General features: G+C 41.1%; 5 protein-coding genes across 7 annotated transcripts; 4 read left to right on the plus strand and 1 right to left on the minus strand.

Annotated features, from left to right (window-relative positions):
• The first annotated feature begins 1,033 nt into the window (after window positions 1–1,033).
• LOC140275467 (gasdermin-E-like) lies at window positions 1,034–4,511 on the plus strand. Of its 3 annotated transcripts, XM_072370941.1 has the most exons (10): window positions 1,034–1,057; window positions 1,429–1,667; window positions 1,812–2,004; window positions 2,206–2,383; window positions 2,568–2,688; window positions 2,868–3,017; window positions 3,300–3,421; window positions 3,619–3,796; window positions 3,896–3,966; window positions 4,174–4,511. In XM_072370941.1, the coding sequence occupies exons 2-10, from the start codon at window positions 1,457–1,459 to the stop codon at window positions 4,396–4,398; spliced, it is 1,449 nt and encodes a 482-aa protein (XP_072227042.1). In that variant the 5' UTR covers window positions 1,034–1,057; window positions 1,429–1,456; the 3' UTR covers window positions 4,399–4,511. The 3 variants fall into 3 exon arrangements, with proteins under 3 accessions (XP_072227042.1, XP_072227041.1, XP_072227040.1); XM_072370940.1 differs by lacking the exon at window positions 1,034–1,057 and having other exon boundaries at window positions 1,078–1,667; window positions 2,868–2,972; XM_072370939.1 differs by lacking the exon at window positions 1,034–1,057 and having other exon boundaries at window positions 1,079–1,667.
• A 2,661-nt stretch (window positions 4,512–7,172) lies between these two features.
• Window positions 7,173–10,217, plus strand: nup42 (nucleoporin 42). The gene is made up of 8 exons (XM_072370910.1): window positions 7,173–7,451; window positions 7,688–7,909; window positions 7,991–8,144; window positions 8,242–8,330; window positions 8,444–8,520; window positions 8,710–8,796; window positions 8,905–9,010; window positions 9,499–10,217. The coding sequence occupies exons 1-8, from the start codon at window positions 7,286–7,288 to the stop codon at window positions 10,005–10,007; spliced, it is 1,410 nt and encodes a 469-aa protein (XP_072227011.1). The 5' UTR covers window positions 7,173–7,285; the 3' UTR covers window positions 10,008–10,217.
• A 2,048-nt stretch (window positions 10,218–12,265) lies between these two features.
• On the plus strand, window positions 12,266–44,789 carry rims3 (regulating synaptic membrane exocytosis 3). Its single transcript, XM_072370656.1, has 7 exons — window positions 12,266–12,523; window positions 23,779–24,112; window positions 41,778–41,919; window positions 42,003–42,115; window positions 42,596–42,697; window positions 42,790–42,929; window positions 43,903–44,789. The coding sequence occupies exons 2-7, from the start codon at window positions 23,848–23,850 to the stop codon at window positions 44,113–44,115; spliced, it is 975 nt and encodes a 324-aa protein (XP_072226757.1). The 5' UTR covers window positions 12,266–12,523; window positions 23,779–23,847; the 3' UTR covers window positions 44,116–44,789.
• Window positions 44,790–50,235: 5,446 nt separating this feature from the next.
• smap2 (small ArfGAP2) lies at window positions 50,236–67,819 on the minus strand. The gene is made up of 9 exons (XM_072370866.1): window positions 67,419–67,819; window positions 57,464–57,597; window positions 56,406–56,570; window positions 56,235–56,294; window positions 55,790–55,847; window positions 55,296–55,453; window positions 53,937–54,117; window positions 53,429–53,820; window positions 50,236–53,343 (listed from the first exon to the last, which is right to left on the minus strand). The coding sequence occupies exons 1-9, from the start codon at window positions 67,519–67,521 to the stop codon at window positions 53,218–53,220; spliced, it is 1,377 nt and encodes a 458-aa protein (XP_072226967.1). The 5' UTR covers window positions 67,522–67,819; the 3' UTR covers window positions 50,236–53,217.
• A 499-nt stretch (window positions 67,820–68,318) lies between these two features.
• Window positions 68,319–74,773, plus strand: trappc3 (trafficking protein particle complex subunit 3). The gene is made up of 5 exons (XM_072370773.1): window positions 68,319–68,489; window positions 69,701–69,798; window positions 71,815–71,914; window positions 72,962–73,144; window positions 73,982–74,773. Exons 1-5 carry the CDS (start codon window positions 68,448–68,450, stop codon window positions 74,099–74,101), a joined length of 543 nt encoding a protein of 180 aa, XP_072226874.1. The 5' UTR covers window positions 68,319–68,447; the 3' UTR covers window positions 74,102–74,773.
• Window positions 74,774–144,179: the final 69,406 nt, after the last annotated feature.

Here is a 144,179-nt window from a genome sequence, read left to right on the forward strand (position 1 = left end):
TTTGGCAACTACTTCCAACAATTCAGGGGTTTTGGTTTTACGCGTGGCAGCATCATCACTGACGTTCCTGGAGTGACAGCTGGACGAGCACTGAACGAAGGTACTTATTCAACTTGTAAACGCTTCATAGGTTCATTTGAAGCAAATAGCGTTATTAATCTCATCTAACCCAACTATTTAGCCCAAGTTTAATCTTTTTTTTTTTTGTTGGTAAGCAAGTAAAACGTCTTTATTGGTGGTCCAGTGTACTCCAGTTAATCAAGGTCGAGGGTTTCTTATAATGGTGACGTCAGAACGTTTCACTTCACTGAATTAACTTTCTAATCCGAGTCATGGGTCTTCAGAAGGTCACATACTTCCACGCAGGCACGCGCTGCTTCCAACTACTGCTGCTCGGAATAAGTGGACTGCCGGGAAATGCTCACGCGCTCATGCGCTCGCTTGAGTGCTTTGAGGGGGCGAACGCACGTGCATTTCTTTAGCTGTATCGCATGTGTATATATATCTAAAAAGGACTTAATACTCAGTGAAACATTCCCCTCCAAGTGAGTAAAGCACATATTCAGGTGGAAGTTGAAGTTGGATTTGCCAGTACATGGCCATAGATAAACGTTGAACCATTCCTGCTCTGTTATTACTGTATCACAGGCTGCCTTCACCACCTGCAGGCTACTGTATTGCATTTATTCACACATCTTCTATGGTGCTTCTCATCTTGTTTTCTCCATGTTTCCATGGTTCAGATCACACTGAACAAAAGAAACGTGAATTATTCATAAACCGTACATTTGAGCCTTTGGAATGTGAGTTTGGGGTTAGGGACAGATCATCAGGACAACTCTTAAATTATTTATTCTAACAGGGTTAATACCACACCACCTCATGTTGAGCTTGTTTTGTTGGTCATGGTAGAAAGGGGAGGGGGGGGGGTTGCTTTCTCGACTTTATTCAGGTCTGCTTTCTGTGTCTTCCAGCCAACGTTGTCATCTGTTGTTTAGCTGAAGCATTCCTAAAGCCGAGACTATCTGCCATTCTTTCTCCTCTTTTTCACCACAAGGTAAATCCCCTTTGTTGGCCGATTAATCTAAATATTTAAACTATGAATTCTGAGCCTGCAGAAGTAGATAGCGGTGGTTTGTATTTGTGGTTACCATAATGGATTGACATGCAGGGGACTTCCTCAATCCCTGTGAGTCACTGCATACTGTCACTACACCAAGGACCATGTTCTTGTATGTATACCCTCTCACTTCATAAGGGCTTCTCAAGCTTACATAAACTTTATCAAGAGGGGAAAACTGGGGAGAGCGCAAAGTGGAAATCACCATTATATATTTCGAAGATGATGAAAAACATTTCAAGGTTGTGGTTATTGATCTGAGTGCCCTCCAGGGTAATGGAACCTGAAAAAAAATCTTTCTTTTTCAGCTTTCTGCAATCCTCCTCTGCCAAGGCCATGTTTTCCAAGGCTACTGCCAACTTTGTGCGGCAAGTCGACCCTGAAGGAAGCCTCATCCACGTGTCCCGAGTAAATGACTCACACAAGCTGGTTCTCATGGGACTCGTCGTCAAGCGCAACCGAATCTGGGCCTGGCAGAGGCCCAAATACCAGCCGACAGATTTCACCCTCAGCGACTTGTTGCTGGGTGGAAATGTGCTCAGACCTGGTACGGAGTTGGTGGTTTTCAGAAGATGGTTTGTCCACATGAACATGATGATTACGGTTACCCTTTTGTACAATGAGACATGTATTTTTCTCAGTGCCTGCGCCATTTCTAACACGCTTCCATTGATTGGGTTTGTTTTGTCAGGAGTGTCTGAGACAGAGTTCCTCACCTACAAGGGCACATACAGCGATGAGCACTCTGGGAAGTTGGACACAGAAGCTGCCCATATCAGTGTTTCACTGGAGGGGCGAAGCACGTCCAAGCTCCAGTCATGTTTTGGCAAGCTGAAGAAAGAGGAACTGGATGTGAAAAAGCTGTTGAGCGACTCAGACAGCAGGTATTCGGCTATTCTCTATTTTACTGTTTGCACATTGCAGCAGCATGATGGTTAATTCACCGATGAATGTGGCCAGGTATCACAGAACAAACCCTCGGGCCAGTTCTGTGTAAAGATGAAAACGTCGCTGGTGTGATGTTTTACTCTGCTGGTTGAGTTCATGCGTCTCAGTGCACTGAGCCCTATGTCTCTTTGCCTCAGGTTAGTGGACATGAAGCATGTGCTGGTGAAGCAGCTGGAGAAGCGGGCCGAAGTGCTGGCAGTGGTGAAGGAGAGGATCCTCACCACCAGCTCCTGCTCCGTCACCCTGACAAAAAAGCAGCAGTGCACCTTTCAGGGCCTGCTCGGGCTGCTGGGCCTGCTGGGGAGCTCCGGCAAGGTGGGACACTTATATCAGGTGTATATGTTATCATACCATTTTTCATATGTCTAACGTTCTTAGTGCAAACACAAATGGATTATATTCACACTTGCCTGTCCAAGCTGAACAAATATCAAAGCTGCCGTCTAAAGGTATTGAAGTCAGTCAGCACTCCATTAATCAAACTCGTGTGTGTTCTCAGGTGTGTGTGAAGGACACCAACAACATCGAGGTGGACAGTGACGTTTCCTTGGAGATCCCCTCTGACACAGTTATTGCATACAGCATACTGGAGCTGGAGATAAAGAAAAACGGACACTACGGTGAGTTTGTTTGTGTGCTGCAGATCGAATGTCTGAATAGAAAAGTGAAACGCACCACATAACTTCTCCATTACCCAATACACCCATTACACAATACCCAAAAATGCTGCCACGTTGTGACTTCTCATCTCATTAGATTTTTTTGCTTCCTTAAGCTGTGATTAACTGTGTACTTTCAGATATATGCCTGCAACCTGGCACAATTGGAGGCTTTGAGGAGGACTCGGTTTCAACGTCCCGTTCATTCATTGATTCCTTTGATACAGTCGATGGCAAGAGCAACGGTCTCATGATTCCGGAGGAGGCACCGCCGATTGTACTCCAGGATGGTTTGTCCATTCGTGAATTTGACTCGTTTCTCATTTGTGGTGAAGAACTTACTGTTGTTTAGTGGTTGCGAGGAAGTGAAACACTGTTCTACAATGTCAGAACTAAATTATATTCCCTTTTCTTTGAAAGACGTATGAATGATGTCTCCATACAGAAGTTAGTTTGATTAGTTTTGAAACTTTATGAATAGGCTCCAGTTGCAAAAGCTGGAACTAAAAAAAGCTATAGCGGAGTCGAGTTAGAGCATTGATTTGTTGCCAACATATTTTTCTGTCATGCAGGATCCCTGAGGAAGGACCTCTTTCCTCTGGCAGAGCTCCCTCATTCGACTCGATGTGCCTTGATCAAGAAGCTTCGAGAGTCTCTGAAGGATAGACCTGCTCTGTCATATCTGCAGTGTGTGGTGAGGGACATCGTCTGTATGCTAATATCTAACGTGTTTGTGATGGCCACACCGTGCGAAAACAGGAAACATATTGATGCACTTCTGAAAGAGGATGTGTGGATAATAACTTTCCTAAATTGCCACCATGTATTGCTTCAGTGTGCTTAAGCAGAACAAACGAAAAATAAACCCTTTTTCATCTTTCTCTCAAACAGCTGGAGGAGTTGTGCTGTGGCGAAACGGTCAATACGGCCTTTACAAAGGAGCTGCCAGAGATACTGAGAAAGACCATTGTGTTGGACCTGTTGGAATTAGACGGTCTCCCTCAATACAGCCAGAGTGACGTCCCTGCACCCCTAAAAGCAGCTCACCTGCTGGTCAGCGCCATGGAAGGTGAGAACTGCAAACATTTTTTGAGGCCTTTCGAAAGAATCTATTTTTCCGTCTTTGTGTGTTTAATCTGGTTTTGTGTCCTTCTCCCTGTTTCTGTAGAGCTGTCAGATGAAACGCTGCGCCTTCTAAGCGAGAGCCAATCAGATTTTCTGGCAGCCTTGGACACACTGGTTGGTTAACTTGTTTAGTTTGTGATAGATTTAGCTCTGATGGCTGTTGTACACGAGTTATTTAGCTTCAAGCCTGGTTCTATCCAAAAGTAACAAAATCCAACCGCCAGACAACACACTTATTAGCATATTGGATGTCATTCTTGTAGCACACGCAAAAACTACACTTCTTCCTTATTTCCTCTGTCTATGTTTCTATCACTCCAGATGAACAGCTTTAGCGGGAGCAGAGAGCCTCTCTCCATCCACTCTCTTCCCGTGCTGCTGCAGGACAACCAGACCTTCCAGCAGGCGGAGAAGCTCCTTGGTTCCATCAGCGTGACACTGAGTCGAGATGCAGACCAGCTCTGGATAGAGGCAGGAGATGACGCAGGTGTTCTCCCTCTTGTCCTCAGTCTCAGCATACATGGGTTGACCTTGCTGTGCATTTGATTTATTTTTTTTTTACTTTTTTGTGTGCGTATTGTGACGTTTTCATTTCTTTCTTTATTGTAAATGTTAATCGAGAATAAGCTTGTCAATGTTTACTACAGGACTTATTTATATAGTTGCACCTTTGACATTCTTTGTTATATTATTTTTCATACATAGAATCATATATATGTAAAACCTATATTTTATTACTGAAGTAAAGACTCATATTTTTATATATATGTTTAGAAAAAAAACTTTATCAGATGAATTGGAGTAGAAGTCATGATACTGTGGTGCAGCTCTGCCATGTTACTGTTAGTTTGTCGAGGAGTTTGGAGCTCAACCTGGCACTTTCTGTGCTACAAATAATAAGAGTTAGGTACCAGCCCTGTTGTTTTGATGCTTTAACGTTTAGCTCATTTGCCTCAGTGGTCAGTTGGGAATGTTGGCTGCAGGGACGCTTACGTGTTGCTGATTTCAAGGCCTTTCGATGAACACGAATCTTTTCAAAAGGCAGTCTTGGTATTTCGTGAGCTGACTCTGTATACGTCTACATAAGCTAAAAGGTTTCATGAGGCCATTCTTGCCATATGCCAACAGTCACTTTTCTAATTTATTGTTGTTATGAAAAGAAGAAAAAAAGCACTTGACTTTGTTTATATTGACACACTTTGAAGAACATTTACGTGTTGATACAGTGTTATTCATTTTTAAATCTTTTGTGCTATAAAAAACTATATATTTATATATCCTATGTATAATGTTTCCCAAAGATGAGAAACTGTATTCCTCTGCCTGACCTGGAACGCGTTTATTAATTCAAGGTTTCTCATGTTGAAAGCTATAAGCAATAAATTTTTTTAATGATTTCAAGATTTTGGAAATCCCAAAAGGACATGTGCTCATGACATCAGGATTGTTATAATCCGCATACATTTATACAATGGGGGGGTTGAACCTGTCCGACAACCATAGTGTGTCAGTCAGGACGAATGGCCTGTGGTAAAGAGTTCCAGGAGGATACAACTGTAGTTAATCTTAATTTCAATGTTTATTTATTTATTTTTTTCAATTGGGTTAAAATGTTTAACTGGTCCTGTATACATAAAAAAAAAGCTCTGTTGTTTGCTGCTCTTTGTGCTCCTATGTTGTCCTCCTAAGTTTTTTCAATAAAACTTTACTCGACTTTTTCTCTTTTTTTTCACGGACCACAAATAACCCAAACCCAAAACTGTTTGCCCACGCTGATCAGGGGTGGGTTGCATTACGCTGCCTGTTATGAATACTGCTGTCACTATCCACATAAGCAAAGTCAAATCATTGGTTGCATAGTTTTTGTACATGATGATATAACAAGCTGGAGTCAACCACCACCATGGCTCTCCCCTCTGGGCCTACAATGGCAGCTATGGGTAAAGTCTGCAGGCCTACTTTTTGGGTGACGGAGACAATGAAAAAGGGCCTAACAGGCGTATTAAGGCATGCTGTTGAGAAGTACAGAAAAACAAACGGTAAACGGTAGTTTCACCTTTGAGTTTGATGATAGCAGGCAGCAGCTACTTGCAGCTGTTTGGTGTCCTATTGTGTTTGGAGTTGAGGATTTTGCTGATTTCTTCCCTTTCTTGATAGAAAAAATATCAAAGAAAGCCTAGGGCAACTAGCTGTAAGATGTCAGCCTTTGAGGCACATAGTTTGTTTGATTATATGACTTGAGTGAAGTATTGAGTTTGTTAAATTCGATATGACACTCCAAATAAAAAAATCATTATATCTTTAATGAGCAAATGAACAAATACAACCGTATGCAGAGGATGTATATAAGTGTAGTGTACTCCACAAAAAATTACAATGAATATAACTAAGATCACTTTAAACTGGTTAGATAAAAAATTACAGAAAATACAAGCTTTATTAGTCTTGATTCCTTTTTCTTTCTTTTTGTATTTTACGTGATTTATTACGGAAGCGTATTGCATTCGCTTGAAAGTCTTTGCGTTCGTTTTTCTGACTAATTTATTTTTTGTTTGTTTTTCGGGGTTATTTCTGTTTTCTGAGTAATTTGTTCTCAGTTTTTCGGAGTAATTATTCTTTCTGTTTATCGGGATCGGTTTTTTCCTGAATCATCGAGATATTTCGAAATCCCGCGAGAACAACGAACAACCATCCTCCAAATAACTCCTGTGGCTCTATGGTGACTCCTACCCCGCACATACATTCTCATTTAACTTTTTACGGTACATGACAACAGACAGTTCAGAAAACGCAGAGGTGGAGGAACCAGGGTTCTTGATATGAACAAGAATGCCACTAAAACTGAGATTCTGTCACAAGCTAAAAAAAAAAACTGTTCTTCCCTCATGAAAAGTCAACAATGGGAAAGTGGGAAGAGTTTAATCGCAATATAGTTCACTTTCAGGAAGCACAAGTTGATGAGAATGTTAGTGTGGAGACTACTACGAGACACACAAATTGGCGTTATTTAAACCCAGATCAACGCAAAACTTGTTTAAACTAAACAAGCCATTTATGTTGGCTTCCATTAAATCGAGCTCTCGATAAAGGAATTAATCGAAGAAAATAATTATGGGGAGAAAAAAAATTACTCCGAAAAACGCTTCCGTAATTTATACATATATATATATATACATATATATTTTTTTTACTAAAACAAGAAAGAAAAACCACTTAATGATGTGAAATTGATTCAAAATTCCTGGAAGGGGACACTGGCGCAGATGAACGCCTTGAATTAAAATTGTCACGTGGGGTCACTGTGGGCAGTAAACGACGCTATGACGTATATCTCATGCGACTCGAGCAGAACTGGAGTAATTTTCACCCGACTGCTAGCGTTCCTCGGCTGTAACAAAACCCCTCAAGTTGACGCCTGTGAAACCGTGTTAAAATGACAGTGTGTAGCTTTTTCCTTCAGGGCCGTTGTCGGTACGGGGATAAATGTTGGAATGAGCACCCGAGAGGAGGTAGCAGAGGAGGAGGAGGAGGTGGAGGAGGCTACAACGAGAACTACAACCGTTCCTCTGGTCAGCAGCAGTCCAGAGGAGGTGGTGGAGGTAATACGCACAAACTTAAACGTCTCAGGAATATACTTTAAACAACTTTTCATCGAAATGACTTGCCAGGCAGAAGTTATAGGTTGCACTTTTTTTTTCTTCTGAAACACTTCATGACGCTGCTGGCTTGTCCTGTTTGTGAACAGGCTGGTTACAGTCTGTCAGATTCAGGGTGCACAGCAATATTCTGCTGTTAAAACAGTTGTGACTAATGGTGTTTTTCATGTTTGCCTCAGGGTTTGGAAACAGAGTTTGGGTGAATCCTTCCCAGCAAAAAGGAGGTTTCATCCAGCCGTCATCCTTCTCCCAAGGAAACGATGACTGGGGTCGTGGGGGAGGCGGCGGAGGGAGCGACTGGGGCAGAGGAGGAGGTGGAGGCGGCGGCGGAGGGAGCGACTGGGGCAGAGGAGGAGGGGGTGGTGGAGGTGGCGGAGGGAGTGACTGGGGCAGAGGAGGAGGTGGAGGCGGCGGAGGGAGCGATTGGGGCAGAGGAGGAGAAGGAGGAGGAGGGAGCAACTGGGGCAGAGAAGGAGGTGGAGGAGGAAGAAGAGATAACCTGAAGAGCTCCGAGTTCAGTTTCTCCTCTCAAAACAGATTCTCAACACTCAATACTTCCAGTGCCCTTGATAGGGGAGGAAGAGGAGGAACAGCAGGAGTAGGAGCAGCTGGGGATGAAGATGACGATAAAAAACTGTGAGTTTGATCCTTTCTTTTTGTTACATCGTGTGCCTTTTGAATACATTTTTGTGTATCATATGATCGTTTGTGTACATGTCACACCGTCAACCAGGGAGATCATTCAGATGGACATGGACATCTGGGAGAGTTCCGGGCAGTGGGGCTTCTCGTGTTACTCCAGCTTCAAGACTTCTTTATCTGGTTTGGATCAAATATACATTGAAATGCACCGCCATCGTTTTTTATTATTGCCGTGGACTATTTTTTTTTAGAAGTCACCAGACTTGAATGTGTTTCTTAACTGTTGTGTACAGGTTTCACTGATCTCTCTCCAGAAGAGCTCAGGCTGGAGTACTACTCCACCAGGGCGTCTGGAGACCTGCAGGGCTACGTAAGTGTTGTGTCCCCCGCTGATCTTCCCCCTAACATGTTTTCATTCTTATCTGGAAAAACGTCAATTAAAACGAGTAGTATTCTGTTCAATCAAGATGATATACGCTTTTGACACATGTTAAAAAATGACTTGTGTGTATTTTTGTAATATGCAAGAGTTTGATGTGCTCATATATTGTGTGTTTAGCTTAATGGTGTCAATCAGCTGCTCAGTCAGTGGAAAAGCAGAGTCCAGGAGCTGAAGACCATGACTCCGTCCACTCGCACAGCATTGGTAAAACAGACATAACGTGCACACGTGGGGATTTCTCAACAAAGTTCATAACTATCCTTCTAAACGATTGTTCATTGTTTTGATGTTGAGGGTTTTCTTTGGTTACAGCTTGCGGAGCTGAACGGTGCGGCGCCTCAGACGTCTTCCGGCGGCTTTGGATCCACAGCATCAGCAGCAGGGTTCGGATCCTCCACGTCCAGCTTTGGAAGCAAAGGTTCAACTCCTGCTTTATTAACAGCAGAAGCGATTGTCGTTTTTGCACTCGTAAAAACTTCGACCTGTCACCGTTAAGTCCAGCACATGCATGAATCTCAACTGAATCTTTTTTTAAACCGACGGGGAAAAAGGGCGAGTGGTACACTGATGGCACAGCCTGTGAGATGAATTGGCTGATTTATTTATTATTTTTTTTCAGCTGTATTAGCCAATGACCAACGACTGACGGATCAGTTTAACATTTTAGTAATTTTTTGTTTCCTGGAGCAGGAAGTGCTCTGCAACCGCTACAAGATATTCACATATTCGAGCCTGAAGACGCGTCACTAAGAAGCTAAACGCTGCTAAAAACAGCCCCCTCTGTAGAACTCGGTACAACGCCAGAAACGCTTACCTCTGCTGTATCTTGCTTTGTTTTTGGTTGTTTTTTTTATCTTTTAGACAGTTGTATCTGAAACATCTTTTATCGTCTTTCTGACCGTACAGGTTTCGGTGCCCCAGCACCTGCCCAGGCCGGTAGTTTCAGCTTTACTCCTTCACATACTGGGTTTGGTTCCTCCGCTGCTGCACCATCATCATCATCCACGACGGGTTTTGGTAACGCCTTAGCGCCTCCTACACAACCTCCCGGTGGGTTCGGGTCATCCTCTACACCTTCAGCTTCGACTTTCCCCTTTGCTGCTCCGACCTCTGACAAACCAGCGGCCTCTGCGGGGTTTGGAGCCGCCTCAGGCTTCAGCTTCTCCTCTACAGGAGCAGGATTTGGGAGCGGTTTAACAGCCCCTGCCACAACCAGCGGCAGTAGTGTTTTCGCACAGGCGAGCGGAGGATTTGGGGCTGCGCCAGGAGCTGGTTCTGCTGGAGAGGCATCGGACAGCCTGTTTTCACCTGAGAGCAAACTGACTGAGGAAGAACTGAATCAGTTCAAGGCTAAGCGATTCACTTTAGGCCAGATTCCACTAAAGCCTCCCCCAGCTAACATGCTACTGGTATGAAACCGTGGGACACACCTCTGAGTTTTTCATTTATACTAAGAGTGTGTTGCAGACAAGTTTTGGGATTTTGCTTTGTTTTTATTTTGATTGTTGAAAGATGCAGAGTATATATTATGTACAGTTGTGCAATGCACTGCATGTAATTTAAACAGAGTTTGTCTCACACAAAGTGCTATTTTTGAAATCTGAATTAGTCATTTTTACCATCTCTATTTGTATAGTTGTTTTTTTTTTTCCAAATGTACATACTTATTACAACCCACCAGAAAAATAAGCCTTCTAGCACAAAGATGAGGAGATAGTTCAGAAATTACATTATCTTATGTAGAAAATGCGGTTGAACACTGAAAATGATACAAAAAGCTGTAGTTGCACACATCGGTCGGGAGGGGGCGCAACAGTACAAAGCAATGGTTATCAAATGTTAGCCGTTCATGCTGCAACTCATGTGTAACTTTTGTCTCCTGAACTGTGTCGCTCAGGCTGAAATGTTGCGGAAATATTTCGACAATGAAACCAAAAACTAAGCAGTTGTGTTCGAGTGAAAATAACAATGAATGAGTAAAAATATTCGGGGTTGTATTTATTTGGTCCGCTGGGTAGAACCACAACGAGACAACAAGCACAGTAACAGCAGCAATAAGCAGTTTTCTGGCTACTGCGCTGCTGACCTGAGCGGGACTTTGTGATGCTGCGGGTGAAAGTGAGCCTGAGGGCAGCGCCGGCCAAAGGCATCGTGGATTTCGCTCACGCAATCGAATTGCATACCTAAAAGTGGCCGCAGAACGTTAACCGCGAGCAGCGGTGTGCAGCATCTCTGTCAGCAGCTGCTAAAAGATAATGCATAAATAATTCAACGGATTAAAGAGCGAGCGCCTCATGAAAAGGCGCCCTCCTTTCCCTGGGACTCGTTTTGAGTCGCTGTCCAGCTCCATCAAACTGCCGATGTTTATGTAACGTTTGCACGAGCGGGAGCGTGGATCCGAGCTGCAGCTCATTCTGCAGAAGAGGGCAACAGATGCTCCTTCCACAGCTTGAAGCGCCTTTCTGCAGAATGCTAATGAAGTGATTCAGATGCAGAGCTGCTGTTACTAATGTTTGGTGGGAGCTGATGCCGTTCGAGGCCCCTTACCTTCACAGCAGAGAACAAGGCGTACTAATTGGAACAATGAATCCAGGGGCAGAATTGATTGGGTTCTGTCAGAGCACTTCGCCTATGGGAAACAGTGCATTGATCTCAGGCCTGTGATTTATACCTGTTTGAGTGGCTTGCCTCATGGGTGACTGAGCTGAACATATTTCACCTGCAAACATATCCTCCGAGGCACACATCTTTCTTTACACACTTTGGTGTGTCAGTGTTGTCAGTAGAGAATATATACTGTGTATTTTAAACTGGATTAGGTGAATATTTTGGTCGCTGTGACCAAAGGCGTTTGTTTTTCCACTATTTAATTTATTTTTAGTATCAAGGAGGAACCTCTCAAACCAAATTAATGGGGCAGGCTTGTGCGCACCTATCTGTTCAACTCGTCATCTGTTCTTTGCCAGATTTGACTTTTAACCACAGTAGCAGTAACTCTCCAGGTCAATTCAAAACTCTTTTCATCTCCAGGGTCACTGCCTTCCTTCTTGTTACTCTGCTGCTCTGACCTTTTGCGATCATCTCAGACTGTTATATCTAAACTACTGTACCTCAGTCTGCCTGATCCATAGTTTTTTTGGAAATAAAGCCCATGTTTGCCTTCACTTCTCTGTCCAAGTCTTGCATTTGGTTCTACATCTACAGGAAAATCCCAAATCACGAGGCGTCATTTCAAATTGACCACAAGTGCGTTAGTTTAAAATAGGATTCTTCGCACCAACCACAGCAAGGTTTATGCCAAGCATAAACCTCACAAATGTGAGCACACCACTGAAAATACTTTAGTATTAATTAATGTAATGTAAAACAACAAGAGCCATGGTTCAGGGTTAGCACCCAGCCTGTGGATCAGATCTGACCTGTCATTCACACAGAGCAGCTGAAACCTGTTTCACTGAAATATCATGCAAATTGCAACTAAAGCCTCTGTAATGGTAAGTGCTCAGAGAGAACTTTTTGCCAGATGCTGATGATCCTTTATATATTTTCATCTTGATCCCTCCCTTTCTGTTGCACACGATTTTCAGTTTTATTCACGCCTCCACCACTCGTGGTCGCTGTTTGCCAATTCCTCTCAAATCAACCGAGCCTCCTTGTAATCCAGCTCTCACCTCCCTCCCTCCCGCCGTATCTCCCCTCCATCTCCTCCTCTCTTCTCGCCACAGCAGCGCGCCTCTCACCTCGCTTTGGATGCCGTATGACCAGCAGCACTGAGCGGAGAAACCGTCCAGCAAACCGCCGCCCGTCCGAACACCAGCACAGCAAACATTAAACCCAAACGATGACATTCTTACACAAACGACAGGGGCCAACATTTATTTGACAACTTCCGACCCCACGCCTTGCCTCCGCCGCTCCTTGCTGTTAAGTGGTGAGTGCTCCAATTTCTTTTTTATTTTAATTGCAGGGCTCGCGGAGCTCGCTCTCTGCACAGGGCGCGTACAGTTTAGCGGCTGTGAGCTAATGCCCTGAATAAAGAAATGAATATCTGAGATGGTGATCAGTGATGGCAGCATGCGTATGGCTCAAACTCGGCACAGATATTTGTTTTTGATGGTATGACGTGTACGCCTATTTTAAAAGTAAGGCGCACCAGGTTGGATTATTATTTGCCAGGGAGACTTGATTTAATCCTTTACGTTTTCATCCTTATGGCATTGTAACACCATAAATGTCAGAGTACACCTAACAGATTAGGCTCATGCCTTCTGTTATCTTGGTTAAAGGGATCGATTTGGTCATTTAAGGTTACAGAGACAAGATTATGCACGTTAATTCCACTGTGGAGATTGTCATGAGATTCTCAAACTTTTCTTTTTCCAATGAACATTTCATTATGTCGAGGAGTTTTAAGTTTTGCTTCAGCCACAAGGGTCTGTATTTTTATTGAGACACAAAGAAATGGGTCTTCCACGGTTCAATTGTGCACCTCCAGTTATCAGAGTAAGGTTTGCATGAGGTCAAAGGCATAAGATGCGCCTCACAATAAGTGTACGGAACACCGCTTTCTCCATTTGTTTGTGTTGTTTGAGTGCATGTCACAGAAAAGCGAGGGGGGGGGGGTTGTCAGGGAGAAAATAAGCATATTTGATGATGGCTGTCCTCTAAGGTCAGGCCAAATGCATGCTGAGGTGTGAGATTGTATCAGATGGCAGCTCGCACATGTATGCAACACACAGTTGCAAACACAAAAACGTCCTGATCTTGGCCCAGACCGTGCTCGCCACCTGTGGATGGCAACGGAAACACGTGACGGGGCTCCTGAGCATCACACTTGGTCTCTCTGAGATAATATCAGACTCTGAAAGCGGTTTGATATTTCTGACATCTGTAATTGTTACTGTTGAGCACTGTGTGAGAGACGTAATAACTGCATTAACTGGTACTAAAGCAGTGGGCCCCTCTTGGCACGTTTTATAGGAGAAAGTGAATAATTATCCCACTGCTTAACACTTAAAATCTTGCCTGACTCAGACTTGATCCTTTGAATAATCTATTGAGACATAATTGAGACCCAGGCGTGCACTGTGGAAACCCATGACTCAATAGCCCATTTAGTCTTAACTCAAACATTGAATGCAGAGGCTATTTTCCACAAATTCTGCACACAGAGCAAAACAGGATAATCAGTCATCCCATTTCACATTCTCAAATAGCTGCCACAAAGCATACATGTCTTTTTATGAAGTATTCATGCACTCGTTTGGTTGGGTGTGGCGATCCAAGAGGGCTTTCATATGTGTGCCACCAAGTTGGGGGGAGGGAGCAAGCAAAACCCTGCTCTTGTGAAATATTTACTTGAAATGTGCGTGTGTTTGAGTCTGAGTGGTTTGGGGTGGGGGGGTGGGGGGGTGTCACATGCTATCAGATAATCTGGCTGCTCAAAAGGCCAGCCTGACTGTTGTGCACTGTATTATCTTCCATCAAAGAGCCTCCGCTAACACACACACACACACACACACACACACACACGCGCACGCATACCCCTTTTCAGAATTGATAGTTGGAAAGGGCAAAGTTCAGTACAGCGCACTCACACACTCATACATGCACATGCACATCAGACACATCTGATCACACTTCAGATCTGTAGCTGCCCGCTGCTGGTCCTGGTGCTCTTTGAAATGAAAATCAAACGAAAACAACCAAGGGGCTGAGCGGACACTTATCATAGTAATGAGCAGGCTTCAGCGTGTGCGCTTGGGTGCATCTTTGTCTTTTTGTTGCGTGGTATGTTGCTGCGTGCACTCGCGGACCGCCATCTGTAAGGCGCAATTCACTCGCCAACATGTATGGATCATCAAAGAGAGGGGCTGTGATTGGTTGAGTATGAATGGTTGGTCAATATCACGAGTTCTCAGTGCGACGCTATGGATATTTATGTGATTATTTTGCACACTCGCTCATGTAGAGGAGGACAACATATTTTTATTGGCCTGTACTTTTCAGTGCTCAGTGTCAGGAGATGATCCAGTTTACTGTTGGTATAATTTCTCCTGGGGATGTGACATCAGTTCTCGATTAATCGATAACTCTTAAAACCTGTTACGCGTGTGAAAAGGCTGCTTTGGTCAGAAAATGCGACCTCCATTTTGTTCATGTTCATTGGCTGTACTAAAGCATTCTTTGTAGGTTTACAGAACATGTTGATTTGTTTGTGCTAAATTATGGAGCCTAAACCTAAGCCTAGGTTACAGTGAGTAAAACAGTCTCATATTGATATATATATGTATACATAGCATATTAATCACATACTGCCATTTTGTCAGGAGCCATTGATGAAACAAACCAATGCAGGCCTTTAACGTCAGTTAACGTACAAGATTAACAATAAGAAACAGTGTTTTAAACCGGACCCCCTCTTTCCTGAACCTAACCAAGTAGTGTAAATCACATCAGCTTATTTATATAGCACAAATTCCCAACAAAAGTAGTTTCAGGGCACTTTAAAGAGAAAGTAAAGCGGTCCAAGACAAACACAATTGCATATATTTTGTTCTCCTATGGGATTGATCTACGATCCAGTCCACACATCTCTTTCAGAGATTCAGCACTAAGTAAAACACATGCTCTTCTCGACCCTGGTTGGTGTCTCTACAGGCTGATTGTAGCTCTCACCTTTAGCACATTTTGCACAGTTAATGCATCGTAAGCCTGGACTTAATGCATGGTAAATGGGATAAGACTGTGTGTGCTACTCCACCTGAGGCCAGCTACCAGTATCCCAGATGGGACGGAGCGATGGTGGATCTGGGGCGGCTGAGGGGTGGTGAGACAGAGATGTCACTGACCACATTAGTCACCAGAGAAAGCAGGCCATGAGTCAGGAAAAGCTCCCAGCCTCATCCATCACTCCCCCCTTAACCCACTTTTCTTCCAGTCTTGCCAGTTTGACTTTCTATTTTTTTGTTTCCCGCCCCCCTCTGCTGCTGACGGAGTAACTCTGCCATCCCTCTTTTGACGGCGGAGAATGAGAAGAGGGCGCAAAGACAATGATTCAGTGCTGGACAGTTGCAGGTTGCTGCGAGGGATGAAAGTGAGAAGCGATTTAGGGTCAACCATTGTGGTGCAGCAAGGAACGTCTTTAAACAGACAGCTTTTAGTGTAAATATAACAATTAAGGGAGTTTGTTTAGACAGTCATTGTGGAGAGATAAAGAACACAATTGTGGTGTAGAGACCGAAACCCTGTGAGCCTTTGAGACTTCTGTGATGATATGAGAGAGGTCTCTCTGCCCCAAAGGGCTCCTTGCTCAGACTCTAGTAGTAGTGCATAGCTGACTTATTGCTGCAATGAAAACATAATATTGCCAGCTCAGCTATGAGCGGATTAGCCTGGAAAATGGGAGAAGCTTGTGAAGAGTAGATAAACATTTGAATGAATGCAGGGTAGTGAGTTAATGTTCGTCAGTTTGGCAGCATTTTTCAGCGTTACAAGAGAGTAAAGCACTGACACAATGATAATGTAAGTCATATTAATATACATTTTAACATACATTTGGACTGAATTGTAACTGTATATGTCAAAATACAAGAGCTTTCTGCCTTCCACAAAAGGCTAATTGTTGAATCTTGAACATTTGGGGCCGTAAAAAGAGCTTCTGAGTTTCGAGAGCAATTGTGTTTAAAGTCATGCTGGCATACCAAAAAATAATAACTGCCTCTGGTAAGTGTAACTCTGGTAAGATTGAATGCCAAGTTCAGTGACAGAGACAGCAGAGTATTAAAACGCATAATTGTATGAAGAAATCACTGAACTACAGCTGCTAAAGTGGACTATAAGCTATACCATCTTTATGCCAACCCGGTATGAACCAAAACGGTTTGTTGTTAGCTCAGAGCAGTTGGACACCGATGAAGAACTACAACTCCCAAAGCCTTTTGTCTTTTCCCCATCATTGTTAGATGACATATTGAATGCTGCTAAGACCACAAGAAGAGGACGACGAAGCGGTGGGAGAATGTCACATTCCCTGATGAATCATCCCCGATGATCCTTCCATGGAGGACTTCAAAAGAAGCTTTTGATCCTAATTGCCTGAACCTAACAGTGAGGCAGAGAGGTGGTTCTGTGAGGATTTTGGTGGCAAAATCATGGAATTCTCTTGGCCCCGTAATGTAACAGCTCTGCAGGGTGGGGTTTCTTCTCAGGGGCATTTTTTAATTTTGGAAGACTAGCTCTTTGCAAATGTCCATGATGACAATGTGCAGATTTACACAGATACGCCATAGTAGTCAAAACCTGGTGCAACAAGCACAGTGGTAATATGGAACACTTGGATTGACCATTAACAGAGTGGCCAGATCACAACCAGATCTTAACATAATAGAAAAATCTCTTCAGTGCTTTGCAGCTCTAATAGAGAAAATGTAGTTTGCTTCTCTGCCACGCCTGATTCGACATGAATTTGCCGGTTTGCGGGAAAACACGGTGTAACGGATTGAATTTATGTCTGCTGTCAAGAGGTGACGCTGAGAGAATGACTCAGCGACTCACCTCATTAACGATTCTATTGGATGAAAATATGATTGGGCCAATGGGACAGGCTTCTGGTGAGCTCTTCTTCTATGTTCATTTCACAGCTGTTAGAATTCAGAATTGAGCCCCTGCGCACAAGGCTTAACATTGTTCTGAAAAGTGTGAAATGGCAAATTTGTGAATATTGAATGGCGCTGTGACTGTATGCGGTCAGTTCATTTCTGACTCTTTGCGCTCCTTTAGTGAGTGTGAAAATTAGGAAACCAATCTGTTTCTCAGCCGAGTGCTTTACAGAAGATTTGGATGTTAATTCAAGTCGTACAGCCAAGACATCAGTGTTAACGCCCTCTGTCATTCAATATTTTGGCTGTCTTCTGCCCCTGGCACATACACTCAGTACAACATATGTGTGTTTGTGCTACTCCGGGTTTCTCTGTGTGTCATTTTGTGCGTGATCCATTTGGCTCTCAGTTTTCCCTCAGCTTGGCACTCTTACTATCCCCTGTGTGTAACTGTAAAACCAGCCCTCTGTTTTCTCGCCTTAAGAGGTCCTTCGTGATCTGAGAGATGCATCAGCCACACACACACACACACACAAGCACACACACATGCGTACAGCACCAGGCGAACCACAATGCAATGGCAGCAGGTGCCCGGCCGACTCATTCCGTATCGTGGCCTGGGAGGTTTCCATGGTAGCCTTAGCAGGAAGTACATTACAGCTCTCGCCTGCCCTTGTGCACTTTTTATTACTAGTTATTTTTCATACTTGCCCACTTTAAAGGCTGTACTTATCAAACAGTGTGTCCAGCAGATAGACTATAAAACCCAAATAAAATCGTTTTAAACCAGTCTGCCGGTTATTCTCCCAAAGCTACATATTGAAAACTAAAATATACAATTAATCAAGGAAGGTTTTTAACTTTTACTGGGAATGTCCAGTTATTTATATACCACAGACTATGTATTCTGCATCCTATTGTTGAAAAATTACTGTAATGTGGTGTTTAGGGTAAGACGGCTGGTCTCAAATTAAGAATCACATGCAAGTTGTTCATGGCTAACACCTTACCTTCAAACACAAGTAGTATAAGAAATGTTGGTTGATTACCATTGAAATGTTCAATTAAATTTGACTGATATCAAATGACCTATAGAACAATCCCTGATGAGATACTCCTCTTCAGTGTTTGTTGTTTTGTTGATTCAGCCCAGCTTACTCTTCTTCTGTGCCATGTGGGACATTCAGCTCGCCACAGCCAAAAAACACTTGGCAAAGATGGATGTAAATGAACTCATCCAACAACAAGCACAAAAAAGGGGAATTTTTTGTCACAGTAACAAAAAAAAAATAAGAAAAATTTCTGTCAATGTGCGTAATCAGACCTGCCGTAAATCTTTACTTTCATATTTGCTTTAGGGTTTGATGAGATATACCGTCCAGTAGTGAAAGAGTGGTCTGCATATGAGCAACTTATAAGCAACCACTTATGCTCACCAGAAATCACAGAGCCTGCGATTTTGAATGTTTTGAGAAACATTTATTCTTTTTATGATGAAAGGAATGCAACTGATATCAAGCTACAACTCAAGATTAGAACAGTGAAATTGAGGGAATGGCTCACCTGGCTCTGAACACAGTTTAAAAGGATTCCCAAACTTCCAGCAGCTTTCAAGCTCAAATGGCTCACTTGATGGAACCACTCCTCTCTCCACATCTTTTGGGACGAATACTCGTACAAATTAAGACGTCAAATCTTGCACTGCAGTGGAGACGAGTGGTTCGAGGTGTGGAAGGAGGAGCCGAGAGCAGGGCAGTTTGCTGACGGAGAGAGAAATAAATGAGCTTTTCGATGTGAAGTTAGAGAGCACGGAGACATATGGCGAGGGAGCTGTCGGCCACAAAGATGAAGATGGATGTGTTCTGGGTCTGCCTATAGGTCCAGCAAAACAACATACAGACACAGGTACGTGGTGGCATTTGTCACTTTTACACCGTACATATTAGAGATGGGAAGACTCTGGCGTTACTCTTAATCATTATCAATAACAAAGTGAAATAGAAGGTATAACTTTTTTTTTTTCTGTGGCTTCTTCTATTTATTAGTTGTGGAGTTAACAAAATACATAGAAATGATCTGCTTCAAAGAGGCACACCCAAACTAAGCCCAAATCACCCTCTAAAGATATTGAAGCGGCACTACTTAGGTCCAGAGAAGAAAAAAATGCAGAAACAATGACAGTGTGAGTCTTTGATCCAGATCCAACTGTGACTTACCTGTTAATAATCAGTGCTTTGATGCATCTCTGTGTTTTTGTGTCCTCAAATTACGACCACACATAGCTGCATTTACATTGCAAGTAATAAGATCTGAATTCTCCTTTTATTTGTTGCTTTCCTAAATCAGATCCTTTAAACTTGAATTGCTTCCTATTTCAGGATAACACAGTGTGTTTTTCTGCTTTCTAAAAATCAGGAGAGAATTTAAGAGCAAATACCTCTCTTCGCACTTCACCACCAACCTTTTACTTGACTCCTTTACTCCTAGACATTTTTTCCCTGGGCTTTAGTTTGGCTGTGGAGTTCAGGTATAAGCTGTTTTTGTAAAGGGAAGTTTGAAATGGGAGCTTATACCACAGCTCCAAAGCCTTCAACAGCAGGTGAAACCCAGCATTCTCTGCTACTGAAGTGGGCTGTAATAATTAGCTGTGGAGGTTTTCACACATTTGATGATTCTCAATTCTCGAGCTGTCAGCATACCACTAACTCTTGCTGCTTAGATGGACCGCCTATACTATTTTGAGGTTGCAGACATTTGGTCAAGCTGAGAACAACTATTGTTCCTCTTACCCCAGTAGTTGTATGACCTGAGTGTCGTATTTTTGCGTGGGGCAGATTTTATGCACTTAAATGTGCGTTTGCTTTTGTTTTCTCATTGTCACCTCCTTGAACAAAGCGGACAATATTAGGATGGGCAGCAAGGTTGACCGGCAAACACTGGAGTAAACCAGAAGTGAGACAGGTTAGCTATTTTTGCTGCTTCCAGTCTTTTGACAGTGCTGAGCTAGGCTAATAGTCTCTTTGCTGTATTGTCAAGGCTCAGAACAAATAAGCAAGAGAGTGCACAAAATGCTGACATGTTCCTTTACTGGAACAACCTTTATATGGGAGTATGTCCATTCTGCTCTGTTTTAATCAGTGGATATGAAACAAACATAGTGACTTTCAACATCCAGTATAAATGTGCTTTGGGGCAAAACATGTATACCAAACTATGTATGTTATAGCGCCCCTCATTTTAGCCTGTATCACACCAGAGCACATCAGTCAAAGACTGACGCATGAGGATAGATAGAGGATCTCATCATTAAGTGGAAAGGAGAACTAGATGCACGTTGGAGTCATTGTCAGTGTTGGTGTCATATTCATCCAACTCTCCTTCTCTTGCTTCTACTCTAATATTTCTCATAGATCTGGCCACATCTTCATGCATGTTTCTCTCAGTGTCCATTCATTATGAAGCGTCTCCTCCTTCCACATTTCTCTCCCTGTCCTTCCTCTCACTTCATGCGTTCCTCTCCATCTTTGTGCTTCTCTGAGAGCAGAATTATTCTGTTTTATCTCTTGCAGCCTTCTCTATTCCTCTCTTCTCCTCATCTCCCCCTGCACTGCTCGCTGTGTGTTTAAAGTACAGAGGCCCCCCCAGAGAGCCAGTGAAGAGTGTACATTGGCTGGAACAGGGAAGATGGAGAAGAAGGAGGAGAGGGAAAAAAAGGAGGAGACAGGAGAAAATGAGGGCATGTATGCTCACCTGAATTTTTACTTTAAAGCCCCCTATTCCTGTCTCTCCCTCATTCTTTCCTCTATTTTTTGCTATCATTACAAATGCCACCGCAGTTGCTGTGAACACAGTCTTCCTCCCCCTTGACTTCTTATTACGAGTTTGTTTAATAAATGCCAGTATTTGCTACTAAAACCTCTGCTACATCAGTTTTCCTCTGTTCCTATGTAATACCTACGCTGGCTATTCTGCTCATCTTAAATGCACTCCTACAAAAGTCCTGGTCAGCAAAGTCAGTTTGGTTGTAAGCATCAGGGTTGTGTGTGACAGAGCAGGGCTGTGATGATGATTTATAGAGATACCTAAAGCACAGTGCATTTGCATGCAAATCTCCTGTTCTGACTCTATAAAGGCAGAACCATTGTACTGTACCGTATTTACATTATTTATGATTTCTAGTGGGGGCAGTACAATAAGTGTTTTAGAGGCACACAGCATTTGTGCACCATTCCCTGCACTCATGGGCTGAGTGTAAAAAAGCTTAAGTCTTTTTAGGCACGCTACATGTCTCTCGAGATGAAAATTTCCCATTTGTTTGGCAACAACTATTGGATGGATTACCATAAAATCTTGTACTTATACTCGGTGATGGGTCCTGCAGACCTTGACCGTAACCTGACTTTTCTTCCAGTGCCTCCATATTTAGACAACTGTTGGACGGAGTGCCTTGAAGTGGATATAACGGTGTTTATCATGACTCTGAGATGAATTTGAATATGTTTGTGCATCGTTTTTTCTTCAAGGCACTGTCATCAGGTCAAATTTATGTTCGGTCCAATAGCACAGAAAGGCAAGACTAATGTTGGCAAACTTTCATAGATAAGCCGCAGTCTTTCGGGAATAATATTTTACTGAGAGAGGAAACTAAAGTAGAGCTCTTGAAGAATGCAGCGCATCGGTTTATTCAGAGGTGACAAATTGAGGCCCATAAGGAGAACACTTTACATGCAGTAAAATTCATCGGGGGTTCTATCAGGATGTGGGCTTGCTTTGCTACCTCTGGAGGCATTGAATGTGTCAAAGATATTATGTGAAATAAAGTGTGTTGCTTAGTGTCAGAAAACAAGATTTTTGGGAGAGGTTATGGGGCTTTTACTCTGAAAAAATAAAAAATTAAATAAATAAAACCATGCATTTGTTTCCAACGGAAAATGCTAGACTGCTAACCTCACTTAAATCCTTTAAAGAAAGCTGAAGTCTTCCATTGGTAAAATGAATAGAATAGAATAGTCTGTATTGTCATTGTACGGGGTGGTACAACGAAATGGAAAAGTGGCATAAACTGCCACTGGTGTGAATACGCCTCTAGGTGACAAGAAATGAGCAGGCTGTCATAATCGCCAAAATTTATGAAAAAAAGTCTGGGTACAGCTTGTGTTCTGCTTTTTTTTTCTTTTGATTTATGAAAGCCTTTTCTGCTGCAGTTCATTAAACCTATTAAAAGTCAGTAAAGTCATTGTTGTCATATCAGCATACTGGCGGTAGCTTTAAGCTTGCCCAAGCAGAGGCTGTGGATTCTTTAGCTAGTTACATGATCATATTTATGTGTATTAGTGTGCTGAGGTAGATATATTTTTCCAAGACCTTATTATATAGGTCATGAAAGAGCAATGCAGTACTCTATTTGAAAAGAATAGAGGGTGACAAAAAAAAACATTAGGTCACAGCAGGGGCTGCAACAATAAACTGTAATTTGGAAGAGGAGAAAAAAGAACAACAAATATTTGAAAATGGTGTTGAGGCACATGGCCTCCATATATTTAAGTTGCCCTATGGCTGTCAGCCTAGCCTTAGTGTATAGTGATCATATGGAAGAGAAAGAAAGGAGAGAACAGAAAATATGATTGAAGAGGATATCACCTCCCTAGCAGTGCTCAATGATCTTTGTGGAAACATTTTTATTTCATAGATGGAAAACACAGGCAATTGATACAATTAGTTGGCTGAATCCTTGCCAGCTAATCCTGGTTCAGTGTCATATGGTCAGGGCTTATGACTCTTCAACAGAGCGGCACCATTCTTAACCTTATTAGTTGCAGCTGTGTTTTTCCTGCTGTATGAGAGCCGCATCTGTGCAAACAGAGGCTGCTGTGTCAATCAGTTAGATATTACATATTTTTTCAAAGTTTAGTGTGTGTGTGTGTGTGTGTGCGCACGATCACACTGGTATTCATGGAATTCTGCCAGGATTCAGCCAGCCAGTGATGACTTCAGCAGTAGAGTTCATCATCTGTCACTGTTTAAGGTCAGACAAAAAAGAAGATTACAAAAAAAGAAGAAGAAGAAGAAAAAAAACCCCACAAGACAAATACCAGCTGATAGGTTCAGCCCTTTAACAGCAGGCCAGCCTTGACATTTGTGTATGTGTGTATATGAGTGTGAAAGGCAGGAGGTATTTCTTAGCATCTTAGCTAGTTTGAACAGTTGCTACCTATACTGTCCTCATCTGCTGACCTTTGTGTTCTTTGTTTTCTCAGTTAGCACAACTTCTGGATATCTAAAAGACCTCTAAGAGTTTTCCACCTTTTGTCTTTTTATCCTGTAGGAAGTCCTTTTCGCTGTGTCTGCAGTAAGTGGGTAATTAAACTGAGAACCACACTGCTTTTGAAATTTAAACTCATTGTCCTTCAGTCACAAGAAGCTTGTGCAGCTGTAACAGAAGCTATTAGACTGTATTTTATCAGAAATACTGCACATGAGGATGTCCTTTTATTTGAGCTGTGCAACCTCTCCCTAATTTAATATCCTATATCTACTTCCACACTCACCTTGTTATTTTTCTTCTGCTCTCATCTGTTTTTCTTAGTCCCATTGCAGCTCTCTGCCCCCCTCCCTCTCCCCCCCCAGCCCATCGGCCCTACAGTTCAACAGGACCATGATGCTCAGCAGCTCCGTTGAGGTGCCCAGCCCGGGTGGGATGAGTGGTCTCAGCAGTCTGAGTGCGGCGGCCCGGAATGTGGTGCGCTCCTCCAGTATCTCGGGGGCCATGTACAACCTGGAGAAAAGTCCCAGCAGCGGTGGTCCGGACTCGACATCGTTGGCCGGCAACAAGAAGCGGCGCTCAAGTCTGGGTGCCAAGATGGTGGCCATCGTGGGGTTGTCACAGTGGAGCAAAAGCACACAGCAGCTCAACCAGCAAGGTCAGTTTGCAGTCTTAAATGCTTTTTACAGAATGCAAGCTCCTCTTATTATGTTGTCATTAAAATATTTATTTTACTTGATTCAGCTATTTTCTTTTGTCTCCTTTTATTTCCACCTCTTGTGTAATCTATGCTGTGTAACTCCGGGCTCCCTTTGACTCTTTCTTCTTCGATTCTTCTCATTGTTTCCACACTTTTCATCTTCCTTGTCCTTTGATTTTTTTCTCTCAGCCAGTTTCTTACTGCCCTTGGCCCCTCTATTGTCTGTTTGAATATAGTTTGTTTAGTCGTGGAATATTAGAATTTTGTTTAAATTTTGTTTTGGATTCAAAGAGGGGGTCATTTTCATTTTGGGTTTTTAAGATGTTAGATCATCTTTACTCTAAGTTTGGTCTAAATGTCATAAAATATTCCATGCTGCCTTACTAGTGTTAAATGCTCTTGTATAGATAGTAATATTTCAATAAGATTTGCATTACAGGACAGGGCTTATTTTAGTATGTGCACAAAAGCACTATCATAATCCACCCAGAGGGGTATTTGTTAGTGCATGGCCTTAATTTCAGTCCTTATGGTATTACTCAACAAGCTCTCTGGCTTTACAGCTACTTTGTTTTATTATTATTATAATAAGAGTCTTTGTCAGATGTTCAACCCTTTTGTTAAGCATCATTGTGTATTGAATACTGCAGTAGGTTTGCAACAGTAGCAGCAAGCATGCATTGTGGCCGTAAGGCAGTGACAGTGGCTCCATAGCCTAATATGTCCCCTATGGCGTATAATTACAGATCCTGTGCAGCTGCAACAAAAGTGTTTCTCAATTTGCACCTCAGTGGTGAACAAAATCCCACTCATTCCTACTGAGTAATGGGGAAAACATGTCACACACTGAGACTTGGTAATGGCTGAGAGGCAGTGCCAGCAGGGACAGGGGATGCAACTCATTCCAGTGCAGTTAAATAATTTTTCATTCCACGGTCTGTCAGTAGAAAACAAGTTGTACATTTCCTCCTGTCCTCCTCGGGTTCTGTTTCTGCTTCAAGAACACTGAACTGTAACCCTAAGAGAACAGCGTGTCTATGTCTGTGTTCCTGTCTGCTTGCCCGATCATTTTTTACTTTTGCAATTCTGTGAGTGTTTCTTTGCATCTCTGGGTTTAAGGCTTTCTATTTCGTGGAGGAGGTCAAATATCATTAGATCTTTTTGGTAATTTTCCTGCTGAAAAAGTACTTTTCAAAAAATTTTATTAATTTTGATTGTGTTGCAAAAGTTTGGCCAGTTAGCCGCAGAAAACAGCCAATTTGAAAGGAACTTAAGAAAACTGGTTAGTTGCTAAAGTCAGCATTAAACTATGTGTTAATCTAAGGCAGTGTTTCTCAATTCCGGTCCTCATGACCCACTGCCCTGCATATTTTCGATGTTTCCCTCCTCCACCACACCTGATTCAAATCATCAGCTGGTCATGAAGCTCTGCAGTGGCCTAATAAGGAGCCATCACAGTCACTGCAAAACTGTGAAGAAACTTCCATGGATTTGTAACTGTTAAACTCCCATCGTGCACATCCTCTCAGTCCCACAGCAAAGCTTGGAATGGGGAGAAATCTGAGAGGAGGTCAGTAATCCAGTCCAGTGTATGGATATCAGCTGTTCATCTTGTTCCATGGCAATGTAACTCAATTTCTCTCAGTAAGGTCAATTTTTGTCAAAATGTTTTCGAATTTTCTGCATTCCGTGTCTCCATGTGTGTGCTGATTTAATAAATTGTGCGCGTAATTTGCTTGCAGCAGGATCACAAGAAACTAATTTTGGAATTCACCTTGAAACAACAAATGCTGTTTTATCCTTGGCAGGTATTTGACTATTAAGTCTGTATAACTCAGTACAACAGTGAACTTGGTGGAAAACTCTGTATGCCTGCGTTTAGTTCTTTAATTCTGTATGATGTGACACTTTGCTGGGCTTTATCCCTTACTTCTCAGCATCAAAGGTGTAGAGAGTAAGTGTGAGAACTGGCTGAAGTATGTGTATCCTACAGTCAGTGCGTGAGACTTTTGTGTCCCGCTGACATCATTCCATCAGATTTGCATTACGTTTTGTTCCAGCTCTTGACATCTGTTGGCTTCTCTCCTGCACTCCGCACTTGCATTTGCTGTATTTTAATACAGCCAAAATCCAAACCAATGTTATCTCTTTCTGCATCTGTTCATGGATGGGGAAGGAAGTCTGAAATTACGACTGAATAGCTGCCCATTAAGACAAAGTGTTCAGTCGCAGTTCCTTTGAAAGCGTTGTAGGGCTGCTGCTCTGTTCCAAAAAAAATCTGGATTTTTAGAGGCCTTGCATCATCTGTCTGCGCAATTACTTCAGCTGTAATTCTATATGCAATGATCACTCAGAGAGAAAGTTAGAAATGGCAGATGCTGAGGGTTTGAAAACGTGTGCCACGCTCCACACTCAGTTCTCTGACCACTATGAATGAGTACACCCATCTGAGTAATCACACTGCTCTGCCTGTAGCCGTATTTATCAGTTCAAAAACACTAAAGTACTCAAATGAGTCAATTTAAGTGTAGAAGTGTGCATGCTGAGACACCATTACCTTCAGTGTTGCACTGTAAAGATAGCAAAACAATCTTATGATAAAATAAATCAACAGAAAAGTCTCACAAAAAGAAAAAAAATACATTTTTATAGTCATTAAAATCTCTAAAATCAAACATTATAGTGATATCTTTCATTATATCAACAAAAAAACATAATCCAAATGATCCATAAGATATTGTTTGACCTGATTTGGTAAATGATTAGAATTCATTATCTGACTACAGCCCATCTCACAGGAACACACTTCTTGTATACTTCCCGTCTATATTGAGCCACATTTGTATGATAACCAGTATTATGGTGTTGTAGCCTCTGCACTAAATACAGATTCATGCACTCACTCATACAAAGGGCTCGCTGCACTCGGGCACAGCTGACACTTGTCTGATACAGACAGAGCTGTCAATATTTTCACCACAGGGGCGTTTGTGTCTCTGTGCTTGCGGTGATGAGAAGAGAAGGAGAAAGTGTGGATGAGGGAGCAAGGAGGGGCTGAGGATGTGGAGAGGCGGAAGGGGAGACGAGGGGTGTGTCTAAATTTAGATGTTCTGAGCTGCCAGAAGAACACACACCGCCTGGAACAAAATCACAGTATCATGCACCCCTCCTTCACTCCTCGCATCCACAGCACTCCCCTTGTTGGAGCTGTGATCGTTTTACTCCAAGCGCTGGCAACAGGTTTTTAGATTGATTCCAAAAGTGTTCCTCTGATGAGCAGAACTTGATTATGAGATATAAATAGATTAATATGTATCGGCCAAGAAATAAAACTTTAGGAAGAGGATGAGCTTGCAAAAGGGAGCATTTGTGAGACCTCATTACAGGCCGATGCCCTGAGCATTGGAAAGAGTTGGATCGAGGCATCTTTGAGCCAAAATAACCTGATTTAAGCTCATTTACTGGCCCAATTGATTTAGGTGCAAAATGAATCAAGGTCCAGTCCTGTTACGTAAAATTTACTCATTGAAATTATGTCTTTGCGCTTCTAGGAATTGGTCCGAAGCTGAAAAATGTAGTAGACTGAGACTTGGAACCTGCTGCTGGAGCAAAACAAGGTTGTTTACTCAGTGACCCAGTAAGGTCAACATGGGCTGTCCTATTCTCTTTCTCCCTCATAATTTGTTTTGACTAGATGGCAAAGTCAGGCCATATAATTAGATATTCAGCCTAAACAGAATGACTGACAGGCAAACATTCCTTCCTACTTGGTCGGGTTAGATTAGGCAGCTTACTGGGAGTCAACGGATTGGGTTGACCTAGTAGCCTGCCCTCTGCTCGGCTCAGTTGACCAGCTAATAGCCACAGGTTGATCACAGGAAATTTGTACTCCGGATTTAAAAAAAACAGACAAATGAACCATATTTTAACCTATGTGATAATAACATATTTTTATGATTGACGCACAAGTGTGTATTGTTGTAGAAGTCAGCTTTTTGGGAAAGACACACACTTTCCAATAAACAAAAAATATAAACATTTACAATATATACAAATATCGAGAAACCTCTCTTGGTACATCTTATGCCAGCGTATGTATATTATAAGTCATCCAAGCAAGGCTTTAATGTTATTTTAGAACAATCAGAATATCCATCATATGTTGAAATTGTAGTTTATTTTTAATTTATTGTAAAAACCATTTGTAAGTATTTTTTGTTATTTTAGTTATATCAAATCTGAGGTTTTAGATAAATCTGGGAAAGATAGACTTGCTTTTAACTTTTGCAGTAGTCCTCATAGTCATATGCTGGAAGATGTGAAACTGATGCAGGAGTCCCTTAAAGGGTGTTACTACCGATGGCTTCTGGCTCCAAAAGTCTCCCATTCAGAACGCATCTACTTCTGCTTGCTCCTAAACTGCATTTGTTCCCTGAACACAACTTCATACCACACTGGGAGAGTTACAAAGACAGAGTATTCTGTCTGACTGGCTGCATTCATTAAGTTTCTTGGTGTAAAGGGGGTTCGTGGTGTCCTAAAACAACTTGATTTATCAACTTCTCATCCATGGTGAGAACCCTCTGATGGAGTTACTCCTGGCCTGGTGTCACCGGTTCTGATGACATAATGATCAAAAGCTGACACAGACTTTTTTTTATTATTAAAACTATCTAGGTGACGTGTGCCATTAGTGTGTCTGATGTCCTGCCTGGCTGCAAAGCTCCTTAGATTTTGATACAACTTGTCTGTCTCAGTCAAATCTGCTGGGAACTAAATGCCCCAGTGGCGTAGGACTTAAGGTTCTTAGAAGTTCACAGTCACAGCGAGAGGCGAATGACAAGAATCACTCTGAAAAACTGGTTATAGTGAAGACATCAGTTGGCCAAGAAAACCCGTCCACTTATACAAGGTTGGCTTTAGATGTCTGAAGTGGGACAAGGACGTTTTCTAAAAACTACTCAAGATTTCCAGATCACAGCTGAAGCCTCTTAGAGCTGTTTGTGTTTGTGGTTGCAGCCCGCTATTGTTTCAAACCAAACACATTCACTCAATTATAAAAGCCTTCAATTTCACAGCTCAGTTGGCCTGCCCTTGCAATGATGTTTTTTATAGCTGTAAATAATGGCAGCAGTTAAATGACGGTTTTTAAGAGCATGATAAAAATGTAGGTAGTCAGGAAAATAAGGTTGCATAAGTTTCTTTCTTTGTTTTGAGGTGTAGCATAGTTGTGCAGTGTTGTGTAAGTGGTGGATATATATATATATATATATATATATATATATATATATATATATCTATGTAACTTCTTGTGCTTGATGCAGGCTATTTTCATGCAGTCCTACACGCATGTTTTTTTGTTTTTTTTCCCCATATACTGCTCATGATTCCAGCTTCTGAAACAGGCGAGTATTGGTGATGGCATTTTGGTCCTGTCTGTGCTCTATTTATTACCTGCTATTATTAGTAACGGTGAGACGAAAGCGCAGACACACACAGGCAAACGGTTTCCCAGGTTTAATGGGTGAGTCACTCCTCTGCTGAACACGCTCTTCTCTCCTGAGCAGGTTTATCCGTGGCCGTGAAAACGGAGCCGGCTCCCAGTTTCGTGGAGACCTGCAGGGAGGGACGTGGCCTTCAGAGAAACAAGCGCCATTGATGAGATGCAGTGCAGCAGTTAGATTAAAGGGAACCAGGTGTAGATATGTGTGTCTTTGGTTAGTGTCCCAGTGAAAGGCTTCACTCCCCCGGCCCCCTCCCTTTCATCACTGTCCCTGCTTAAACAGTTTATGTCTGCGTCTTCTGTTTTCGTTTGGCTGGTGCACATTTATACTCAATCACTTCACACTTTCCTGCTTCAATTAGCTCTCTCAACCCACTCAACACCCACTCTCTTATTTCCTCAATTGCTTTAAATATTCTTGATTTAAATTGTCTGTCTGTGTGTTTATTTCTACGGGGATGTAGGTGTTACTGGAGGCATACCAGAGACACAGAGACGGGGAAGGGAAACTGTCTGTCAGGGGAAGCGAATACTTCTTAGTTTGCTTATTAAACTGGCTCCATCTTTGCTCCGAGGCCAATAGCAACCACATTTCATTTCTTTCCACACTGTTGTCAGACAAATATTTTCAAGTTGGCTTACTGTAACCCAAGCTCCGGGCTGGGAGTGAAGATTTGTGAAGCTGCCTAACATTGTTGCCAGTAATGTTAAATGCTTTCACTCAGTTTGGACTTTACTTTCAGGGAAATAACACAGGTGTTTCTGTTTCACATGCTTATCTTTTATGTTTTGTTTTTGTTCCTGGAAAATTTACTGACCAAAATACTGACTAAAAGTATTACTGGAAACTGACGCACACAAACTGAGGAAAATGTTATTTTTGCCACAAAAACATTATTCTAACAAAGTGGCTCTGTCATACGATTCCAGTTGCTAAACTGGCCAGCCAGCTTGTCCAGATCTGTCACCCACTAAAAACTTACGGTGTATTATGAAATGACAACTTAAAATCTATTAGTAAAAAAAAACGTAATCAAATCGTTGCTGTCCTGTCAAAAATAAGAAACTAGTCTAATCATCTCAGAAAGAGGTGTTGGATCGAAATTGTTGTTTAACACTTGCCGTAGAAAACAGTGTAATGCCATCCTTTATGTTGTCATAGTTACAGTCTTCTCTCTTGTGAGGTAGTGGTAGTTTGTGGACCAGTTTTGTATATACCGTAACCGTAATACTGTTAATAGGAAAGGAATCAAGCCTCTTGTTTTAGTGGCTATACTTGTGTTTGAAAAGCCTGTTTAAACACGTTTCATTTGGTATACTTTAATATCATGCTTATAGGTTAAAATGCAAGTCCGCTACGTCTGTTGTTCTGCTTTAGTTTTCCTTCAGAGACTGTCTAAAGCCTACTGGTTCCTACTCGCAGGAGGGAAAGTGCTGGGCTGTTGACAGGAAAATGTTTAACTTAAGCTCTACTTTGATAATTTTTTCTGAGTTATGGTGCTGATAAAAAGTCTTTGTTGTTTTCCGGGTACTTGTGACATGAACATTGTGCTCCCTCACATTTAGATAGCTCTGCCGGAAAAGGTTGATGTGATGCAGAGGGGAGATAGCCAAGGAAACATTTTCCTGAGGGGTTCTGTTTCACTCTGGCTGGGTAAAAGACCTTCCCTTCAGTACCTCCTTACTGTTTTTTTTTTAAAGCTTAATGATTTTAATATGCCTTAACTTTTGAAGGTTTGATAATACGAAGGCGCATTTAGGCGCATAAAAGTAATCGAACCTCAGTTCAAGGCCACAGTCAGTCTAATAGTTTGAGTCAACCATGACATGTTGTTTTTACACGGGGACTACAGAGGAGACCTGGCAATTTCAGCTCTCAGGGTGTTTTCAGGCTGAGTCACTCGTGCCCTACTTCCAGCTTTGTCTCTGAGTCACAGCTAGGAAACACACTTTTAGGAATTTTTGCCGGCACATTTTGGAAAGCTTGCAGTGCTCAAGTCTTTTGAGGCGCAGCTCACGTCTTAAAAGAAATATTTGCATTTCAAGACGGCTCTGAAAAGGCTGAACAGCATGATTTACATGAAGTTTACATGACAGTAGAAAAAACCCCCGAGATATTGTGTCAGTACAACCAAAACAGGACTTTGAAAATGCTTGTAAACGATGTTAGTCTGTTGGAAACCGTATGAAATCGAGCTTTGATGATGCGGTTGGAGGTTAAATCAGTCTGCATGTAGATGCTCAGCTTCACTCAAATGTGGCAAAGCGCTCCACACGTGCTCCGTCTCTATGCATCTTTTTTCCCCTCAAACAGTAAAATGTAAGTGTATATCAATGCAGCATAATTCCCTATAAAGCTGCACTCTCATATATTTTATGTTGCCGCTTAAAGCTTTTACAGACTGTCGATCTGCTTTAAGAAAATCCTGATTTTAGAGCCTCAGCGCCATCAGACACAGTCACCATTCAAGTAACTTAAAGCAATATATGTGCAGTGAATTCAGCTATACTTGATGCACAGTGGCGTTCCACAGAGAAAGTTAGCAGCAGCGTTTGCTCACACACTCCACAGCTTGTCAGCATCGGACATTCTTCAGACAGTAACTCGACCCTCCTCCACTGCATCTGAACTGGGACAAGGATGGCGGTCCGCTGCTGAATGAAAATGGATGTGGTAACACTCTAACTGCCCTTTCATAATGATAGCTATTTCACAAGACGACTACACTTTATTGCTATTCATATCCACAGAGAATATCCTTCTGTAGTTTTTAAATATGCCCTTTTCTTTTGAAGCCTGTTGGCTGCTCTCTCACATCCCCACTGAGGCTTCTGGAGGCTACCATGCCAAAACAAAGCTGACCAGTGATTGCTTTCTCTGCTCTTTCCGTGTCTCATTTCTCCACTCACCGTTTTCTGGAGTGCCCTCTTTGTGTTACCTCCAGCTTTGTTCATTTCCCCTCTCCTTTATCTCCCCTCTTCATCTCCATCTCTTCTGTTCTCACTTTCACTCAGACGTCTATCACGTTTTCCCGATCTTCCCCACCAGCTCGTCCACGCTTTATGCTCTATCCTTAGCCAGACAGGATGAACCATTCAGCTGTTGCTTGCTGCTATTGTGTGTGTAAATCACAGCATCCATACCTTAAATGCATTTAACTATACTTAGATATTACACAGTATGTTTTTTTTTAGATATTCACTCTCCTGCTCAAAATAAAATGATGATTGTGCTGCTTCTTGATTATGGCAATAATCACAAGACTATTATTCCGATCAATGTTGAGATCCTGATTATTTCACATGACTGCTGCTCTCGTGCATTTACTGAACTTAAAGCCAAATGATAACAAAAGAAAAGAATGGAACTAAAAATAAGGTAGAAATAAAAGTGGAGGCAGCTGAATTCATCTTGATTCATGGGGAGACTTGACAAGTCCGTCTCACAAGGGCATCAGTGGCCGACTTGTGCAAATTCGGGGACCTGTGCAGAATCCACAGCGGGTGCCAAAGAAGGCAGAAGCAGCCTCAACATTAAGCTGAAAGGTAACCGACAGTTCTTCTGTGCTAAAAGTGGGCCAGACAAGAGACACGTGGCAGTTTGGAGACAAAGTGGAGCACCTTGCCAGTAGTGAGCCTTCTGCAACTTACCAACTGACCTTTTCTTGCCAGAAGTTGTTGAATAAAAAATAAACTTTTTTCGACATTTTGAATGCAAGCTGAGCTAAATAAGACAAAATAGCACAGCTATATAGGAAAGAGGTTCAACAAATTCATAACACAGGGCAAAACTAGTAATATACATCGCAAAGAGTTTAAAGAAAAGAGACGCTGTTTTAGTTATCTTGACTTTAAACGCAATTAGAAATGGTGTCTGATTTCATGTTTAACTGTTGCCAACATCACTGAAGTTAACGTTGCACTGTCACTGGTTAAGTAAAGACTTCATGATTGTTTGTTATCACTGTGAATTTGCAAAAAAAATAAAAAATCTCTTAGTTCCTCCTGAATTTTGACAATTTGCAAATCCAGCCCACTGGGTGTACAGTGTATAGAGTCTGGATGAAGCCACAGAGGTTGGTGTATATTGAGACACGAAACCGCTGAACTTGAACAGTCAACACTATTGTGTCTGCACTGTTCTGTATGTAACAGCTTAATAGAAAAGTAATGATACACAGCAGCTGCACAGACAAGGCCTATCACTCGATACAATTCAAAAGGGATCTGCCCTGTGTCGTTGTCATGAAAGGACAAATGAGCAACAGAGAGAAAATCTATTTTATGTACTGGGGTCCATAAATGTTTGCTTATGAAATTAAATTGGAGACTTTTATACAGGGGCCAGAGGGGACTGACTGAATTTTGGGGCGAGTTCCACTTAAGTGTGAGGTTCAGTAACTATTGTGAGTCCTCTACGTGAGTTTTTTTGGACGGGAATTGTTCTATTACATGAATAGAATAATAATGTACACCTCATACAGCATGAGACAGTTGAGCCGGTAGATAAGAGCCCTCAGATTCTATGTTTATTGGAGAGAAAAAACTGCACCCCGGTAAGATTTTTTATGTAACGTTTAGTTTTTCTCATGTAAAATGAGTCGCCTTGATTCGTGTTTGTAAAATGCATATAATCTGGGTGTTATTACACCTTGACTCGCAGTAAAAACAGCTCGATGGGTATACCAGTACATATCCTGAGTTATTGTTTGGTAGGAAGATTCCTCATTTTGATGCGCCTTGCGAGCCCAGCATTATTAAAAGTGGGATTGTTTCAGCACAACTTATTTCTCAGAATGACAGCTCTACAGTTCCACCCGCCGTTTTTTGGCTGTGCACCAGTTTTTGTCCATCAGGTTATAGCGTCTCTGAAGTATTAGCCTTGAAAGTTACACTGCACCAGTTTTATTAATGTCCAAATTGTTCACTCACCATTCGCTGACTTTCAGCTTCACTTGGCGCTCCTACAGAAGCAGAACTTTTGACTTCTTTTGCTGACAGTGTACAGGTGAAATGACTGGCCACAATTTGGCTAAATATACAACTCTATGGTAGCTTTTTCCAGTAAAGATTACAACTTTTTTTCTTTCCAGTGTTACTTTGAGACAGTTTTAAAAAAGAAAAAACAGCACCACTGCTAGCTTCACTTGTTAACATTAGTTTTTTATGAAAACATTATAAAACATTCTAGCAAATCCAGCGCAAGCCTTCTGCCTTCTGACGTGTGGTGATGCGAGGAAAGAAAAAGCAGACAGAGGAACAAGCTTTTGGTGCATAGAAAGCAACACTCACACTCTTACATTTTCTTTCCGGCTAATTTGAACACGCTTCGTGATTGATTTCGAAATCTGTTTCATGTGTTTCATGGCACAGCAGCACTGCCGCTGCACTGCAGAAAATACTGAATAAGAGATGCAGCTTTGTTTTTAGACATTAATGTTATCCTTTCTTAGGCCCAAGTGAAGAAATATGAGCGATAGAAATAATCTCTTCAGTTTTCTGTTTGTTTTGGGGATTAGGACAAAAGTTATTGCTCTATCTTTTTCTTTTTTTTTTGGATATGCGCTGTAGCCTGAAAATAGATCAGATCAGAGGGAAATGTTAATATCTCATTCTAAATGCAGAATTTTAGACCTAATTTATGCCACAATCGTTGAACATGTTTTTTTCAAATGCAAAAGATGGATGTTCTCTCTGTCTTGTAGTGTTAGTCGTAATTTATTTGTACAATGTACAGCATCTGAAGCTTTTTAAAAAGCAGTGCCATCTTGCATCTCTTTGTCATCAGGCACGCAGATGAGTAATCAAGACGAAATTACATCTGGATTAGATTACGCTTTCATTCATTGTAATTAATTGCCATTAGATGAAACCAAGTGTTGCTCACATGTTACCTCACTGAAAGACATCCTGTGCATCCACAATCAGTCTCGATTTCAAGAAATCATTTCCTATGCAATGTCGTGTTGAGAAGAAGTCAATCTCTTCTCAAGGACCACTCCCTGGCTTACTGTATGTCCCTGTCTGAGCTGTTACTGCAATTCCCGCACACTGTCACTAACACAGGAGATTAGATTTGTTTAATTCCTCTGCGTTTTCATTAAACACAAAGCAAAGCTTGGAATATTTTTGTTGTTTATGTCGCTGAATGCTGTTGTCGAGTTCAGTAACTATCCTAGAAAAGTGGGACGGTGAACGGATGAATTTGAGATTTAGGACGAGCACAAACACACCAGAAACACATGCGTGTGAGTGCACTCAAGCATAAATACAATGGAAAAACCGAAGTTCTGTTCTTTGACCTGATTAGGCTTCTTAATGTGTAGGTAGGTGTTCTGCAAGTACCACTGTGTTAGCTTTATGAATGGACCACTTTTTTTGTTTGGAAGTATATTTATTCACTTCTTGGCTGAGAGAGAGAGAGAGATGAGAAGATTAATGCCACCCTTAGTACCTGTAAATATGTTTCTGGAGCCAGTATTTGGTTAGTTAGCTTGGCAAACATTTTTGCCCTTGGCAGATATGGGATATTATTAAAATCTACCTACCTGAGCTTCAGCACCCATGAAGCTCACAAATGGGCGTGTTAATATTTTCCCAGCTTGTACGATGTAGTCTGCATGGTACAACAACAATAAAGGCTTTGTACTATGTTTGGTAGATACACGTAAAGGCTAATCTGTACACAAAATGTTTTAGAGGCTTTTGGAAATGTTGCAGAATCATTTCTATGTCACCAGCTGCGTCAGTCTGCAGTACACTGACTGTTTGTGGAGCGCCACAGTCCAGTCTCACCAGAAAACGTGCGACAGGGCATTTTGCGTGTACATTCTTCCAACTATAACTATGTGTTTTATAACCTCTAAACCCAACCATGTGCGAGTAAGAGCGAAGTGGAAAAGTTTGTAAAATGCGTGAGATGGTTTTCTACCTCTGATGCCTTACATGGAAGTCGGTGGATTCATGCCTCCATCCACCCCCTCCCTAACTCCTTAGGAGTGTGTGATGCCCAATCAACCCTGTTGATGGGGTCAGTACTCTGGCTTTGATAACAAAAAAAAGGGGGGAGGGGGTCCATTGGCGGGTCCAGCCCCCCATTAGTAAATCCACCTCTGTTTTGTACCTAGCTGAGAAGCTGTTTGGTTAGTTTCCTGTCTTTCTGCTAAGGTAGACTAAAATACTTACATTGATTGCTTTTGTTTTATCCAACTCGATGCAAAACAAAAGCACCTTTCCCAAAAGCTCATCATTTTGAACTGGTCATTCCACCGATCCACCAGTTGTCATTAAACTCTGATTCAGGCATTAATACATAATGATTGGACCATTACTTATGGCAGTTTATGTGCCCTTGAGCAAAACATACTGCCTATCATGATTAATGATTTCTCAAAGCTGAATGTCAAAGGTAGATGTCCCGTATAGTGTATAAAACCATTAAAAACCATCTTCACATATTTTTAGTTGGTAGGCTAGTTCAATCTTATTTTTTGGTTGACGTGACCCATATTTAATAAAATTCATAATAGCGCCCAGAGAAAGAACTGCAACTTTGAAGTCAAGTAAGTCTTTGTAAACTGAAACTGTGATGCACGAATAACGCTCAGAGTCACAGAAATATATATAATGCTCAGTTTCTTGTCTTACTTAAGCTTCTACCTTAATCTCCCTACGGTTAAATTTAGAAGGGGTCCCGTGGTAAAGATACCACAACAGATCTTTCATCTCCAACATCCATCCTTGGTTACTGTTGCTATGCATGGTGGATCGTTGCCGTCACCGGTGCATCCAATAGGCATGTCGGTGTAGTCGGGGAGTCTAAAAACAGCATTCTATATTACAGCATATAATGAGAGAGGCTTCATCAGCGTTCTCTCCAAATGTCAGAGCAGCTTTAATGATCTGCTGAGCACACACGCGCGCGCACACTCACTCACACACAGAAGCCGTGAGAGCGTGTCTATCGTCGCAGTGTGTGGCTCTTTTCTGCATTGTTGGCGTTTTCAGTAATCCCACCTATCTTTATTCACTCTCTGCTATTAATTCTCGCCACTGAAGCTATTAATTCTTTCCATCTCTACCACTTCTGTTTCCTATTAGTCTATTCCTCCCAGTGCCTTGCTCTTGCCTTTATCACGATTATCAAACACGTGAACTTCATAAGTAGCTCCCGAATATTCTCACAAAAAAAAGAAAGTTTTGAGCATGTGAGCGCTCACCAGGCTGCACATTTCCGTTAGATTCCTGAGTGTGTTTACTGCGACCGTGGTATTACTCATCATAGTGAGGCCAACAGGAGACACTTTAACAGGTCCGTGGCACACACAGACCCAGAACACCCCTCCTCTAGCACATTGTGTAATGTAATTTTTAGCCACTCGAATGGCATCGACCTCTAATTACTTCTTCCAGGATCTGTGTGTGTGTGTTTGATGTTGATACTGAATAAGCGAGTCAGTTCACCAGCAGGACAGGAGAAAATACCTTCAATAATTTATAGAGACTGATGAGTGTGTGGTGAAAAAGCGTTGTGTGATAAAGGTGTACGGAAGCCAAAGAACTAAAAAACTATTTAAAAAAAAACAACCATCTGCGCATCAGAGTAGAAAAGGGGGCTGTAAGCAGAAGACGAAGTTGCGGATAAAAGCTGTAAAAGAAGGAAGAGCTACAGGCAAAGATGTGTGAAAAAGTGGTGGCTGATAGGGAATTAACACTTGTAAAGAGGACAATATGAGGAAAGAAAGACATGGCGCGAGGGGAAAGGCTTATGAGCGAACATGCTGGGGCTCTTGGTGCAATGCAGAAGGCATTGCCATGGAAACGAATGGAGGGAAAACGCAGACGAGGAGGAGGGGATTAGGAAGGAAGAGATCACTGCTTCGCACCATGGGAGTGGTGGTGGTGGGGGGCTGTTTTGATGGAGGGGGAGAGCAACAGACAAATAAGTAACAAGTGTGGATAATAAGTGAAACTGTTAGCTTCTTGATAGTTTTCTTCAGGATTTGTTTCTCTTGTGTGAATTAATTGTACACTTTACTGTGATGATAAATCCAAACACTTGCTGTCTGACGTTTGCGCAACAGTTTCGGATTCTTCAGCATCCCCCTGAGGCTCCATAATTGGCAGAGTTGGAGGTCAGTGTTGCAGAGAGGATGTAAATTGCAGGAGTTCCAGTAAAGTGTTGCCTCTATGAATTTAATTAAAAAAAAAAAAAAAAAAGAAAGTGAAAGGGGATGAGCCTGTCGCCATGGCGCCAGTTGTCTCAGGTGGCATTGTCTGGGTCCAGATCCGAGGGCGGGGGTTGTCATGGCAGCAGGAGCGCATGGAGTTTGTCTTGGTGTCATGCTACAAAGACATGCACGCACACACACACACATGCATGTCTGTTGGAAATATTCTTGACTGCAGGATTATAAATAGAAAGCATCAGAAGGCAGCGCTCCTCTCCTCATCCCGAACACTCGTGGGACCCCATCTTTCTCATCTTTCTTTTCTCCCATCCCTCTTCAAGACTCATCCTCTCTCCTCTGTGGCACTCATACTTTATACAAAACCTTCTATCATCATCATCGCAACTCCCTAAAGTCTCATTGAGTTGCTTTGTTTGCCTTTGTTTATCTCCATAGTGATGGTGATGATGCAGGGTGTCTGTGGTTGTCATGGCAATGAGACAGGGACGGTGAGGATGCTTAATGAGACTAGAGTCTCTCAGGCTAATGAGGTGGGAAGGCTGTACCTGGGTGTGTTCTTACCCTGCGAACAATTAACAACAGCTTCTTAGAAGTCAGCTGGAGTGAGTTCACTATGTCCTTTATCTTTCTGGGCCCCAGAAGAGTTTCTGCTGCTTCCACAGCCACCGTCGTAATGAGCTGTGCAGATGCAATGCTAACACTGAAGAAGCTAATCTGTTGATGACCTATGAATAACCTCAGAACTAGTCAGTTCAGCGGAGAAAGAAACAAAACTAAAGCATGCAGAAACCCTTGTTAAAGGGTTGTCCCCGATAACAGACTTTGTTAACGTCTTTATAAAGCAAGCTTTGCTGACATGACCACTCAGCTGCTTTCTCATCCCTCAGGGAACTGTCGCCCTGTCATCAACACTGTTCACATGCAGATAAAAGGACACGGTGCTTAAGTGTGTGTAAATGTTATATAGTAAATGTGTGCAGATGACACTTAAAATGCTTGTGGTGTTTCTCTCTGTGTTTGTCTTGTTCGTCCTTTTTGCGACTTGCTTTATAAACTCAACATGACATTTGGCTTATTCCTCCACTTAACTTCTAGTGAATGCAATTCATAACAAAAACATGATGAAATGCTGAGATTTCGTATTGGGGTCCTGACCATGAGATCATTTCATTGTCAGTTGATGTGATTCTTTGCAAAATATCTTAATAAAGTTTAAAAAAAGAGAGCGATCTATTCACAGGAGTACAAAATTATATATATATCTATCTATATATCTATAGATAGATATAGATATAGATATATATCTTTTTATTAGTGTACAGATGGGGGGGAATATGAATTTTTTTTCATTTTTATCTTAGTTGCTATTTAGATCTTAAAAGAGCTTCAGGTCGTGGTCCTTGCCGGTCTTCTGTGTTGCATCACCATATATAAACACTGGCTATTAGAGCGGGCCTTTGGTGCTTTTGCATGCCAGTGGCCAAACGTTTTTTAAATGCTTTAACAGCTAACATGTTTTCGCTAATAGATCTTCTGCAAAGATTGCCGGCTTTTCCAATCACAGATTTCAGCTTTTTTCAAAGATTATTAATGGAGTTTTAATCAGGACTCCTTAAATATGTTTACATCAGAAAAAAAAATAAAATAAAAAATCATTGTGTTAGTCCAGCCGAACTCAGACTCTTAACATGTATGTCAACATGGTAGACGAAAACCAGACCGACAGACCAAGATAATGTGGTTTGGGTTTGACTCATTCATTTATATGCTCAACTCCACACATGCTCAAAAGTTCAAAATTTCATAGTGTAGATTGATGTTGCCAAATTTCCAAGAAAACTACTCTCATTAACGTATTTTTCAGTTTGTGGTTGACAATCAGCCCATTGGAACTGTTGGCCACTTTACGACTGATGTTCAGCTCTTATAAAAACCTTATTTTATTTGCAGTGTTATTAGATAAGATAAGACTGATTGAAGAACTTAAAGAGGTCTGTGCAGTGAATTCGGCTATACTTGACATGTACGACACACAAAAAAAGAAAAACCCGTCTTTATTCAATTAATTTTGAAAGAATTGTATTTAAATATCCTTAAAATAAAGAATTAATTTAAGTCTACTTATTGAAACTAATCTGGTAGAGTAATGCTGTATGAAAGATCAGGAAATAAACATTGGAGGTGACACAGGTAATTTAATGACAGCGCAGCCTCAACTTCAGCATGTCAAAGCACTCGTAGATACCGTGTGTCATCAAAGAGGATGATGTCCTGAAAGCTTCTACTGGGGTCAGCAGCTCTCCAGCTCGCTGTCATTCTCCTGGCGTCAGCAGAGATGTAAAGCTTAACCCCCCCCCTCGTCCTCCACCCTTGTCACCTGTCCTCAGCTTGTTGACTTCCTCTCTACTCTGACACCCACGACACTACTCATGCTGCCAGTTGTTAGTGGGTGTTTCTGCCTCACACTTTATTGCTCCCCACTCACAACAGCAGCTGCCAAATAGTCTTTGTGTGTTTGAAATGGAGTTTAGTAATACCAGGAAAGTGGAGAGGTTTTTTTTTAATGGTGCAGTGACATCCCAGTGAGTATCAGGCGAAACTGCCTTCTTGCTTCAGTGTTAGCTTCAAAGCAGTTCCTTCTGTTTCTACAGAGCAGTTTTGATAAGGGAAAGCCTTTGGATGGGGAAACATCTATACTCTGTCACTTACAGGTGTTTGTTCATGTATGTGTTGTTACTTGAGGGTCAGATAATTTAATATCAACTGTTCTTAAAGTGAATGAGCTGCATGTCCATGTGGATGGTTCATCAGGCAGCTGTCGGTTCTGTCTAATACCCCGACTTCCTTATCAGCCATCTCCTCTGATTATTATACAGTGGATTATCCTGCTGCAATAAGGCAGCTCAAAGAAGTGACCTATGTTTTTCAGACGGTGGAACAAAGAAGCTCCGCAGCACCATCCGAAGGAGCACAGAGACTGGCATCGCCGTGGAGATGAGGAACCGGGTGACACGGCAGGGCAGCAAGGACTCCACTGATGGCAGCACCAACTCAAATAGCTCTGATGGAACGTGAGTGTCCTACAAGTTACTCCTCTATCCATTTATATTCAGCATCTATTCATCCATCACCAGTCATGTTTCTCCTCTTTCAGGTTTGTTTTCCCTACCACACGCCTCGGGCCTGAGAGCCAGTTCAGTGACTTTCTGGATGGACTCGGCCCTGCTCAGATCGTAGGCCGGCAAACATTAGCTACACCCCCTATGGGTAAGTCAACACTTAGGACAACCAGCATCACTTACTTATCCTGTTCAGCAGTCAGTTATTATTCATTACCAACCAGACAGTTGCAGGTGATGTCGACTGTCATCTCTTCAAATGGGAATCAGTTACATAAACCATCCTTTTCCTAACATGTAAACTCTCAGGTGCACAGTTGCATCTAAAACACAGTACTTGTTTATTCGCTCAGCATGAGTGGAGTTATTCTTGCATGAGATATAAATCTTTCATGCAAAGGTCATTGGTAAAAGACAACAACACGGAACCGTGTGCTCCTCCATCCCTGCTGTTTCATACCATCCTGCAGCTCCGGGAGGCCCTCTGCTGTTAGACATTGAGTACTGCACCTTATAGTCCAGTTTCAATTGATTTCTTAACTGAGTGCCTCAGAACTCAGTTTTTACGTGAGTTTTAACTTTTAGGTTCTTTTAATCAGATTTGTGCTGTTGTTTTCCCTCTCTTTAGGGGATGTCCATGTTGGTATGGTAGACAGAGGAGGGCAGCTGGAGGTGGAAGTCAACCAGGCCAGGGGGTTAATTCCAAAACCAGGCTCCAAGAACATACCAGGTACCAACTTTACCTTTTAGAATGACATTACTGTTTACTCACATAGCGCCTCCAGAACGCTTGCTTATTTGTTGACTTATTTATTCATTCAGCAACCTACGTGAAGGTGTATGTCTTGGAGAATGGAATGTGCTTGGCCAAGAAGAAAACCAAAGCAGTGAAGAAAACTCTGGACCCCACCTACCAGCAGGCTCTGTTGTTTGATGAGAGTCCTCAGGGCAAAGTCTTACAGGTAAGTGGCGTTTATTGTCCTCTCCAATTTTTCACCCTACATCATTATTTGCTTGCCTCGCCTTTGCCCAAAATACAAACCTAACACATCCTAATGTACACCGTCCTGTCTCCTCAGTAATGTTTGGGGAGGATAATAGTTTTCTCATGAATCTAAATATCTTGCAGCACAGTTGACATGATCGATATCACGTCAAAATGAAAATGTGCCTTGTTCTTTTTTACATGGCTTTAGACTTCCATTAATTGATTTTAAAAGTGCACAGACACATGTATACATTTTTGTATCATGAGTGGGAAATAGAGCTGGGTGACAGGAATGAGTGTCAGGAACTTAAAGGACATTTTAAAAAAGCGGCTTTTTTGTATTTGCGCGACATAAATAAACAGCCTCTTAACTGTCATCAAACAGAACCAATCAGATTAGAATCCTAATTGGTTCACAGCAGTATCCAACAATGCGTTTTTCTAAATGAGCCCCATAGACTTTTAACCAGTCAGGGTTTAAAGATGAAAGATGGCTTAACACACTGCCCCTTATTAACAATGCTGTTGTCCCTCAGCTGTATCCGTGATGCTTGCTGTTTGTAAACACACACTGATGCAGCACTGAGTCACCTCTGTCTGGTGAACATGAATTTCCAAAGAGGGACTTAATGAGGACAGCTTAACATAGTTTGGGGCGACATACAGGCTGAGAACACAGACAGGGAACCTTTGAAACATGTGGGCATGTTTATTTTTCCATGGGTTCTGTTTGGTGTACAAAAACAGAAAGGTTTCAGTCAGACTTAACTGGCACCAGGGAGCTGGATGGATAAACTCAGACAAAGGATAATGTCCTCTGTGATAATGTGAATGCCAATTAAACACTTCCCCAATTAATTCAAAAGCTATTAGCCAGTGTATGTGAGTTCTTTTACCAGTGTAAAAAGGGCTATAGAGGTTTATTTCTACTGCGATTTCTCTTCTAGGTAATAGTGTGGGGGGATTATGGGCGTATGGACCACAAGTGCTTCATGGGAATGGCCCAAATCCTTCTGGAGGACTTGGACCTGTCTGCCACAGTCAGCGGCTGGTACAAGCTGTTCCCTACCTCCTCTCTGGCAGACCCCAGCATCGGACCCCTCACCAGACGCCTCTCCCAGTCCTCCCTGGAGAGCGCCACCAGCCCCTCATGCACCTAGACATCCAGGAGACACCCACATGCACAAGCGCAGGCAGTCATGCAGACACAGACACACGTACTGTATATACACGTTAACTGTATTTGAAGTGCAACACAGGTAGGCATACACCCACACAAACACCCATTGGAAGCTGTGCAGAAAGACACACGTGACAAACACCTGATTCCATTCAAATTAACAATAATACACACACACACACACACAAACACCCTGCCATAACTTTCACCCGACCATTATACTTTACTGTATGCTCATATTCACACCCACTCAGTGTTAGCTCACAAAACGATCAGCATTTCCAACTCGAAGAAGACAAAATTGAACCGAACATGTAGCATTTTTCACTCGCGTGTTTCGGCACTTCATAACAGGACTCACCGGGTGCCGCATCCTGCATTCCAACTTACCAGATCTCCATGGCACGTGTCATCCCAGGGCCATCGCGATGCCAGTTTCTAAACTCTCTATGCCAAACTAAGAAAAAAAACTTTATTTTTTAAAACCAAAGCAATTGTTATTGTTGTTATTATTAATATAAGTAGTCAGTGAACTAGTATACAATATAAAGTATGGATATGTAGCAGAGTCGATGACTTAGATGTAATGCAAAAAAAAAAAAAGAAGACACATTCTACACACACAGGCTGAGAATGGTGGGCCAAATACAAAAACATACTTGGCTAACAGGCGTGGATATTCACATAATGGCTATTATGTGAGGTAGCAACACTGCTATTTGATCATTTTCACAGGGCACATATATATATATATATACATATATATATATATATATATATATACATATTTTAAATAGATAGTAAAATACTTATTTGTCTTTCTATATGTATTGGCTGCATTTTGCATGTTTGCTTGCGAGACATTTTAAAAGTGCTTCAATCTCTTTATTTAGCTTGCCTTGACCAATGTAACAGGAGTATAGTGCCGCTTTGTGTTGCAATCAGTCCTGAGAAAAGAGCACTGCACTGAGTTAGGGAAAAGGTTAAGGCTTTGGTGACTATCATCGCTATCTGCAGAGGAGGAGAACAAATTAGTGGGCCAGCCACACACTCACTGCTGAGCACATTTACGATCCTGCCTTCATCTTCGCAAGCATCAAACTGCTGGAGCACTGAGCAGTTTGGGATTCTTGTGTTCATCATCCAGGAGGGGTCAATGTCTCATGAGCTCTACCAGCACCTAGACCCCTAGATGGACTTGTAGTTTTTTTTTTTTTCTACTCCCTGTTTTGATGTCACAAAATGTTCTTCCTGCTTGTTGAGGGACGCAGGGGAGACAGCGAGCGTGCCTCCGCTTCCCTCCGCCTCCGGGCGGATCACAGCCACAGTTTCGTACTCTTCGGTCCCTCCTGTTTGTTCCACTGAGCCTGCTGTAAATGTGTCAACGTGTAGTTTTTCATTTTACGCCAGTATTACTTTGTTAGCATTTACAGTAATCTACCATGTGATGGTAGTTTTGCCCGTTTCAGGCGCAAAATGTCAATAACATTTGGTGTGGTCCCCGTTTCTGGGTTAGCTGTTTGATTTGGATCGCACTTTACTGTAAATGATGTTTTATATATAAACAGCTGAGTATAGTTTGACCACTCCTTTATGTGCTTTTTTTTCCTTGAGTCACACCGCATTCATTGCATTTCTCTGAATCTTTGAATTCCAGCATGAAAATGCAACAAGAGTGTATTTTTAAAAATCCGTGTGGAGGCGTCCTGGAACAGCGGAAACAGGTCAGTTCTGCCACTGATTTTAGACTTTAGAATTTACTGACAAAAATAAAATCGTGCACAGCAAAGGCTTAGTCACAAAAAGCATGCAAGTCGCGGGAAAAGATGCTTTTCTCACCGAATTTACAATTACTAACCCTGCTTTGTAATTACTAAAATAATTCCATGCTCAGGCATTTATTTGAGATCTGAAAACAGAGAAAAAAAGCAAAGAAAGACCCATCAGCTGTTCTGATTTAATGAGCAGTAGTCAGGTTTTCACTGACAGCTGAGGAGCAGCATTCCAAACTGATCTGCCGATGTTTCCTACTTTCTTTAAGATGGAGTTATCCGCTGCCATTTTCGTGGCTTTTTTTGAGTTTAGAGAAATAGCCTGAGTTGAAACCCACACCAAACCTTAAATGGATAGTTTTCATAGCAGAGCGTTGACAGTGTTAAGCTCTGTATTAAAAGCCTATGTGTTTGTTGAACTCCCATTTGGTTTTATCTTCACTGTGTGTTCTGTCGTCTCAGAATTACAAATCACATTCCTCTCTTCATCTTCCAGTAAAAAGGGACAATTTGATTCTTTTTTCTTTTCAACACCGTACACCAACACAACTCTTGGTTCAGTGCTCTGGATATAGGGAGCTCTGACATTCTTGTATTATATTGGGCTGGGGATGATAGTCGCTTTTGACCCTCCCATTATGTACACAACTCTTTTTAGAGGTGCCGTCAAGATAAGGGTTCCAGTTTGTTTTCTTGACTTCTTTCTGGATCTCTACTTGTATGGTCACATATATGAAGTGATATTATGTATCTTATAATAATTTGTATCTGTTTTTGACTGGCATGTGAAAATAAGGATTCATGGTATTTGCACAAATCCCCTGAAGTGTGCACCATCAGTTGAGAATAAAAAAAAAAGCTTGGCTGATGAGCAAAGAATTTAAATGGAAAGAACATAAAAAAGAAGAAGTAACTTAAATGAAATTTCTAGATATATAACCTCCCTGCTGAATGTTCAATCCTTCGTGAACTATGAAAATGCTGTTGATAGTTTTTCATGTGAATCCAAATGTTTTTGGAGCTTGTCTGAGACCGTGTGCGTCCTTTTGCTATATATTAACTAGCTGAGCACATTTGCCCTTCAAAAGAGTGAAAGTAGAGATGATTCAGAGAGATGTTTAATGATCTATAACAAACGTGTTTATGGCGGCCGAGAGCATTCGCCAAATTTGTCCGAAAAACCTTTGATTCCTGTAACCAATGCATAATGAGTGGCAGGCATGAAGTCACCGACTGAAAATCTACTTTTAAAGTTACAGGGAGGAGAATCCAAGGATCGGGGTTTTTGGAATGTCTTTTCCGCTCAAAATGGGGTGGTTTTATTTGTTCTCTTACCCGAGTGAGTTTTTAAAAATTAATCTGAAACCTGAAGCCAGGACAGAGAAAAAACGGCAGGTTTTCAGTCACTTGGTTTTGTGGAGCTGAGAGACTTCTTTAAATCTGACAGTAGATACATGAAGCAGGTTGCTAAATTGTTGGATCTATATCGGAGTCGACTGCAGACTCCGAAGAGACGAAAGAGCTGTTAGTTGGAGCACGTAGAGCTTGAGTCAGAGTTTTGGACTTGAAAGGCTGCAGATGCTCAGAATGTAAACCCCATAAACTTGCTTGCTCCCATGCAAACCCCACCTTCTCTCGTGTGCAAAAATTTTACTAACGGATCCAAAATCAACCCGCATCATGTCTTGAGTACTGTTCTGAAAGTGTCTTTTATTTTTGTAAGGACAGATTTATTGTTGAGAAAAGGAGGACAGAGTCAGAGAGGTGAAGTGGGCAAAACCTGCCTTTAGATTTTTGCAAAACTGAGGGCTTGTTAATTTTACAATGGCCTTATTTTGTGTGGGAGACAATGCTTCGCTATTGTAGCACACAACTGAAAGTTTTGACAAATGTATGTTGCTTGGAATATTGAACCGAAGTCCTATATGTTTATAGTTTTATGAATGTATTTGTAAATCCTTATATGACAACAGAGTGCAATTTGTTTCCTTTGGTCATCCTGTTTGTATTTAGTCTCTCTGAAGACTTTCCGAGGATGTTGCCTCAGATGGTCCCAACTTTTACTGTACTGTAATCTTTATGTCTCACGATTTGTTTACTGAGAGAACAGCTCCGTGTTAGAAAAAAGCATGAATTCCATCTGGCGAGATGCATTTTTATTTATTTAAATCGCCACGATGGCTTTGGAGCAGAAAGGATTGCTGCCCCCCCCCCCCCCCCCCCCCCTCCACCGATTAACCTCTGAAGTTTATGTATCGAGTTGATCTTTGTACTTAAAAAGAAAATGTTTGCAGCATGGTTTCTCTAACAACTTTCTTGTATTTAATCTTTATGATGATATGACTACGATGAAAACAAGCCACATTGACGAGACAGATTAGACCCAGTGCAAAATATAAGATAAAAGAGATGCTAAAGAATTGTCTGAAATGCTGTGTCTTTAAGTAGCATGGACTTGGCCTTACATTTCTTAAATATTTCTTCTGGCAATAACAAACAGCTGTAGCCTTGACTGTCGCTGGACCTCTTGATCTCCTCAGTCTATAGAGCTGCTGATACGGTGACCGTATCCGCTGAGCTCCCATGATGATAAATAAAATTTAACACTGAAACACATTTTCAAGCACTAGTAGCAATTTAGACTCAACAGAGCATGCAATGCATTGTGAATACCTGCTATGTGATAGCCCTCATAAGCAGCAAATGTTCTTTTGTTTTACTTTTTTTTTCGAGGCAACACTGCCGAGCTTATCAGCACATTAGAGGTTTTGCTTCTAGTTTGTCTTCATTCTTGTCTATAAATGTCAGTGATCACAGCACAAGTTTCTTAAGTCACCATTTTGTCCTTTTGGGCTGTCTGTCAGACTATTTTAAGGCCAAAGTAGCTCCCCTCGCCACTGTAAAGACAACCTTCATCTTATCAAGCCCAGAACTGCCCAAAACACAACCTGAACTAATGAACTTGGAGCCTCCAAACAAGGTCAATCTTTAGTTTTACTAATATTCAGTGGACCACAATGATATTCCTAAGCACATGTGGTAGACTAGATTAATGAGATCTTAAAGCATCTTCTAAGATTAGCATTTCATTCAGCCCAGTAAAATTGGATCACTGGTGTTAGTAAGAGAGCGTTGTCTTTTCTGAACTGGCGTTAAACTTTCCACAGAGGAGTGTTTGCAGACTAAAGGAGCAAAGCGTAACAGACTGATGAAAGGATGCAGTTTATGGCAAAGAAGACAAAGGGAGCTGTAATTTTATACCTGTGCTTTGTATATGTTTTCTATGTGCAGTATTTGATAATGTAAAACTGGTATTTTTGTCGTTTGTACGCTGCAAAATTGATTACTTAAGGTGCACGTAGTTTTGTAAGAAAATAGAACCAAACTGAGGACAAAAAAAAAAAAAAAAAAAAATCTATTATTTCAGATTCAGAAGCCTGTATTTGCATGCCCTTTGACATCTGGACGCAAAGTCAATAAAGTTTATTTGAATCACAAATTCTCTGTGTGTGTATTTCAGTATGTTTTGGGGTGTTTTTGGTCACAGAGGGGCAAAGCTAACATACTTTAAAGAATTAAAATGTTAATACCTTTTAAAATGATACAAATGATTTTTTTTAAGTACAATTGTGTGAAGTATCTATGAGCAGTCAATGTCTTATCCGTCAGGGGGTTCTCAGTTAGGAGAATTGGAGTAGTACTGAACACAGCAAACAGCTAACCCAGAACAGGGCCATAGAAAAGTGTATTTTCCCTATTCACTAAATGTAGTATTAGCTCCAACTCCTATGAAACTTGTGACCTAGTTCTTAGTAGCTCTTTGTTTAGCTCCCTCCATCAGAATTCCTCCTTGATTCTCCAAACTGAGAGCACTCTGACTGCTGTCTTCTGCATGTAAGACACAGACACTGACTGCTCATCATTACTCACAAAAACCACTCTTCAAAAACCTCAAATATCCCTTTAAGGAAGATGTCATTCCTTTCCTGTAATGACTTCTAGCTTTCCTTCTAAATCTAAAAGGTTTTGCGAGGTTCTAAAGTACACAAAAAAAGGAGTTTCCACTGAAATGAACATTCCTTAGTCACCTTGTGTGTTAACTACCTCGATAATGCCTACATAGTTAAACAAACAAAAAAATGAATTAAACAAAATAAAGTTTCAGCTGTATACTCCATTTTTTTGGCGTGGGGAGGCCTTAAGCAGACTTAAGAACCACCTGAATAGGCAGCTGATTGCCAGTATTTTCGTCAGTAGAGATGAACGGTTAGCATTTTAAATCAAAACCATGTGTACGATTGAATCAATATTTATTTTTTGTTGTATGTGTTACATCTATATTGTTCAAATTTCATTGAAGTTGTGTGGACATAAAACCGAGAGAGGCAAAGCATGAGAGGCAAAAACGAACAAAAATGCAAAGCTACTATACAGAACGTGTCGAATAACCCCAGTTATAAACAGAATGTACAGAGATATTCTGAGAAAGAATAGAAAGCACAATATCTTGATTGACAAGTACATAAAAAAAGATACATTCCTTTATTTGCTTTCATTTCACAGAAAACATACAAGACAAAAAAAAGGAACTGATTGCAAGCGACCTAAAGATATTTGCCTTGTATAAAGATAGATGTATATAAGATTTACTGCCTTTCCAGCGAGCATATTTTTGTTCTCTAACAGATCTGCCGTTACAGTGCAGAGAAGACATTCTCTTTGGATAATATTGCTCTCGGCAGAAACGGCGCCTGCTGCTGTCACACCCTTGCCTGAACTGCCCGCATATTAGATACATTTGAAAGAAACAGGACTAAAGAAGAGGGTTCTGCAGGCTGTGCTGACGATTTATTGGCAGCGGTTAACCCCAAAGTGGTTTTACAAAAAGGTGGAAAGACCCAGTTTATTTACATCAGTGGCTCCATGCGTTTATAAGAAAGGGCAAATGTAGAAATCGGGATGGAGAATGTTAACTAAACACTGAAAGGGGAAAGGCCGTGGAAGCACAATCCCTTTTCAATTCACAATGTGGATTGGCCAAATTGTAAACACTCCTGAATAACCTGAAGAGGCTTCAGCCGGGTCACAGTTTGCTCCCAACTCGATGATAAGACCGGTCCAGCAAAACCGCGGACGAATTAAACGATTCACCCAAAAACCAACGGGAGCTTTTCAACCACAGAACATTCAAGAGACGCACAGGTGCACGATGCTTTACAGATTCAAATAATTACACCTGAAAAAAGAGAAAAAAACCAGCACACCACGCCAATAAATAAGTCAGTGCGCTGAAAACAGGTCCAGCACGGTCATGGACACATTCAGGACGCACATACACTGACATTATTTGTTGGTCTTGGTCAAAGACATTTACAGTAGAGAGAAACATTCAGAAATCTTAAACATACAGTACATACAATCAGAGCTAAATAAACATTCTTTTCATGCAGTTCAGTGGAAGCATCTGAAACATGACGACATCTGTACCTCTCCCTCCAATTTCTCTCATTTACAGACATTCAACATTATCTGAGGCCACCATTGTACAAGGTAGATTGTTAACTTGAGGTGTGTGAGCGCTTACATGATGACGATGCATGCAATTTTTCTTTTTTTTTTTCTTATTTTCTTAAGTGTCCCACCTTTGCTGAGGCAATAGCACAGTGAACTGTAGGAGCAGGTATTTCCAAATGGACTGCTGTGGTGATTTTTCTCTCCTAATCACTAGTTAAGTGGCAATATAAGAAAGGACACTGGAATACTGTACAGTTTGAATAAAGCTAGTGTTGATCTTTGGTCTCCCAAAATCCAGTTTAGGACTTTTGGACACTTAAAAGTTGAGATTATTGATTTCAAATGAAGCCCTCTGGAATTCGAAATGAAGACATCATATATACGGGTTGTTTAGTCAGACTTTGTTAATGTTCTAGCTTGCTATATAGTGCAGATCTAGGAAATAACTAACACATTTAAAGGGATTTCTTGAACTTACATGTTGTTGCACAGGGAGGAAAACTTAAAGGTTTCAGGAATTTTTTTTAACCCACTGTTCCGTCTCACGTTGAACCAGATGAAGATATTAATGCCTAAGTCATCTGCGTGTTTGCATAAAAGGACGTGCAAATGTTTGGCACCAAAGTCTAAACTGCCGTGACTGTAAATATTCAAGAGACTCACAGATGAATTGATCCCAATATAAAGTTAAAGATGAGACATTGATTTCAAGGTCTTTGCATCGTTTTTGCTAATTAGAATTTTTGAGTAAAAAAAAAAAAAGTGTGCAGAATTTTGAGAAAGCATCACCTCCATCTGTACAGGACAGGGGCGGATAAATCACGCACGAGGACTCTCTTTGCATCAGATTAACGGTCTCAACACAACTCAAAATGCACAATGGGCTACTCTCCAAGAGGTGTAAGTTGAAAGTTTTACTCACTGATTTTTGTCATGACCTACAATTCGTCACTGAGAACAAAACATCAATAAAAAAACGTTTAAAATATCAAAGCGATGTGTCATCTTTAACTTTCTTTGCCTTTTAGGAGTAAGTTTACCGCTTCGTCGCTTTCACTTCACTCAGTAACAAAAATTTTGACACAACTTTTGCTAGCCACTGCAAAGGGATTATTAGCCTAGCTTAGTTTAGTCTGAGTGTAAATAAACAGCAGCAGCTCCTCTTACATCTGCTCAAATGATTTGAACAACAATCTCTAAACTGCCGTAAAGATGTATTTGCACCTTCAAATATGGTTTCTGCTAAAATGTAGAAACTTCTTTTGAGCAAACATGAGCTTAGATACATTGTTAGCGCATGCTTTGCAAAAAGGAAACCTACTTAGCCTTAAACAAAGCACATTTAGCCTTGTTTCAATAAATTCTAGTAGTTAGTCACGTAAACTATTAAAGCTAGGCTAATATCGGTGCTCAACCTCAGTGCTGAATGGAAAACGGTCAAATTCTCCAAAACCAAAGCAGCCACTTGACACCTACTGACAGCAGATGTGTGCGCACACTCTTACGTCATGGCTAGTAAAGAGGAGAGATATGGAGTTCTAACCAGTGGCTTCTGTAACCTACTGTCAGGGCTGAAGTACCAAAATTTCCTGAAGGCAAACATGGAAATTTTCAGTGCATGACTATAGATGAGACGGCAAGAGGAGTGAGAAAGAGAGGTAGTAGTTGTTTCTCAAATCTTCTTCACACCTGCCTCCTCCTCCTCCCTTGCATCAGAAAATGTTTCATGGATAGTCTCATCCAGTGGCTTTCCCTCTTTTGTGAGATGATGGTTTTCCGTTTTTGGATGTATGAGATCATTTCCAGACATGGGCCGTCATGTGTGCTGAACTTTGACTTGCTGACCCACCCATGGGCTGGCTGCCGTATCCCATCACGCTGGTGGTGTTGTAGAGATTCATGCCGGCCATGTGCTGAGTCATCTGAGAGGCACAAAAAGCGCTTTGTTACCAGAAGCTCATTTGCTACGCTCAAAACGTACACGCTCCAAAGCAAACACACACGCACCTGTGCAGCATTCCACTGAGTTTGCTGCACGCCATAAACTTGCTGGTGGGGTAACGTTGCTAAGCCTCCAACCTGCTGGTGTCCAATCATCCCACTTTGCTGCTGTCCCATGATGCCATTCTGCTGCTGAACCATCAGTCCACTTTGCTGCTGTCCCATGATGCCCTGGGTCATCCCTGACATGTACGGTGATGCCGCAACACCGCTCGGCTGTGCTATGACACCCTGAGCACCCATTAAGCCATTCTGCTGTCCCATCATGCCGCTCTGCTGTTGTCCCATCATAGCCATTTGTGATGTCATCATTGCCCCTCCCATCCCACCCACCTGGGCTAAAGAATGGTATGACCCATATGGATGCGTCGGGTATCCCATCTGGTTCATGTACAAGCCTGTTGAAAAGAAGCACAGAAATAATTTTGGCAATGAATAATCACTAATTAGATAGAGACTACCATCATGTGAATATCTTTAGATAGTTTCTGGGATAAATCTGTGTTGTTCTCACCATGTGCAGCCATGCTGCTGGCATGCACTGAGGGGGTGGAGGCGTACAATGAAAGAATAGAGTCCTTGGACAGTTTCTTGACTGTGCCTTCCCCTGCTTTGGGTTTCGGATCCAGAAACAAGCTGAGGTTTTCAGGCACTGAGGCAGTCACTCTGCTCTGAGGCATGGAGCATGGAACAGGCTGCAGGGTGGCAGGGAGAATGGAGATGCACATACAAGATCAAGGGAAAATTGAAATGTAAGCTTACAAAAAATATATATTCGAAATGAAATGACAGCTTTTTGGTACAATGATGATGAATGTTTTAGAATTTTCTGTAAAATGTGCATAAATGTCATGGGATTTTTTAATAAAACTCCTAAAAGTATGTTAAAAAGTATCCAGTTCTGCTCAACAAACCAGTAAGATGTGGTATGGTACATACATATATACAGCTCTAACAGTGGAGTTACTTTGATACTTTGAAGGTGAAATTACAGTCAAGTGTTTTAAATCAGTGGCATGATAACCAGATATAGCAGGAGGTTTCAAAGGAAAAACACTTGTTTATTCTCATCTGGATGGAAAAAGGGGTAATTTTAAAGCAACAACCTTGTTTAATGGTAATGTTAATGAGTCTACCATTAGAAGAAATGCTGAACAACAGCAGTGTGCTGCTGGGAGAACGCCACTTCTTTCAAAGGTAACATTTTTGCCCATCTCTAGTTTGCCAAAGATCATGTGGACAAGCCACAATGCAACTGGAAAAATGTTTGGTTGACAGACATAACCAGCAGAACAATTTTCTAGCATAAAGACATCATCCAATCTCTAAAACATGGTGGTGGTAGAACAGGCTTAAATTCATTGAAGCGGGATTGATGAATAGTTTCTTAAAATGTTTATTTTTGTCTATTTGTTTGACTGGATTCTTTGAATCTACTTTTGGGAGTGCTGTTAACATCTAATGTTTTCAGTCAGCATGGACTGATTGTGAAATTCATCAATAGTGATTTGGCCGATAGCCAGTACAGACCATTTTTGTCAGTTATTTCACCTTTAATACCAGACATAAAATGAAATATGCACCTTAGAAAACCAGCATTTCCGTTTGACACGGCAAACTCAATGATTTTTCAGAACAAAATGAAATTGACATAATTCTTCTCAGTTTCAAGGCAAAGTCAGTGTGACATGTCTAGGACAAGTTATCCTATTTGCCAATAGGCCGATTGCAGTCATCAAGCTGAGTATTGGCAGATATCAATGCTATGCCAATATAAAAACATAGTGTTGAGTTATCCAGAGAGGATTCTATAAAGGGTTTGTATATAGAACAGACAGACAGCATGCGGTATGTAGAGTGTGCTATCCTCTACCGTGGTTTTTGTACAGGAAGCAGAAAAGGGGGCGGGGAGGGAGCTGAAGAGATCCAGGGCAGAGTGTGCCAGAGCTGGATTAGACACCACTGGGCTCTCATTACTGTCTGGGACACATCCTCCACCATTAGATACCACAGGACTTGGAGTAGGAGCATCTAATGGACGGTAGATGGAAGAATGATAATGGTTATAACTTTTTTATGGTATCAATCAACCACGCTGGAATCAATTTATCGAGCTGAACCTCAAGTTGTAAATCATGACGTGGATGTCTGGTGTTTCTCTTTTAGCGTGCAGACTAGCAACACAAAAGCAGTTCTGTATGACACAACAGCATCCTGGCTCATAGAGCATTTCTCACTATGTGATATAATCTAAAGCAATTTATGCACTGTGGCTATGCTACCTCAGCACTCATTGTAAGTACTAGTAATGGCATTACACGGTAAATGTGTGTTAATGCACGTGTGTAAGCTCAAGAAGTACAATACCTAGTCCAAGCAGGTCTGTGACGGACTGGAAATCTGTCTTCGGGCTGATGTCTTTTTTCTGAGAAAATCAATAAAATTAATGCAAACATTTCTCCAGTGAAAAATGGGCTTGCATTCCGAAATGTATTTATTTATTTTTCCCCTTTCAGGCTCCCAGGTGGCAGTGTATTGACTTTCTCTACTCAAGTCAGAACAGCAAAGTCACGCCCTGTTTTTCTTTGCTGGCTGAAAACTGATGCAGTAATAAATATGTCACCTTCACCACGCTGACAGACACATCTCCTCCTTCATCCCTCCTCATCCAGTTATCTAACTCAGTGCTGCACTCATTTACGCTGCATGCAGGTAAATGTTTAGAGTCTAACCAATAAAGTACAAAATTATGTCAATTCTACGAAGTTGGAAATCTGATACACTGAATATAAACATGGAAAAATGTATATACCAATTTCATCTTCTCAAATACTACAGGCTCCTTGGGGATGTTATCACAGCTCTTCTCTTTCTGTAAGGAGAAAACACATGGTTTTGTTTGTTGAGTCTTTTCTTTTTGGCTGATCTTACTTGAGACACAAGCAAAAACCTTTTTTTTCTGTAATCTGCGTGTAAGACTCACCCTGAGCATTTGGATATCAATGACCTTATCCATGTACTTCTTCTTATCATACTTGTCCCTAATAAAGATCTCTGCAGCCTGGTCTGTCTCGGGGCGCTGGAAGCATTCGGGTAAAAAAGCCTCGTAGAGACGTTTGGCCTTGGCATTTCCCATCTCCTGAACACTCTAGGGTCACCAACAAGAAGCAAAACAAGTTCACTCTGAACACTTGGATGTTAATATCAGAGGTAAAATACCAAAGATGGTTTCATGCCATGGGTCTGTCTTCCTCTAGCCTGACCCCATCTACCCCCACCACCTCTCTAATAACTTTATAAATAGAGGCTCTGAAAGGACAAAACAGAAGAAGCTATAAAAAGGGGCACAGCTTCACTGTTTCTAACTGCAGGAAGGCTAATAGTGAGTGAAGGTTTATGATGAAATTCAATTGAACCGGGCATATGTTCAGGCCATGCTAAACAAAAAGGATGCTAGTCTGCTGAAAGCTATGATATTCAATGATCACTCCAGTGAACTGGAAATATCTGGGAGTTGTCTTTTCTTTTTTTTTTTAATTTGTGGTCAGAAATTATACCTGCTCTGTGATTAGGGGTGCAGCAAAAAATGCTATGACAACAAGCTCTCTCACTGGGTGTAGCATGAGAATGTCATCACCAAGTATGATGACAAAGCTAGCTGCTGCTTAGCTTAGCATACGAAAAACACGATTGGTAACAATATTGTTCTATGCACTGGTATCGCTATATCAAATACATTTTCTGACATGCGTGAATTGGTGACTGCAAAAATGCCATCATTCAGGCTTTACTTGAGTAATGAATAAAAACGTCAAGCATCATCAGTGGAACTTAAAAAAAATGAGCATATATCCACACGCTTTTTCATTTTGTTCCAGTGCAAGGACTAATGATTGCTGGGCCTAGGATCACACTCAAGAGACATAAAACTCTCATAAAGGCCCAATTTCAAAATACTCCATTCATCCCCAAAAGTTCGAACCCTACACTGGAAATCTGCTGTTGGCGGTTGTTGGATGGCTTTTGTGTTTGACTTCTGACCTGGACCTGCTCCTGTGTCCACTGATCCAGGTTGACGGACTTGACCTTGGAAATGTGGACCCCCAGGTTTCGATGAATACCCGCACAGCGGATACAAATGAAGATGCCCAAATTCCAGGATGCCCATCTTGGACCTAGGAGACACAGAAGAAGGAAGCATGTGACATTTAGAGAAAAGACTCTGCACAGAGGGACCATGAAAGGAGGTAATGAGTCTATCTGGTGGTATAACAGAAAGGCAGATTACATGGGCCAGACAACTAAGTGAGGAGGAGAATGATGGGAAACTCTGAATTAATTCTAGTGCAATAATAGAGACAAGCCTGGAACCTCAATTATGAATCTGAATTCAACAGGGAGCACATCTAATCTTGTGTAAGTCATGCAGTGTCCTGACACATAATAGGATCCAATACAAGAGTTAGCCTACATAACAGACTGAGAGGAGAGAGGGGGAGTATAAAATTACGCACACGCACACACATACACACACAGACAAGCAATCACACACACTCAGAGCCTGGATACCTGCAGGGATGATTACTCATTTGGTCATGAGCCTGTGTGTGGGAGCAATGTTATCTTAACAGGCCATTTTGTCCATCTTACCACCATATGTAACTAAATGGATCCATGTGATGTTTGTGCGAACCTCTCGGCGCTGCATACGATAAATTCCAAGTTTCATATAGTCTGCGACTCTTCCCTCTATGTACAAATCCGAGAGCAGGGAAGTAAGAGCAACACTCGGGCTATTTTTTTTTTTCAGCTCAAATTATGCAACTGTCATCTTCAGAGAAAACATTCAGCTTCAAAGAGAATACTTTTCTCCCGGCATCTCTGTCAGGCCGCTCCTGCTCTCACCACCCCCCCCCCCCCCAACCCCCCCACCCCGCGTGTCCACAAATCGCTGTCATGCACAGTGTCCTTTATGCCACTAGGTGGAAGAACAGCTTTTGAATTGATATTTTCTCTTGTCATGTAGCATGTAAGAAAAGGCCATTCTATGCAAATGAATAGGGGAAGCTGATTTTCAGAGAGGAAACACACGCAAAACCTCTTTTCTTTTTCGCAGCTGCGGAGACACTGTGTCTGGCTGCAGAGCCAAAGACTAGACTCTTGTCCTGCTTGCATCCTGAGATGTGGGTGCAGAAAGAATAGAGTTCTGTTTGCATTGTTAAGAGGCAGTCTCTGGACTGGCTGGGATTTTTAACGTGTTTTTTTTTTTTGGCGTGGTCATTTGGGGGCTCCTCTTTTCTGAACTGCAGAAAAACAGACAGAGAAACAAAAAGAAAGAATGCTGATATCATAACAGAGACAAAACCGTTACCCCAGGGTCATTGGACAGACAGCATCCGCCTGTCATCCTGACCGTCTAGCTGCAGCATTAGCTGTCACGCCGGCTAATAATAGTAGATTACTCTGCAAAGCCTGCTTAAGTGCTGTAAACACTGCCACCGACACAGGGAAACGGAGAGAGACTGTCTGTTGTACTGAAGTCCCTGAACACAGGCGTTAGTTTATCCTTCATCATCCTTATCTTAAAGTCCCCCTCCTGTGTTCTGCCCACAATCTCTTATCTTTCTGATTCACCACTGCTGTCTCATCCCTCCACTCCCTTGTCTGTCCATATCTTTCTCACACAGTTACATTCCTCCTTTTCTTTTTTTTTTTCTTTTTTTCTTTCTAATATTTGCTCTGCCGACGTAGTTGCTCTTTTCTTTGGGTGGAGGGCAGATTTGACATTTCTTCTGAGCATGCATGCTAACAACATGGCTCTAGGCATAGAAATGTTGATCTGTTGGTCAGTTGCTTTTAGCCAAAAACTGGATCAACAGTGTGCATTGGGAGGGGATATGCTGTCAAAATCACAACAGTTTGTTTACAGCACATTGAGAACTGTAGACTTTTTCGTAGCAGTACAGTATTAATGTGTGAAGTCCATACAAAGTCTGCTCCTTTGAATTTGGGCATTTGTGTTCCTCCATGCAGTCCCTCTGGCTGATTTCAGAGCTGCAGTGCGTGTTGTGAAAACGGCTCTCGTGAATTCACTGAGCAACTCTACTTTTCCACCACTATGAGGTTGACCTATGTACAGCTTACTGATATGTCTTCACAGCTAGTAAGAAATGTTCTATTTTTTTCCAACAGGAGCACCACCCTACCCCCACCAAATGATGCGAACAGGGATGGAGATTACAAACAGTGAAGCACTGTATTCATTTTGCTCACAAAAGGTGGCATTCCTTCTTAAATTTCTGACTACCGAAAGCTAATAAGTTTATGAAATCCGAACCAGATCATAATTTCTTTTGCTAGCCTCCAAAATATCTGTTTAGAAATAAAAGTTTGGACCATTTAGTGTCCTTTGCTTGCTTTAGGTGGGACGGCAGTCTAAAATGACAGTCTGTGAACTGATTGGATCAGAATACTTTGTTGTTCTGATCTGATTTTTGCTCATGATAAACAGGAATGATCAAATCCTTAATCCAGTCACCTGTTTAGTATTTTTCTAATAGTGCTTGTCCTTTTCTAAATGGCCTCTGTGGAGGACTTCCCAGGGGGTTCTGCCTTCTGTGTAACAAACCAACAGGCACATCAGGTTATTTCATATCCCTCCAACCCGCTCTCAAGGCAGAATGTGTGAGGGCTATGTTGGTCCACGATCAAAAATTGCACGATGAATACGTTTTCCTCACTTTGCTACCTACAGACATGCATCTTGTGTTTTGCTACGTGACGACGTAGCAACGACATTGACGCATGAGTTGTTTTTTCCCAGTGAGACTCGGTTTACCCCTCCCAGGGCAAACGATCTAAACTTTATTTAGCGTATTGTTTTACTTCATCAGCTCAAAAATATCCGTCAAAACTTGAATATTTTTAGAATGACAGTGACAGTTCAACCTCTACATTGAACCATATGCCAATGTGAGCATGTTAGCCAGTTAAGACACGATGCACAGATTCATTAAGCTGCTCGTACGACTCCAGAGATATATATTCTTTATACCACGCCATATATTCCTCCCCAATCCACTTCTAATCTGCTTGCAGAGGGGAGTTATGAATATCTGGAGTCCTGTTGTTTAGATGTGTGACTGCTTGTCTGATGGGCCAAATAAGGATTTAAGAAGACGACCTAAGTGAATCTTTTTTTGGTTTTAATCAATGCGGCACTTGTGTAAGAAGAACCCGTTATCGAGTACGTCCGTTCAGCCACTGCTCACACCTCCACACACTTTAAACAGTTAGAGCTGGAGGAGAGGAAGAGAGTAGGAGGAAAAGACTGAACAAACACTTCGCAAAAATGGCACCGTTGACCGAGAGAGAAAAAAACCCCCAAAAAAACTGAGGTATGACTAACAAACCCATTCACAATCTATAGGGCAAAGTACCCAAAAGCAGCATGTCTGCTTAGCTAGTTGATGAAACAGCCTGGCAAAAAAAGGCCAGTGGTTGTGTTTGACAAACATGCAAGCTGAAGCACATCAAGGGCGGAGAGAGCTTTTAAAGTCATCAAATGGTGGACTTTAGCTGTTTGATTACCTGCTGGGATGTATAAACAGGGCTATGACGATCAGCGAGAGACAAGATATTTATAATGAACTCAGAAAACATTTATTGGTAGTTCAGTTCTTGTGAGCAGCCTAAATTCTTATTCCCCTGATCCTTATTGGGCCTCTATTAAAAAAAAACCCAGAGAATCAAACGTATGCAGATTTTCTTCTTTTTTTAACATCTCTATTTCTGTTGGGTGCTTTTCGACACATAACTCGCACGTTACACATACACTTGTGCATGAGCAGGTGCACATGGCTCATTAGCCTATATCCCGCGAGGATAAATGGTGCTCTCTGCAAGCACCGAGTTAATCCCACAGAGCCTCAGCCATCAGTGGATCCTACGCCCTCCTCCACCACCATACAAACACACACACTCAAGCACACGCTTGTGCCATCCTGTAGCCCCCTCAGCGCTAAAACCAGTCCAGAAACCCTGAAGCCTCCCAGTGACCCAGTCTAAGCGAGGCAGATGGACCCTTATTGATAATTTACTGACACACACGCCCACCATTCTGGATTTGATAACAGCAACTCGTTTCAAAAGAACTGGTTCAGTGGCAAGTTTACCTCTATGATGCATGACCTTTGTTTCAATGTTCAGTTAAAGGGCAATGCAAATAAAACTTTGCTGTTTTTAATCATCATTCTTGTTATTTTCTCCATTCTGGCACAATGTTTCAGCTCCTCAAGAGTTTGCCGCCCGTTTTGTTGTATTTGTAGTGTCATAATGTGCCAGATATCCACAGTGAGTGATGGGCCTAGACTCCAACAGGCCAGTTAAACCCCCAAACACTTTAACCGGAAAACCATGGCGTTGTAATACATTTAGTGAGTGGTTTGGTTTGGATTGGTTTTGCAGAAATAGATAAGGTCGTCCCTGTCAAGCTTTACGTTCTGTTCCATGTCTTGTCTCGTCATTTCCTGTTTTATTTTGAAGAATCACTGACCTTCCCCTCTGGTTTCAGGTATCTTGCCCTTCCTCCCGTATCAGGCGTCTCATTGTCTTCCCTGATTCCCAAAGTGTTTCCACCTGTTCCCCATGGTCCCTCAAATAGTCTGCGTTTCCCTTGTCTTGTGCCAGTATGTTGTCTCCATTCATGAGCCTCATTACCAGCCTTACTTTGACCCATAGATTCCACGAGCCTGCAGTGAGCGATTCTCCTGCAGTGCTGTCTTTGTTCTTGTTCTTAGTCATAGTTTATTTATTCTATACAGTAAGTTTCGTAGCCTTGTTTGTTCCTCTGTTTTCAAGGAGAGATTTTTTTTTTGTTTAAAGTTTCATAGAGCCTCTGTTTTGTAAGAGTGCGTCCTTTGTTAAATCCGCCTCATTAGGAGAGCGTGTCTTTGTTTAGTTAAATTGTTCATAGCGTTTCTGTTTCCCTCCTGAGTTGGAGCGGTTTATGTTTTGTAGATTTCATAGCTGCGCTCATCCTCCCCCATAGTTACGGAGGTGAGTGCTTAGGTCTTTCACAGCCTTTACTTTGCTCTGCTTGAAGATCCTCGCCCTGCCTTGCTGTGCTCTGTGTGTTCATAATAAACCTCTCTTTGAATCCAAACTGACCCTGCACCTGAGTCCGAGGTCCCTGACAGTCCCTGTGACTGACAACGACTGTCTATCATCCAATGGTGGCGCCAGTTTGAAGGAAACTTTTGAAAAGTTGCCACATAAAAGAAACGCTTTTCCAGCTCGCTTCTAATACCTGGTCTGACGCGAACTAACCAGCAAGTGGTGGTATTGGCTGTATTGAGCGGCAATAAACTGTTGCGTCGCTAACCAGAAACAAAACTTCAAGGAAAAACCCAAACTAACTACTATTTTGTGTCAGTAAGTTTTAAATATAAACATGCTTATTCTGTACAAGTGGAGACAACAGGCCATTTATAGCATCAGCTATGTCGTAACTCGTCTTTATGTCAGAAATTTACCACATTAGGCAGAAAGTGAGTTTTTTAACCTCGGGCTAGCACCAGACAACCCACACTGTTGAGGACATACAAATTCACACACTCGCCTGTGCACTATGCCTATTACCAGAAGGTTCCACCGGTGGGGACACCAGCAAACTCGGGCTATATACATGTCGGGAATTTGCAGGGCGTAAACATTGAATATGGAGACAGTGAAGGAGATTGGTATTTGGTTAATGTTGTGCTCAAGGCAGAAAAAACTAATTTATTGTAGATAAGGGATGTAGATAGTTTCATTTTAAAGGTACAAACTGATCTGTACTAAGAGCACATTAATGTACCTTTAATAACATTAAGGTATCGGCAAATGGACTGACTAAACTCTTTAGGGTTAGGATTGGGTTGCATGGTGATGTGGTGGTTTGCACTGTCGCAGCTATGTTAAAACAAGAAGGTTCCTGGTTTGAAATCTCAGCTGTGGCCTTTTTGTGTGGAGTTTCCCTGTGTCCACTGGGTACTCGTGGCTTCCTCCCACAGTCCTAAAAACGGTATGTTAGCTTAAAACGGTGGTGCTAAATCTACTGAAGGTGTGACAGCTGTTTTCAGTGGATATATTTCTTTAATCATTTAAACACACCAGGGCATACAGTCACATACAGACAAAACTGACCGCTTTCGTCAACCTTAGATATTTAGCATTGCGTGCTTAATCAAAATACCAAAAAGAAAGAGTAGGGTCAATGTGTAATAGTCCAGTAAAAGTAATGTAGAAACTTCACCTGGAATCGGAGAATCAGGGGTGTTCAAGGGGGAATCAGTAGTTTATTTTGCTCACAGCCCTTCAGCAGGTCCGTCTGAGCATACCAGTGTATTAGAGAGTTAACACAGTGTGAAGTCTCCCACTGCGCCAGCCTCTCCATGGTACTGTGAGACTCTGAACTCCAGTCAGCAGGGTGCACAAACAGCCAATCAAAGTCTAGTTTAAATGGAAATCCCTGCTGGCGTCTGATTGGATAAGATTAAAGAGCGTGAAAGGAGGGGCGCTGAGAGGTTACAGTGGAGGGAGAAAGCATGACATAGCCAGGTGATATCTCCACGGCAACCGGTGCCCAGTATGTGCATAAACACGAGCACAAAGGAGACAATAAAAAAAAAAGGTGTGCTTTGATGCAAGCTCACGCAAACCCACACCGAGACACTTACCAACAGATGGGACCTTGAGACTGAAGCCAGAGGTGGAAGTGTTGACAACATTAGACACCCGCCCGCCTCAGCCTCCTCCCCTCCATCAAATCATTGTTTCCTGGCACTGTTGAAGGTTTACAGTAGCAGTGTGACTTTGTGAGGAAGTGGTTGGAAAAACAAATAATAGCAAATGTGGGGCAGAACAGAAGATGTGAAGGAGAGGGGAAGTTGTGAAGCACAGCAGCACAACTGCGGTGAGGAAACGGCTGTGGTAACCGTACAGTGAGGTTAGATGTGGAGACTGCTTCTTTTTTTTATGCGTTTTATTTCATATGCTGGTGCAAACGTACTCTTGGCTCCTTAAATCACACCACTTCCTCTTCAATCACCCACAGGGGAGGTGGGTGATAAACGCACGGCGCTCTATGTCAACGCAAACAAGATTAGGCCAAACGTCATCGTGAGCCATATGGCTGAGAGGCTGAGTGGAGAGAGGGAGCTGGAGCTGTGCGCACGTGTGTGGTTGGGAAAACGTGCTGCTCAGCGAAGAGGTAAAACATCTGTAGGCAACCAAGATCCTCGCATCCGTCCATTTGTTTGCGCGTTTTTTTTTTAATGAAAAAGCGGGAAATAAGACTCATTTGTGAATGCATGGAGCGAGATTGTGTTTTTGAGTAATAACTATGGAACAGAAAATCAGTTGAGGTTTGCAGTAACACATCCCTAATTAATGAAGGGCTTCTGCATCCCTTTTATGGGTGTGTGTGTGTAGGGGATTCTACTTTTCCCCCTAAACCCATAATCTCATCTGCAGCCTAATTAGACCAATCTGCCACTGATGGTGACCAGTCACGCCAATCTAAAAGGGCAACACATGACCACGCTTGTGAGGAAAAGAAATAAAAGTTGGCTTCAAATATAAGCAAAACTGAAGCTTATTCATCAGCCCTAAATAGATAGCCCTTGTCTTTCCACATTCCCCAAATTCAATCATAAAGATGCGACGCACCCGTTCTCATTCATCGTAGGCTCACTTTTGTTCAAATGTAATCAAGTCTTAAAGCAATCAAGTGTTCGGATAAGCAGCGAGATTCGATCTCAGCATGAAGTGAACTCTTGAACTGACTTGGCCTTAAGTGCATCATCATCTGCGTCAGTTAAATGTTGGGATCTTCTTTAAAAGATCATACAAAGGCAATATGAGAGGGAACAAAACCTTGTATTGTGCGCTGCATCACTCATTGTGATCAGGTGACATCTCCCACTTAAAGTCAACTAAAACTCTGAGGTCCTGTGTCTTCTTTGAAAAGAACAGACAGTTAATGGCGGTTAACAGCTTTTAACATCTCTTATGGAACTGAATAATGAGTTACATCTAAACCACGGGCAGCTGAACTTCTTTCTTAAAAGCCAAAGCTCTTTTGGAAATGATCTTGGACCAAAAATATTACTCTATGACTGACAATGCATTAAAGGGAAAGAGAGCTATTTATTTGCCTTCATAACAGGCTGTTAGTAACAAAGTGCCTTAAAGACAAGGTTTAAAATAGGTAATTTGCCAAGTTGTCAATCAGGGGTAGACGCAGCACACTGGCTCATCCATTCAGTTTGTTTGTGTTTTATGTGCTCAGATGAGTCATAGGTCAATGTTAAGTGGCTTCACAAAAAAAAAACAAAAACAAAGCACATTTCTCTAAAAATGGTCTTTACAAGGACTGGACAGAAAACGGGTGAAAAGGCAGCCAATGTCTCAAGGAAAAGACCTTCAGAAATAAGAAGACTTTTGCACAGTACAGTCAGTGTAAGGTTTGCACCCTCATTATAAAGATTTATTGAAAAGCCTTATAAAAGAAAAACAATCCATTCTAAAGATAATGTACTAGGTTTTCTTTTACAACTAGAACCAGAGTCTCTAGTTGCATGCTTTACCTCAGATTAGCGACAGGCTTTAAAAGCAGTTGTCTGGCTCATTAGAGACTCAAGCGATTGGGTTTTAGAATTCTATGAAGCTTAGACTTTTCTTTTTAGGTTAATCTTAGACCACAACAATCACCCTGTTATTCTGTATAACACGAGGCTGCGTGTCCACAGAAAAACTGTTCATTTGTGCCCGCACTGGCATCAGCGCCCAGATCACTTTTACCTGCGTTCGGCGTAAACTGAGGCAGGCAGGGGATGAGGAAGTAAACAGAGAGATCACGAGGATAAATACGGCCTTAGACTAAATGTCCAACGAGTGCAAACTGAGTGGGAGCACTGACACAAAGGTTAACTAGTTCCCAAGGTAAAAGAAACAAAAAAAACCCCTGTGTTTGTCTGCAACACATCCCTGTTTGTCTTCACGTGTTGGTACCGACCATTACGTATGTCGGAGGATTTTTAAAGTGACACTTTGCGCCGTTTACCTGCAAGTCACCTTTAGACAGCGCCTGCCGCAGGGAATGTTTCCCACTAAAACCCACAGACTGCTTGGGAAAAAGTAGAATCACGGGTACACATGAAAAAAAAAGATAAAACAACAACAAACAGTAACTCTCACGTATTCTAAGACTTTTAAACTCGGTGTGTTTGTGACCAAAACAGCATGTGTTTACCCACCAGTGTGGCAAAACAGGTTCAGCGAACAGCTGATGACACCGTGCAAGGCCTACTGAGATGCTTGTGTGACAATGAGGGGTCGAACACATGTCAACACACACACCTGAGACCCAGGCTGCTGGTGATGAACACAAATGACCCAGAATAGGACAATTAGGAATAGTAAAGTACTGTTGTTCCAGCCTGATCAGTCAACCAAATAACTGCAACTGCTCCCCAAGTAATCTGAGAATAACAGCCTCACGTTGTGAGTGCAGTTTTAGTGCCGTTGTAATGTAAGATAGATTCCCCTGCATCCACTCAGCCTTTAGGAACAATCTGTCCGGGGGCGACTCAAAGTCAGCACAGGTGTCTTCATCTGTGTGCCTCTGCTACAGTTTCCACACCGGGGAAGGGGCCAAAAGGAGAAAAAAAACACATCTTGAAAGAGAGGCCATCCTGTTAGAATTCCCGTCTTGTCAATGCGAAGTATTTATGGACATCGCTGTACTTGAGTTATCTTGGTATGATGTAACTGCATGCCATGCTTCTGCATTGGGAGGATGTGGCCCCGTCTCCGGCAGCAGAGTACAACGTGCTAATGTGCAATACCGCATCTTCCAGCGTAGTAAATGACCGGGAAGGCTGATTCAAAGACTGGGTGTTTGCGGACATTAACAGGATCGGACAGGGAACACACAATACAGACAATCACCCACCTTTAGATTCGCAGTCAGCGCAGTATTTGTTCTCCTCCAGCGCAAGTAAAGAGTTGAGGACCGTTTGGTATCTGTCAACGTCTTTCACAGATTTGCCCGTCATCACTGCACTATAGTCCACCTCCTCCACAGCCCCCTTTTACAGTCAGCGCCGGCTATTGTCAAAGAGCTTTTTACTTCACAAAAGGAAAGCAGTATGAGGGAGAGGCGATGCGCTCGGTTCCTCCTCTTCCTCCTCCTCGACGGGGAGAGCAGTTAGTTTGTTTCAACACGATGGGATGAGAGTCTTCCAGCCAACCAGCGTGCGGGTTAGTCGAGGCGCATGTACCCCAATCAAGACGTAGCGCGCAGGAAAACACCATGTGATTTCCAGGATTCAAAGTGCGCTGTCGGCTTTGAAGCACATCTGTAACCTATCAGAGAGCACTGCGAGGTCCCAATACAGTTTCTCACTCGCTCTCTCTCTCTGTTTCACACACACGCTCGCGCGGGCGATGACATTGACACACAGGCAAACCTCTGCTGCCATCCTGTGGACAATTAGAGGGTTACGTTTGAGGCGAACTGTACGTGGGCCTCTCTTTCCCTCCAGGGCGCAAGGGGGCGGTAAGAGTAAATGCAAAAGATGTAAAACAGCAAAAGAAAAGCAGCTGACTTTCGAATTGCGTTACTGCGCCAGACAACTCCGGAAGTACGATGCATTTACCTTAAAATAAAGTTGATAAAATGTTAAAACTCTGTAAAAACTGGCTTGTATCTGGCTATATTGACACAAATAGATGATATTTTATATAAAGTTGATCTTAAACACAGCTTGTTCCACAGACACTCCACAATTCTCAGCAATTGCCGTCGCTGATTCTTTTACTTTGAAATAAACACCGGAAGCTCACGTTTTCACTCTAGCTTACTCTGCATTAGTGGAAGTGTGTAAACTAGAGATTACGGAAATAACCGTTACAGCAGAATCAAATAAATAAAGGATTAATCTCGAGTCACCATCCGTGTAACCCTGTAACCTAGTCCACAATGTCCAGGCAATCCAACCGAACAACAGACAGCAAGAAGATGGTAGGCCATTTCCGCAGGATTAGCAGCAGCAAACCTAGCTGGCTTAACTAGCCAAATGCTAACCGTAATCAAATGGCTTGACTTGCTAACTAACAAAATAATGACATTTTGGAAAACTGCATCATTGACAGTCATGTGTCTTTGATTGGCATGTGTGTCCAGGTGTATGGAAGATATTTGAACCTGTTGGGTTTGAGATTCTTTCACTTTTTTAAGAGGAAGTGTTGCATATTTATTTAGCATACAGGCTAAAAAGATGCCGATAAACAGAAGTACCTATCCTCGTAACTGCGTCTCTTTTTGGGTAATTTTACAAATAGAATTATACTATGCAAGTAGAGCATGTAAACAATAGGGATGGAGATACATGGAAACCACATACGACTCTTAACAAGTATAGCCTGGTGTTTTGTGGCTTGATAAGGATAGCCAGTAACTGTACACATGAATGAATTATTAATATTTGTGTTGGTGTTGGTTTTCAAAAAAATGGCGCTGCCAGCGTATTTGAAAAGAGTCACACACTTTCATTTCAGAGGTTTGTGGAATCATGACACAAAGAAAGAAAGAAATGTATCAAGAAAGTGAAATCTGTCACCTTTTTATATAAATATAAGAGAGTAGCACAGTCTTTGGCTAGCAGCTATCAACATTTGTGACTGGTTACAACAGAGTGCCTTTTTTTGGTAACAGCTGTCATAGCAAAGTAAAGCAAGATAAAAACATTTATTTAAACGGAAATTTCCCACAGTATTGAAGTAGCATAGATTGCTGTCAAGTTGACGAGTGTCTTCAGGTTGTGTTTAAACCGCCCCTGCTGCCTGTGTCATGGTAGAAATGAATAATTCATCGTGTCAGCACCACTGAAATGACAGCATTAAAACATGACATCATTGTTTTGAAATTTGCAGTAACTACCTAAGATTTTGGCCCGAATAATAGACTAATTATACCTTATGTTAATTACAGCCAAAATACATCTTTAAAAAGAGCCACAATTTTTAAAAACTTTGCCATTGCCCTTTAAACTTCACAGAAAGTTACACTATATCTGTTTAAAATAAAGCTTTTTTTTCTATCACTCAATTGAATAAGTTATTTTGTTAATGAATATAAGTCTGCCACAGATCCTGTTTGAAAACGTTGCTCATTAACTTGTAAACGACAGACCTAATGGAGACTGCTTTTTTTTTTTTTTTTTCTGCCGGTAGAACTCTGAGCTGTTCACCTTGACTTATGGGGCCCTGGTCACCCAGCTCTGTAAAGATTATGAAAATGACGAGGAAGTCAATAAACAGCTGGACAAGATGTAAGTACCCTTTGGTTAGGCATTTCCACACACAGCTGTAGTTAGAAGATGGCAAATTTAAACGCAAATTGGGAAGTCATTGTGAAGGAAACCGTGTTCTTCACTGCTTTCACGCATTTATCCTGTGTTGTAGTTTACCAAAAACACAACATCTTGGTTGAAAGCTTCAAAGATTGCCATAAATAAAGACTAATAACGGCCATATGTCACTGGTAGAATACACAGAGGTAAAACACTGTCATACTGCCTCACTCAAAACAAAATTCAACAAAGGCACGTCTTTGGTTGGTTTTGGTTAAGTTTGTTAATCAATTTATTCTTGATAAACGTAGAACAAATTTCCACAGACTTGTTTGACTTTTTTTTTTAGCTATTTTTTTGTTGTTGTTTTTGAATTATATGTTTGAGTCAACAAAATCTACCAAAGTGGATTAAACTTATTTACAAGGGCTAGGTTTAGTTTAATCAGGTGGGTTGAACTAATTTGACATTAGCTAGAAGGAGATAACCTGTACAGGTTTAATGGATTTTGTGTCGTGTGGTTTTAGTTAACACCATTTCCATTAAGATTATGTTGACCAAACCAATTTCATAAAATCAGGATACTGATACTAATACTGAAAGAAACAATGCAACTGTGTGGAAATTTGTCGCATGTTTTTTTTTTTTTTTTTAAATGTCCATTCAACAAGGTTTTTCTTATTTTTTCTTATTTTTTTTCTTTTGCAATGTCTGACAGGCATCATGCTGCACGTTTGATTGTCCAGCAGTAACATCACAGTATGACGATACTGTAGATTTCATCGAACGTCGGTGTTCATTCGTAACAAGATGCAGTAGCTGCTCTCTGTGATTTAGCTTTTGCACCAAAGCTGTTGTTCTCAAACATGTTTATAGGCGTCTTTTCGTGACCCTTATCAACGCGTTTCTTTGCCACATCGTTACAGGGCCGAGGACACAGTTTGCGCTAAGGTTGAAATCGGTGCCAGCCTCTAAGTTTGCTGTCACTCGTGTCTTATGTTTCACGAGGCGTCATTTCCTCTGTAAAGTAGCGTGTTAGCGTGAACGTTTCTACTAAATACGGAGAGAGCAGAAACACACAGTCAACGTCAACAACTAGGTGAGATCATTAGGGTATGCTGTCAGGTTAGATTGTTAAACTCTGAAAAAGAGTTTCTCAGATGGCCTAATTTACAAATGGACAGAGTGTTCATTTATTGAATACATTTTTATAACCTCAGGACAGCCGACTGTGTTTTTTGCCCCCTGGCTGCAGGTTCATCATCTATAAGGGGCAGAGTAGACTTTTCTGGCCTCTCAAACGTCTCCCTTAAACTCGTGGCTTAACTGTACTCAGGCACATTCTTCTGTTTTCAGTCGAGCAGCGACGTGGCCAAATGAGATTTTATTTCTCACACTTCTGCTCTTTGGGAGAAAGGGGGCTTTAGAGGAAGAAAATGCCGATTCTTATTTCTAACACAGTGAAAAAAAAAAAAAAGAGGTGGTGGGAAGCCAAGCTGGATACAGTAATCCCACCTAATAAAGTTTAGACAAAACCACCGATTTACAGCCTAAAAAATTCAAAACATCCTGTCAAGTTGACAGAGCTCTGGACTGGATGAACTTTGTTTCTCTGGTTGTGAGGCAACCTCGAGCTGAAATGTCTTACCTGCCCTTAGAAGGCAGTGAATCTGCACTGCCCACTCTGCCATTTGCCATCCAACTGGTCGGAGACGGACCATGTTAGGATTGGGAGGCATTAGACTCTGAAGTTAAGATAAGTTGTCTCGGCTTTCTAATTCTCTAATCAGAATTATCATCAGGTGTAAGCATCAAAAGCGTGAACCAAAAATGTCTCGAAGGATTAGGATTTGTTCTCTCTCTTTTTTAATTATTATTTTTTTTACGTGGAATTCCGGTGTAGCCTGTCATTTCTCTTCTGTGCTGTTTCCTCTACCATGACGAGTCGGAATGACGTGATTCCTTCTGCTATGTCTGCGTTGCTCTCTTTCACAGGGGCTACAACATAGGAGTGCGTCTGATTGAGGACTTCTTGGCACGCTCCAACATCGGCAGGTGTCAGGATTTCCGAGAAACGGCCGATGTCATTGCTAAGGTAACTGGAAGGTTCCAGACCAGTCAGAGCGTGACTGTGGACATCTCCCAAGATACAGGGAGGACGAGGGAAAAGGAGGGAGGACAGAAATGCCAGATTAGAGAGATCAAAACATCTCAACACATGATAGATGAAAGAGCAGAAGGAGGGGGGAGGAGGGCGGATGTTGGAGTCGATCAGAAAAGCTTCAAGTTCCAGAAAGAAGAAGAGCACATTTGTCGTTTCTTACCTTTTGTGGAGTGAAATGCAGCAATTTAAATCTTCTCTGGTTGACTGTGCCACATATTAATGAGCTAGTATTGTTGTTATTTTCTAAATGGCCAGACTGTTTCCAATATCCTGCAACGTCTGACCTGTGCTTCTTTCTCCCTTCTTCTTCTGTAACACTCCCCCCCGTTTCCTCAATTATAAACCTGTTGGTCACGATGACTGCTGGACAAAAAGGGACAAAAAGACCCAAACAGACCAGCGAGACGGCTCCGGGATTTAGTCTTTAGCATTCCAGCTGCATTCAAGGTGTTCCGGTTGCTCGCCGGATGGTGTCATTCCACAGATGTAACCGCACACTTGCTCAGGGAATTTGCTCATGGTGGCGAAAGGTGAAGACTGTAAACAGAGAGCCACTGCGGGACAGTAGCTTGGAAGGTGCAATAAATGATTGCCTCGCCTGATGATATCACTTGACCTCTTGTTAAACCACAAAAATCCCCAGAGCCATATATTCAGTTACAGGCGTATAGAAAACAAAGAGAAACAGTTGATGTTTTTTGATGGATTTGACCAAGGAAAATGTTCGCTCCTCTTTGAAACACTTCCTACGTATGAATGTAGCATATTTACGCCATGAGAGAAACCTTTTCAATCATCGCCTCAACAAAATCATTACCTTATGTCATCTTTTTATGTGGAAAAAGTAATATGCTTGGGCTCAGAAGTCCATCTTGGCCCTTTAGCAGAGAAATGCTTTGGGCACTTATGCTCTGAAGCACCATTCTTCTGTAATCTCTGCTGTTCCGTGTGCTCATTGTCCATGTTGTGGTCTGTTAGGTGGCGTTCAAGATGTACCTGGGAACCACGCCCAGTGTGACCAACTGGAGTCCAGCGGGAGATGAATTTTCCCTCATTCTGGAGAACAACCCACTGGTGGACTTTGTGGAGCTGCCAGACAACCACAGCACCCTCATCTACTCCAACCTACTATGTGGAGCCCTGAGAGGAGCCTTAGAGATGGTAAATTACAGCACTGAACACAGCCGTTTTTCTTTTTGTGGAGAAATGTAGTCATTGAGTTAAATGAGCTCATAAATATCCGTGAGTGGTAAATGTATGTGAACCTGGCGTTGCTTCCCTCGTGCAGCAGTAATTGCAAAGTGGCGTTTCTGGTTAGTGTTGATCAGTCCTGCACGTCAGCTCAGAGGAATTCAAACCCATTCCCCTTAACGGAACAGCTTCAACTCTGGGATGTTTGTGGGTTCCCTCACATTAGCTGATGGCTTAATTTCCTTCCATAACATTTCTACTGGATTAAAGTCAGGACTTTGACTTGGCTATTTCAGAACATTAACGTTGTTCTTTGTTAGAGCTGCTTGTGTGCTTTGGGTCTATGTAACCACCTCATCAAGCACGTCTGGTCACCTTTGCTTATGTGGCACATTTAAAAACAACCAAAGTTGACTCAAAGGTATTTCTGTAGAGGGATGATTAATATGAGTCATTTAAAAGGCAAATGGAAGAGTATAAATTCATAAAAACCACCTGAAAATCATCGCACATTAGAGGGAAAAACATTGACTGATAGAAAAAATGAATGAAATGATCCTAAAAAAACTGAAACTTATCACCAACAATTTAGAATAATTTTGGTGAGCGACGTCTAATTTCATCCTCAAATTACCTGCCGAGCCACGTGGTTCACATACATTTTTCACATGTTTACAACTGTAGAAAATCCAGATCCTTCAAATGCCATCAGAAGTAAAAGAAACGCATGAGGATGAAAGGCACCTGGAAGCAGGTGCTGGTGTTGTTTGTGCTCAGAAAATTAACTGATTTTTGAATCCAATTTAGGTCCAGATGGCCGTGGATGTGAAATTTGTCCAGGACACACTTAGAGGGGACAGTGTCACAGAAATTCGTATGAAGTTCATTAAGAGGATTGAAGAAAACCTTCCAGCAGGAGACGAATGATGGAAATAAAGACGTGCTTTTACCTCGGTTTCTCTTGGGGGAGGACTAATTTACACCAGGAACCTTTTCACGCTCTCAAGGAAGGACGGAGAACGTTATTCTCACCATCACTAAATCCTAACACCCTCGAGGACATTTCCTCTCCTTGCAGTTTGACATTTTTGTGATTTGCTTTTAACATAGAAATGCCAGATTATTTACTAAGAAAGGTCTGAACTGGATCTTATTCACTCCTCATCTTCAGCTCGAGTAAACTGTTCCTTAAATTTACTGGGAAAAGAAACTCAATACGTTATCATAACAGGACCTGGCCATCTCATCCAAATACAGTAAAATAAATAATAATCACTTTACTTGGCCCTGATCTGCGGTCTGCTTTGAGGAAGAAGGTTCATGTTCGTCACACTGAGGGCACGATACTTTCTGCCACTAACCCTACGTCAAAAAGACACTTTTGTCCCCTCAGAAGATGTTCATGTCCTGTATCCTGTCAGACATGCTTACATCTGCGTATATACATATTGTTTATGCTACAAGGCAGCGAACCCTTGCGCTGAATCGTTTGTTTTCTTTTGTTTTGTTTTTGTATGAATCTAAATCTGTATTGCTGCCAGTTGTCTGGCATGTTAATTTATGTAGATGGGTATCTCAAGTAAAAACAACATGATGCGATGAGACGTGATGCTTTTCTTGTGTTTGTGAGTCTCTCGTGAGAGGACCTCGGTGACCTTGGACAGTTTGAACTGTTGACACACGCATGTGCAAACACCGTGTTGCTGTTCCTGCTTCAGATGCTCCTTTTTGGCATTCCACTGCCGCTCTTGCAAAGGCAAACGGTAACAGACCTAATGCCAGCCTTATGTTTGTCCAGGGTACGTGGAAGTAATCGGCGTGCGTGTGTTTACAGAAAAGTCTGCGCTCGGTTGTGGTTGTCACACCTGTGAATGGCTTTACGTCATCCGGGAGTAACGAGCAGAACCTCCCGGTCGGACCCGGCGCACACCTCGTCAGTAACCCAAAACACAGCCGGCTATTCACACGCAGGCTCACACACACATACACAAATCATTCCTGGTCCCACATTACTGGAAGGGGGAAAAAAAAACAAAAAATCTGGTCTGGATACCCTGAGAACATTAGCCATGTTTTTTTTTCTTCTTCTTCTTCTTTTTTTTTGTGAGTGTTATTGTGAAACGAAACGGTAACATTAGGACGCAAACTCATGAGTCTGCTGAAAACGCTTAGAGGATGAGATTTTCAGATAGGGATTTCCTTTTAGAGGAATCTGTCAGCTATTAGCTGCTGGAAACCTCAAGGCTCTGCACATCCCATTTTATAGCTGCAATTGCATGAACCCACGTCTGTTTTTATGGCCGCAGGAGGCACTTGGGGATCTCTCAGAGCAGCCACCAGAGGGCGCTGTTTACACGATGTTTTCTGCCTGATTGCAGCATTGCTCCCAGAGATGGTTGTTGTGGGAGAAATGCATTCCCTTATTTGTGGAAGTGGAGGCTGGAGCTGCCCGAAGATAATGATAATAATAAATAATTCCAAAAAGATTCAGATTAGGAGCGTGAAAACCGAAGCACAGTAGTTGAGGAGAGTGCAAATATATGGACTTTTGTTTTGATTTGGCTCAAAAATTAAAGAGGCAATGACATCATGCCGTCTTTGTAAGATGTAATACGGTGGGATTTCTGATTATTATTTACAGCCTCTGCCCACTTCTGTCTGGGGTAATGATTACTTAAAGGGATCAAGAGTGGAAAGTGGAAGCACCAGGAGGGCCAACAGTGTGCAATAAACTCCACATTCTCTACACATTACGTGTGCATATCTGTGCACCCTGTTGGCCTGCAGTGTGTACGGTGGATGGAAAGTGGGGCAGGAAATTCTTTTCTTTTTTTTTTTTTCTCTTTTTTTCTTTTTCCCCTCCCCACAATGTAAATGACTTGGCAGGTGTGGTGCTGTCTACCTGGAGGATGGATGGGCAGCTGGGTTTGTGTACTTGTGAAATGCGCTCACAGGAGTCGAGCTCGACAGACGCATTGAGACGAATACTCGCACACGCTGTGCACGGAGGCCGAAATTTATTACCACCACCGCACTCGCAAATGGGTGTTAATACATACTGGAAGGAGCTTGTCCAAACACGCAAATGGACCATTTTGCCTCTCAGCCCTCAAAAGCTGCACTGCTATGCCTGGCGAGAGCTTTGTGTTGATAGTTTTCACAGTTTTACTCATTAAACAAGAAAGTAGGAGAACTACAAACCTAACTAACGCTCCATTATGACTTCACTCCTCATAACCTGCGCAGATGGGATTTCTATTTCCTGTAGCAACACTGCAGATGTTGTCATAGAACGAAAAACACTTGAGACTTGTCGAGCCTTGAGGAACAACTCGAGGATGCGGTTTTTATCTTGTGTTTTCCCCTCCTCTCGCCTCCCGTCTCTGTCTTATTTGTTTAAACCACTCTCTCTGGGACGTTCTCATCGCTCATATCAAGCACAGTTTATTCAGCGTCTCGCCTTAGCAGACGGGCTCCTTTTTGCAAAAGATATTTCATTTTCGTAATGTTATTTATTGCAGCCGCCAGTATTTTTCAGAAAACTTTATTAGGACAGACCTGGAAGACAAGTAGCAAATGTAACAGGGCCGAGACGGCGTGCGCTGATCTGCTTTAAGCTAGATAAACGTTTCCATGTGGCCTTTATGGGAACCAAATGGTGAAAGGCACGCGGTGACAGCAAAGCCCAGCACACAGCTTGGTATTGACCTGTGCTTATTGAATACCGCATCCCTTTCTTCTACCTTCACTCCATCCTTTTTCACCCTCTTGTTACTCATAGTTTACGCACTTCATTTTCCCAAACATCCTCGCCATTTGACTCATGCGTCCCTTTTTCCCTTCCCTTTGTGATAGTTTTCACTGGAGTGCCCCCCCCCCCCCCCTCGAGCAAGTATGTGTGAAAGTCACCCTTTTGGGAATGCCCTGCATTTGATGCCCTGCGTCTCTCTGGTGAAGTGAACGCTGACCGAAGATTCAGTCACCCGGGACTTTCACGGGTTGCTGGAATGTGTGCTTTGCGTCTGGTCAGTGGAAAGAGTGGACAGCAGGAAAGGCGGCGCGCTGTATGAAGAGAATGCAATGAGTCAGCAAAGAAGTGTGTTCGTGATCAAAATCCCAGACAAACTCAATATTCCCAGGCGGTGAAGCACGATAGAAACGTGTTTAATTCACAGCGCATGTCTCCAGTGCACAACAGAGAGCTGCAGCAGTGTAATTCACATGAGTTGTTCTTGACTATTTAAAGACGTCGTTTGTGATTTTTAGCAGTTTGAGGGGAGGCTATTTTTCAGTTTTATGTGCGTAAACATCTCAGGAAACAAATGTGGATGTGGTCTTGAGAGGTAATTATGAGTTGATTTGCTTATCAGTCACAGTATTTACCCGCTGAGACCTGCTCCAGCATCTGCAAGCCATTTGGATCGTGAATCATCATCCGCTTGCAAACACTTCCTATAAATCTAATAGCTCATGCTTTGCTCTTCCATTTAGTGTGTGTCAGGCAGTCCATCTAATAGGAGGTGAGAAGTTATTGGGCTTCTCAAAGTTGCCTTCGGGTCATCGGAAGTGTTGGCCAGAGGGGTGGAATGTGAAAGGAAATAGTCAGAAAAGCAAGCACGGGTCAGATTCAGGTAACCTGAACAATACAGTCCTGTATCGCCAGTGTCACAAGAGATTCTTGTTTTCATTTTTTTGCAATGGGAAGACACGTCAGGCTGCAATTCGTCCACAGCTGTGTTTCTTTTCTTCATCAACAGTGGCCTGGATTTCAGGCAGGGTCTGGATGTCTAATGTCTTGTTTTCACTTCTTCTTCCTCCTTCCAAGCTTTTTGGATGAGAGCTGCTTAGCTGCCTTCACTCTGCTTCCAATTTCCTACTGCTCTTTTGTTCCTCCGACTTAACCCCAGATCAGATGAGGGAGACGTTTCAGACGCTCCTACTGATACAGGTTGTGGCCATTCCGGACTCTTTTTGTGCCTAATTTACCCACAATGCTGCTCGACTTTTTTTTTTTTCGACCCAGCAGCCGCTAAGAGCTGGAGTTTACGTAACAGCGACAGAACTTTCCAGCTTGGAGCAGCCTCAGTTGAAGTTGGAGTGAGGGAGAGAAAGGAAAAAAAAAAGAAATGGTTTTATGTATAATTTTGCGCCGACTGGCCCCGAGGCCACACGGCACTTCACCTTAGACTTCATTATTCCAGGCTTTTTTTCCTCCGAATTTTCATATGTAAGCATATGTTTATATCAGCCTCCCAGGCTGTAACAAATATGTTAATTTCAATTGAAAAGCAGGAATGTGAAAGTCCCGGTTTGCCCTGGACTAAAATCAAACCAGGCCTCCCCTTTCCAGAGCACAAGGCTGTCTTAAGAGGCTGCACACCAGCTGCACTGGATAGGCCTATCGCTGCTCACCACTGTCAAACATGAACTGACGGTGTGGGTATGTCACCTTGAACCCAACCTTGTAGTGGCAAAACAAACCTCATGCAAGGAATAGAGCAGTATGATTCTGGTGATGCATGTCTCCCCAGCCGGCCGTATATCTAACATGTAAAGCATTATCTCCGAGCTAATCGAGGCATAAATCTAGACACTTGCTCTGAGGCTTTATGTCTTCAGCAAATGATTTATAAACTGCCCACTTGAGGCTCGCAAAGTATGGCATTCATATTTTAACTCCTCGAGCTGTCACACAGGAAAATAAGGTTAACCTCCATCCCGACTGAGACGTTATGTAACGTTATTGATAAATGGACTGCATTTATGTAGCACGTTTCTAGTCTTTTTGACAAGTAAAAGCACTTTGTATCACATGCAACATTTAGCTTTTTACATACACATTCACACTATGCCTCTCATTCTTCACACTGAGCGCTTTGCCCAATCTCTCACAATGAGAAGTGAAGGTGCTGGAGATTGGATTTTATGATGGAAATGATCTGAGACGAATATTTTCGTCCACCAAACATGAGCCGATTCCTAAAGCATATCTGGAACCGCGTGAGACGCCACAAACAAGTCGCAGCAAACATTGATCCAGTTATTTTTTGACCGGTATTGTATTGTATTTTATGAGGGATTTGTAGTATTTCTGTTAACCTATGGTTATTTTTTTCAAAATAACCGACAGATGTCACACCATCACCACAAACATAACACATAAGAGGAAGACCTGCCACGCATGGTTACTCGCATCATTTAACCACCATTGTGTGAAATACCGTTTTTCTATGCTGTTATTTTTGGGTTACAAATGACCTATTTGTTAACATTCTTTTTTTTTTTTTTTTTTAATCTTGAGCAAAGTTTCCATCCCTCTGCCAGTGAAAACAACTGGGGATTTGTTCTGTCATTAACTCCTAATTTGCTTAGACAAACCTGGACCTACAATCATCTGCTCTTTAACCTCTTGTCAAAACTGACAAGACGAGAGCATTGTCCACCTCGTCGCTCCCGGTATTATTTAATCAGGTGTAGTGTTTCTCCGTTCCATTATTGCTGTTGTCTGTGGCGATGTGTCTGCCCAACTGTTAAGTCTTCAGAGTCTTTTTTATCGAAGCCAAGCCCAAGACCTCTTGTTCACCTGCTGCGCAGAGACACAAAGGCTTTGAGGGTGATTTGCAACAAGTCATTTTTATCGGACAGGCCAGTATGAGCAGAACATGCCTCCTCACTGATCCATAATGAATATCAGGAGTCGCATGAGAGGAGACGGAGTTGGTTTAAAATTGCCTGTGAAAGATGTAGCGCTCGCACCTTAAGCACAGCAAAAAAGGATTCTCACTGCCACTTTATCATGAAAGGTTTGTGAAATGTATGATCTTGGGGGGGGGTGGGAAAGACGGCTGTAACAAAATGTTGCAGCAGCATGATCTACGCTAACAGTGAAGCGTTTGTGAAGCCACTGAGAGCGAGAGGGAGTACTTAATTTCATATGCGAGTGCAGCCCTTACACATATACCTGCGTGTGTTTATCGTCTTCCATGCATACGTGTGTTTGGGACTCTTAATGTGCGTATTCCCCAAGTGGCAAAGTCTGTGCCAAACATATGTAACTGAATGTTCGAATTTCCCGTTTCCTCACTCATGTCATTCAATGTGAGCACTGAGCGCCAGAAGTTCCTCATTTTTATGGCCTTTTTGTGGCTGCATGCGTGCGCGCTTACGGTCGAGGATTTACGCCCGAACACTTGCAGACGTGTGCATCGGCCTCACCTGAGTGCCTCCCTATGAGATTTCTTTTCTTATTCAACGTGGAGGTGCTGAAAGCCCTCTCCGTGGGCCTCATAAACCTTTTTTGGATTCCACAGGCCCGGCTGGGTTCTGTGAGTCATGGATCTACTGTGAAACTGACCTAGCCAAAACAACCATGGTGGAGCAGATTTCTAAAGCTGTGTCGCACTTTTCTCAGATGACCTTCGACTGTCAGCGTCGGCTGACAGTTAAAGTCCTCAATTAAAGAAGTGTATTGTCATTTAAAAAAAATAATAACACAAATAGATAGATTCTGATCTCTGTGGCCATGTTACAATAAGCACACGTAGCTGCCAACAAGCACAAAGGCAAACATCAGGTGGACACACGAAAAGCCTGCCACAAGTCAGCAGCGATATCTTTATCTCAGTAAACAGTTTGTTGCTCCTTTAACTGTTGTTGAACTTTTTATGGTTACCATGAACCGATTTCATTGTCAATTTGTTGTCAAATTGACAATGTTTTCTATTACATTGGTTCTTTGATTCAGAAATCCAGCCACGACAAATTCAAACCAAAATCCCATCCCACAGAAACAAAGGAGAGTGAAACGATAATCAGTGAAAGCAGTCGGTGCCACAAAAGAAACCACATTTGGTTCTGCAGTCACCACAGAGACATAAAAGCCAGCAGAGCTAAGTGAATGAGACCTGGATGTCCTCAGAGATGTGATCTGGAAGACAAAAGCATAACTTGAGCTGCGAGGGAACATTCAACATTCACGTTGTTTTTTCCTTTTTCTTGCCCCCCCCCCCATCCACTCAGTTTTTAGCTGTTCCTTGGCAGAAATGAATTGGTGCACATAGATGATACTGTGAGGGAGAAAAAAGAAAGAAAAGAGAACACGCATTGGCAAAGATGAATGTGATGACACTTGTTTTTAGGCAGCGCGATTTTCTGGCACGAGTAGATGAAGACAGTGTCTGCACGGCAGTGAATCCAAAGTCCAAAAGTGTGTTTTTCTCACAGCAAAGCAGTGCTTTAAAGACACGATTGCTCTCTTCATATATTTGTGTTTTTATTCTTCATAGAATAGAAATTTCCGGCTTTTCTAAAAAATTGCAACACACTAGATTAAGCGGATAAGGTAAACAAGTGACTTATGTAAGATTCATATTGTTGTCATTGCAACCGTGGTAACAAGCTGAATTTAGCTTATGTAACTCAGTTACTGGGCTAAATACAATTCACGCAGCTGCAAGAGGGACTACAGGCTGTTTACACTTGGTATTGAGATACTTTTTTGTATCATCTGATCACAAATCAGCAGCTGTAACTACGTCAGTGTATACTTGGTATTACAGCGTGCCTCTACATGTGATACAAGCGACCTACTTGTGATCACAAAATGTGATCTAATGTTCAAATTGGATGTAAATATCAAATCAAATCACAAATGAACACATAGCTTACTTTCACACACGGTCAGCTGTGGTGGGACACAAGTCTACAAATGTCCTGAACATTATTTCTTATTTCTTATTAAGTTATTATGAAGAGCAGGTATATGCAAGACTCGGCTCGAAAAAGGCAGGAAGGCACAGCTTTTGGAGCTTTGGAGCTGTGCTGTGTTTTGATCGCTGTCGCTACAGAAATGAAGAAGAAGGAGCAGCAGGTTTTCTGTGAATATTACATCCACTACTTTCACACAATGCTTAGCTTTTCCTGAACACCAGCAGGATGAGAAAGAATCTAAGACGGAACCTCACTGCTGGCTGGAAGACATATCAGGTTAGTAGGTGGGCCTTGAAGGACACGTTTGAGGTTGCGCTGTTATAAGAATGCAATGTTGTGATGGTGTTCTATACCATCTCTTTATGTGTTGTGCAAATTCCAATCGCATTGTGCCCTTAACGCCTAATGCAGAAAAGTGGCAAAGCTGCAACTGTCCCACTATTTGTTCAAATGTCTTCCTGGCGTTAAATTCAAAATGAAAAAAAGGTAAATATGAGGTTTAAATTGATTGCAAACACCTGAAATTGGTTGAATAAAGCAGAATTTACTCGAACACTCAGGGCCTGCGACACCAGTCAGCCTGATGGCAACACCTCTTCCATGACCCTGGCAATGGGACCTCAAAGAGTGGACTGTTCAGGGACATAACTCCCCATTCACACCCACCTCTGGTGCACCGTGGTCTGGTAAAACTTTACAACATAAGGAGGAGGAGGGTGGGGGGGTCTTAAAAACACACCCCGTCACTCTTCAGCCTCCAAAAAGTGTCGGTGATTTGCACAAACACCTGCCCATGGTTCACCAACCTCTGACAAGTGCCAGGGAGGAAGGTGAGTATTTATGATATCATGACATCATCAAGCCAAGTGATGGAGTGCTGTGTCAACCTTTGTTTGGTTTTCCAGCACTAACCGAATTAGCAATAACACCAACTCTGGGAAAACATGTCATTGGAGGATGAAGGGGAAAAAAGGGGGGGAAAGAAACACAATAATAACTCAAGGGGGTGACCGTGTTCAGAAGAAATCTGGAGTTGAACATAACTGTGTAATTATACAGTAACAAGCCGCCGTCAATCACAGCCCCCTTTCTTTCTGAAGGCCTCAGTGACCCCTGACCCACCCTACCGCCCACAACACTGAGCTCCTTGTGACCCATGAGGCCCCTCTCAGCACCATCATACTCAACATACGTGGTCTGAACAGCTCAGTACACCCTAAAGGCCGGTTTTTGCCAGCTTTTACAACAATGTGACACATCGCGTTTATTATATAGCGTCTTGGAGACAGCCAGTGGATTCTGATTGTATTTGCCATGGCAACATAGCTTGTTAATATGCTTTTGGGGGGAAAAAAAACACTCCTTGAATGTTTTTTTAGTTGAAGCTGCTTTAAGTTATTATGCAAATTATGCAACTTAAGAAAAAAAAACAGAGGTGGATCATGTTAAATCAGAATAAGTTGGAATTTTTTACACCAGCAAGAAAGATGAGAGATTGACTAGAAATGATTGCTAAAAGGCCCAAATTATCCCAAATTGTTGCAAGATATTTAAATAGATATCGTAGAAAGAGTAAGGACAAGACTGTTGAAAGTTAGATGAATGTAGGGATTGTTCAACTGTCTCTTCAGTCATAACATGATCACTCCCTGCACAATAAAAACAGGTTAGAACCTGAGTGAGCGAGTGCGATGGTGATGAAAATAACGGGATCAGTGTAGTCAGTGGTGCAAGGTGTGGACACAGCGAGGAAAGAATGACAGGCGCAGTGGAGGGTTCCGTGAAATGTGAGTCATTTATAAGCACCTCTTTGTAGAAGTGAGGGCCTCATTTAGAAAAGAAAGGGTTGCTAAATATAGAAATAAGAGCAGCATGCTTGGAAAACTGCATGTAATATTTCCATTTTCACATTTTGGGCCACTTACGTGAAGTATAAAATGATGGTGGTGTGATGTGTTCAGAGGCACATTACACCACCCGTGGGCCCGCTCTCGCTACCAGTGTTCAAAAGGCCAAGTGTGCTGTTGCCCTAACCAGACGCTCCGTGGAAATACAGAATTACATACATTTCCTGAAATAGTTCAAAATGTCTGCACTCCTCTGAGTTTGTGAGCGTGTGCATGTTCTGAAGAATGTGCATCTGACCTAAAGCCCAGCAGGGAATCACTAATGATCGAATACCTCACATCTACATCCAGGGCTGGAGTCAGACCAATTTTCAACCCAAGAGTTTCATGATCAGCCCACTTCTTTTGTAACAGAGGTCGTTAAAATGCTGTTTTCCAGGGATTTTCATGATTTTACTTCAGTTGAAACAGCAGGCTGATTTTTCAGCATTTTAAAAAAATATATTTTATCACCTACTTTCTTTTTGTAAGAGGACTTGAGGATTTCTTGTTCGGTTCACATTGGCCATTATCGGGCCACTGCGGGACTGTAGCCCAGAGCTTGAAGCTCCCTGCCAAAAACCTTGCTGTATTTCAACTGTGGAATAGTGCCTTTAGAGCTGCATACAACACACAGTGAACGCCACCCAAAGTGCTCGCAGTCCACACGCACGTCGCACAGCAGCAGTTCACACAAACAAAGACAAAAAAGAACTCGAGGAACATATTTCAACAGCATACACAAGTTCAGTCATGTGTAAAGTCGCGCTGATAGTAAAGTTTGAACTTTGAGCTGTTTTGAGTTTTTTCACTCAGCAAAACAAGTCTGAGATTGTGTCTGAAATGCGGCTCATTACCCCTGCACGTCAACACGCAGTCAGTATCAAAGTATTTCGAGAACGTTGCTCTGCTCTGATAAGTTCCTGATTTTATAACCACAGGGTCATCTGATAAAACCTTCATCCAAATGCATTACAGAGAACATCTGCGCAGCGATTTTGGCTGTATCTTGTGGGGTGATCTTCCACAGAGAAAGTTAGAGGTGACAGAATGTCTCCAATGAGCCTCCTGCACCTCAGGGACGGCGGTGCGCGTGAACAAGCAGCTCGCAGGCGCTGCTGTGTTTGACCGAGCAGCAGATAGCTGTTCTGCTGCAGAGGCCAGCCATCGGCCTTGGGAGACAGTAAATCGCCAAGTTGGAAAACACTGGTGGTGTCAGTCTTCTCTTTTTACTCCGTGACTTCATCGCTGGATTTGTTTTTCTCTGCATGAGAAAATGCTTGTGTGGTGTGAAAGTGCACGAAGAGCATGAGCTGCAGGAGGTGCTTGAGTCTTTGGTTTAAGGGGACTGAAGAGTAGCCCAATAAATAAAAGAAGCCCTACACTTAGCTTTAAAGGAGCAAAGAAATTCAGCGAGTATCTCCTTATTAGGTGTTTTTGATAGAATAGATAAGTAGATAGAAACGATACAGCTTCTGATAACTGCAGCTCAGATTTTTAGCTTCAGACATAGACTTTCAGTTGGATAATTTCACTGTTTAGTGAGCAAAATTAGTTGCAAAATAATGGCCAAAAAAAAAATCTAATCCATAGGTAAAGCCTGTCTTTGATGTCCACTCATACCAGAGTAGCCTGATCTGGCCCAATGTTATTTGCCCAGCCAAAACCCCTGGGCCTAGCCCCAAAGGAGCCCCAGTCAAGTCCTACAGCTCCACTTAAAGCCCCAGAAGTGACACGTGAGCCCAGGCACACTCAACTGCTTCTGGTCCAACAGTATATATGTAGCTAACATGTTGGCCTCAGCCAGTGAGCTTCTTCGCCTGTTCTTCACAAACTGAGCTGTTGATAAAATTCTGGCTGGCAGCTTGAGTCAGTTATTGAAGTACCGTCTGAAAAAATCTGACCTGATTTTATTCAAAAGTTGCAATGCAACAAACTGAAATTGATATGTAAAATGTAACATTTTCTGTTGAATCCACACTGTAAATATCAGAAGCGTCTAAACATAGATTTTATGGAGAATCTGTCAGTGCAGCTTGAGTGTAAATGTTTTCAACTAGATCGCAATAACTAACGGTACTCTCAGTACTCATTTCTAATTGCAAGATATGCTTTTGCTGCTATATCAATCAACAGAAATGACAACTGTTGAATTTAATCCACAGGTGAAAGCAGCACCGACCGGACTGTATGGTTTCCCTTTAGCAGTTTTGGAAGGGGGAATTTCTTAACGTGGACGTATTCATCTGACCTATTGCAAGTGGAGAAAGTTAAACGTGAATAATTAACATGTGTCCGGCAGAATCTCTGGTACAGGGATAAAAGCACAACTCTCACCAGCAACATTAGTATCAATCTGCACCTAGAACTAGTCTGTTCTGTGTTCGTTGTGATTATTTCTGTCATATCTGACTCATCAATCAAGTTAAACTCGGGATAGATGGACACAGCCAGGTGCTTCCCGCCATTTTTGGCTTGCAGGGTGACAAACTCTGTGGCTATGATGTGGCTGCACAGAAAAGGTGCAGATGCTCTTTCCTCAGTGGGAACAGCTGATAAAGCAAGAAAAGAAGAAACGCAATGTTGACACAAGCGTTTCCCTTTTTTTTTTTCTTACTCTAACCGGAACACCAGAACGGCTGTTAAGCTGCTGACCGGGAATGCTTCCTAAGTATACTCCAGCAATGTCTGTATCACTTGATGTATTTAATGCCCAGCTTGCATCAATGAGTTTTTCTATCCCAGTGGACACAGTCACATGTTGAAAGGACAGTGCAACGTTTCCCGTCTGATGTTTCCATTTCAGGGCACCAGAGATAGGAGGAGTTTTGTGCCTGCCAGAGATGACAGATGAGGTTACTGTAGGAAAAGAAAGTTGGGCGCTCTTGTGTGACTTTTGAACCGGATGTGAGAGATGGGAATCGTCATCTGGGTGTGCATGTGGCCAAATCAGACCAGTCTGTCCTAATCTTTTTCATATCACAATAGCCTTTAATCAGTGTCACCTGGTAAATTTGGCTTTTATGCACAAACAAAGAAGAACCAGAGACTGTGTAGGAGATGTGTTGAAATGCTCAAGTTTCTCACTTGTTGTTTTATTGTTTTCTGTCACAACTAAACCTAAGGCTTTGTTATGATCTGAATCTTTAATCAATTCTTAAGACCATGTAGGATGGCACGCTCACTTTTGACCAACAGATTGCTTGTTTAGCGGTTTTTTTGCACTGTTTAGCCATTCCACGAAGGTTTTGGTGTTGACCAGGTCTCATTCATCCAAACCTGAGGAATCGATCCCACCTCCATTGTCCATCCACCCATTAGTTTTACCCACTTTAACTTCTAAAGGCCACGGGGCCTTTATGCCAACTGACATAAAATGAGAGCAAGGACAGGCTGCCAGCCTCACACAACGGTGCCAACAAAACACGTGCAATGCGCAATTTTGGCATTTAAAATGACCAAACTAACACTCTTGTTTTTGTTCTGAGGTAGGGCAGAGCAACACGAGAAACCCCATTCAGACACAGTGGGGAACATGTAACCTTGGAGACAAATGCTCTAAACACAGCTTCAGCAGTGAAATAATGATGTAAAGCCAGTGTTTGGCATGTTTACTGTTTTAATCCTTTACATTTGAAGGTCACGTTCGGCTGATTTTGGCAAGCTTTTGGTGGGATTGTGTCTGTCGCAGAGATCCCCTCAAAGTAATTGTAAAGCCAGTGGTGCAAGATAATTATCCTGTTGGATGAGTGAAGTCAGACAAAGATATCCTGCAGAAAAAGGGAACAAGAACTCCTGCACGAATCACCTAAGCTGCTTCTGAGGGAGCACATCTCACGCTGTGGAGGATTCTGGAACAGCAGTGATTTAAGTTATGAAAGGAGAGATGACTTGAAACGTAATATGGCGCGGTTATTTAAAAGAGACAAACAACAAACAAACAAAAATAGGTAAAAATACTAATGAGTTAGATATTAAGAGATATTACGTAAAATCAGGACTTAAACCGGTCTGTGTGCAGAGCTCCCCATCAGTGGACATCAGTGTTTTTGCTGGGAACCACACTGCAATCGGAAGGTCGATAAGGGAGCTACTTCAGCACTGAAACACCATAAACTACCTTACCCATTGGGCACATTTGTTACCTCACGACATCCAAAATTTAAATCGGTGAGTGTTATTTAAATTAAAAACAAGATTACCTTTCAGTTGTAGTTTGCAGGAAAACAGCATTAGAATTATATCTATGTTTTCATGTAAAATCATGGCGGCATACAGTTTTTTATTTCCTACTTCCTTGGATGGACAGAATGAGGTCGGGGCAGTTAGTTGGTTGCAATCTGCAGTTTCATTAGGCATTAGACACTAAATCGCACTAACTGCACCTTTAACGCAAGGGAACCGCTGTAACGCCTTTATTTGCGTCTTTGTTGTCAAGGTCTGTGAACGGTATTCACTCCACACCCTGAAACAATCTTTTAACCTTAAGTTTTACAGAATTGTGATTGTGTGGACTGAAATGGCAAATTTACTATTCTTGTAACACAACTCTTGGTTTGGTTGTGGACTAAAGTTAAAATTTGAATTTGCGCCTTTTGTACCGTTCAGACATTTATTTTGTTGGGGCAAAATAAATCTCGACTCCTCCACATAATGAAGTGGCCCTGAATAACTCCAAATCTTTCCGTTTTGATTGATTGTTGAGGAAAAAGCACTCCATCCTCTTTATAGAGTCGATACATCAGTATTTGTATATAGTACTGCAATTTAGACAAAGTTAATAAGGGACCATATAAATGCTGACCATTTTCCATTTGTTTTAACTTCCTGCTGGTGCCCTCTCCCTCTTTTGCCTTTGGTTCCTGAATGCCCCAGGTTTTGGGACCTCTTTGGTTAGAAATCATATTTGCCAGCTTGACTCTGAAACATTGCTACACATGAAACCTGTGCTACCAGACATTCCTAACCAAATTACCTATTCGGTTTCCAGTTTTCTTTATCACCTTATCTCTTTCTCGCTCTGCTTCTCCTCTGCACGATTTTCTCTTTGTGGCCTTTTGGTTTCAGAGCGATAGTCCCAGTTTACCTTCACAGCATAAATCTTCACCCGTCTTTGACACTGCAGGCCCAGCCCAAACACACTTTCCTTCATAAACCTCTTGATCCCATTTCCCAGACTATTATACTTGCATATTTCAATCGGCATGGAGCGCAAGTAAGGGGTAGAGGGGAAGGCTGGGGGGAGGGAATGAAAAACACAAGGAGGTCAGGGAGAGAGACATTTCTTTCTTTCACACCATGTGTTACTGTAAGACATTCATTTCCTCTGTGACTCCTCTCCCTCCCTGCAGCTCTTTGTTTTTCTTCTTCATCACTGTCAGCGTGCACAGGCTGAAGTAGTCCAGGTCGCGTCGAGTCCACTAGATCCCATCTCTACCTTGGATTCATCCCTCCAAATCGGTTTCCCAAATTGCATCTCGCACAGAGCAGCTGTGGTAACCGGAGAGCTCTCTGTTGCAGTTTAGAGCTGCCAAAGCCCGTTAAAAATGAGCATGTTCGACCCCTGGGCCTGGTTTTGTGATTGAAGTTTGAGACCAATTTTATTTATAAGGTTAAAGCTAGAGAGCGACCTGTTGACTTGTTGTGAAATTTATAGTCAGGCTTGGATTGAGTGAGTAAGGCAGCAGCAACCAGAACTGCTGATGCCTCTGATGTCCCGGTGATATGCGAAGAATTTATTTAAAACATGAATTGCTAGATCTTTTAACTGTCAAGAATCAATCTAAATTTAAGTGATATTTCCGATCCCTCAATTCTACTCCATTTGTTCGTTGTACACGTTGACCTTTTTGCCTGCGCTACAGCTCCAGTAAGCTTGAAGTCATTACTTTACAATGTAGTATGCGTTATGAGTTAACACTCTCTCATCATAAAATCACAACTGTGGTTGTACTTCAAAATGCAAAGCATTCTGGCTCCCAGAGACTGGATGTAAGTCATTCCAAGTGGAGGGTTTCTGAGGCCAAAAATGTCACATGCTTCCTGTTGCAGTTTTCTGGGTTCACTGAGCAGTGGCCAAGGATCGTCAGTAAATGGTGTATTTTTAAAGGAAAAATTGGACTATTTATGTTATGTTGCTAAATTGCTAAATAACAGGAATCCACCAACATAAGCTACCAAATTAGCAGTTAAGAGGCCTTACACAGACAAGTGGAACTGTTGCTCAGGGGGTCCTGTAATTATAAGAAAGCCTATCATAGCCTGGAAGGGGGGTGGCCCAGGTTAGGTACATGTCAGATCACTGTTCTGGAATCAAATAGGCCCCACCACAGCCATCCATTGTTCAGGATCTGCAAGTTAGATTACCAGCTAAGTTATATTTTCAGAAAGTCACAAAGATTCAGTGTTGGCGTCGAATCGTATCAATTGTCCAGCTACGACAGCTATACACGGTAAGCCTGTTGACTGTAAATTTCTCAGCAGCCAGCAAAAAGACGACACGCCTGGGCATTTAGTAAGAGTTGTTGTAAGAAATGTTGCTTTCTCAATGTTTAGGTGAACAAAATCTCCCTTCCCAGATATGTGAACTCCCCTTACTGTATACGCATGTTTTCTGGTTTGTAGGTTACAAAATTAAGCATGACAAGCATATTTCATGCATAACATTTGCCCAAGGAATGTGGCCGATCCTGAGGGCTATTTTAGGCAAAAATCAGCCAAGCTGACGATGAAAAAAAAAAAAAAAATCATTAACTCCTTCTAACATCTGACTTTTGACTTAAGGGTGCTAAGAGCAGTGTCAACATTAACTCCGGGCTCAAATGACTTTGCAACAGTCACAGGTATTTGTCAGCTTTGATTGGCGGTGATGGAAACAGGCAGGCACCATGGAGGCAGTGAAAGCTTTTTGTCTGAGAATACATAACGGCAACATTTTTCTTGAACTGGTCTGATTTTCCACTGTGAGAGTGACGCACCAGAGTAGCCTTAAGATGTCATTTAACGGAGCCTAGGTTAAGAATTCGAAGTCTTGTTTTTATCAATATCTAATGTAACGTGTTCACTGCATTGTCTGAAGTTCATCCCTTCACCTCATTGTTTGTGCCTGTTGAATATAACTTTCGCTTTGAACATTTAAACTGGTCTGACAATCAAAACAAAACCAACAAAAAAAACCCAAAATCATTTGAATTAAACAGAAATTGATAAAAGTTCATGTGTTGTATATGAACATGTTGACAACAACTTTAGCATTTCATTTCATGAAAATCCTGTATAATGTTTTGCAGTGCAGCTATAGGAGGCATGGATTCCTCTTTTCGTAGGAACGTTTGATAAAATCTTGATATATGAGGTTAGAATATGATTCAAGGACAATACACTTCTTTACAGAGTGATTTAATGCAGTCCGACGCAGTTGTTAGAATTAGTTTAAAGTGCAAGTCTTCCATTCTGAGCCATTGTTATGAATGCTGTTTTTGTTAGCTAGCATCGAACTGATATGTTGAATAAAAAGAATAGAGAACCACCATTTTTGGTACTTTGTAGCGCAGTATGAAATACATTTGATAGTTCTAATTTTAATTTGTTCCTAATTTTGACACACAGGCAGTGAAATACTGTCTCGTTAGTTTATTTTACTGTGGATCCCCTGTAACAAAGCAGTCACTGTCCAGGATGATTGTGGCTGGAAAAAGTCTTCGGTATCTGTGTGGTAATCTTGTGTGATGTTTTAGCTGCCACTGGCTGTATTAGCACTGAAGAACTTCCCATGATGTCTCACCAGGTGAGTGTTGATATTTGTTGTGCTATCGCTGTAACTCACTCTGTTTTACAGAATTTACAGACAGTTTTACTTCCTGCTTATAAAATACAAATTATTTCATCTGATGGTGCATGTAAAGGATGTCCAAAATATTGTATTCATCTTTAACAATAAAGCATTGATTTTGGGCAAAACCACTGTTATTACTGCTAAATTTGAGAGCGGGCATCCCGTGGGCTGGCTGGCTGAAACGCAGTTTATGTAGGGCACAGAGGCTGCTCACGCATCAAGCCTGCGTCAGTATAAAATGTCACGAGCCCACTCAGATGTTTACTGACTAAGTGGAAATCAGTGACTGGGGATATGCAGCAAAACCAGAATCGGGTTATCAATGTATTTATGACACATTTTATTGGATTCGGGGCCCCACATAGCAATCCAAGTGTCAGGATCAGATTTGGGCAGGCTCCTTTTTGCAAAAAAAAAATCATGTATGTTTAAATCAAGTGTGTATTTATGATGCCAAATTTGAATCACCTAGCTAACACTTATACAAATCTTCCAGCAAAAGTTTTAATTTCAGCTTACAAAAATTATAGTCCCCGCATGAAGAAGAAGAAGACGAAAAAAAATATTCGGAATGTCAATTGGATGATCTGTCACCATTAACATTCTAAACATATGCTGTTTAATGAGCATAGAAAGCTTCCCACTAAAAATCACAGCATAATTTATGACCAGACACAATGAATACAGTCATGCATTCTGAGAATGTCACCACAACACTTTGTGGGTAATATTTTCCCAGGTGCTGAATGTAAATTGCTAGACATTTATAGAGCTGAGTTTAATATACAGTATAGCCCTCCTCTGTGAGTCCTCTTTGGGATCAGAGCAGCAATACTGAGGTCTGCCTGCACAATGTCCCCCAGAGGGAGACAGAAATGGAGAAAGGGGAAGATTAAATGAAGAGGAAAGAGCAGGACTCGTGATGAAGAGAGCAGAAAGTAAGTGGATACCAGGCAGAGACAGAGACAAATGCCCTTGTCCAATAGTCATAGTTACATCCAATACCCTGCAGTGCTACAAATCAAGCCCTCTACTCTTGCTATTGTCAAGCAATTTGTAAGCGAGATAATTACATTCTGTACTGAAAGACCTCCGTGCTGTTGTGAAGTAGAACTAAAGAGCCCAGATAAATTCCTCCCTTTGGAATTTGGATTCCTGTGTTTGGAGACATATGCTTTATATACTGCACGAGCCTGGATGGGACCAACGCACTGCTTTATTTTCTTAACCAGACACCCACTGGCATGTAATGTAAGTTTGGTCAAAAAGAGGGAGAGGCCTAAGCAGCGCCAGGACCCCACCCCACCAACCAGCATCGTGCACGGTGCCTCACCCCATGTGTTCAGCTTGCTTGTCTGCGTCTGTGGAAGTGAGAGAGCCTGAGAGATTCAGGATAGGATTTGGGCTCCACCAGAAGGCCACCTTGGCGGCTAGGGTTACCTCCACTCATTCTTCCCTTGCCTTTTCTCTCGTTTTTTTTTCCCCACATGAACAGGAAAACCCTGGCTCCCCCCTCCCTCTGCAGTGGTAAATGTGTGTCTATGAGAAAGTGATGGGCCAGGCTCGATCTACTCGGCCTTGGGAAAACCACATACAATGTTATACTCAACCTCCGACATGCTTCCCACCCAGAAAGGCTCATCATAAACGTTCATGTCCCCCTTCTCATAAAATCTCCACATCACCTTCATCTTCACCATGTCTGTCTCAGTTTCTTTGTGTTTCTTTGCTTTTTTTCCCCATTTGTTTTTCTTTGATCTCACTAAGTTTAGCGTTCTTTTCTTCCTTCCTAAAATGTGCAAACATGCCAGTGGTAATTCATGTTGATAGCAGCTTTTGTCCAAATATTTCCACTGTAATTTTAACCAAGAAATCAGGGGTAAATCCTTTTAATCGAGCTGTGTGCTGAGGTGGCTACAAAACTCTGCTTTCCTTGGCTGGTGGGCCACGACCAGTTTAAATCTACGCCCCTTTTCTGTTTACAGTAAAATTTTGGATTTAACTCCTCAGCTCGCCAGACAGCACACCTGAAGGGAAAAGATAGGATGAATATGCTTAAGTTGTCAGTCAGAGTTGGTCTTGGCTGTGAGAGCAGCGTGTGAGGGAGATATGTGTGTGCAACAAATCTACGGTGTGTCAGCATGTGTTAAATTGAACGATATATGGTGGACTTGCACTTTTAGTACAAAGTGTATTTTCATTCAGGTATTTTTTATGCAGGCTTTGTATTTTTCTCATAAAGAGCTTGTCTATTGCCCAAAATCTTGCAGACATTGACAAACCTGCAACCTTTCTAAAATAAGCCTAATTTGGCAAATTAAACGTGGGGCATGTTTATGCAGAAGCATAGTTAAAGTTTGCTGGAATAAATTCCTTAAACTATAGCAACATCATGTTGATTTTGTATTGTTTGCTAATTTAGTGCAGTCCCTAATCCCCCATCCTTACCCAATCTTGCTGCTCCACAAACACACATCCATATGTTTCAGCATGTTGTTGCCACTTGGGCTCAGTCTCAGAAATGTGTTGAACAATCTGAGGGATGGACTGCCCTTGGTTGTGCCGGTGGGTTGTTGTTGGTCCTTTATCCTACTATGGAAAAGTCAAGTCAAAATGGATAAAGTTCTGTTTTGTGGTGGAGTGAAGCAAAATGTTAAAATAAAGATGACAGTCAAGGGCAATCTATGTTCTGTACTTTTCATCCATTCTTTTCACCTCTCTATCCTTTGTGGTACTCCCCTTGCTTTGCAATTAAATATTTTTTTTTTGTTGGGCCCAATAAGCTCAAGTTAACTTTCAACCAATTAACATTTGACCTTCCTGCAGCATAATCTCCAATGTCTATGCAATCTTAGGTTTTTGGACTTCACATTTGTCTGTCTGCATTGACTGAGGCCCTAACTGCCACGCTTAAACACTTACCCTAATGCTGCCTTCACACCAGCTGCATGGATTGTGGGTTTTGTGTGCAGAACGTCATGATTTTCATTTTGGGTCCCATGTAAATAGGTAAGAGCATGAACAACAGCAGCATGACCCAGACGCCTCAGGTGCAGTTGTCTACCTTATAAACCTTCAGTATGTTGACAAGTTTTTCTCCATGAGGTCAGCATTAGGAAAGCAGATCTCATCACAGCTAAAACATATTTTGACTTGAATTACTTTTCTCTGGAGTTTCAGCATGTAGGCAGTATGTCTCAGAAATTACAAATATATTTTTACATTTCATGATGATGATTTTCAATCGATTTTGGCATGTTTTTAAAGGGGGGATTTGTGGATATATGAGTAGGCTTACTATGGTTATTGCAGAAGCCCAGAGTGGGATCTGATTATGCTGATATGTCGATGGAATTGAATGTCAGTTTTTGAGTGTTCCTCTCTTCCTCTTTGCACTGGGGTTAGAAATCTGGTTACAATTAGTTAACTTTCCCATCTATACTTTTCTATTCTTTTATGCCATGGAACACACAAAACTCTGAGTGTTTATGGTCATTACAGATGGGAAAAGATTGTGTAGATGGTAGCTGCACTGCCAAAATAGAAAGGCTGAAATTATAAATATATACATGCAGCCGCAGTGCAGCAACTGAGCAATACACAGGCCACACAGCAGGTATGAAGCCAGCATAACCATAACTTAAACCTGATTCTAACCTTAATCTTTAAACCAAAACTTATCCCTCAGACAGCAATTTTATGGAGTGTTAGAAAGAAAGGATCAGCCAAAAATATCCTCACTTTCCCAAAGATGTCCTAACTCCAATGATCTGAAAGTCAAAAGGATCCTCACTCTGACAGTTGAGTAAGAACAAACACACACACACACACACACACACACACATTAGTATGGCAATGGTAATACTGCGAAAAAGATGTCCACAGAAGGAATTAAACAAATCACACATACTGTAAAGAAACTTAAATGCTGTTTGACATAAATCATAACCCAGACCCCCTATTCGTTTAACACATAACCACAGTCTCTCTTAGCATGCGCACACACATACACCTTCAGCCCGGTCTTAGCTGCAGTCTGCCCCAGTCAACAGATGTTCCCTCTCAGGGTGATCTCCAGGATTTCGGGAGTGTTTTGAAGCGTTGGGCCAATGACTCACCGCAAAGCCCTGGAGATTTTATTGGCAGGCCCTAAAAGACTATCTGCCATACCTGCTGAACTCTTCAGTGATGCTGAGGGAATGCTCATCATGGTATCTGACGAGGTACAAATAAACATGTGTATTTACATGTATATAAAGGCATCCAATTCCAATTTTATTGTGAGTTTCCCTTGATGGAGTCTGTAGATTTTTTTTACACACAACACACTAGCAATCTCCATGTTATACATGTGTTCTCTATTTCCCAATTGGAGCAACTCTAATTTGAACCTATTTACATCTTTTTCCCTAATAGCTGGTATATTTTCACATTTAACTGCATGAGTTAAATGATTGATTCAGTCTTTCAAATCTGAATGTGAATGTTCCCAATAACAATTTGAAAAAAAATCCCAAAACTTTTATATACAAATATGTTCTCAATTTGGTGTATTTTTTCTGCAGCAGACTGTGAACCTTAACTATAAATTCAAATCTTTTTATGATTGTTTCCTGTCCAGTGGTCATGAACAAGAGCAGGCTTGTCCTTTGTTATGTGCTGGAATACTATCAGGCGGTTTCACTGATATTTGTAATGCTTACCTCAAGGGTCATGGATGAAAACATTAGCCAGACAAGATTTGCACTGCAGTATGATTGCATCCTCTCTGACATCATGTCTACATGCTCAAATAATTCTGCTATGATAGATCCCACACATACAAATAAAATGAGAAAACGAAACCATTAAATATGTCCAGAGTCAGCGTCACGAACTGTTCACTTGAATCAAGTCCTTAAGGAAAATCTGTGAACAGTTTTACAAGTTTCTGCAATACAGGTTCTGATACACATTTTTCTGTGCTACAATGTATTTTACTATAAAAAGTATGGCATCACTTATAACTGCTTTATCCAATTCAGGGTTCGGGACGGGGGGGTATCCCAGTTGCCACTGGCTTGGAGGCACAGTGCACCCTGCATAGGTCACCATTCCAACACAGCACAGAGACAACCGAGACATACTAACCACCTAATATAAGTGTTTTTAGATGCATAAGAGAATGTGCAAACCACATAGAAAGGCCCCTGCTGAGATTTAGACTGGGAAACTCGATGTGAGGTGGCATTACTACAACTCGACACTTTGTTAAATCCACCAACACCCACAACTGTCTGGATTTTGTACTGAGTCAGAAAACTGTGTGATCAGCATTCAGGTCCCAGCAGTGATGGTAACACAGCACAGAAGCACACATGCTAGATTTCACTGAGTGTGCTGTTCTTGGGGCTGCAGAAGTAAGCTTGGTCTCGATATAAGTTTTAACAACCCAGTTTTATCATTCCACATGGAAGCTCTAAAAATATCAGAAACAAAAAAACGGCAGATAAATGCTTGGAATCATTTTATCAGTTTGCCCTGCAGCTTACTGCTCAGACTCGTTGTTTCAGGCCAAAGATCCAGTCAAAAATATATACAGTGTTTTTATCTGAAAGTCACGCTCGGGTTCCACCACATCTGTAGAATAGTCTAATGCTATCTCTTCTTGTCCACATGATTTGCACTGGAGCAATACTTGCAATGTGTGTTATATCTATTGGGACCGGCACACTGAGGGTAAGCTTAGAAAAGGAGAACATAAATAATCTGCCTTGTTTCTATGGGTATACTTGCTTTTAAAACATGTGCATGGACTTGCACATTTTGTATATTGTATTTAAGGCCTTTGCACACCGAGTCCAGATCATTCATATGCATGTTATTAATCCACCATCCAAGAAAAATCCTTGTGTATTGAAGCCTAATGAGTTTCATTAATCTAGCTGATGTAGATATTTACAATACAAGTCAAAATGGAGCAGTGACGGTTATTTTGTCATAAAAGATAAAATATGGGTCCATCCAATGGCATCAAGATCAACGAGAGTTTCAACAAATGATTTTTATCTTCATCCGGGTGTATTTCAGCATGTCAGTAGTCCAGTTTAATACCCTGTTGGCTGTACTGGAATCATTCATTTAAAAGAAGACCAATGATTTCCACAGTCCAATTGACCATGTATTATTTACTTATTGTTCAGTATTGTTTGTCTGAAAGAGCTTGATACAGGGAAAACACAGTGAATCAGTTTCTCAGTTGCCATTTTGGATAATAATGTCTGTACATACAGTGACTCCGGGCAGTCAAACAACTCTTTAAGCATTTTAGTGATGCAGACAAATACAGAAAATTGAATCGATTCCAAAAACTTCAGCCACAAAGCAGCATTGGGTTAAAATAGTTTGACAATATCTCATGGCACATGCAGACTAGGTATCGAAAAGCTATATGAGCTGCTAAATACTTTATCACAATCGATGATTATATGATGTGCTGTCAGAGTCAAAGAGTACCCCCCCCCCTCCCATTCTAAACCTTAGTCCCCCCAAAACAAAATACAAAGAACCAACTGATGGCCTTAAATAACAGTATTTATATTTATCAAATGTCAACTTCATTGGAAGAGAATGGGTCAAGGAAACTCAAAAGCCATTAGATTCCATCAACTCAGAACTATATTTTTCTACATATGAACAAATCGTGCCAGTCCCTGTAGATGTTCAGATATCCTATTATCCATATCCTATTGCTTGCTTGAAGTGGTGGTAAAGAGGCAGGTTATTATCAAGTGCAGGAGGCCTGGTAATAGTGGACTATTAGGGTCATAAAATCCATCCGATGACTGTTGAAATATTTTGGGTCAGATGAGAGTGGTGGAAAGATCGATGCACTTATGCTGCAAACCCTGGAACCAAAACACTTGAACTGGTTCAAAGTAAACCGATATTGAGGAAAGCCATGTAACAATAACAGCCCAGGGGATTCATCATTAGTAAAGAATGTGTTTTGGTTAGAAACTTTCCCTGATTTTTAGTTAACTGTGCAATGGTGACTACAATGATAACCGACGGTGTAAAAATAAGCTGCGTATTGCGTCGTAAAGCAAACTAATTTCTGCAGCGTGGTTTGATTTTAATCGGAGGCAGGCTGAATGTGCTTGTTTGTCGTCGAACTTTTGGCGTCACACAGATTTTGGTCAGTTTGGCTTCAGATTCTTCATTTTGCAATGTAATCTTCCTAGACTGGTCCAAACTGACAGCATAAGCCTTTTCCAGATCATGATTATATCATACTGCCTCTCACATAAGAACAAAATATCAAATAAGTAAATACCAATTGGCTTCCTGAAAACTGTCTGTAAACATTTTGTTGTAAACTAAACATTTATGGAATGTCTTTTATTATTTGGGCTCAAGGCGAGGGCGTCCCATAAGTGAGACAACCAGGAGCACTTTGTTGCCCTGAGATTCTTGGTTTCGCAACTTTGTTATGCAACTCCTTCTGATTCAGCAGCGCTCACTGCTGATGAAGAATGTACACAACTGAAGGAGAGCTGGATCTGTACCGATGTCTCAATATGTTTCCATTTTGATCCTCAGAAACCACACTGGAAACACACAGCTCTGGCCAAGACCTCTTTTGAAACAAGCGCATATGAGTGAATGTTACATCCTACAAACACGTTTTTGTACGATGAAATGGAAAAGAGCAGGGCACTTCAGGACTTATTAACTAATGGGTGTCTTTAAATAGATCAGCACATAAACGCTCAGGTTTTGCTGCCATGAAAACAGCACCACTGGTCATGTCACAACTGTGAAATTCACTTATTTTATTTGATGTGATTTGATTTTTTGGTCTACGAAGTGCAACAGAATCTTTTCGGGCGTGAATCCGTGTAAAAATAAAAACGCAAATGAAGCGGTTTTGCTTTACATTTCTGAGATTGATGTCACAGTGGTTTTTATCTGACACGTGAACACAGGCAGTTGTCTTTAAAAGTCAAGCACCAACCGCTGAAATGAAGTCAAGTGCATACAATGTAAATGTGCATCTCCAGAGCAAATAAAGTAAAGACACGAAACATTGACATCAATAGTAATTTCTAAAAGTTCTATTCTCTGATCTTAACAAACTCCTTTGTTTCTGTGGTCCTGAAATTTTCCACTGAGTCGACATCGAGTGTAACCCTCTCTGCAGGCCACGGTGTGAACGCGTCTGGGTGCTTTTAGAGGACGAGGATAGGATTCATTGAGGTTTGAAATGGGAAACAGACTAGCAGAGACTCTTCCAGGGATGATTATATCTGTGGGATAGTGGGCTCCATCCAAATGTGTGTGGTGTCTTTGTCTGGTTCCCTAATACCCTTCAGGAGTGCAGATGAATTGGAGACTGGAGGGCATGGTTTTATATCAGCATATCTTAAGATCTATCCCTTATCAGATTAGCTGTTCTCTTGTTATGGAAAGTTTTGTCATCCGCTGTGTCAATGCTCAGACACGCTGTTTACAGATAAAGAAAGAAAGACAGCCTTCATAAGTGACTTCATAAGTAAGTTTATCTTCAAGAGAAAATGGTGGCGCGAGTGTGTATGCTGATATTCCTTATCTGTTAACGTAATGGTTACTAAGAGCGAAGGTTTTACTGTATGTCCTTTACTGTGATCCAAACTGATGATAACTTCTGGTTTGTCCACATACCACTGCTGGTCCTTTTGCTGGATGCTGGAACGTCCTTTTTGTTCAGAGCTCTGTTGAACATTTCTTTTCGTTTTCTCGAAAATCACAAACAGACCTTGTACTCGTCAGACTACACCCTGGCCCCTATTAGGAACAAATTCAGAGACTTCTCTGCTTGGATTGCTTCAAGATGAGAGTTTATACATAACTATCTTTATCTACCTGTTTATTCATGTTGCCTTAAGAGTGGAAACCCAAAGGCATAAATTAAAAACCAAACCTGAGATTCAGGAAGAGGTGCACAACCCCCCCCCCCCCCCCCCCCCCAAAAAAGCACCAAACCTAAAAAGAATAACCTTTCCACTGCCTGAGTGACAAAATGACAAAACTGATGATTAGATGTAGAAGCCAGGAACTATTTCTACATCATCATATATCATCATCATACATTGTTTTGCATAAGTTGTTTGCAAATGACAGCTGGTTATTCCAAATAGTTGAATTGAATTTTCCGGCATACGTTTGTGGTGCAACACAATGGGAGGGAGAAGAAAAAGGAAAAGGAATGACAGACGTGGGAAGTAAGCAGGTTTTGTTTGGATGTGGGACTTAGGGAGAGATGCTTCCCCACAGGACACAAACACCCATTCTTCCCAGAACGCTGGGCAGGGATGCTGTGATGAAGTTGTGCTAAACAACTGAACCTGTGTGCACTCTTGTACCACGCAGCCCGCGGTGCTGAATGCTTCGAATGCCTCCAGCCACATCTTACCAGTTTTCTTGGATCAACACGCGAGCTTCTCTTTTAGGATGTTCATGGCAGCGAATCGTAATCTGAACCGCATGTTGGAGTCTTAGTTCCATTCGCTGCCATCCTCGTTCCTTTCCTCTTGCGTTCCAGCTTCCTCTCTCTGCCTCTTCCTGACCTTGCAGCTGTTTTTTGAGGAATATTTCCTCAGTTTCTTCCATTCTCTGCATTGATCACAGCACTCTAATATCTCACCTGGTTGAACAGACTGTATGAGGTTTATATGTTATCCTCCTTTTACCTCGTCTGAAACCTTCCTCTTCATCTTCACTGCCAGGCGAGAGTGTGCAAGTGTGTACGTGAATATGTACACGTGTGTACGTTGTATTCCGTCTATTCTCTTTATTCATCACATCTGTGCAGCAGCTGAACGCTCCTGCAGGCAATGTCTGCACTGTTTGGTTTCAACATTGTGTATTTGTGTGTGGATGTGCCTGTGTTTATGTATGCTACAGAAGATACGATGACCCTGAACAGGATAAGTGATTTAGAAAAGGATGGATAGATCCCTTTCATCTTTTTCCATGTGCACTTGCGCTTTTTTCCCTCAACTTTATACAATCGTAGCTCAAGTGTGTTTGAATGTGTCTGTGCAGCAAGCACAATACAGGTGGAAGTCACATCCTCACTCCTGTTCTCCCTGCAGTGCTAATATTCGGATATGTAATCAAACGCAGCCTGTATGGGAGAAGTGTACATTTCAAACATTGCAGTCTCTTTTATTTTTAGCTCGAGGATTAGGCCACAGACAGCAGTGACGGCTTTCAGAGAAACGACTCACAACCTCAGGACTCTCATGCGAGCTTCGAGTCCTTGGCAGGCAAAGGCCTGCGTGAGCCGAGCCAGGTGATTGTCTTTTTTTGCCTGTGTGTTTTCTCAGTGTGCAGGTATAAATATTTATTACACGGAGAGGTAAAACAAAAGAGGTCGTTTGTGTTTTACTAACTCAGCCCCAGATGATTTTCTTTATTCATGTGTTATGGATTTTGCTCAATAATCCGGATTTGTTAGCATAACTTTCAAGTGTTGGTAGCGCAACAGAATGGGGGTCTTTGCTTTGTGTTTGTTACTTATGAGATTGTGAAAGGTATAGTCAATTTTTCCCTGATTTGAGATTTAATTAAAAAAAAAAGATTTGGCTGGGTCACACATGCAAGCACAAAAGTGGCTCATTCACCACAGTTGTTCTTGGACGTTCAAACTTCCTGGCTGAATTAGTGACATGTTTTGCACAACCAGTGCGTGATTTTCTGTGATTTGTCTCAATTTTCACACTTTGGTGTTTCCTTTTGGATACATTTCCCAGCCTCCTGGTCTCGTCTTACTGTTTAAAGTAAAAACGGGGAATATAACAAAGCTGCAACAAGTACACACATGTGTATATAGTAATATTCCAACAAGTGGGAAAATTGGAACAAGATTGCAAGTAGTGTTTCCACTGTAATCACCCGTGTGGCATAGTATGCCTCTTTTGTTGTGAAGTTGATAAAAAAGAAAATCACAGAATTTGTAATTTGTAATTCTATTCCATCTGGCCCCGTGAATAACTGGTCTCCTCTGCTAGTACCTAGGATGGGCTCAAGAATTACAGAATTAATACAATAATTTACCACCCAAATGTTGAATTTTGATAATAACAGTTTTAATACAGTTCTTAAAAATGTAATGAAACACAATTTATCGATTTGTGTCCTGAGCCTTCCCCTCCCCACCACTTAGCTTTACCCCTCCGTTTTGTGTGTTTACATCTAGGGTTAGTGTGTCCCAATTGTTCAGGTGAGATGATGGGGCTACCTGGCCCTACAAACTGAGGCTTTTCAGAGGCAGTGAAACATTTTCACACAGTTCATCACACACAGCACAGTAAAGTGAACAATTTCTGTGTGTATAATCAAACAGATGAGTCAAACATAAACAGAATGTCACAAATGTCATAAGCAGCTTTTTAAAAATCCCTTTTAATGTACATGAACATAACTCCATATGAAAATACAGTCTCAAAGCATTTTGACTAAATGTCACACACACTGTGTTCATCAGGCAAAGATGTTCATTTTTGGATCTTCGACAATGTGGCAGTGAAGTTACATACCTTTCAGTCAGGAGTTTGGCCATCGTCCGCCCCAGTACTTTTCTTTGAATTTCAGATCAGAACAAACTTTACTTTCTTTTTCTCTCAGAGTTTCCTGTTGCTTTCTGTCACAGTTTGGTTAAGGTACAGAGGCTTTTGTTAAGGTTTGCTCGGTGGCGTGAGGGTTAACACAGTTGCCTCGCAGCAAGAGGCTTCCAGGTTCTATTCCTGGCCGGATTGCTGGCTTTTCTGTGTGGTGTCTACACCTTCTCCCCGGGCATACGTGAGTTTTTTCCAGATTCCTCAGGCTTCATCCCACCATCCAAAAACATACCTGTTAGGTTATTTGGTATTTGGGTTGTTGGTCTCTGTATTGGCCCTGTGATGAATTAGAGACCTGTGTACCCTGCCTTTTCCCAATGGCGGCTAGGATAGGTTCTCATGATCCTGAATTATATTAAGCGGGAAGAAAACATGGATGGATAGGGTTTTTTTTGTTAGGTTTAGGCATTAAAACCACTTAGTTAGGGTTCATCGTGGCTCGCCTTATAAAGTCTAACGAATGCTCGATACATTTTTCTATTTACAGTTGGGGTTTAGCCACAAATGAAACCTGAACTACAATAGATTTCCTTGAAAGTTAATTTCTTTTTTAAAAAACACAATTTGTCCTTGTGCACTAATGCAGTAATCTTCATTCCCTTTTCATGGCTACCACCAAACTGTAGTTATGTATGAATTGCTCTCTTATTGGTCCACACTGAGTCAGCCATTTTGCCGTGCTGGATGAAACTTCAACTGTAACTCTTCATCTGCTATACAGTGCTTGTCGTTTGGTACATCAAAAGTATTGTTCAGATGCTGCTCACTGCTCTGGTCAAAACAGACTATCGTGAAATGTGGCTTGGAGCCAGCAGGTATTGAGCTGATGTAATATGCGAACGCCAAAGTCTGCAGCTCGTGATTATCTTTTTACCTGTTATGAATTCCTGAGCATGATAACTTCTGCCAATTTTACTTTTCTATCTGAGACAGGATTTAAAGAATTATTAGTAAAATGCGTTGTCAAGGCCTATGGGTTTGTGGTTCTGTTTTGTTAATGACTTCTGATTATGACAGATTCATCTCGGTTTTCTTGTGTTCACAGTTTTCATTCTTTCACTTCAGATCTTTGTTGCATATCATCACCCAGTTGTTTTGTATCTTTTATCCTCCCTCAGTATATATTCTGCCTGGATTATGTTGTGCTTTGATGGATTATTTTGCAAGTCTCACCTTCACGTTCTTCATGCCGCATTTTTCCTGCCCTGTTTGCAGCTTTATTTGGATTTATGTTATACTCTAGATATCGGGTTTATTCTTCACTTGGCACCTCCTCCCTTGAGGCTGTCCTGTTTTCCACCTCCATCGTACCGCCTCATGACATATGTGCCAGCAGAAAATTTGCAACTTAAATTGTAAAGCCTAAACAGTAAATATAATGGGGGCAAGTTGTTGTGTGGCTGGCTGAGCTAAAACAATGGCAGCACTGTGCCTCTGAAAACAATTTTTGACAAACTGTCGTGTTGTTTTGACATAATTGAAACGCTTTTAGTGGATGGTAATTCATCATTAGTATGTAGTTGCAGCTGCAACTCATCTAAGTGGATACAGTTCAACCAGAAAGAATTACAAGTGCGAACAGATATGTGACATAAACTTTTATGTCCCTTTTTTATAGGGATGTCAATCACAAGGAGCTCTCTTGTGTATGTATCCTGGCGCAGTTTGTTTTGCGACAAGTGCAAAATGATCAGCATTGCTGCATTCAAGTTATGAGTCCTTTACATAGTGAACAATTTATTGTGGATGAGTGAGTGGGTCAATAAGTGCACGGTTTGACCACAGCCTTTGTATGCTTGTTGTATCAACTATTTAAAGTAAGATGCTCAAAAGTAAACAGCCCATTTAGCATCAACAGTTATGATGTTGTGGAAGGCAAACCCAGGGACTCGAGGGTTTCCCACAAATATGCATAAAATTGTAAAGCAAGAAGGATTCCTGCATTTTCTTCATGTTTCATTTTAGGAAATTGAATTTTTGGGGAATTCAGTTTTCAGCTTGACAAAAGATATAAACTTTCAGAAGTAAGAGTTCTTTTTAAAAAAAAAAAGAAAAAAGAACAAGGTCTAGAAATCTCTAGAAAGAGGTTTTGTACATGGCACAGGCTTTATTACCAAGTATGTCGTGGGTGCATGTTAATTATCTGCAGCGCTATGTGACCATGCATGTTTCTAAAATGTCATGTTGACTGTTATTCCTCAATCAAGCATTTCTTGCTCCTGTGGCTAAACAAACTAATGAGCAACGGATGTGAGTGAAATGTAAAGACAAAGGTAGGGAGGGAAAAATGCAGCAACTTTCCGAAAATGGTTCCTTATGCTCGCTGCACAATTTCAGTGATTAATGAGCAGGGAGCACATGGAGTTGTTGTAATCGGGGTGGCAGGGACCAGTGCTCTAGATCCAAACTGAGAATAATGGATTGAATTTTATGTACTTTGCTAAAAAGATGCCCTGCACTAACTCATAGAGTGGGTGCATTGCTTGCCAAGATTCTGTTAGAAATTAAGTCTTGTAAATGGCGTATTTCATGATATATTGTTGGCTCATTCATCAGCTTCTCACAAGTTAATTCTGCACTTTTAATTTGTGAAAATATACCGTGTTTTAGATATATGGATTTTTTTTTTCAGAGTTGCCACTTTTTGCATTTACTTGAGTTATTCAAATTCCTTTGACCCCCACTTTGGTTGGTTTTTAAAATTTACTCTCCAACTCGAACATGTCGACAGTTTCCAAATGGCCCGTGTCATGATTTAATTCAGTACATTTTTATCATAACAAAACAAACAGTATCATGCATTTGTTTAATCTTTTAAAAACTTTGGGAAGTTGAAGATTGATGATGGATATTATTTACTACCTACCACAAGGAAAGCTGCTGTATGAGGGAAAGAACAAGACACACACATTCTGTCTGCCTTTGAATTAACTTACTATTGGGGTCAAAGAATTTGTCACTAAACTCCACCATAAATCAGATCTGACCAAAGTTCACAATGCACTGGGTTTACTTTTCCTCATATCCCTAAGTCCCAAGTGCCAGGCATTCATCACAATGAATGTCACGGACCGTCTCGCGCACACATACAGTATGCACACGCAAAACTTTCAACGTGGAAAGTGGTCACAACACAGGAATGCAAAGGAATTCTAGGAGCAACAGGGAAAACAAGCTCACAAAGCAGTAAACTGTAAATCAAGTGTGCACTATGACCGCTGGATGATGGATGCAGACTGAAGTGTTTGTATTTACAGGGGTATTGAATGCTGTTTATGGGCGCAGTGAGATCAGAGCACGGGGGTTACCATGGGAGCAGACAGACCAATCCGGGAGTTGTATGACAAAGGCCTGGGGCACTCTGTCATCACCAAATGGAGTTCTGTGCTTTGATTAGCTCCTTTATATTGTGTTTGTGTGTGTTGGAATAGATTCACTTCACAGTTGTTTGAAATTGAACCATTAAGTCGAAATGAGATGCAAAAAACGCTGGCTGGGTGCCATTTTTTGGTTCCATACTCCAGGGATAAAAGTCATACACATGATTACAGAAGAAGGGACAGGATATCTTTTCATTTCCTTTCTAACATTCATTAACATCTGTGTCAGCTTCCATGGTGCTTCTGCCACTCATTCTGCAGTCAAGTGAGCCCACACATGAATGTGGCCATAGCTATCCATGAATTTGGACCCGCATTTCGATAGAAATGCATTACTTCTGTCTCTGCAACAGGGAGCGCAGTACAAGTGACTATCCTCCACAAAAAATTTGCTATGGCTTGCTCAAAAAGTCACTAGATTGTTATCTGCATGCTGTTTGATAAGATGTTATTGCAAAAATATGCAAAAAACACACAAGTAAAAACAAAGTTGGCAGCAGTTTCCGGGTTTACATTCACTAGCGAAGCGAATCTGAAGTGTTCTATTTTTTTGAAAGGCCACAAAAAAAAAATATGAATCAGGCAAATTCTATCAACTGAATTCAAGCAACTAATCTAGGCTGCATATTGCTGCCAGAGGGTAGTGGTGTAGGTTATGTTGCTTGGGGTTTTAATTCAGTAGAAGAAGTAGTTTTCCTAACTAAAAACAAATCTCTGGGAGGAAGAAAACAACAACTGTGGTGGACAACCTCAGAGGGAAAATGGAGCTAGCTGCTCTTCAGGTTTTACATTAATTTCTGTGTATATCAGATATAATTCCTGGAGAGATGACAGTCGTTCCTGTGAGTTTATTGTTTGCGTCTCAGAGCTGCTGGTGAGTCAAGTATTTTTTTTAATTTCAGTCTACGCTTGGTCAGATGACTTCTCAGTTAAGAGGTTCCATGCCCTCAGATACACGTCAGGTCTTCTTTGAAATGGGTAAAAAAAAAAACTGCAAGCAAGTGTATAAACTTTTTTGCTTTTTGTTGTCTTTTAGTTTTACCTTTTCCATTCACCTTTGCTCATCATGCCCTCTAAATGTAAAGCATAAATGGCAATGGAAACCTCACTGTTTAATCCCCAAAAAACCTTCTTCCGGTGCATTATTGTGTAATGATTCGTTGTGTATGCTTATAGAGAAGGGGCGGATGTTGTTTGAGTGAGATTAAGAAGGGCTGAATCAATGCAGTTTTGCATTAAAAAGGTAGAAATGACTAAATTAATATATGGATTTCCAAATATACTTGGCCATCTGTTAATAAACTATTAAATACCTGCGCAGCCCACCCAAGAAAAAGTTAAGTTTACTTTGTTCATACTTAGGCTAGCATTTAGCAAGTGTTGCTCAATTAATTTTTTAGCATTCATTAGACATTTATCAGCATTGGCAGTTAGCCGCTGAGCATACCTTAACTAGCTCAAATCCACTGTGGAGGGCTGTTAATCTTTTAGAGTAGACTTGGCAATACCTCTGTGACATTCTGTTGTTCGTTTTCCATCTTCTGGTAATGAATAGGGGCGTCTGTCTGCTTTGTATGAACAAACAATGCTACAGTCTGCTTGTAAATGGCAGAAAATACAAGTTATTATGACTGATTTATTCATTGTGACTAATTCATTTTTTGTTCTTCTTTCTTCTCAATTTTCTTTTTGCTTTTTACAAACCAACATTAAATGTGCTGTGCATGAAATCTCCTGAAAGTCTGAACATCACTGACTAAAGTAAGCCTTAAGCAAATTCTCAGAAATTAAAAAAGAATCTAATTGCACAGTTATGCATTTTTTTTTTGTATCATATTTATTCCCTAACATCCTCTCTAATAAACTCATTTCACATTAGTTTGATCCATTTACGGTATTTAATTTCTTTTCCTTTCTTCTCATTTTCTCTCTGTTTATTCGCAGTTTTACAAGCTGATTTTTCTGTAATTTTCAGCAGTTCGAAAAAACTGGCATTGTGGGAGCTGTGCTTCTTTGGAGAGTCAACTTGACAAATGCAATCACTTTCCTGCAGGGGCATCATTACCTCTGAGATGTTTGCATAATTAAATGCCCAATCTGCTGTTTGCGCCTGAGCCCAGACAGGATATTATGATAAGCACACTTTCACAAACAGGAAGCATTTTAGACCAAACCACTGAAAAGTTTATTTTGGTTTTGATTTGTTTAGACCTCAGTCCAGAAGTATTGTATGCAAATGGAGGATTTATTTTGATACACTTGCTTTCTATTCCAAGTGATGACATATGGATGCTGGATCTATTCAATGTGGTGAAAACTCTTTTCTTTTCTAAGCACTTTTACCATAGAGTTTTTGGCTTTTTGCAGTTGATTCTGAATACAGCAAAGTTCATTGTTGAGTGGGAATGAACACTGTTGGACTTGCTTTCCTTGGATTTATCCAGTGAGAACATACGACATTTGATATAAGGCAGACTTTTTTCAAAATGTCAGCTAAAGTGAAGTTCACTGCTGAAAAAATATCCCCAGCCAAATCTCCATGTGCAAAACAGGACTTTTTCCACGAGTACTGTACATCTGTGCAAACATTATATTGCTCCCTCTTTCTTCTTAAGCAGGGCTCCCTGATTACTTCATGTTATTACACCTATACATTTTATGTATGTGCTTGTTTGTGTTTCTGCTGTGTTTTGCACCATTACAGCAAACTTGGTTTCCTCAAATTGTCTCATCACATAGCAAGAGCAGGAAGCAGGAAGTGCTCGTTGCTATGGCGCAGCGTGAATGTTATGCTTTGACAAACACCGCCCGGTGACACTTGGCAAGGATTTCTGTTGCTGTCTGGACCGCCCTGCGAATATGCAGACGCGTGTGCATGTGTCAGAGTCTGTGCAAGTTTTCCTGCCTCCTTAATGTGTCGCTTCCTCCGTCTATTTGTCTTCTTGCAGACGGGTGGCTGACACGGCAGAGCGGGCTCATGTGAGATTAGATTCAGGAGCTGTGGGGAGCTCATAAAGCACTCCCCTAATTGACCAGCCTGCCCGGCTCTGACATTTTCAAAACCCCTCTAGACCTTTACATCACTAAATATCATTGCAGCTGTTAATAAAAAGCTGACGACTATTGGGCAAATGGCAAGAAAATTTCAAATTTATCACATCTCTGGCTTTGAGAAGCCCGATCACTGATGCCAAATCAGTAGTAGGGATGTGCGCCTCAACTCAACTGCCAAGCGAGATTTGTGTTCTGCCGCATTACACATCCAACTGGAGCTGGGTTGAGGAGGCTGCTGTTAAGAGTTAGTCATGTAAAGATGGATGAAGTGTGCCTCCTTCCCTCTTTTCCAAGGGCCCTTACCTCCTTATCGCTGGAAGTCACCCCTGGCAGAAGCCTTATTTGTCCAATTCATATTTGCTTTTTGTCATAAGGGGGAAGAAAAAGCCTGGACAAAGAACAGGACAGAGTGTGTGTTATGTAATAACTGCTAATAGTTAGATTCCAACACAAAATGGGTTGGCATGCACAAAACCATATGGAGCATGCTGTCAAAAAGTGCCTTTGATTGCACTGAGACTGGCTAATATCGGGGACCTCAGCGTGCGGTCGGCGACCCAAATACCCAACGGGAGGCAGAGAACTCACCTGTAATCACCTGGCACCCATCAATCCTCTAATCCCCTCTGAGAAAGCACAAGCATGTGTGTGGGTCTTTTTTCTTGTCTATGAAGGCAGACAGACGCTGGGGGGAAAAAAGAATTATTTTAACTCATTAATCATGAATTAATTTCAAGATAAATACAAAGAGAGAATTAGTACTAGCTGTGCCGTTTAAAAATGTGCAAAATAAGCAAGGGTCTCTCAAAGTATTTGAAATGTGTAACAAATGTTTCGGGCACAGTGTTTTCACATTCCAGACACACAGTTGTGAGGGTCATTTATCTTATGTGGTCATATGTGTGAGTGCCTGCATACATATGTCTGTGTGCAAATGAGCATGGGAGGAGCGCACAAGACGGGAAACAAAGCGAACTTGGCCGGGGTATTAGGTGTAAGTGGGTGTACTGTGAAAGACAAGAAAAACAAAGTGCAGATAGATAAAGCGAGAGGGTGGAGTGAGGTGGAGAAAATTAAAGGAAAATAAATGGGAAGGTTGAGAGGCAAGGAGAAGAAGAGGAATGGAGTAACGGTGGAAAATAGCTGAAAAAAAATAAGGAGGGCAGGAGGGAGGGCTGAGGGCCTGAGGGAGTGGCAGCGAGGGTCGTTTGAGTTGGAGCGAGTGGAGAAGGGGATTTGGGAGAGGAAAGGGGGAGAGGGACTCTGAAATGTTGAAAAACCTCACAATTGATGGTGTTTGATTTCCACAGTAATTACCATTCCTCTGGCTCTGTGCATTCCCAATCTGGCCCTATCTTATATCCACGCCACATTCCGCAAATGATTAGCTGGCCCACTGTTTCTCCCAACTACCCACGGACTGAGTCTGCGAGGAAGGAGGGGAGAGTTTTGAAACAAAACTTAAAAAAAAAAAAAAACCTGTATAATCCAATACACTTCATAAAATACTAGCACATGCAAAGTATCTATTAAAATCACACTGTCGGCCTCACGTGCATCAGGTCTTGTAAGAGCAATGGTTAGATTCAACACAAAAGCAGAGAGAGACTCCTCCACGGCATTTCCACAGGGCATGTTGGAACCTTCCTCTTGACGAAGAGGAAAAAGAAAGACAGAGGCAGTACAAGAGAACTGCTGTTGCCAAACTTATTCACGCACACTCACACACGCACACTCACACACACACACTCCAATAGCAGCCACGCTTAGTTAAGTGAAAAGATCTGGCTCTGGCCATATAGAAAACGTCCACTTCACTTTTCTCAGTTGATAATAGTACTTCACCAGAGGAGACTCTTTGTGCAAGGCCAAAAATACTTAACCCGTCAGAATAAACTGCAGCTGGACTACCACTTTATCAAAGTTACAGTGTAGTACATCTTTATATGCCTCCGATCTTTGTATGGTTGTGTTTACATGCTTGTGTGCGTGTGTCTCGATGATATAAAGTTAGCATGCAAGAGATATATAACTGTAAATGCAGTAGAGCAGAAGACGGATCTGTAGGACCCCAGACTTGAGAGCACCTGGAGGTCTCAGGGTCCGGCCACTATTCCATCAACCCTGTCATCAATCACTGACCAGTTACACAGCAGGAGACTGAACTGTATGCTCTTCACTTCAGAGCTATAAAGTCACCCTCATATTTTCCAGTATAGCACAGGGCGGCAGACAGAACAGACACATGCTATGTAAAATCATATGTGCACTGAGCAAGCACACGGTAGACCTACTTTTGCAGACACATGCATCAGTCATTGCTATATCAACCAGGTGCGAACAGGATGACCTTCTCGCGTAGCAGCATCACACACCCATGGGTAATTCTGCAGCCGGCAGATCTTTTCCTCTTTTCTCAATAGCTGTCTCCAAGGTACTCTCAATCTGATATGACCATTACATCAGTGTTGAAGGGTGTTTATTCATTGTCTACTCCTGTGGTTCCCAGCCTGTGGGTTTTAACTGCTCATCAGATCTGAGCTGGTGGCAAGCATGAGACTCTTGAGATTTTTTTATCGTACATGCTTCCTTACAACTTCTCATATTTTAACACATGACTAGGAGACTTTGCTGTCAGTTTCAACTTACTGGGCAATCCCTTAGGGCCATTTCTTGAGATTTAGGTAGAGGGGGTGGGGGGCAGTGGGGGTGGTTGTTAACGTGAGACATTAAAGCGATGATTACACTGCACTGTATATCTTTTCTCAATTAAAAAAAAAAAAAAGAAATCTCCATCCAGGTCAGAATGCAAAAATTCCCAAAAACGCTAAAATAATCATGCAAAAACGTCTCAGTTAGTGTAGACGGGGCCTGGGAATACGTTTGGACAATCAAAGTACCCTTCCAAATTCAGGGCTACTTAAACTAAAAGTAATCGGTTAGGCTTGGGCATTAAAATGACATAGTTAACATGTAAAAAACTTATGCTGTTGAGTCACTTGAGTGCATTGAATAATAACAAGAAAGAGCTACTGACCAAGCGTCAGTATAAGACAGCTGTGAGTAACAATGAGTGCATATTCAATGCACATCCTCATCATGTGACCCTACCTTCACTGTATAGGGCCCTTATAAGTCTCCATTGCTCATGGCACATAGAGAAGATGCTAGCTGAAAGTAGTAACACACAAATGCTGCAATGCAATTTTAATAATAATAATAAAAAAAAACTCTTAGGGTTACTGCTATTGCAAATGAGACAGGATGAGAAGAAAGAGGCCACAGCTGTGGGAAAATGATTTCATCCTTTAACGCAACAACTTGCCAGAGCACTTTGTGCTCTCAATGAAGCAATTTTTGGCCGAGAAATTCATGGTAGTGCTTGCCACTCTCCTTGTTCATGTGATCCAACACTGTGCAACTCTGTCTTCTTTTCTTTTAAGTCAAATGTGAACTAAATTGTGCCAATTTCAAGTGAAGAAGTGAAAATTTTTTTGGAGGAATTACAACACGATTTTCTTTTTTTTTTACGACACCACTTTGATTAGTGGTAGAATTGAGAGTGAGTGTTGCAGAAAGGGAAGATGGTGAAGAGGAGAGAAATTAAAATAAAGATCTGTTAATTAAATCTGGAGTACAACAATCTATTTTTTCAGTCACACCTTACAGCAGTTGATTTATTACCCTAATGTTGGATCTGATGTGAAGAAGTATAATATGCTTCTTTCTCAGAACTATATCAGCGGTAGCATTTTAAAATGCTCTTAGCATTGCATTATTGCAGTGCCAAATATTTTATCAGTTCTAATGCATTGTTGTTTGATGATTTATTCTTTCCACATGTGAAATTAAAATAAAGGACAGGAGTTAGAACTTTCTCCTTAATAGGAAGCAGGTCACAAGTTTGCATCGCTTGGAAAAGAACTGTGATATATATATTCATTAATTGTACATCGACTCTCAGTAGATTGTAACTCAAAACAGGTGAAAAACAATTGTTGGAATTTGCAAGTAACTTTTTTATTAGCTCATGTCTTAAGTTTTAATTCTGAATATCTCTGGTCTTGCGTTTGTCTGTGTGGCTGCATGAGCTGAATAATCTGATTGTTTCAATTGGCTGCACTTGTGCAGGTGTGTCTGCAAGGCATGTCATAGAGTTTTGAAGATGTTTTTACCATTCTTGCCGCTAAAGGCCACCACGCCCATTTTCGCATGGTTTGCCCGTGATTTTAAATTGTATCTTTTCCGTTTTGCTTGGTTTTCCCATAATGCAGCAGGAAGACATTCATTGGTATTGCACTGGGGAAATTTTACGAAACTGTGTGTATCCGTGTGACAAAGTCTATGAGTGAACACCATTTGCCACTATATTTCACACCATTACATCATCACAACAGTAGCATTAACCATAGTTGTTTGATTTGATTTAACAATGTTAGCTTCATCTTTGTTCAGTGGTCAGCGGACAGCAAATGTCCCGGGCTTGTTTGCATTTTGCAAGACACAGACCAGGATGTAATACATTTTGTTCTGTTTATTGGTTGAAACAGTTTTTGCTTGATGATTCGTTGAACAAATTTTGTTACTTACCGTGTGCTCCGGGGGCAAAAGGACAAAACACAGGATTACTTCCTGCATTTGTAGGGTTTGGCCTCATTACTGATGTCACTGAAAGGGATCGGTTATGGGAGGGGTTTGCTAATGAATCTGTGAGAATCCATTTGGGCAAGAAACACTGACTTGACACATAACTGTTGCTTGTTTGTGAGAAAACTCCACACAGTACCTTTCCATTTTAAACCTGAGGCTTGGCCAGAGGAGTCATACTTATGACTTCCCTGTTTTCAATATGTCTGAGAATATATCTGTGTTTTTTTCCCCCAGGTTTTTATGAGTTTAGTTCAAACATCATATATCAAGTTTGATAGAAACCACTGCAGTGTTTGTATTTCATTGTGGAAATGTTATTCGTTGCCAAAGCTAAATAAATTAGTGTGAGATAATATGTTGTTTGTCCTTGAAAGAAAAGCCATGTTATTTTCTCTATTAAACAACAATGGGAACACATTTTAAGAATATATACAACGACAGACCATTTATTGCAAAGTGTTTCCTCGTGTTGCAAAGTTTTATTTTTGTTTCCGTTTTTTTTTTGTTGCCTATCAAAGCCGGCCTAACTCATATTATATTGCTTTCTTACTTGTTTATGTAAGATTGCCTGCACAGCTGGATGGAAAAATGGTTAAAGATTATTCATACCCAGACTCTTTAAATATTTCTGCTACAGCTTTTGTGGGCTTTTTTTTATAATTTCTGATTGAAAAAAATGACCAAGTATGTTTATTTTGCACAAGGGAATTGCTAGATCGAACATTCTACGATGTGTTTAAACAGACCTAGTTAAACCCATAGCCGCAGAGTCTGGTATAAATGGGAAATGACGGATGAAAGAGCTGAGCTTGCTGCTGTTGGAGAACTCTTGGGCAGATTATCAACATGTCTTCTCCTTGAGACAGTGAATATTTGTAGAAGTGACAGTTGTGTATTTGGGTAAGGATGAGAAAATTAATTTTAGCCAAAATGGGGAGAAAATGAAGGTGAGAAAACAAACAGTGAATTCAGATGCACTCTTCAGTTGTGCAATGATTGCAAATTTGAAATACATTTCTTCTGTCTTTGTCATTCAAGGAGTAACTCTTGATATCCCTTTGCCTCAATTTCTCTTCCTTTTATCCCCTCTTTTCAATGTTTTCTTCAAAAACCAAAAGGCATTTTTTTCCCATTTTCCCCAGTGATCTGGGATACATATTCAGCATTTCTCTTTGCCTTGGTGCATCGCACGCTTATTTTTCTGACATTCATACATGTGTGTAGCTGGCTAACAGATTTGGAGCTGTTTCAACATGGTTTGATCCATATATCCGTACAAAGCTTGGACCAATGCTGTGATCTGTGTTTTTTTTTTTTGCAATGGATCCAGTGAAACTACTCCTCAGCAACAGGCTTTGATCAGGCATGTTAGGAGACGACATTAGCAGTACAGACCCCATATGTTTTAACTGGACTGAGTGGGGAAAAAAAGTTCTCATGTGGTGTTAGAACTGGCACCGAAAAGGAGAAAATGGAAAACAGTCTGTGAGAGCTGTGAGAACCTTAAAGGAACATTGTGATTTCATGTACTAATAAGCCATTGCAGCGTAAAGAATAACCTTACAACTTCTAGGTTCATTTCAGCTCAACACAAAGCATGCTCCTTCCCTCTGTCCAGCACAGAGCTCACACCCTGCCTGTACCCACATACTTGCTGTCACACTTCCATAATGCCACCCTCCACTTCCATCGTGGATCTTAACACAGCCTCACCAGCATCTCCCCAGTGAAACCTCCTCAGCAGTCATATAAAGAAGCAGCTGGAGAGACTGAACTGGAACAAGGCTACAGGTCCAGGTGGTGTCGGCACCATGGTCCTGACTGTGCAGAACAGTTATGCTAGTTTCCACAGCACCTGTTCAACTTTAGCCTGAGTCAGGACAAAATTACAGTCTTGTGGAAGACATCCTACCTTGTTCCAGTACCTATGGAAGTCTTAAAGAGACTGTTAATGGCTCACCTCATTAGGCAAGTGACCACCTTTCAGGACTCGCTACAATTTGCTTATTATTCTGTGGTTGGCGCCACAAAGATTATTATTGATCATTATCGACTACCTTTGTGTGTCTGAGAAGGTGGTCAGCAGCACAGGAGCACCACAGGGCACTGTACTCTCAGAGTAGACTGGAAATGCAACACTGAGGCTGGCTTCAAGAAGGGACCAATCAAACTGTACTGAAGGAAGCTTATATCATTCAGTGTCCTCACCAAGATGTTGCACATCTTCAATAAGTCTGCTGTTCAAGAGTGCAATCTGCTTTGTATCCATCAGTTGGGGCAGCGGCATCGGACGCAGGGACTCAAAGAAACTGAACAAACCGATAAAGAAGGCTGGCTCTGTGCTAAATTCCTTTGAGGATAAATATGAATTTTTCTCATTTCATTTAATTTGATACTAAGTCCTTATTACAAGCATGGAAAACACACTGGACAACTTTCTCTGTGAGTGTTTCCCTTCCAGCATACATAGAATTTCAATGAGAGACTCTTGACATTACTGGAGTAATAAGCTGTGAACTGTTCTCACTTCATGGCTTTCTCACTGATCTTTGAAGTCTAACTGATGGCTATTTTAATTTCAAACAAGCAAACACTGTAATCAGTCTCTTTTTGCACTTGTTTTTTTCTGTGTGCCATTGCACATTCCCCCATAATCCAGGATTTTTGTAAGAACTATCCATCATAGTCTTTTAGTTTTCTTTCCCCTATCCCGAACTATTTCAAAAATGTGTCTGTGCCTCCCTATTTCCTTTTTAGGAGTGGGTAGGAATGCTCCCTTCATTCTGTCTCATCTTTTTCCCCCCATCACCTTTCATTTAGAAAAGAATCAGAAATGATGAAGAACAAGTCTAGACTTCTGTTCAAAGATAGTTGTCAAAATGAGGATGCTCTGGTCTAGATGAAGTGGAAACGTTCATTGTTGGCTGACGATGAACTGTGAAAGCAGGCAGTTGGAATGCTTGGCATTGTCGGGTACAGGGTTGGACCTGAGGGGACCTGGGTGGATAAAATCATTCCCACTATTTCTCTGTCTACTTTTTCTGTGGCCAATGATGATGTAATCTAAATGGAACCCTTTGTTACTTCACCTGACGGCACAAAAGTATGACTGAATTTAAAGTCAGAGAACAAAAGCATCTGCTTAAAGACATAAAGATGTAAAGGAAAAAAACATGAGTTAACTCCCTCGTTTATTTAGCCCAGGGAGTGAGAAAAGGGAGACTGTCAAGGGAGCAATGTTCCTATTTGTTTTAACTGCCAGGTCAAATACACTACAAGGGTCAGGTGCATTCTAGTAGCCCCAAGCTGTTCTCATTGAACACAGGAGGGAGATTTGAACCGGGTGGAAAAAACACCAAGAGTGATGTTTTAGCACAGGACGCGACGTCCAAAAGTTTGCAAGGGAGGCCATCAATAAAGAAGTCTTATGAGTAGTTCAGTGGACATGGAGTCTAAATCAGATTTTAGATGAGATTCATTAAAGGATGGAAACCATATTCTATTGTGCCATATGAAAATAATGATGCGATCAATCCTGAAGTGTGAAGCTACTAGAACCTCCAAACTCCTGAACAAGACTGTTGTGTGCACCATACAAAGATCTGATGTGGCTTAAAATCATGTTCTCTGAATATTTTTGAATAGGTACTGTAAAGACAGTCCTTAAGACCAACTTTGAGTCGGGATGGCCTCTATCTTTCTCAGCCATCTTTTCATTAGTTCATTCATTCATTCATTCGCTGTCTGTGGATGTGTTGCTCTGTTGTGGTATTTCAGGTCTTCTTTGGAGGGGTGTGCAGGGCACCTGGTATTTGTATTTGTTTGGGCAGAAAAAAGTATTCGTATTTGTATTCCAATAAAATTGAAAACTGTTTGAAAAGCTGGCTTTAGGTTTTCGGATGTGTAAGTGCACAAGTGATCTCTAGTAAACAGAAATGTAACATTGGGTCATGTTTTCCATAAACCAAGCAGTAAACTTTTCTCATGCTGGTTAGCTCAGCAGTGAACACAGCCAGTGATCTGTCTTTACAATTTGAGTAATACATTTGAGAACTACTACGTTCATACACCACAAGAACAAAACATTGTTCGTGAGATTATGAAACACAAGCATTTAATAGCAATAGCCTACATATGAGAGGATGCTAATTTAGCAACATGGATAAAACAAAAACGAGAAACTATGTTATTCACGTCTCATGACTCCCTAGCTCTTAGCTACCTTAAATGATATCTGGAAAACCAAGTCACCACTCTGCCCACCCCCCATGCAGGCTCTCACTCAAGGATGTTCTCTTTTGTTTGATGCCTTGTTTTTCATCTCTGCTGTCTCATCCATGTCCCTGCTATCCTCGCAGAACTGTCAGCGCCACCAAAAAGTTTGCAATTTTGAAGCAACTTTGATTTTATTCCTCAGCTTTTTGGCACCACTTTAATGTTAGCTCCCGATGTTTTATCCATTGGTTGTTTATTCACCAAAGTTCTTTTAAATTTGTATTCAGTCTCCTTGTGTTCTCCTCTGCATTGTGTGACAGGTCAACAGTTTGAAAAAGCCATGGTAATATCAGCAGCCTTTAATTTGAGGTGAGATTCACTCTTTACTTCAAATCCAGGCGGTGGCAGCCATATTGACTGTTTTGTTATTTCCATTGGCAGGTGCTTGAGAAAGTGGTGGGACAAATTCACATGAGCAAAAGTTAACTTACTTACTACTGAGGTAGGAATACACAAAACTATTTGATAGACTATATCTATTCAAAGGCCTCTTATCCCTTCCGGTCCTGAGCAGACTGTCTGCACAAGTTTAACCACTGAGCTCTGTTTTACAAATAAAAAACAAATGAAAAAAAAGTGTTGTTTTATTAAATTTGTTCATGTTGGCTCTTTATTTCATGTCCTGTACTCGTTTTACATTTCCACAGTTTTCCCCCCTTGTTCTCGGTTAGTTCTGTTTTCTGTTTACTCCGAACACCTGGATTCAATTGGCCAATTACCACCACCTGCCCTGCGTTAATCATTAGCTTCCTCCATATAAAAACGCCCGTGTTTGCTTTGTCCAGGTCCTTGTCATATTCACTTCACAGCAGTCTGTCCTCCTGCTTCCCACCTCTACCTGGTTTTATTTTGAGCTTAGTTCCTGGATTTCCCTTCTTCAGCAGCATTTTTGGGTTTAATTAGGTGACATTAAAAGTATTCAGTTCTATCAACTGTCAGCCTGCTTGCTTCTTCTGTGTTTGGGTTCTCCATCACCACGAGTCATGACACCTTCATTCTTTTTGCTTTAAGTTGCTGCTCGCTTAGCTTTAGGCATTGAAAGTACTTGGCCAGATCTTGTTAAACATGGATTAAGTTTGAAGTTAAATCATTTATATTCACAACTTGTCACACGTTGACTTTTGGTCAATAGCTCTTTGCCTAAATTTTCAATGCCCAAGGTAACTTTGTGGCGTTGTCTTCTGACCCACAGGAAACTGCTCCACAGTTTATATATATATATATATATATATATAGTGTTCTTTCTACTGTGTTAAGAGTGCAGACTGCAGCATTAAAAAAAATTTATAAAATGACATTAACAATTATATAGTTCTGGCTTATCAACAAGTACCACAGGTCACATATGAAATTAGGAAAAAAAGGAGGGAACGCAAGAGCCCGAGCAACAAACTTAAATCCAACTTTCACACTTACCATTTCCTTCTATCTTTATTTTGACCTTGTTTCTACCAGTGTTCTGTGCTTTTTATTAGAAGTACTTTGTCATGGTTGAGAGAACATTGATTTTAGTGTTAAAATGTGTTAAAAACACAATTCTTTGAAGAAAACATTATTTTTCACGATCCCCATAGTAACGCATCCACCGGCTATAAAACTATTTTTGAGCATTTGCAGGGCTCGCACTGAGATTTGTTTTTATGACAGTTGTGTTACCAAATTCACTGGCGTTACTTTGAATAACATGAATTTATTGCGGAAAGTTTCCTTCCACATTTCCGATTACCATGGTGGTGTATCTCGCATTAGTTTGGTCGCCAGCTTAGAAATATCCTACAAGGAGAAATGAACATCGGTACATGAAGAGTTATGGGCCTCTTTTTCAGATCTTTTTAGTACAGAATACACTGACAAAATGTTTGGCCATTAATGAACTGCTTTAACTAGCCAAGAGTACATGGAGATTGAATCAGACTCTTATAATAGATTTTCAAAATGACAAAGAACATTTGCTTTCCACAACTGCCCAGCCACATCCTGTCTGCAGTTTAAAAATAAAGGTGTAATGTAACACATTACTGTAAATGCCCTGAGATTGCGAATTGTAATAGGTTTAATCCTCCACTGTGCTCTGACCAATCGGCATTTGACAAATTCCAGTCTACCCCCCTGTGCTCATAAATCTGAACAATTCTTGAACATTTTCAGCATTCTTTGCCCACACTAGCATACCAAATGAAACTTGTCCCTCTTACTAAGGGGAAAAGTCGAACAGTGGTCATCCAAAGTCTGAAATACCAAGCCTGATATTTAACAGAGGCAGGACGTCTGGATATTACAACATAATGGCATGTAAAAACACAGGTTATACGAGACCCCTCATGCACAGACTCAGACTTATAAGCCACAGAACCCAAATAAAATTTATAAAAAATATGGACATTGTTTCTAAATGATTTACTACCTTGCATTCAATTTTTCTGCCTCTGAGCAGGGAGGTATTTGCCATAGAAAGGTTCATAGCTTATATGAGCTTTAAGGGCCTGTTAAATGTGGTCAGTGGTATATTATGTCGCTGAGTGGATACACCTGGCCTGGCATTTGCATGTGCCCTAACTAGTGTGTGTGCATTGTACAGTTAATGTATTTTTGTTAATTTGATTTTGTTCATGCCAGAGCTGCTGGTTGTCTGGCTAAATTGTGACATGGTGTCAGTTTAGTCTCAGTTTTGACATTTCGACATTAAAACTAATCACCTCTTATTGAGACCGGGCTCCGAGCCATACCTTCATTAAAAGAGCATTACAGTAAAAGCTTGTCAAACTGTTGCTAGAGTTTTACCGGACATAGCCATTTTATGCTCTTGGTTTAAACTTTTTTTGAAAAAAAAAAAATTAAGGATGACCACTCACAACATTAAACCACATATTTGAATGCAAGAATCTGCATTCTAGAAACAAAACTTTTGCTAAATTCAAGGGCCCACCACAACATTTAAGCCATGTTGAAGAGGGGCTTTGACTGGACCATGTCAGCACCTTAATTCTTGTGTTTTGTGTCATTGTCCTGTTGCATGAACCAATCTGGGCCGATCTTCATTTGTCAGAGAGATGGCATCCCATTTGACTCTGGAATGATCTGCTTTACAGAGATTGGTAACCGGTGAAACCTGTTCACTGTTGGAAATTAGTCTTGCTCTGGGCGAAGGCAGGCACGTGTTTAGCTGTATATGTGATTGAAAACTTCAGATTTGTGTAGCTCTGTTGTCAGGATCTACCCCCTAATCTGAGAGTTTATATTGTTGTTTGTCACCCAGTCCATGGTCAGCTTAATAGCTGCAAGTGGCTGTGACTAAACAAGCCCAAATCAATGTCCCTCCAGCATCAGGCTTGGCATTGTGTAGATTGTTTATGCTGATATGCTGCACTGTGGTTTTCATCAAACATGGCGCTGTGCATTATAGTCAACATCTCCACTTTTGTCTCGTCTTTCCAAAGGACATTGTTCGAGAAGCCTTGTGGTTTGTTCTGATGCAGCTTTCCAAACATTCACTGTGCTGCCACGTTCCTTTTAGGGAGAAGAGGCTTTTTTCCGGCAACCCTTCCAAGCAAATCGTACTTTGTCTTTTTCTAAAAGTACTGCCATGAACTTTAACATTTAACATTCTAACTGAAGCCCAAAGAGTCTGAGCTGTAGCTCTTAGGTTTTTCTTTTCTACTGAACATCCTTTCTTAGTTGACTCTTGATTGATTCCTATTGTTTTAAAATAACTTCATAACCCTTTCCAGATTGATGGGCAGCAACTATTTCTTGTATAAGATCCTTACCTACGTATTTACCTAATTTTAAGACCTGGTAATGAATCCATAGTTCTTTAAAAAAGATTATCATGTGCACATGTGGAAAAGTTTAGAATTGAAAGATGGTGTAATTTCCTTCTAACATGGTTTCATTTAGTGAAAGGTGCTTGGACATGTTACGACGCTTCTCGACTCTTTGCTGCTTCTCACAAATAAATGTACAAATCAAATCTATTTACAGAATAAGACACTCTTTGCAAGATACAAGTGGCCACAGTGTTGAAGACGCTTACCATGTTAGTGTAATTATCTCTCTTCTTTCATCTCTTGCCAGCCTTGTACTCTTAAATAAACACACATGATGTCCCTAAAAACGCTTGACTCACTACAGTACGGTTGTCCTCTAGTGGCCACAGTCAGCAGTGCAGCTCACATGATTTTGTGTCCAAATGGCTTTTTCCAATCCCATATGCCCACGCATTCTACATATAACAAACCCTTTACAGGGAAACTTTAGTTGGCATTAAAAAATGTTAAAAAAAAAACCCCTCAAATTTCACAGAGATGGTCCAGCTCACCCAGTTAAGGAAGGACATGCAATTGAAATTGATCAAGTGATATTTATTAGCCGGATGACGCTGCATTGCATTGTGGCAAAAAGTGTCATTTTCGTGACCACCATTTGGGCGGGAAGTCAAATTGCGATCCAGTTCCTCAAACATGCCTGTGATTTCTTAAATACGCTACAGTATTTTGTGCTGTGTGTTTCGTGTGAAGAATGTAAGAAAAAAGTGTAAGTTAGAATTGCACAAGGGTCGAAAGGATCAAAATCAATAATCTTTTTTTGACTATCTCAATGAGAAAGGACCAAGTGGAAGTTTTTTTCTGGAAAAGCTCAAGTAGTCCTCAACAGCTCAACAGTCCTCTGAATGAACTTCCAACGTCTTCCTCCTGAGGCTATCGTGTCCAACCTAACCGCCTCCTATCTCCTTTAGATTTCCATCTTTTTACATGTCTTTGAGTCTGAGGTGGTGACATGTGTGTCAGTGAAATTTGACATGCTTGGAATGGTTTTTTCCTCGCTTTCCCAAGACCAGCTATTTGATGGTCTTCCAGCTCCGTCTTATGTTGTGAAGCAGTGATATACTGAGTTGGCAAATGTTTTCATTCAGCACTGCTCTTTTGCAGTGACCTGACAAGCATGAAAACAAGCGTTGAGCTGGGACTTTTACTTTGGACTTCAGCTCTTAAATACAGTTTAAAAATAATTTGTTGTTCCACTTTTGCAATCATAAACATTTGCAGAAAGAGCGAGGAGTTTCTATGACAACAATCCCGTTTCTCTTTTTTAAGACTTGGCTTCCAAAAGATCAACAAATCTGCCGTCAGAGTCTTTTGCATTATGAGAAGTTCAACCCGGTTGCTGGTTGATGAGTACAAGCTCATCTGTCAGCCTTTGGAGTCACACACATGACTTTTATTTTCATCTGAAAAGGGGAACTCACCCAGCACACAGAATAACACCTGAACCAATGCGTCTTTGGCACCCAAACTGTTTCCATTACACTTTAAACCAGCGATAAGACTTTTTCTCACCTCGTTGATTCTGGCAGTGGGAAGGGCCTTGCAGTCATGTGTGAATGGTGTTTTTCTTCCTTGAAGAGATGTGAATAGATGCAAGTAAAGGGGCCACACCACAACAAAGAGACAAGCCTCCAGCTGTGGACTTAACTCAAATTAAGATGTCAAGTGCTCTTTTGGTTGCTTTTGATCGAGCCACTTGATTAGACTTCTAACTCCTCTCTCCGCGAATTCCAGTTGTGTGACTCAGCTTTTCGTGTCTCCTTTAATATTTCCACACACGAGCACAAACGCACTACACTTACTATAAGATATACATATAAATTATAAGTGACATGTTAAAAAAACAAGAGGAACTGGCACTTTTCGCTAATTTAGCCAAGCTAATTCATTAACAAAGCTGGCGTTGGGGTTGAGCAGTGACTCTCTGCAGTAATGAGAGAACTATCATCGCTGGAGCATCACTACATTAGCCAGACCGTAACGGTGGAACAGCTAGATGGAATCGCTCTCCATCATTGTGTGGTAAATATGAGCTCAGATTCAAACCCCTTGAAGCTTATTTTGAGTATCCTAAAGGTTGCAGCTGTCAAGGGCACCCAATTCAATCTGACAGACCTGGAAAGGATTTCCCAGGAAGAATGCAATGAATTTCCTAAATCCAGCTGTGCAAGTTCGGTTTATTTTTTTTTGAAAAATGACACTTTTAAGAATATGCTCTCGGAGTGGGGCGAACACACTGCTAGCGCCCCCCTGAGCCCTGCACAGGTCTTCACTGAAAGCGTATAATTGTGAAAGTGCTGACTGAACTCGCCAGATGGTTTGTTATACAAAACCACCCGAGAAGACATTCTTGGAAGTTGTCTGGAAAAGGGCAGGGACTTTCAAAAAGTACACTGTGTGCACAGTTATTAGTCAGGTGGGAATGCTGACCTCCAAACTCCAAACCATGTGTTCCTGTTGGGTTTAACCGTTTTCAGGTGACATGTAATTGTGAAATGAGAGAGGCTGAGCTGTAAAGTCATTAATACGTTGCATTAACATGTTTATAACAGGTCAGCATCGTTATCTCAGGTACAATAAGCCAGAAAGAGTAAAAAAAAGAAAAAAAACATTTCTGATGCAACACGCTCAAAAACACTGAACTTTGGAGATGTGACCAATCAATTAAATGCCTTTTGAAAATGATCCAGAAGTGCAAGTGTTCCAAGGCACAGTAAAGGTAATCCCGGCTGAAACGTGACACTTGGCTATCGAGATTGAAACAGGAAATACCTGAGGAGAGATTTTACAAGTATTTTCTCGACAAATGAAATGACAGTGACTGCCTGGTCAGCCAGCAAAGACCTCGGACGACCGAGCAATGACCCCTTCCTCACCTGATTTACATACTGCTGAAAACTTGTGAGCCATTTTTAATGGGGAGACTTAAAGTGAGGTAAGACCAGCCGCCTCTTTGAACAGCACTTTAGAGGTTGCGGTTGCTGCTTCAGCAAAAGTTGATTGTGAACAGATCAAAAAAACTGACCTCATGTATGAAAGGTTCATGGTAGTTAAGGTTAGTTATCATTCACTGGATGTTTTCATTACTTTGTGTTGCTTATTTGTTTATGAGATATGATGTTTGGAAGAAATAAAATTGAGATACAAAAAATAGAGCTGTGCAAATGATTATAGATTAACGAAAAACTTTAGAAATTATTAGGTAAATTAGTTTATCAAAAACAGATATGACTGAAAAAAGTCCTTATGTGATGAATCCAGAGTTATGTTTCATCATACTCCCAGTGCAGGATTTATCAGTAGCAACAAAAAGAGCTGCCATTTGTCATTTCAACTCAGTGGCCTTAAAGGTGAAGGCAGAACAAAATAATTCCAATTATTAGGTGTTGAAAATCCTAGAGTGATTAGTTAAAATCATGTATATATCTCAATAAAATCAAGTCAAGATGCCTGAAGCTGAAAGGCAATTTGAGACAGATATGCAGTAATCTTTGCTCATTTTCCAGACTAGCTGTTTTCTACGTGCTGTAGTCACAATATCCCTCTGCCATTTGTAACTTCAGAGGACTCTTGGAAGCAGCCTCACCGACCTTCACACTGCGCACCCATGTCCCAACAATGCAGTCACGAAGAGTTACGTGCACAAAATGAACGGTCTTGAAAAGATAGAAACATGTGCACTTATACACACACTCCTTCCTTTAGGTGACGCTCTTCTACATCTGGAGCTTACCGACCACATTTGAATACACTCAAACCTGCAAACCAAATATTCAGCATGATCTTTAACGCTTGACATCCCTTCGCGTTTTCATCTGAAATTTAACTCCTGAAACACCTGGAACATTCCTCACACGCTATGTATATATTGACAACATAAAGATGGTACTGTCATGAAGGTACTGTAGAGCATTTTTGCTTTTAATTCACTTGATATATAGTATAATTTACAGTGTGTTCACTTGTTTGTCTTTGTGAGATTCATTCATCCCTTTCTGACTTTGCAGTTGTGCTTTTTATGTCTTTTTGCATGTGGCCAAACATATGCAAGTGTTCAAGTGTGGTCTCCATATGGCCGTGGTTAAAAATTGGATTATTTCACTTCTTTAGAATTGTAAAATGTATTAATTTCCTCTACACTCCCTTTTATTTGTGCCTCACAGAAAACTAATGGACTATAATGCCATTCTTTGGATTCTTGGTGCGCTGAGCCGCTGTTTCCTAATTTCACGGATCTGAATGGTGTGGCCCAGGCAGCCTGGAATTCCTGGCGGCGAGATCAGAGGCCTTGATTTATCAGGATGTACTCTCCATAAGACGTGTGTACGGGCAGGGAAACTGGGATGCACACATGTGATCACAGACAAGTGTGAACCAGAAGCTCGATCACTGATTCAGGAAGTGTCACAGTCAGAGTTGTCATTGTGCTCAATATCCGGTTTTGGCATGTGAAAAGTTTTGTCAAGTCTTTTTCAAAAAGTGGCGGCATATGTTTTGAATTTAATATTCCAATGTGCCCGCAGTACTAGGGAGACTCATGAAAAACAGTTGGGATTAGGAAAAATCGTTATGCATTCTTCAGTAGGTTACTGTGTATGTGTTGTCACTGGGTGTGGTTTAGTACTGTAACAACCTTGGTCAATAACAGCAGCTCTTCTCATCTCATTTTAAGAAGCTGTCTTCTACTAATTCTGCTATTGCCCCAGTGCTGTTAAATTAAGCTACAGTTTAGGAATTGATATTTTAGTCTTTATTCCAACAGACAACGGACTTGCACAATGTCAAAGTTCTTATCTACAATATTCTAAAGCAGTTATTTGCTAAGTTTAGTTTTAGTGATGCAGTGACGATCTTACCAGAGAGGCTATATCCCTCCATGTGTAGGACAAAATCCTTACTCGTTTGTTTTGTGTCGTGACAGTCGGTCTGACTGCACAGTCATGTAAATCACAAGTTTGTTTCTGACAGGCAGTATGGATCAAGAGAGATTTTTTTTTCTCAACTTCATAAACCATGCTGTTTGGGGGAGACCAATCTTCTGCAAAGAGAGGCATAAGACTGGAGTTAACGGTACTCTGTGTATCAGAAATAGGAAATGATCTATAAACTAAGTGAACAGTTTAATTTGGACTCAGGATTTGCTTTTTTAGTGCAACATGCGGAGGTTTTCTAAAGTTGTGTCTTTTAATAATAACATTTTCTGCATCTTCAAGCCAACTGAGAATAAAACATTTGCTCAAATGTGATACATCATGTTTGAGCAATCTTTAACCCTTATATAGTACGTTAGAGTATGTGGTGTAATAATCTATACATGGGTTCCATTTACTCATCACATCAAACCTACCTGAGGCTATTTAAAGTTCTACGTGTCTCAACTTTTTCTGCGCCACAATGCAACGTCAAACAACAGGTAAACTGACTGACTTTCTAACTTTAAACCTCCATCTACCCATCCATTAGCTGTACCTGCTTAGTCTTGTACGAGGGGCATAAGGGTCCGGATTTAATCTCGTCTGCCATTAGGTCGCACCCTGGACAGATTGCTGTAATGACAGATACAAGCCTTTTTCACACAGAGATCACACTCTATTGCCATCAATACAATTCCCTTGTTATGCTCCCCTTTGCTTGTTCATGCTGACCAAACAAAGGAAGCTCTGTGCCTTATCAACGTGTGCTTTCAAATAGCACGCAGGCATTGTGGAATCACCAATGTGAGAATAGCTTTGGTGTTTTACAATAGAATTGTCTGCGACATGTGCTTTCCTTCATGCCCTCACACTGAATCGTTTCTTGGACTATATCTGCTGTTAGCTCACAGACTCCTTCACCTGCGATCCCCCACTGCAGCTCTGTACCTTACAGAATGTCAATGCACAACCGAGGTACAGCACTCCACTTTGAAAAGATCTACAAATAATGACCTCTTAGAAAGAAGATAATTTTCAAAGTATTTATGTGGATTGCAGGAGGAAATCGAAGCACCAAAAAATAAATGAGCATATGCAGGTAAAAGTAGGGGTCCTTAGGCAAGAGCCCCTTACGCTACCTGCCTACCTGAGATATGAGTGTAAGTCGCTTTGGATAAAAACGTCTGCCAAATACAGAAACATGTAAACATGTATTAACATAAACATATAGCTTGGTCTAACATGTTGCTCCATTGCACTTAAGCAACTTTATCCATAGTTTTCCTGTTTTCACCCCATATGTCCATGAAATCTTTCTCTTCACCATCAGTGCAACCTTCTACTCAGTCTATTCAGTTTGTATTCAGGCTCAAGCATCGGCACATCTCAGAAATAATCTACAAGAAGGTGAAATGCCAAAAGGTCTTTAAGAGACCAATTTACTCTCTACTACGGGGTTATTCATAAGCATTCTGTTTATGCAGTGTGATGATGTGATTTTAACTGATTATTTTTTGAGATTATAATAAATGCAATTTATCCAAACTTTTAACCAAAAATTTATCTCCCATAATCTTATTTGTTTGAAGGTGTATTTAAAGCACTCAATTTTGAGGCAAGGAAAAGTCTTGTGTTTTCTGCCAAGAACACCCGTCTAATGATGACCAAACACAATAAAGAGTAGATGTATTACAAGTTGTTTATTAAAGGGTGCTTGGAAAATTAATCCTTAAAGCCTGAACAGAAAGAGATTAATTTAGACATTTTAGAGGTCAGAAGTTAGAGATTTAAGTGATGGAACTTCAGTCAGAAGATTCTCGAAATGCAGGGGTTCCAATTTAGTGCCTGACCTACTGTACACAAAGCATTTCTGTTGTCGAAATCAGTTAATTACAAGAAAGATTTCAGGGTTGTTTGGTGATTCCTTGAGGCGTTTTAAAAAAGCTCTTTGTGCAGTGCAACTGTACGCTGGGGCAAAATGAATCACCAGGTTCTCCAAAGAATAATCATTTCTTTCAGACAGCCCATGAGGTAAATGCCGAGGGAAGATGATGAGGGCAGCGACTGAGCACTTTGCTTGAGCTGTTATTTCTAATAGTCCCATTTTTAGTGAAGTGGCTTTATTGAAGTCATAAGTGGTGTTTTGTGAAAAAAGTCAAAGACACATGCCCTCTTCAAAAGCCTCATTGAGGGGAGGGTTGTTTTTCCGCCTCCTAAAAGTAAAAGCCTTATAAGAGTTCTGAGTCATAAATGAAGCCCTTTAAACATCAGTTTTTCACCTGTGGTATATAAAGGTCCTAAACCCTGCACTTCACTCTAGCAGCTGTCTGCATGTTTGAAAACTTACACCAAGCTGCAAAAAACATTGCTAGAATAAAGAGATTATATGCTTTAGAAGCCTCAAATGTATGGATTAATACCACTCCTGAAACACTACACAGGGCTTCTCAATGGCCTTTTACCTATCAGAAAGAGAGAGGTTTGCATCTAGCAGGGACTGTATAAAAAAAAGGTGGGAGGTTAGATTCCTGGCTTTCCCAGGCCACATGTCATAGTGTCCTCAGGCAAGACGCTGAACCATGTATTGTCTCCGATGCGTACATCGGCGTGTTCATGGGTGTGACAGAGAAAAAGCCCTGCATAGTCTGTAACACTGCAAAGAGCGAGAGGCTGAACATCGTTGCAAACGCACGTCAAGATGTTATAGCGTTGTGAGTTGTGGGATGCTTTTGGCTGTGTAAGTCTGCTGATACGGTGGATGTGTTACTGTAAGTTTCCAGCAACAGCGGACATGGCGTGACATTTCAGAAAGTTCAACAAAAACGACTTACCTCACATGCTTTTTTCAACTGTTCTTAGTATTTATCAATGTATCTGTTTCCTGTTTTGCTGTATCTTGTTCGATGTTATCCGTTGTCTTTTGAGATGTTTGGTTTTTCTAAGATGTCCTTGTTTTTTTCTGCTTTGGGTATTTATGATTTATTATTTGCTTTATTGTTGTGATTGCTAAAATATGGCGTTGCTGGGTTTTCTTAAATGTTCTCGTGTTTTCTATTTAGTTATTTGTTTTTTTCTGAAATTAAATTTCGTATTTGGATTTGTTTTTTTCCCCCCGAAATGTTTTCACGTGTTTGCTATTCTGTTTTCATCAGAATCCCAGGGTCACAGTAAGCTTATATGCATGTCAGTTACATATCTTCATTGGGCGAAGCATTCTAGTTAGAAGCAACTCTCAAAATGTTGCCTATGTCAGCAATTCAGCCCGAGGACTTCTAATAGCCACTTGGACATAGATATCTACAGTGAAGAGTTAAGGTTATAGTCATGCACTAATCATACAAAAGTATTTCTGAATGCATTTTTGACTATAACCACTGACAAGCCACATGCATGCTTAAGCACAACTGCAGGAGAGGCTTAGACTCATTCAGGCAAGCACACACCCACACACAAGTCATCCCACCAGCAAAATTCACTGGCCAAGTCCAAAAAAGCCTTCTCCTTATCCTTGAGCAAATGGGCATCCCTGCAACAAAAAAAAGAAAAAGAAAAATGAAGAACTCCAAGTGGGGTTCTGTAAAGTCAAATATACAGACATTTTATGGCCTGCTATTGGATCCACATGCCAGGGGTAATTTTGGAAAGAACCCACTTCTGCATGTGTATCCCTATGACTTTTTGATTGTTACAATTACATGTTCCCGGCTCTTGTTAAGGCTCCTGATGGTTTATAGTTTACGGCTGAGTACACAGGTTCAAATATTTTTTCTCCTCATTTATGGCGGAACATTTAAAGCCGCCTCTGAGGCTTCGCCACAGATGGCCGGATGAGCTGAATGCTGAGGACCCCACACTGGAATATTTGTACCCTTAGCTTTTCTTCTCCCCTTTCCTCTCATGCTCCTTCTCTGCATTTTGTCATTTCTCTTGCCAACCAGCTTAACTTAGCTCCCCGAGAGTTATAAACCAGTGTTTAAACAAAAAACACTGGCATGCTATTGCACTTCTTCAAAGGAGGCTTGTCTGGTGTTCGAGACAGTAGAGGTCCTAAGCTCATGTCAAGTTGGATATTCTCAGACACCTCCTCAATTGACAAACTCAGAGGTGGGGGATATTCCTATGTCAATTGCGAGCATCACGAGACAACACCAGAGACAGAGACAAAACACAAGAGCAAGAACTTCAAATGAGAACAAAAATGATCATTACTTTAGACTTGAGATGGCCTTGATAGTGAGCATTCCCAGGGCTCTCATGAGTAGTGCATTTCCCAGGAGTTTGCGCTCCATCCTCTCTAATGAGAGAACCTTCCAGGCTAGACATTGTGGGCTCTGGCTCCAGCCTCCAGCCCATGCTGTTCTCACCACAAAGAAACAAGCCAAGTTATTCGCTGATTCCTTTCTGGCATCCCTGGCCAAAATGTCTCCAATCCCATCCTCCTACTGCCACCAGTCTCAATTTTCTTTCTCCCACTCACCATCATCCTTTGTTTTTAGTTCATTTTCTTTACATTTGTCCTATTTTCTGCTCCAAAATGTGGTCAGAGTCACTATTAGAAAATTCATACTTCTCTGTTTACAAGGATATTAGACCCACAAGGGAAGGAATCCTTCTTGGGCTATGCGTAGGCAAACCAAATCACGCTTTCAAAGTCATGCAGCAGTGCTGCTGTGTTTGCCATGTTCAGTGAGTGTCCGTTTTTTGTCAGGCTGACAGGAGAGCGGAAATAGCATCGCAAAAAGGGTGGCCAGTTCTCTGGGAGGAGGTCCATCTGTGCAAACAGCACTTAGTTAAGGGAGTAATTAATTATCCCAAGACATCGACCAAGCTTTTGGTCCGGAGTGTGCTGGATTGATGTTAAACAATGAGAAGAAAGAGACAAAGACAAAACAAAGCGAAGTACAAAGAAAGGAAAGCTGGAGTGAGGTAGTTTGTGATGGTATGAAGCACATTCCCAAACACGCTTAAAAGAGAACTGCCATCTGAGCATCTTCCTCAGCATGCTCGACCTCACTGTCTACTACTCTCATATTTGAAAGAAAGGGATCCAGTTGCTCTTTAATTTCATCCCCCTGTTTTGCTTTCAAGAATGTCTGCAATGTCTCCCAAGAATCCTGTCCTGTTGACTTTGGTTTGGGATAAAATGGTGCAGCCTTCTCTGTTCTCAGTGCTGATCCAAACGACGATTAGGCTGGCCTCTCTTTGAGCCCCTGCATAGCCCGGCACATTGACCCAGACAGATTAACCTGTGTGTTTGTGTGCTCCTGACTGTTTTTCAGGGGACACAGGTGACGAGACAGGTGAAAGGGGAGAAATTTGGTGAAGAACGTTGGCAACTTGGTGATGGTAGAGGGGCGACAGCTGTTATGATGGTGGGCGAAAGTTGTTTTTACATAAAAATGCGAGCATCACGAGAAACACCAGAGACAAAACACAAGAGCAAGAACTTCAAATGAGAACAAAAATGATCATTACTTTATACTTGAGATGGTCTTGATAGTGAGCATTCCCAGGGCTCTCATGAGTAGTGCATTTCCCAGGAGTTTAGGGAAAGAACTTTGTTTACCAGTGAGCTGTGGCATCTGTCTGCTGTCGGCGTCATTTAAAAAAACACATTATATTTTAAAATACAACCATAGATTGACTGCATCATCACACTGCTGGCATCAGAGACACCAATATTCACTCTATGTCTTAAAAGTGCACCGCAATATTTTAGATTACAGTACATGACAGTAAGACAACTGTATAACGGTTTTTATGTACTTTCACAGTATATATTTCAATAACTCTGCACAAACAAAAGATTCTGGCTAGTTTTTGGAGTTACATTAGAAACTAGCAAGTCACTGCCTCATTACTATGTTGTTCAGTAATGAGTGATCCATTTAAACTTTTTACATTCACATTAATTTATCACTTTGTGGTTTAAAGTAATTGTGTTGGTAGAAAATGAGGAATTCATGCTTTCTGTGCCCACCTGCAGAAACCAATTTGGAATGTGTGGATGAGCACATTACCCTTTAAATGCTACCTTTCGTGTCACCTGTGCCGATGCTTCCCATGCATGGAGGTGTAATCAGTCTACAGTACACTTTCGGTGTGTGAATACAGGTGAGTCTCTTACAAAGTCTCTCCTCAAAACAAGCATTCATATTTCCCTTCTGCTCCTCCTCCTCTTTGTCAGGTATACCGCTTTTCTGAATGGAGTTTGATCCATTCCTAGTAAACCTTTGTCTTTAAGTCTGAGGCCCTGTATACACAAACGTGTGTATTTTGGTGACTACATATTTTTCTGTGCGTTTGCATGTACTGTTTACATGCAAATGCAATTTTGGGCAGTGAACCTTTTTGGAACACGACTTCCAGGATGGAGATTTTCACCGATTCCAACTGTAATGTTTATGTGTGGACTGGAAAACCTGGATTTTTCTGGCTTGCAACACCAGATTGTATGCCATTACGCCTTGGTCTGAAATCAGAATATGCAGCAAATTACCTTATGTTTACATGGCAACGGGAGACAGCAGCAATATTGCCAATGCTAACCTTGTTAACAGAATTTTTTTTTTGAGAACTGAAGAGGGGAAAAACTCTTTTTCTAAAATTTTGTGCGCTTCAGTTGAGAAGAATCAAGTTTCCTCTGCATCTTATGCCTGCTTTTTTTATTCCAAATTTCCTTGATGACAAATTACAATTATGATTATGCTAATCTGTGTGACAAGAAGGATCCGTGAGATTACAGTTACTTCAGATATGAGTGATGTGAATTTAGCTTTAAGTTCATAATTATAGTGAAATGCAGTAAGATGCTGTCATAAAGCCAATGTATATTATTGACAGTTCCATATAGTGTATAGATACGTAACTAAACTGTCAACAAAATTAGACAAACTTACTACTAATTTATAACAGAACATGCATGACATTTTAACTAACTGTCATACAAAGTTGGAAACTCCTGGGCATTACAAAAGACAAACAAGGATTTGTTGGTTGTTTATGCTGATTTATCACATATGGTGTCATTGGACAGTCACTGGAGTGCATTAACTCCTCATTCCTTTCCTTGCAATAATAACAGAAAAACAAAAGAATTTTAAAAAAGAATGTCCTTCAAAAATTTTTTACATTTGTGTTCTGTGATTTGTTCATGCTAAACCTTAGAAAAGTGTTATTGGTCTAATGATAAACCATCTTAAATTCAAGGCTTTTTCAAAATGTCGTCCCCTGTGCATCAGGTGATTTTTGAACCTTCATGTTCCCTCATTACTTCAGTATTCTTTTCCTCTCCACACTGCAATTACCCCTCTCCTTCTCCCCTTCCCCATCCCAAAAAACTACGATTGCAAAGCTGGAAGTAAAGCTGCTGTTTAGAAAAAAAAAGGACTATTTCCACACAACCACATACTCTGTTGCATGGGTGAGAGAAAATTGTGATAGGCTCGCATGGGCCAACAATAATATTAGGTTTAATCTAGATATCATTACATGCAAAATGAGTGGGCGAAATTCAAGGGCACCATTGTTTCCCATCAGCCAGTTTTTCAAGGCTCCAATGATGGAGTGTTTCCTTTAAGAAACCCAAACCAAGATTGATATGGAGATGCCACAGTATTTCAGTGAAATGAAGAAAATAACCCAAAATCAGACAGCAATAGCAAAATAGGACAATCTACAAAGGATTTTGATAAAGCTTCCAATGTGGGTCAACATAATGATGCTGCATAAGTAGTTAAAATTACATTGACCTGAAGTTAATTGATGGTATTTTTCATCCCTCTCTCTGCAAAACAAATCTCAGAACCACGGCTATCTTGATGGGATTTAGATGATCAGTCCTTTTGCTTTTCCTGATTGCACAAAATGGTGTGTGTTTATTTCGAAAATGTCCGAACTATTACATTATTCATGTTGATAGTTTGGCACAATCATGTGATGCAGGTTCATTTTCATGAAATCTGCCAGTGGAAGCAGGTAGATTTTTTTTTAGCAAATGCTAAAGTTCTTCGTTAAAAATGCTCAAAGCTTAAGCTTTTTTTTTAAAAAAGTTATAATTCTTTTATTTTAGGACTTGAGAAGTGGAAAGTTAAAAACTCACTTCTTTATCTTGGCACTTGACTGGAGCACAGGGACAAAAGGCAGTCCTCTGCTGCCCTGTTTTTGCTTTGCCTCTATCCAACAGGACAAATTAAGGCCAAGTGCGTTAGGGAAGAAACAGGAGGAGGAAACAGAGGCAGGCACATCTGTAGGTTCCCCAAAGTGAGCCAGAGAACTGACAAAGACTTGTTGGAGCTTATTAAGAAGGACACGCAGTTCTAGGGAAACACAGTGAAAATAAGAGGAGCAGGGCAAGGACTTATGACTCATGCTTTCTGGGAAAGAAGTATTCCACAAAAGATGATTGATTTGTTATACAAACCCCTTATTCAGAAAATGTATTGGGAAGTTTTCTAAAACTAAACAAGAACTTAAATCCGTAAGTTGTTAATTCATTTGAGCCTTCAGTTAAAAGACGCGTTCAAAGAAATGATTTTCAGTGGCTATGTTTAACTCAGCCAATTTGTTGTGCTGCTTTAATTTTAAACTGAAATTTCTCATGAACTACATAGTGCTCTATGAACTGGAGTGGGACGCCAGAGGCACTGTGCAGAAGCTGCACACTACATAGGTTGAAACAGATCAACATACATCGTGGCCTGGAACCAGGAGTTGATGTTACGTTCACAGCTTTTTATTGTGATATTCTTACCTGTTCAGAATACTTGGTTAGCAAATAAGGCTTCTTGAACTTCTCAACCATAATGAGGCTTGTCTCTTCTTCTGCCTGAGAAATTATGAGTCAGAAAACATGTTCGGAATAAGCTATGATGTTGCCTGCTTTTTAAACATTTGCATGCCAGCTACAAGTATGAGTCTACAAAGACTCTGAAATGTTGTTTACCAACAGTAGTCATGTTTAGGCATATTTGATAGATTTTTATGGGTAATATTGAATCTCTATCAATACACTGAAAGTGAGTAAGTGCTTGGGTTGGTGTCTCCAGTGAAATTGAAGGTAACTGCTTTGTGTGTATCTTTTTATGTGACATGTAACAGTTAATATTTTGTGCATAATTACAAAGCACCATTAAATTCAAACATGTTTTTTAAATGCATCAGCAGCTGTTTGCTTCAATCCTCTAGTGAGTCCTCTATATTGTAACACTATACAGTGAGTGTATAAATGAACAAGTGGACAATCCTAACACAGCCATTGTCTATGCTGACCATTTTCATTGTATTCAGAAAATTTGAACAAATCTAGATCTTGATGTCAGTGACACACACACACACGCACACACACACAATGCTGGAAGAGAGACAAAGGAAAGTCTATAGAACATAGAAATAACACAGTTCAGTAAAATTCTACAATCTGCAAAACATGTCAGGGTGTCAAAATTAGGTATAAAAGGATAATCCAACAAAGGCTTTAGTTTTTTCCAAGCAAAGATGGGTAATGACTTATTGTTTTGTGCCACACCTAATCAGAAAATCATCTCTCAGTTAATTTTTTTTCCCATGTAGAATTGCATGGCATTTTGGTTTTTCAACATCAATAATGCATAATATTGGGAAAAGCTGCAGGGAGTCTGCAGTAATCTCAATGCTTAAACACCAAGAATGGAAACGGCTGTTGGGTGTGTGTGATCCTCAAGTCCTTGGACAACACTGCAACAGAAACTATCATGATCAATATAGCCCCATGGAATGACAATAATGTTTGAGAGACTAGCTGTTATCATGTTTCCAATCTATAATGTACATGTGAAGTTCTATTTTCAGTGCATTTACAGCGTATTTGTAATGCACTGCAGACCACCAGCCATCTTTGATTGATCAAATTAATTTGTTTTGTTGAGTGAAGTTTTTGTATTTTCATCTATTTATCTATGGATATGTAAAATATCATTGTAACCATCTAATTTGAGCAAGTTAATACTATGGTTCGGCTTCAGCCACCAAACTCAGGCTACTGAGCACGTATTTTCTGGGCTGTCATTTGTGCACTGCTTGGCTCAAGTTGTTTCTTCTGACCTGCTGGACCTGCTCTGACCTTTGCCAGCGTAGATACCTGGGACTTGCTGACAGAGGAACTCATAAGCGTGGACATTTTCCATCTCATCCGTTCATTATCTGAAACTGATTTATATTCTTATGTTACACGTGAAAAGAAAACATAGAATCAGCCAACGCTTTACGACCTCCTTCTTAATAATTTCTCACAGAGGAAGGCAAAAGAGGAAGAGGGAACTCAGAGAGGGTGAGAGTGCCATGAGATGCGATTAGGCCGGACCTCCCGTTTATGATTTCTGTATTACAGGCGCTTGCTTCCAGACATTCCCTCTGTGGAAGGAATGTCTTACTAACCAGTTCCATGTGAATGATTTAGGAGCGAACCACAGCCCGTGGTTGGGTTGAAGGCTCAGCCTTTAAAACACACACCAAGGCAGAATATTTAGAGGATGGAGAGCAAGAGGCTCTAGAAGAAAGAGGAAGAAAGCATAGAAGGAGAATGTTAATGCACTAAGGTCAGAGAGGAGTGGAGAGGTTTGCCATGTAGAATACATGTACATTACATGTATGCTGTAATGTTCAGGGTTCGTTACACCTTGGGATAAGCTGTGGAGTTGAATTAAATCAAGGTAGTGATGTGGCCTTGTTTTTCAAAGAAAACAGAGGCTGATATCTTTTCCAGGATAGCATGGCTTTAGGTTTATACAGTGAAAGGAGGGGAAAAAAATATAAGTCCCAAGCAAGGAAAGAAATCCTATTCATGTAAAAATTTGCTGGATTTTTGCGGATGAGATTGACAGATGTACATCAAAACGTTAAGTAGAACATATGGAAATATTTTGTTTGATTTTCTTAAATGCTGCTTCTATCACACGGAAATCTTGTGCAAACATGAAAACATTATCGGATATTAACCAAAGCATCAAAGCCCAGTGTGCTGTCTGCGCTTCAATTTGAGATTTAAATAAATAGCTCAAATGGCGAGTGACAATTTTATGTAATTTAACAGGAATTGCACCATCAAAGAAATCATTACTGTTTTGTAAAAATGTTCTCATTTTGCAATTCACATTCTTTTACCCATGAGAAATTGGCCCAGATAGAGCACAGGGCTGTCTCAGTCTTACTCCAAGTTATTTGCATTTTAAAGTTCAGTGGTGTCAGGGGGTTGAATGCAAGGCACAAACACTTGTTTGTTTTGGAATTTCCACAGCATTTCCCTGGATTTGAACTCCCCATGAAAAAAAAACCAAAATGATAACTGGTTTCGTTTGGAGTAGATCTAGTCTGCAGCTGTTAGCATCGGAACATAAGCTTTACAGATATGAGCTAGCAGGTATATGTGGCAAATTAAATAAGCAATTGTGGGCTGTAATAGACAAATGCATAAGCACCAACTCAACTTTTTAGGTTGTGTTAATACTGTCTAATATGTCAATGTCCCCCCCCCCCCAGAGTTTCTATTCTTTACTGCATTTAGAGTACCCAACCTTTTTATGTCTTCCTGAGCATTCACACGTGCAGCTGACAAGTCATAACCTTGTGCTATACAAGAACTCGCCTGACCTCCAACAATAATGTTTATCCGTCTGTCTCAGGAAAGATAAGACTAGCCCGCCAGTTGCAAATAGTCAAAGCAGGAAATCTACATGAGAAAATGTAGATGTCCTGAACATATCCAGGCCTGCATCTCTTCCTCATAAACACTCTGAGGTAAGCAAACAGAAAGTTCTCAAGTATTAGGAGAAATAGGCAGTGACTCCAAGCCGGCAGCAGACGGCTGTAACTGTGGAAGTGTTTTTGGGTGAGTTGCTTGGTCTTTTTGACCATATGGATGCATAACATCGAAAAGGGTCGCTCCACGTAAAAGACCTTTACCATGCCAGATCCTTAATATGTAACCCTGCTGACAATGATTGACATCAGTTCTGCCAAATTCAAGCCTTTTGGTCACATCAAGCCTTCCATTGTTTTCTTTCTACAATACCTCCTCATAAAATAAATAGTTGGTGAAAGTTTGGAAAAGGTGCTTTCAGCAGATAAACCATACTTATCATTTAAGTTTCATGAATTAAGATTTATCTATGTTATTATTTACCACAATAAACTATTTATTGTGCTGGTGGTTGCAAACTCCTCAACCTCTGTGCTGATCTAGGTTCATTTGAATGATGGATTCAGAGAAAATGTTGAATACGTGTAATCCTTCATAGCTGTGATATTATCTTACCCATATCAGCCACATTGTTATTGCTAGTAAAATCCCAACATTTCCTTTGGCTGGCTCCAAAATCAATGTTGAAAATCAATATCAAATACTGCAGAGATTATATTAAAAGAATGAACAATGACAAAGCATTCAATGTTGTCTCATAGCTGATGGACTGCACCCCCCCCCCCCCCCCCCCCCCCCCCCCCCCCCCCCCCAGTTTCTAAGCAAGCAAATCAGCCACACAGCCACACCGCACCGTTTGTTGTGTGGAAGAAAATGTGTACAACGTAAGATCAGTGGTTGCTCTTCTTTTTTCCTGACTTCTTAATTTGTTTGGCTGCACTTTAAAGTGATTCATTGTTTCTGTTGTTATTCATATGAATATGAACTCCTTAAAAATGTTAAGAGAATAAAAATTCCAACTTTACGGTCTGGCTCAGTTTGTATGTACTGAAACACTCGGTTAATTGCTGTTAATAAACGTGAATATTGACTGAAATGGTCAATGATATGATGCAAACTTCAGTCTTCCAGACTTGTGATGCTGCGACTAACCTCAAAAAAGGCGTAGAAGCTCTGTACATGCCCCAAAGATTTATCTTTTACATTTTCTTTTCTAAAACCACTAACGTATAAGTGTATACTTTACCCACATAGCTGTTTTCATTCATGTTTTTCTGTCAATTTTGTTTTAACACTTAAAGTGCCAGAAAATATAACTGAAAACAGCTTATTAAGGCAGCCCATCCAGACCGCTGCTCTATTCTGATAAGATCCTGATTTAATTGCCCCAGCTGACAAATTATCTGACAAAATAACCATTCAAATTATCTTAAGATGTTGTCTTTAAATAAGACAACTGCTGTGCAGTGATGTCAGCCATACTTACATGTGTGATGATCTGTCACAAAGAAAGTTAGAAGCTGCTGAACGTCTTGAGTATTTTCTTACATGGTTTACAGTGTTGCATTGTTATACTCCAGTCAATTACTTGATTCCCCTCACATGCTGTCTGCCCTCACAATTGCATGTAACTGTGCTGACTAACTCATGGCTTGAAAGAGAATTTCAGCACTAATCGTCAAAGGTGTACCACATGGTCAATGAGCATTTCAGCCATTTATGATCAGACACTCTTGCCTGTGGAAGGCCCCTCAGGGTGATTAGTTCCTGGAGTTGGTCCTGAGTCCAACTGATTTGGTGATAAAGAGTTTTTATTTTTTTTAGGTTTTTCCCAGTCTTATCATGTTTTCTTATTAATAAGATATTTTGGTCTATATCTTTTGGTTCTTTTAAGTTTAATTGGAACTTGTTAAAGGAGGAATTTGTAGAGTTTTGGTTTAAGTGAAAAAGGCTGTTTGTATGATTTACAGTCTGAGTTTTTGATCCATTCCCAGCTGGAAAGAGTCAAAAGTTTGTGGGGTCACGTAGGTCCCATTGCGTCAATGGACTGGCCCCTAATCAGGTCGGTGGAAGTGAATTTGGAAGGTTGTGTCAATTTTAACAAGCCTGACTCTTGGTTTAGTTGGCTCAGTTCAGATTAAGGTGTGTATAGGCATGTGAAGCTATTCCTGGCCTGCAAGTAAGACTCTGATGCCCTGAGCCACTGGTTGTGGAGCAGTTTTACGGGTTAACGGCTTCTAAAGTTACCCGGTAAATGATTTGTGTGTAAGATAGTCCAGTCCAATTTTCCACAGGTTGTATAACAAGACTAATTGAAAAATAAGATCGTAATATAAGCGCTTCAAATTTGATAGCCTGAATTTTTGATAGCCTGTAGGGGGTGACTACTGCGGTTGCAAAAAGTGATACTTCTCATGTTTACGGCACATCTGTACAGGACGCTTTGTCCGTCCATGCTCGGATGTTTTTTTTCTAGTAGCACCCTCATATAAGAAACTCATTAAGGTTGTCCATTTGTCACCGTCATGGGTGGTCCTTGCTGCAGTTTTTCTGCTATTGTGTTTGTACAGTTCAGAGGTCTTTGTTTTTCTGGCATGTCTCTCAATGCTGCTGCCTGTTTTCTTTCACATATCTACACATCTGCAGGTTCTTGAGAAGAAACTGTGCAAAAAGCAGGAAAACAGAGGGAGGGCAGAGAAGCAGAAATACTCTGGCTTGAAAACCAACTTGCCACTTTCTTCTGTAAGTGTAAGTGAGAGCTAGCGTTAGCCCAGTTCCCTTGATGTAAACTGTGGTTTGTTGGCACAGTCTGGCACACATGCTGACAGCCTCAATATTTATACTCCTCTTTGACAGCTTGTTTTGTGTAATATACACAGACATACTTCCATCTTTGCTCCTCCCTGTCTTCTCAGTTTCACAGGAATAAGTCATCATAATGAATTTTGTATGAAAAAACAGCGTTTCCCCAAGAGGTGCATTATGATTCAAACAGTCACTCAATCACCAGCACTCTATGGTTAATTCTCCCATTCTGAACAAGGTCATATTGTTCGTTTTTATATACCCAGTCTGATCAAAGTGGAAAAATGATCCCTTCCGACAGTTAATATTTCTAAATGTCTTGCTGAGAACCAATTTAGTGCTATTCAAACCATTTCCCAGATGCATCGATCACATTACCCTCTCAGAATTTGAAATTCATTATGTGACGTTCACAGATTGTGTGTGACCTGACTTCTGAGGCAGAGACTGCAGTGTAGCTTCTCTGTTTCCTTGTGTATGGAGGACGTTGGGTGGTGGGACACGTGGAAACAGCTGTTTAGGGAGGAGGTTCCTGTGAGCACCAAGGTCAGGACACATTTACACTGCTAGAAAGGAAACCAGGTGAGACAGGGCACTGCTATACAGTGTGTAAATGTGAGTATGCAAGCATTTCACAGGATGCATCTTTGCGTGTGAACATACCTTTTCTTTACAAATAATGTACCGGCAGATACATTTTTCTGGCTTTAAAGGTATTGTTTCTCAGGCAGATTGGACTCATTTGGATTTTAATGAATTATTTTTGGCTGTATTGCAATTAACTGGATTTTGATTGGCTTGAGTTGGACTGTATCATTGAAGTGCCTGACACCTTCAGACATATTTTGCAATATATGAATAAAACTGAATTGAACTGAACTGAATTGACATTCTGTGTCATATTAGAACCTCACTTAACAATTTGTGCTTCAAAAGAATAGACCAGGTGAGTCAGGTTGGATGGATGTTCACAATGACAATCATAAAATGTGTGATAAGTATGTAAGACTTGGACAACGGCTTTCACAAAAAGTAAAGATGTCAGGGGGGATTTAAAGGTAGCTAGATACTTAGTCTGCCTGACTTCAATGGAAAAAACATAGATTGTTAGCAGCCTGAGTAATGTTTTTTTGAAAGACTGTCAATGCTAAACTCAAACAGGACTGAAATAATTTGGAGTACAAAACCCTCTGAAAATCACTGAATTTCAGAAGATTTTGGGCCATTCAAGACTCAATGTCAGAAAAACAAACATTCATATTTCCCAGGCTGCTGGGATCTGTTTTTTTTTTACAAGCATGTACAACTTAGTGTCATCAACATAAAAATTATAATGTACATTATGATCTTAAAATAAGCCAGCCAAAAGGTAGCATGTACTTAGAGAACTGAAGGGGGCTAAGGACTCAGCCTTGTGGAACATCGCCAGTCACCTGAATCATTGAGAGGGGAAGGTTATTCAGAGCAACAGAAAAAGTTCTGTTGGCTTAAGAAAAACATAATTAAGACTTTGGAGTGGCCTAGTCAAACTCCTGACCTGAATCAAATTGAGATGTTGTAGCATGACCTTAAAAAGGCGGTTCATGCTTAAAACCCTCCAATGTGGCTAGATTACAACAATTATGCAAAGATGAGTGGGCCACCATTCCTCCACAGCGTTGTAAAAGACTCACTGCCAATTATCGCAAATGCTTGATTGCAGTTATTGCTGCTAAGGGTGACCTAACCAGTTATTAGGATTAGGGGCCAATCACTTTTTCACACAGGGCCATGTAGGTTTGTTTTTTTCCCCTTAATGATAAACACCTACATTTCACTCACCTTCATCTTTGTCTAATATTTAAACTTATTTGATGATCTGAAATATTTAAGACAAACATAGCACGAGGTCCACGAGGGCCGTACTTGAAGTGTAATCCATCTGCAGATACTCATGTTACAAAATTAAACATACCCGTTTTGACTAATTGGATTGTCCTACTTCAACAAATGCAAATGCTTCATGACCCATGTGAGCTTATTCTTCAATAGGTGATGCTGCCTAAACATCAGCACTGAGTGTGAGCTCTTTTTCTGTTAACCAACTTCTAGAATGACAACTAAGCAAGAAGAACAAGAGCATGAGAGCTTGCTTACAAAGCAAAGGCTACAAATTGGGAAATTACCATCTTAAGTCAAGCCAGGCCATTTCATATACTTAACAAATAGCCTAAATAACTGTTATACATTTGTATTTCTTTCAAACTCCCCACAACTTAACAAATCACCTGTCATGAGGTATGTGGTATTAAGAAATTGTGATCATGACACTCTCTTTCTGTTGGATCAGATTGTTCAGTGAAAACTGAATGAATGAGTG

This window comes from Leuresthes tenuis, unplaced genomic scaffold (genome assembly GCF_036924035.1).
Source record: "Leuresthes tenuis unplaced genomic scaffold, fLeuTen1.0.hap1 SCAF_18, whole genome shotgun sequence".
In the NCBI taxonomy this organism is placed as follows: Eukaryota; Metazoa; Chordata; class Actinopteri; order Atheriniformes; family Atherinopsidae; genus Leuresthes; species Leuresthes tenuis.

Bases quoted from the DNA above. Each gene is read 5' to 3' on its own strand.
- LOC140275467 (XM_072370939.1), top strand. From the start codon at position 1,397: ATGGAACCTGAAAAAAAATCTTTCTTTTTCAGCTTTCTGCAATCCTCC. The intron at 3,797-3,895 runs GTGAGAACTGCA...CTGTTTCTGTAG, and splicing joins GCTGGTCAGCGCCATGGAAG to AGCTGTCAGATGAAACGCTG. The intron at 3,967-4,173 runs GTTGGTTAACTT...CTATCACTCCAG, and splicing joins TGGCAGCCTTGGACACACTG to ATGAACAGCTTTAGCGGGAG.
- nup42 (XM_072370910.1), top strand. From the start codon at position 7,286: ATGACAGTGTGTAGCTTTTTCCTTCAGGGCCGTTGTCGGTACGGGGAT. The intron at 7,452-7,687 runs GTAATACGCACA...TGTTTGCCTCAG, and splicing joins GTCCAGAGGAGGTGGTGGAG to GGTTTGGAAACAGAGTTTGG. The intron at 8,331-8,443 runs GTTTGGATCAAA...TGTTGTGTACAG, and splicing joins CTTCAAGACTTCTTTATCTG to GTTTCACTGATCTCTCTCCA.
- rims3 (XM_072370656.1), top strand. From the start codon at position 23,848: ATGATGCTCAGCAGCTCCGTTGAGGTGCCCAGCCCGGGTGGGATGAGT. The intron at 42,116-42,595 runs GTAAGTCAACAC...CCCTCTCTTTAG, and splicing joins ATTAGCTACACCCCCTATGG to GGGATGTCCATGTTGGTATG. The intron at 42,930-43,902 runs GTAAGTGGCGTT...TTTCTCTTCTAG, and splicing joins CTCAGGGCAAAGTCTTACAG to GTAATAGTGTGGGGGGATTA.
- smap2 (XM_072370866.1), bottom strand. From the start codon at position 67,521: ATGACGGGCAAATCTGTGAAAGACGTTGACAGATACCAAACGGTCCTC. The intron at 55,454-55,789 runs GTATTGTACTTC...ACCGTCCATTAG, and splicing joins CACAGACCTGCTTGGACTAG to ATGCTCCTACTCCAAGTCCT. The intron at 53,344-53,428 runs GTGCGTGTGTGT...TGTGCCTCTCAG, and splicing joins CTCAGTGGAATGCTGCACAG to ATGACTCAGCACATGGCCGG.
- trappc3 (XM_072370773.1), top strand. From the start codon at position 68,448: ATGTCCAGGCAATCCAACCGAACAACAGACAGCAAGAAGATG. The intron at 68,490-69,700 runs GTAGGCCATTTC...TTCTGCCGGTAG, and splicing joins CAACAGACAGCAAGAAGATG to AACTCTGAGCTGTTCACCTT. The intron at 69,799-71,814 runs GTAAGTACCCTT...TCTCTTTCACAG, and splicing joins AATAAACAGCTGGACAAGAT to GGGCTACAACATAGGAGTGC.